Here is a 111,211-nt window from a genome sequence, read left to right as displayed (position 1 = left end):
TTCCCATCCCAGTCCCTCCCAGTTGCTCCCAGTCCATCCCAGTCCCTCCCAGTCCATCCCAATCCCTCCCAATCCCATCCCAGTCCCTCCCAGTCCCTCCCAGTCCCTCCCATTCCCATCCCAGTCCCTCCCTATCCCATCCCAATCCCATCCCAGTCCCTCCCAGTCCATCCCAGTCCCCTCCCATTCCCATCCCAGTCTATCCCAGTCCCATCCCAGTCCCTCCCAGTCCATGCCAATCCCATCCCATTGTATCCCAGTGCCCTCCCAGTCCCTCCCAGTCCCTCCCAGTCCCTCCCAGTGCTCCCAGTTCCTGCCCTGCTGGAAGTCGGTGCGGCCGCAGCCCCGGATGAGCAGCGCGTCCCCAGTGAACGCAGCTGATTGGTCATCGAGCACTAACGTCACACAGCCGGGGGTGTGGCCTGGGCTGGGCCGGACCCGCAGCGCCTGAGGGGGGCGGGGCCTCAGGAGGCTCCGCCCCCCTGACCACGCCCACCCCCATAGAGTTCAATGGGGACCCCTCCCATTGGGTTCAATGTGGGCCCCCCATAGGGTTCAATGGGGACCCCTCCCATTGGGTTCAATGGGCTCCCCCCATAGGGTTCAATGTGGGCCCAACCATAGGGTTCAATGGGTTCCCCCATAGGGTTCAATGTGGGCCCCACCCATAGGGTTCAATGGGTTCCTCCATAGGGTTCAATGTGGGCCCAACCATAGGGTTCAATGGTTCCCCCCCATAGGGTTCAATGTGGGACCCACCCATAGGGTTCAATGAGTTCCCCCATAGGGTTCAATGTGGGCCCCACCCATAGGGCTCAATGTGGGGACACACCATTGGGTTCAATGTCTCTATGGGGTCTCTATGTGTCTCTATGTGTCTCTATGTGTCTCTATGTGTCTCTATGGGTCTCTATGTGTCTCTATGTGTCTCTATGTGTCTCTATGGGTCTCTATGTGTCTCTATGTGTCTCTATGGGTCTCTATGTGTCTCTATGTGTCTCTATGGTCTCTATGTGTCTCTATGTGTCTCTATGGTCTCTATGTGTCTCTATGTGTCTCTATGTGTCTCTATGGTCTCTATGTGTCTCTATGTGTCTCTATGGTCTCTATGTGTCTCTATGTGTCTCTATGTGTCTCTATGGTCTCTATGTGTCTCTATGTGTCTCTATGTGTCTCTATGTGTCTCTATGTGTCTCTATGGGTCTCTATGGGTCTCTATGGTCTCTATGTGTCTCTATGTGTCTCTATGGTCTCTATGTGTCTCTATGGTCTCTATGTGTCTCTATGGGTCTCTATGGTCTCTATGTGTCTCTATGTGTCTCTATGTGTCTCTATGGGTCTCTATGTGTCTCTATGGTCTCTATGTGTCTCTATGGTCTCTATGTGTCTCTATGTGTCTCTATGGTCTCTATGTGTCTCTATGTGTCTCTATGTGTCTCTATGTGTCTCTATGTGTCTCTATGTGTCTCTATGTGTCTCTATGTCACTCACGAAGGCCCCGAACCGCAGCTCATGCCCCGCCCCCATGATGACGTCAGCGCTGGCGCCGCTGGCTCCGGATATGGCGCTGAGGCAGCCGAGCTGAGCGCGCAGAGCCCCCGAGCCGGTCACGTGATCCGCGTGGCAGTGCGTGTTCACTGCGGGGGGAGGGGTCAGAGGGCAGGGGTCAGAGCGGGAGGGGTCAGAGAGGGGGCGTGGCTTAGGGAGGGGCTATGGGGTGTGTATGGGTGTCTATGGGTGTACATGGAGTGTCTATGGGGTGTCTATGGGGTGTCTATAGGGTGTCTATGGGTGTCTATGGGGGGCTATGGGGGGTCTATGGGGCTCTATTGGGTGTCTATTGGGGTCTATGGGGCTCTATGGGGGGCTATGGGGGGTTCATGGGGGGCTATGGGGTGTCTATGGGGGGTCTATGGGGCTCTATTGGGTGTCTATGGGGTTCTATGGGGCTCTATGGGGGGCTATGGGGGGTCCATGGGGGGCTATGGGGTGTCTATGGGGGGTCTATGGGGCTCCATTGGGTGTCTATTGGGGTCTATGGGGCTCTATGGGGGGCTATGGGGGGTTATGTGTGTCTATGGGGTGTCTATGGGGGGCTATGGGGGGTCTATGGGGGGCTATGGGGTGTCTATGGGGGGTCTATGGGGTGTCTATGGGGGGTCTATGGGGCTCTATTGGGTGTCTATTGGGGTCTATGGGGCTCTATGGGGGGCTATGGGGGGTCCATGGGGGGCTATGGGGTGTCTATGGGGGGTCTATGGGGCTCTATTGGGTGTCTATTGGGGTCTATGGGGCTCTATGGGGGGCTCTGGGGGGTCCATGGGGGGCTATGGGGTGTCTATGGGGGGTCTATGGGGCTCTATTGGGTGTCTATTGGGGTCTATGGGGCTCTATGGGGGGCTATGGGGGGTCCATGGGGGGCTATGGGGTGTCTATGGGGGGTCTATGGGGCTCTATTGGGTGTCTATTGGGGTCTATGGGGCTCTATGGGGGGCTATGGGGGGTCCATGGGGGGCTATGGGGTGTCTATGGGGTGTCTATGGGGCTCTGTTGGGTGTCTATGGGGGTCTTTTGGGCTCTATGGGGGGCTATGGGGTGTCTTTGGGGGACTATGGGGGTTTATGTGTGTCTATGGGGTGTCTATGGGTGTCTATGTATTTCTATGGGTATCTATGGGGTATATATGGGGTGTCTATGGGGTATCTATGGGGGTCTATAAGGGTCAATGTGTGTCTATGGGGGGCTAAGGGGGTCTATGCGGAGTCTACGGGGTGTCTATGGGGGGCAAATGGGGTATCTATGGGGTTTCTATGGGGTGTCTATGGGGTGTCTTTGGGGTGTCTATGTGGTATCTATGGGGTGTCTATGTGGTGTCTATGGGGTCTCTATGGGGTCTCTATGGGGTGTCTATGAGGTGTCTATGGGGTCTCTATGGGGTGTCTATGTGGTGTCTATGGGGTCTCTATGGGGTCTCTATGGGGTGTCTATGGGGTCTCTATGGGGTCTCTATGGGGTGTCTATGTGGTGTCTATGGGTGTCTATGGGGTCTCTATGGGGTCTCTATGGGGTGTCTATGGGGTCTCTATGGGGTGTCTATGGGGTATCTATGGGGTGTCTATGGGGTGTCTATGGGGTGTCTATGGGGTCTCTATGGGGTGTCTATGGGGTATCTATGGGGTATCTATGGGGTATCTATGGGGTGTCTATGGGGGTCTATGGGGTGTCTATGGGGTGTCTATGGGGTGTCTATGGGGTCTCTATGGGGTATCTATGGGGTATCTATGGGGTGTCTATGGGGTATCTATGAGGTCTCTATGGGGTCTCTATGTGGTGTCTATGGGGTGTCTATGTGGTATCTATGGGGTGTCTATGGGGTCTCTATGGGGTCTCTATAGGGTGTCTATGGGGTATCTATGTGGTTCCTGACCTGCATATCGCAGCCTCAGCCCCAGCTCCCTCAGCAGACGAGTGTCTCTCCCCACAGTCTCCAGCACAGGGTCAATGATGACGGCGTCACCCGAACGAGCGTCAGCCAAGAGGTAGGTGTAGGAGCAGGAGGAGGGTTCGAAGAGCTGCAGGACAATGGGAACAGCCCCATAGACCCCATAGAAACCTATAGACACCATAGAGCCCCATAGACACCATAGACACCATAGACCCCATAGACCCCATAGACACCATAGACCCCATAGACACCATAGAGCCCCATAGACACCATAGAGCCCCATAGACCCCATAGACCCCATAGACACCATAGAGCCCCATAGACCCCATAGAGCCCCATAGACCCCATAGACCCCATAGAGCCCCATAGACCCCATAGAGCCCCATAGACCCCATAGACACCATAGAGCCCCATAGACCCCATAGAGCCCCATAGACCCCATAGACACCATAGAGCCCCATAGAAACCCATAGAAACCCATAGACACCATAGAGCCCCATAGACACCATAGAACCCCATAGACACCATAGAGCCCCATAGACCCCACAGAACCCCATAGACACCATAGAGCCCCATAGAACCCCATAGACCCCATAGAACCCCATAGACACCATAGAACCCCATAGAGCCCCATAGAAACCCATAGAAACCCATAGAACCACATAGACACCATAGAACCCCATAGAAACCCATAGAACCCCATAGACCCCATAGAACCCCATAGACACCATAGAACCCCATAGAACCCCACAGGCCGCATAGAGCCCCATAGACCCCATAGGCCCCATAGGCGCTATAGAACCCCCCCATAGGCCCCATAGAACCCCCCATAGACCTCATAGGATCTCCCCATAGGCCCCATAGAACCCCCCATAGGAATGACATGGGAATCACATAGGATAACACAGACCCCCACGTGACCACATGCCACAACACGTGACCCCCATACAACAACACGTGACACCCCCCCCCAATTAAACCCTATTACCCCCAACCCAGCCCCTATCACATGACCTTCATCCAACCCTCACTTCCGGGTCCGTCCCCTCCTCCGCCCCATAGCCCCCCCCATAGACCCCATTGAACCCCATAGACCCCATAGACCCCATAGAGCCCCATAGAACCCCATAGAGCCCCATAGAACCCCATAGGACCCCATAGGACCCCCATAGGACCCCATAGCCCCTCCCCCCATAGCCCCTCCCCCCATAGCCCCTCCCCCCTTGGCCCCGCCCCCTTCTGGCCCCTCCCCCACCTGCCGCAGCAGCAGCTTCCGTCCGCCGGAGCCGCAGCTCCTGAGGGCAGCCATGTTGGTGGGAGTCACGTGACCCGGGCGGAGGAGAGGCGCTGGGAGCAGAGGGAAGGAGCCTTAAAGGGGCAATGGCTTAAAGGGGCAATGGCTTAAAGGGGCAATGGGCTTAAAGGGGCAATGGACTTAAAGGGGCTATGGGCTTAAAGGGGCTATGGGCTTAAAGGGGCAATGGACTTAAAGGGGCAATGGACTTAAAGGGGCAATGGCTTAAAGGGGCTATGGGCTTAAAGGGGCAATGGACTTAAAGGGGCTATGGGCTTAAAGGGGCAATGGATTTAAAGGGGCAATGGGCTTAAAGGGGCAATGGTTTAAAGGGTTAATGGGCTTAAAGGGGCAATGGGCTTAAAGGGGCTATGGGCTTAAAGGGGCAATGGACTTAAAGGGGCTATGGGCTTAAAGGGGCAATGGTTTAAAGGGTTAATGGGCTTAAAGGGGCTATGGGCTTAAAGGGGCAATGGCTTAAAGGGGCAATGGACTTAAAGGGGCTATGGGCTTAAAGGGGCAATGGCCTTAAAGGGGCTATGGCCTTAAAGGGGCTATGGCCTTAAAGGGGCAATGGGCTTAAAGGGGCTACGGACTTAAAGGGGCAATGGCTTAAAGGGGCTATGGGCTTAAAGGGGCAATGGGCTTAAAGGGGCTATGGGCTTAAAGGGTTAATGGGCTTAAAGGGGCAATGGCTTAAAGGGGCAATGGGCTTAAAGGGGCAATGGGCTTAAAGGGGCAATGGCTTAAAGGGGCAATGGCTTAAAGGGGCTATGGGCTTAAAGGGGCAATGGACTGAAAGGGCCTATGGGCTTAAAGGGGCAATGGCTTAAAGGGGCAATGGGCTTAAAGGGGAAATGGGCTTAAAGGGGCAATGGACTTAAAGGGGCTATGGGCTTAAAGGGGCAATGGACTGAAAGGGCCTATGGGCTTAAAGGGGCAATGGCTTAAAGGGGAAATGGGCTTAAAGGGGCAATGGACTTAAAGGGGCTATGGGCTTAAAGGGGCAAGGGACTTAAAAGGGGCAATGGCTTAAAGGGCTAAGGGGCTTAAGGGGGCAATGGCTTAAAGGGGCTATGGGCTTAAAGGGGCAATGGACTTAAAGGGGCAATAGCTTAAAGGGCTAAGGGGCTTAAGGGGGCAATGGCTTAAAGGGGCTATGGGCTTAAGGGGGCAATGGACTTAAAGGGGCAATGGGCTTAAAGGGTTAATGGACTTAAAGGGGCTATGGGCTTAAAGGGGAAATGGACTTAAAGGGGCAATGGGCTTAAAGGGGCAATGGACTTAAAGGGGCTATGGGCTTAAAGGGCTAAGGGGCTTAAAGGGGCAATGGACTTAAAGGGGCTATGGGCTTAAAGGGCTAAGGGGCTTAAAGGGGCAATGGCTTAAAGGAGCAATAGCTTAAAGGGCTAAGGGGCTTAAGGGGGCAATGGCTTAAAGGGGCTATAAGCTTAAAGATGCAATGGACTTACAGGGGAAATGGCCTTAAAGGGGCAATGGGCTTAAAGGAGCAATATGCTTAAAGGGGCAAGGGCTTAAAAGGGCAATGTACTTAAAGGGGCAATGAGATTAAAGGGGCAATGGATTTAAAGGGACAATGGGTTAATGGGGCAATGTGCTTAAATTGCAAATGGCCTTAAAGGGGCAATGGCTTAAAGGAGCAATGGCCTTAAAAGGGCAACTCCAGACTCCCAAGTGACCCCTCGTTGCCCTTTGCCCCCCCCAAGCCCCCAACATCCCTTAACCCTCCTTCATTGACCACTCCAGACTTAAACATGGGGGTTCACCACCTTTATTAAGGGGGCGTGTCCTGTGGGTGCGGTGGGCCCCACCGCGCAGCTCCATAGGCTTCCATAGGCTTCCATAGGCTTCCATAGGGTTCCATAGGCTTCCATAGGGCTCTATTGCCTCTCGTAGATGAGGCGCAGCAGCCTCAGGCTGGGCCCATAGCGCTGCTGCTGCCGCTGTCCTGCCTCCCTCCACCTGCGGACAGGGCCCCTTTAAGGTCAGCCACGCCCCCCACCATAGCCCCGCCCCCTTTAGCCACGCCCCCTCCTTGGCCCCGCCCCTCACCGCTGCCGGACTCGCTTCCATCGCTCCATGTTCTTGTAGATGAGGGAGGACATCGGGGGGGCGGGGTCAGGAGGCTGCGGGTCACGTGGGGGGGGGGGAGGGGGCATCAGCGTGATGACGTCATCGCGGCTGACGTCAGGGGGGTGATGCCAACGCGATGACGTCATCCGGGGGAAGGGGGTGATGTCAACGTGATGACGTCATTAAGGGGGCGGGGCCTCTTACCTGGTCCGGGGGTGGGGCCCCCTCCTCAGGCCCCAGGGGGGAGGGGATCCGGGGGGGGTCCGGGGGGGGGCAGGGGGGGGCAGCTCATAGACATCCTGCCCCTTCCCAGCATTCCCTGCGGCTCCCTATGGACACAAAGGGGGGGTCAGAGGAGCCCCCCCCCCACCCCCCTCTGCCCCATAGCGAGGCAATGGGGACCCCCCAGCCCCATAGAGGAAGGCTCTGACCTGGGGTCGTGGGGTCGGATGTGGGGCAGGATGTGGGGCAGGAGCCGTGGGGCAGTTGCGCATCCAGGCGCGGCACACGGGGTACAGGGGGGTCCCCTCCGGGAACTGCCCCAGCTCAACGCTGCGGTCAAAGAGCTTGATCACGTAGGTGTCTATGGGGCAGCCCCACAGCGAGGTGGGGGGTGGAGGTGTAAGTGATGGAGGAAGGCCCAGCCCCATAGACAACGTGGGGCACCCCATGGAGCTAAGAGGCAGCTGCATAGGCAGCAATCTCAGCCCCATAGCGGGTCCACGGTGCTATGGGACAGCCCCATAGCACTATGGGGCAGCCCCATAGGAAGCAATTGCAGCCCCATAGCGGGTCCATGGCGCTATGGGGCAGCCCCATCACAGCAACCTCAGCCCTATAGCGCTGGGGAAGCCCCATAGGCAGCAACCTCAGCCCCATAGCAGGTCCATGTCGCTATGGGGCAGCCCCATAGAAAGCAACCCCAGCCCCACAACGGGTCCATGGTGCTATGGGGCAGCCCCATAGGCAGCAATCTCAGCCCCATAGCGGGTCCCTGGTGCTATGGGACACCCCCATAAGCAGAACCTCAGCCCCATAGCGGGTCCATGGCGCTATGGGGCAGCCCAATAGACAGAACCTCAGCCCCATAGCGGGTGCATGGCACTATGGGGCAGCCCCATAGGCAGCAATCTAAGCCCCATAGCACATCCATGGCGCTATGGGGCAGCCCCATAGAGCGTCCATGGTGCTATGGGGCAGCCCCATAGAGGGTCCATGGCGCTATGGGGCAGCCCAATAGACAGAACCTCAGCCCCATATCGGGTCCATGGCACTATGAGGCAGCCCCATAGGCAGAACCTCAGCCCCATAGCGGGCCCACGGCACTATGGGGCAGCCCCATAGAGGGTCCATGCGCTATAGGGCAGCCCCATAGAGGGTCCATGCGCTATGGGGCAGCCCCATAGAGGGTCCATGCGCTATGGGGCAGCCCCATAGAGGGTCCATGCGCTATGGGGCAGCCCCATAGAGGGTCCATGCGCTATGGGGTAGCCCCATAGGCAGCAATCTAAGCCCCATAGCACATCCATGGTGCTATGGGGCAGCCCCATAGGCAGAACCTCAGCCCCATAGAGGGTCCATGCGCTATGGGGCAGCCCCATAGAGGGTCCATGCGCTATGGGGCAGCCCCATAGAGGGTCCATGCGCTATGGGGCAGCCCCATAGAGGGTCCATGCGCTATGGGGCAGCCCCATAGAGGGTCCATGCGCTATGGGGCAGCCCCATAGAGGGTCCATGCGCTATGGGGCAGCCCCATAGAGGGTCCATGCGCTATGGGGCAGCCCCATAGAGGGTCCATGCGCTATGGGGCAGCCCCATAGCCCCCATGCACTCACTGGGTCTCTGCACTGGGTCCGGCCCCTCCTCTGCCTCCCTCCTCTTCTTCCTGCGCTGCTGCGAGAAGCGGCCGGAGGGCCTGGGGGGTGGGGCCAGGGGGTCAGGCCACGCCCCCTTTGCCATAAGCCCCACCCCCTTTAAGCACCACCCCCTTTAAGCCCAGCCCCCTTTAAGCCCCGCCCCCTTTAAGACCCCCATTTAAGCCCCCCTTGAAGCCCCACCCCTTTAAACCACACCCCCTTTAAAGCCCCGCCCCCTTTAAGACCCACCCCCTTTAAGCCCCTCCCCCTTATGTACCAGCCCCATTCAGTCCCCTCTTTAACCCCATTCCCCTTTAAGCTCCACCCCTTTAAGCCCCGCCCCCTTTAAGCTCCACCCCCTTTAAGCCCCGCCCCTTACCCCCCACCCCATTAAGCCCCGCCCCTTTAAGTCCTCCACCCTCTTTAAGCCCCGCCCCCTTAGGCACCACCCTATTTAAGCCCCGCCCCTTTAAGCTCCACCCCCTAAGCCCCGCCCCCTTTAAGCTCCACCCCTTTAAGCCCCGCCCCCTTTGACCCCCACCCCTTAAGCCCCGCCCCCTTTAAGCCCCGCCCCTCACCTCTTCCCAGGGGCGCTGGGTGAAGCCTCCCTGCAGTGAACCAAGGTCTCAATGGGGGGGGCCTGACCCCCAAGTGGGGGGCACAGCCCCATAGAGCCCCCATAGGACCCATAGAGCCCCCATAGGAGCCCCACAGGACCCATAGGAGCCCCATAGGACCCCCATAGGACCCATAGAGCCCCCATAGAACACATAGGAGCCCAATAGGACACCCATAGGACCCATAGGAGCCCCCATAGAGCCCCCATAGGACCCATAGAGCACCATAGGACTCCCATAGGAACCACAGGAGCCCCCATAGGACCTATAGAGCCCCCACAGATCAACCATAGGACCCACAAGAACCCCATAGGACCCCCAAAGGACCCATAGGAGCCCCATAGGACCCATAGGACCCATAGAGCCCCCATAGGACTCCCATAGGACCAATAGGACCCCCATAAGACCCCCATAGGACCCATAGGAGCCCCATAGGACCCATAGAGCCCCCATAGAGTCCCCATAGGACACCCATAGGACGCATAGGACCCACAGAGCCCCCATAGGACCCCCATAAGACCCCTATAGGACCCATAGATCCCCCATAGGACCCATACAGCCCCCATAAGACCCCCATAGGACCCATAGGACCCCCATAAGACCCCTATAGGACCCATAGGACCCCCATAAGACCCATACAGCCCTCATAGATCACCCATAGGACCTATAAGAACCCCATAGGACCCCCAAAGGACCCATATGACCCATAGAGCCCCATAGGTCCCCCCCTTACTTGTTGCTGGTGTCTCCTGGGGCCTTTCCTGGCTCCTCCTCCATGGACTCACTGCCCCAAAACCAATGGGGTTTAATGGGGAGGGTTTGACCCAACCCCCCCCCCTTCCTGCCCCTCCCCCCCATTATTGTTGCCCCTCCCCCCCCTTCCTGCCCCTCCCCTCCCGTTATTGCCCCTCTCCCCCATTCAGCCCCTCCCCCCCATTATTGTTTGCCCCTCCCCCCCCTTGCCCCTCCCCCCCGTCCCTCCCCCCTTGCCCCTCCCCCCCCTGCCCCTCCCCCCCCTTGCCCCTCCCCCCCTCGCCCCTCCCCCCCCCTTGCCCCTCCCCCCTTGCCCCTCCCCCTTGCCCCTCCCCCCCCTGCCCCTGCCCCCCTTACCCCTCCCCCCTTGCCCTCCCCCCCCTTGCCCTCCCCCCCCTTGCCCCTCCCCCCCCTTGCCCCTCCCCCCCCCGCCCCTCCCCCCCCCTGCCCCTCCCCCCTCCCCCCCTTGCCCCTCCCCCACCTGGTCCCTCTGCTTCTCTCCATCAGTTCCCTCAGCACCGAATCCAAGCGGCTGCGAGCGGCTGCAGCCTCCAGCTCTGGGTATTATGGGATGGAGCAGAGACCCCCCCCATGGTTATTATGGGATGGAGCAGAGACCCCTCCCCCCCCATGGTTATTATGGGATGGAGCAGAGACCCCCCATGGTTATTATGGGATGGAGCAGAGACCCCCTCCCCCCCATGGTTATTATGGGATGGAGCAGAGACCCCCCATGGTTATTATGGGATGGAGCAGAGACCCCTCCCCCCCCCCCCATGGTTATTATGGGATGGAGCAGAGACCCCCTCCCCCCCCCATGGTTATTATGGGATGGAGCAGAGACCCCCCATGGTTATTATGGGATGGAGCAGAGACCCCCCCCATGGTTATTATGGGATGGAGCAGAGACCCCCCCATGGTTATTATGGGATGGAGCAGAGACCCCCCCATGGTTATTATGGGATGGAGCAGAGACCCCCCATGGTTATTATGGGATGGCTGAAGGGGGGACCTAAGATTGGGGTTTTTTGAGGCCCTAAAGGTGTTTGGGGGAGGTTATAGGGGGTAATGGGGGACTATGTGGGGCTATGGGGGTTATGTGGGGCTATGGGTCTCTATGGGTCTCTATGGGTCTCTATGGGGCACTATGGGTCTCTATGGGTCTCTATGGGTCTCTATGTGTCTCTATGGGTCTCTATGGCACTCACCCGGCTTCTCCACCTTCACCTTCACGGCCAACATAGCGGAACCTGGTGCCCTATGGGGGGAACCTATATGGGTCTGGGGGGGTCTATAGGGATCTATAGGGGTCTGAAGGAATCTATAGGGATCTATAGGGGATTATAGAGGTCTATAGGGGGTCTATAGGGGATAATAGAGGTCTATAGGGATCTATAGGGGTCTACAGGGGGTCTATAGGGATCTATAGGGGTCTATAGGGATCTATAGGAGGTTTATAGGGGTCTATAGGGATCTATAGGGGTATATAGGTATATATAGAGATCTATAGGAATCTATAGGGATCTATAGGGGGTTTATAGGGGTCTATAGGGATCTATAGGGGTCTACAGGGGGTCTATAGGGATCTATACGGATCTATAGGAGGTTTATAGGGGTCTATAGGGGTCTATAGGTATATATAGGGATCTATAGGGATCTATAGGGGTCTACAGGGGGTCTATAGGGATCTATAGGGGGTTTATAGGGGTCTATAGGGATCTATAGGGGTCTATAGGGGGTTTATAGGGATCTATAGGAACCTATAGGGCTCTATAGGGGGTTTATAGGGGTCTATAGGGATCTATAGGGATCTATAGGGGGTTTATAGGGATCTATAGGGGTCTATAGGGATATATAGGGGTCTATAGGGATCTATAGGGCTCTATAGGGCTCTATAGGGGGTTTATAGGGGTCTATAGGGATCTATAGGGCTCTATAGGGCTCTATAGGAGGTTTATAGAGGTCTATAGGGATCTATAGGGGTCTATAGGGGTCTATAGGTATATATAGGGATCTATAGGGCTCTATAGGGGGTTTATAGGGGTCTATAGGAACCTATAGTGCTCTATAGGGCTCTATGGGGCTCTATGGGTCCGGGTTCCCCTCCGCTCACGGCTCCGCTCCCTCAGCCGCCGTCTCCTCTCCTCGGCCTCTGATTGGCCGCCGTCCCCTCCAGCAGCCAATCAGGAAGCCCGGAAGCAAAGCACGACGGGAGTTGTAGTCCACACCCCTCCTCCCATTGGCCGCCGCGCCCACGTGACCACCCCGGCAGCCAATCAGCGCCCGCGACGCGCGCAGAGCACCACGGGACTCGTAGTCCCCCTCGGCCGCCGCCGCCATGTTGCGCGGTGGGCGGGGCCGGCGGAACCGGAAGTGCCGTTGCCTGGCAACGGCCGCGCGGGGGCTGCCGGGACGGAAGCGTCGGGGCCTCCGCCAACATGGCGGAGGTGAGGCCTCGGACCCATAAGTGTGGGGCGGGGGTGACGTCATTGTCACGTCACGGACACGTGACTGACACGTGACCCCTTTTAGCAGGGGTTGGGCCTGGAGGAGCGCACGGATTGGCTGCTGCGGAAGAGGTAAGGGGGGGGGGGGGCAACACCACGTGACCATCAAGGTGGATCCCCATTGGAGACCCCTTCCGGGCAGGCCCCGCCCCTTCCCCCGGCCCCGCCCCCTCTGGGACCCCCCCCCCCCCCCACGTGACCATCAAGGTGGATCCCCATTGGTCAGCCCCTTCCTCACCCCTCCCCCTTCCCCTCCAGCGCCGCCCTCCTAAGGGGAAGCCCCGCCCCCTTCCGTCGAGGCCCCGCCCCCCTCCGCACAGGCCCCGCCCCCTCCTCAGACCCCGCCCCCTCCGGGGACCCCCTGGTCCAATGGCGGCTGCGGAGGAGGGCGGAGGAGACCCCGTGGGCGCCGCCATCTTGGACGTCACGTGACCCCCCGCGGTGGACGCCGGCGCCATGCTCACGTGACGCCGAGGAGGCCTCGCACCTGCGGGGGTCACGTGACCCCGCTGGGGCAGCACAGCCAATAGGGAGAGGCTCTGAGGTGCCGTGGGGGCCGCCATGTTGGACATCACGTGACCTCAAGGAGGTGTCTCGTGACGTTTCCCGGCCTATGAGAGAGGCTCCCATTGAGCCCCCCGCGAGGTCACGTGACCCTCAGGACGCCCCGCAGCCAATCAGGAGCGGCTCCCGGGAGCTGCCGTGGGGGCCGCCATGTTGGACGTCACGTGACCTCTGCGAGGTGTCCCATGACGCATTGAGGCCTATGAGAGAGGACCCCCATGTGCACCCGGCGAGGTCACGTGACCCTCAGGAGGCCCCACAGCCAATCAGGAGCGGCTCCCAGGATGCTTTGCAGCCCCCGGAGGACGACAGCAAAGGTATGTGGGTCACTTAGGGGTCACGTAGGGGTCATAGAGGTCAGTTATGGTCCCATAGCCTCACTTATGGGCCCTATTGGATCACTTATGGGTCCCATAGGGTCACTTATGGGCCCTATAGCGTCACTTATGGGCCCCATAGGATCACTTATGGGTCCCATAGGGTGACTTATGGGCCCTATAGCATCACTTATGGTCCCATAGGATCACTTATGGGTCCCATAGGGTCACTTATGGGCCCCATATCATCACTTATGGGTCCCCTCCTGCCCCACAGCTCCACTCGATCCCATCCTGCGGCTGCTCCGGCGCCGGCGCCATCGCCTATGGCAGAGCCTGAGGTGAGGCCCCGCCCCTCACCCCTCAAGCCCCTCCCCTCTCCTCCAAGCCCCTCCCCCTCCTCCAAGCCCCTCCCCTCTCCTCCAAGCCCCTCCCCCTCCTCCAAGCCCCTCCCCCTCCTCCAAGCCCCTCCCCCAAGCCCCTCCCCCTCCTCCAAGCCCCTCCCCTCTCCTCCAAGCCCCTCCCCCTCCTCCAAGCCCCTCCCCTCTCCTCCAAGCCCCTCCCCTCCTCCAAGCCCCTCCCCCCCTCCAAGCCCCTCCCCCTCCTCCAAGCCCCTCCCCCTCCTCCAAGCCCCTCCCTCTCCTCCAAGCCCCTCCCCCTCCAAGCCCCTCCCCTCCTCCAAGCCCCTCCCCTCCTCAAGCCCCTCCCCCTCCTCCAAGCCCCTCCCTCTCCTCCAAGCCCCTCCCCCTCCTCCAAGCCCCTCCCCCTCCTCCAAGCCCCTCCCCTCTCCTCCAAGCCCCTCCCCCCTCCTCCAAGCCCCTCCCCCCTCCTCCAAGCCCCTCCCTCTCCTCCAAGCCCCTCCCCTCTCCTCCAAGCCCCTCCCCTCTCCAAGCCCCTCCCCCTCCTCCAAGCCCCTCCCCCTCCTCAAGCCCCTCCCCCTCCTCCAAGCCCCTCCCCTCCAAGCCCCTCCCCCTCCTCCAAGGCCCTCCGCCCTCCTCCAAGCCCCTCCCCCCTCCTCCAAGCCCCTCCCCCCTCCTCCAAGCCCCTCCCCCTCCTCCAAGCCCCTCCCCTCCAAGCCCCTCCCCCTCCTCCAAGCCCCTCCCTCTCCTCCAAGCCCCTCCCCCTCCTCCAAGCCCCTCCCCCTCCTCCAAGCCCCTCCCCCTCCTCCAAGCCCCTCCCTCTCCTCCAAGCCCCTCCCTCTCCTCCAAGCCCCTCCCTCACCTCCAAGCCCCTCCCCCTCCAAGCCCCTCCCATCTCCAAGCCCCGCCCCCTCCTCAAGCCCCGCCCCTTACTGGCCCCTCCCCCCCCAGGGCTGTTGACTCCGCCCTGGCCTCGCTCCCGCATTGATGGGGATCCAAGATGGCCGCCGGACCGCAGCTCCCAGCATGCACTGCGCGCCCATAGGGCGGTGAATGGGGTGGGGTTTATGCTAATGACATGGAAATGATGTAACGGTCACATCAACTACAGGCAAACAGAACTGTTGTTTGGGTAATGGTATTCAAATGAGTTAATAAATATGCTAATTGTATGTAAATTAACCTGGTTTGTGGTGATTTTATTCAGATGAGGACCGAACGCCCCTTCTGCTGTTTAGAACTACTGATTAGCTAATTATATTCAAATCAGATCATACATATGCTAATTGTATGTAAATTAGCTTTCATGGTAATTATATTCAAATGAGGACCGAACACCCCTTCTTCTGTTTAGCTATTGATATTCAAACCAGATCATATATATGCTAGTTGTATGCAAATTAATCCACGTCATGCTAATTTTATTCAAATCATGACCGAACAGCCCTTCTGCTGTTTAGCTAATGATATTCAAATCAGAACATAGAGATGCTAATTGTATGTAAATTAACCTGCTCAAATGAGGACTGAACACCTCTTCTGCTGTTTAGGACTGCTATTTAACCAATGCTATTCAAATCAAATCATAAATATGCTAATTATATGTAAATTATCCCGCTCAAATGAGGACTGAGCACACCTTCTGCTGTTCAGAACCGCTATCTAATGATAGCCAAATCAGATCGTAAACATGCTAATTGTATGCAAATTAACCTGCTTCATGTTAACTTTATTCAAATGAGGCCGAGCACCCCAACCTTCCCATCCCCATCTCAGGCTCCGCCTCCAACTCCCAAACCCCGCCCACCCCTAGGCCACGCCCACCCCTAGGCCACGCCCACCCGAGGCTCCGCCCCCCGGCGGTGACGTCATCATCTGAGGCCCAACTTCTTCTTCTCCCTCTGCTTCCGCCTGACGACCTCCAGGTTCCTGTCCTTCCACATGCTCTTGCGCAGCTTGATGGGCCTGGAGCCCACGTACTTCCCTATGGGGCAGGGGGGGCACTTGTGGGGCTGGGAGGGGGTCACTTGTGGGGCCACTTGTGGGGCACTTGTGGGGTCACTTGTGGGGCTGGGGGGGCACTTGTGGGGCTGGGAGGGGGTCACTTGTGGGGCCACTTGTGGGGCACTTGTGGGGTCACTTGTGGGGCTGGGGGGGGCACTTGTGGGGCTGGGGGGGGCACTTGTGGGGCTAGGGGGGCACTTGTGGGGCTGGGGGGGGTCACTTGTGGGGCTGAGGGGGGCACTTGTGGGGCACTTGTGGGGTTACTTGTGGGGCACTTATGGGGGCACTTGTGGGGCTGGGAGGGGGCACCTGTGGGGCACTTATGGGGTCGCTTATGGGGCTCAGAGGGGGTCACTTATGGGGATCAGAGGGGGTCACTTATGGGGCTGGGAGGGGATCACTTATGGGGCTGGGAGGGGGTCACTTGTGGGGCACTTATGGGCCTCACAGTGTCTCACTTATGGGTCTCCCTTATGGGTCTCAGTGGGAATCACTTATGGGTCTCACTTATGGTGCTTGGAGGGTGTCACTTATGAGGCTTAAAGGGGGTCACTTATGGGTCTCAGAGGGGCTCACTTACGGGGCTAAGATAGGGTCACTTATGGGGCTTGGAAGGGGGGTGTTACTTATGGGTCTCACTTATGGGTCTCAGTGGGTCTCACTTATGGGTCTCACTTATGGGTCTCAGTGGGTCTCACTTATGGGTCCCACTTATGGGTCCCACTTATGGGTCTCACTTATGGGTCTCACTTATGGGTCTCAGTGGGTCTCACTTATGGGTCCCACTTATGGGTCCCACTTATGGGTCTCAGTGGGTCTCACTTATGGGTCTCACTTATGGGTCTCACTTATGGGTCTCACTTATGGGTCCCACTTAAGGGTCTCACTTATGGGTCTCAGTGGGTCTCACTTATGGGTCTCACTTATGGGTCTCAGTGGGTCTCACTTATGGGGCTCAGTGGGTCTCACTTATGGGTCTCCCTTATGGGTCTCAGTGGGAATCACTTATGGGTCTCACTTATGGTGCTTGGAGGGTGTCACTTATGAGGCTTAAAGGGGGTCACTTATGGGTCTCAGTGGGTCCCACTTATGGGTCTCACTTATGGGTCTCACTTATGGGTCTCAGTGGGTCTCAGTGGGTCTCACTTATGGCCCCCCCCACACTTACCGTTCATCTCCCGCATGGCGCGCACGTAGTCCGCGGGGTCCTTGAAGGACACGAACCCATAACCTTTGGTCTTGCCGGTGCGTTTGTCGCGGATGACCTTGGCCTTGAGGAAGGAGGGGAAGCGACCGAAGGCGCGAGCCAGGATCTCATCATTCACCTCATTGCCCAGGTCACCGCAGAAGATCCGGAAGTCATCTGGGGACATATGGGGCAGCTATGGGTCACTATGGGGCGCTATGGGTCTCTATGGTCTCTATGGTCTCTATGGGTCTCTATGGGTCTCTATGTGTCTCTGTGTGTCTCTATGTGTCTCTATGGGTCTCTATGTGTCTCTATGGGTCTCTATGTGTCTCTATGGGTCTCTATGGTCTCTATGGGTCTCTATGGGGCTCTATGGGTCTCTATGGCACGAGCCAGGATCTCATCATTCACCTCGTTCCCGAGGTCACCACAGAAGATCCGGAAGTCATCTGGGGACATATGGGGCAGCTATGGGTCACTATGGGGCGCTATGGGGCTCTATGGGTCTCTATGGTCTCTATGTGTCTCTATGTGTCTCTATGGTCTCTATGGGTCTCTATGTGTCTCTATGGGTCTCTATGTGTCTCTATGGTCTCTATGTGTCTCTTTGGTCTCTATGTGTCTCTATGGTCTCTATGGTCTCTATGTGTCTCTATGTGTCTCTATGTGTCTCTATGGTCTCTATGTGTCTCTATGTGTTTCTATGTGTCTCTATGTGTCTCTATGTGTCTCTATGTGTCTCTATGGTCTCTATGGTCTCTATGTCTCTCTATGGTCTCTATGTGTCTCTATGGTCTCTATGTGTCTCTATGTGTCTCTATGTGTCTCTATGTGTCTCTATGGTCTCTATGTGTCTCTATGGTCTCTATGTGTCTCTATGTGTCTCTACGTGTCTCTATGGTCTCTATGTGTCTCTATGTGTCTCTATGGTCTCTATGTGTCTCTATGTGTCTCTATGGTCTCTATGTGTCTCTATGTGTCTCTATGTGTCTCTATGTGTCTCTATGTGTCTCTATGTGTCTCTATGTGTCTCTATGGTCTCTATATGTCTCTATAGGTCCCTATATGTCCCTATATGTCCCTATACGTCCCTATGTTCCATACCCGCATCCCACTCCAGCAGACTTGGGTCCTCCCAGCTGCTCCCAGCTGCTGTCCGGATGCAGCGTTTGAGCCTCTCGCCCCTCCCCTTGCGCTTGTCCTCCGGCGATGGCTCCGCCCCCACCTGCGGGTGGGAGGGGCTTAGGGGCAGGCCACGCCCCCAATACCGTGACCCCGCCCCCTTTGCCTTAGGCCACGCCCCCCCGGTAGCTCTGCCCACAGACATGCATCCGGATGGAGGCATCTGGAGGCAATTGGTTAGGACCAGTTAAAACCAGCTCCATCCCAGTTACACCCAGTTAGAACTGGTTCCGTCCCAGTTAGACCCAGTTAGAACCAGTTCCATCCCAGTTACACCCAGTTAGAACTGGTTCTGTCCCAGTTACACCCAGTTAGAACTGGTTACATCCCAGTTAGACCCAGTTAGAACCAGTTCCATCCCAGTTAGACCCAGTTAGAACTGGTTTCATCCCAGTTAGACGCAGTTAGAACCGGTTCTATCCCAGTTACACCCAGTTAGAACTGGTTACATCCCAGTTAGACCCAGTTAGAACCAGTTCCATCCCAGTTAGAGCCAGTTAGAACCAGTTCTATCCCAGTTAGACCCAGTTAGAACCAGTTCTATCCCAGTTAGACCCAGTTAGAACTGGTTCCATCCCAGTTACACCCAGTTAGAACTGGTTACATCCCAGTTAGGACCCAGTTATAACCAGCTCCATCCCAGTCAGACCCACCTGCCAGCAGTTAGGACCAGTTACAACCAGTTCCAACTAGACCCAATTGGGACCAGTTAGGAACAGTTACAACCAGTTCCAGTTAGGACCACTTACAACCAGTTCCATAGACCCAATTGTGACCAGTTAGGACCAGTTGCAACCAGTTCCAACTAGACCCAACTGGGACCAGTTAGGACCAGTTCTAACCAGTTCCAACTAGAACCAATTGGGACCAGTTAGGACCAGTTACAACTAGTTCCAACTAGATCTAACTGGGACCAGTTAGGACCAGTTGTAACCAGTTCCAGTTAGAACCAGTTCCAACTAGACCCAATTGGGACCAGTTAGGACCAGTTGTAACCAGTTCCAGTTAGAACCAGTTCCAACTAGATCCAATTGGGACCAGTTAGGACCAGTTATAATCAGTTCCAGTTAGAACCAGTTCCAACTAGATCCAACTGGGACCAGTTAGGACCAGTTGTAACCAGTTCCAGTTAGAACCAGTTCCAACTAGATCCAACTGGGACCAGTTAGGACCAGTTGTAACCAGTTCCAGTTAGAACCAGTTCCAGCTAGATCCAATTGGGACCAGTTGGGACCAGTTACAACCAGTTCCAGTTAAGGCCAATTCCAACCAGTTCCAGTTAGACCCAATTGGGACCAGTTAGGACCAGTTGAAACCAGTTCCAGTTAGGACCAGTTAGAACCAGTTCCTGTTAGACCCCACTGCAAGCACACCCGATACAAGCCCCGCCCACCGCCCCGCAGCCAATCAGATCCACCCCTCCCCTAAGCCCCGCCCCTTACATCCGGGCTCATGAACGGCGCCTCCGGGGGGCGTGTCCTCCGCGCGGGGCGTGGCGCGGGGTGGGCGGGGCGAGGCTCCACGGTGGGCGTGGCCACGGGGTGGGCGTGGCCTGAGGGCAGGCAGGGCCCAATGTCCGCCAGGGCGGGGGGGGGCAGCGGCCGCGCGGGGGGGGGCAGCGGCTCCTCCTATTGGATGAACGGGAAAGGGGCGGGGCTTAGGCACAAGCCACGCCCCCCAGCGCATGGCCACGCCCCCAATGGGGGGGGCGAACCCACCTGGGTCTTGCGGGGGGGGGGGGTAGACGGTGGGAGCCGCTTGGATCACGGTGGGGGTCAGTTTGGGGGGGGGAGGGGCTGCGACCCCCAAGGAGGAGGAGGGGGAGGGGGAGGGGGAGGAAGGGGGGGGAGGGGCGGAGGAAGGGGAGGGGGATGGGGTGGGAGGAGGGGGGCGGGGACCGGCCACCAGAGGGGTCAAAGGGGTCACCGGGGGGGCGGTTCCAACCTGTGGGGGGGGGGGGGAGAGGAGAGGGTTATGGATGGGCATTGGTAGCATCCCATTCACCCCCCCATTAACCTCCATTGGTAGCATCCCATTCACCCCCCCCCCATTAACCTCCATTGGTAGCATCCCATTCACCCCCCCCATTAACCTCCATTGGTACCATCCCATTCACCCCCCCCATTAACCTCCATTGGTAGCATCCCATTCACCCCCCCCATTAACCTCCATTGGTACCATCCCATTCACCCCCCCCATTAACCTCCATTGGTAGCATCCCATTCACCCCCCCCCCCATTAACCTCCATTGGTACCATCCCATTCACCCCCCCCCCCATTAACCTCCATTGGTAGCATCCCATTCACCCCCCCCATTAACCTCCATTGGTACCATCCCATTCACCCCCCCCATTAACCTCCATTGGTAGCATCCCATTCACCCCCCCCATTAACCTCCATTGGTACCATCCCATTCACCCCCCCATTAACCTCCATTGGTACCATCCCATTCACCCCCCCCATTAACCCCCATTGGTAGCATCCAATTCACCCCCCCCATTAACCTCCATTGGTACCATCCCATTCACCCTCCCCCCCATTAACCTCCATTGGTAGCATCCCATTCACCCCCCCCATTAACCTCCATTGGTAGCATCCCATTCACCCCCCCCATAGCCCCCCATTGATTCCCATTGATACCCATTGATCCCCATTGACTCCCATTGATCCCCATTGATCCCCTTTGATCCCCATTGACCCCCATTGATTCCTATTGATCCCCATTGATTCCCATTGATCCCCATTGATCCCCATTGCCCCCCATTGATCCCCATTGATCCCCATTGCCCCCATTGATCCCGATTGACCCTCATTGATCCCCATTGATCCCCATTGACCCCCATTGATTCCCATTGCCCCCCATTGATCCCCATTGTTCCCCATTGATCGCCATTGACCCTCATTGATCCCCATTGACCCTCATTGATCCCCATTGATCCCCATTGACCCTCATTGACCCTCATTGATCCCCATTGACCCCCATTGATTCCTATTGATCCTCATTGACCCCCATTGATCCCCATTGACCCCCATTGATTCCCATTGATCCCCATTGATACTCACAGGCCCCGGGCCCCGCATGGGGGTCCCCATGGGGGGGAGGGGCGCAGGAGGGGGGGGCCGCTGGAGGGGCGGGGCCATCAGCAGGGGGGGGGCGGGGGGGGCCCCCAGGGTGGGCCCCACCATTGGCCCCGGGGGGGGGCGCAGGGACAGAGAGCGGGGGGCACCTGAAAGAGAGGGGTGAGGGGGTCACTGACCCCATAGAGACCTATGGGCCCCATAGAGACCCATAGAGCCCCATAGTGACCCCATAGAGACACATAGATGCCTCATAGAGACCCCATAGAGCCCCATAGTGACCCCATAGAGCCCCATAGAGACCCCATAGAGACCCCATAGAGCCCCATAGTGACCCCATAGAGCCCCATAGAGACCCCATAGAGACCCCATAGAGCCCATAGAGCCCCATAAAGACCCATAGAGACCCCATAGAGCCCCATAGAGACCCCATAGAGACCCCATAGAGCCCATAGAGCCCCATTGATCCCCATAGACCCCATTGATCCCCGTAAAGCCCCATTGAGCCCCATTGATCCCCATTGAGCACCAAAGACCCCATAGAGCCCCATTGAGCCCCAGAGACCCCCATAGAGCCCCATAGAGCTCCATAGACCCTATAGAGCCCCATTTTGCCCCATAGAGCCCCATTGGTCCCCATTGACCCCCATTGATCCCATTGATCCCCATAGAGCCCATAGAGCCCCATTGATCCCCATTGACCCTCATTGATCCCCATTGATCCCCATTGACCCCCATAGAGACCCATAGAGACCCATAGCGCCCCATTGACCCCCCCATCACCTGAGCGCTGCAGCACATGGGGCACGAATGCAGGTCTCAGCACTGGGGGTCGCTGTGGGGACACAGCTGTGGGGGGGACCCACACATAGAGGGGGGGTCAGTGCTATGGGGTCACCCCATAGGACATGGGGGGGGGGATGGGACCCACACATAAAGGGGGGGTCAATGCAATGGGGTCACCCCATAGGACATGGGGGGGATGGGACCCACACGTAAAGGGGGGGTCAGTGCTATGGGGTCACCCCATAGGACATGGGGGGGGGATGGGACCCACACATAAAGGGGGGGTCAATGCAATGGGGTCACCCCATAGGACATGGGGGGGATGGGACCCACACGTAAAGGGGGGGTCAATGCAATGGGGTCACCCCATAGGACATGGGGGGGGATGGGACCCACCTGGACCCACAAATGGGGGGGCTCCGATGGGGGGTCCGGAGGCAGCGGCTGCAGCGCGGGCCTCGAGGCTCTGCTGAACCTGGGGGGGGAGAGGGGGGTTATGGGGGGGTTATGGGGTATCTATGGGGTGTCTATGGGATGTCTATGGGGTATCTATGGGGTGTCTATGGGGTGTCTATGGGGTGTCTATGGGGTGTCTATGGGTGTCTATGGGGGGGTCCATTGGGTGTCTAAGGGATGTCTATGTGGGGTCTATAGGGTATCTATGGGGTGTCTATGGGGTGTGTATGGGGTCTCTATGGGGTGTCTATGGGATGTCTATGGGGTGTCTCTGGGGTGCCTATAGAGTATCTATGGGTCTCTATGTGGTGTCTATGGGCATCTATGGGTGTGTCTATGGAGTGTCTATGGGGTATCGATGGTTTGTCTATGGGTGTCTATGGGGGGGTCTATGGGGTGTCTATGGGGTGTCTATGGGACTCTATGTGGTGTCTATGGGGTGTCTATGTGGTATCTATGGGGTGTCTATACGGTGTCTATGGGTGTCTATGGGGTGTCTATGGGATGCCTATGGGTATCTATGGGGTGTCTATGGGGTGTCTATGGGTGTCTATGGGGTGTCTATGGGGGGTCTATGGGTGGTCTATGGGGTGTCTATGGGTGTCTATGGGGTGTCTATGGGGTGTCTATGGGATGTCTATGGGGTATGTATGGGGTGTCTATAGGGTGTCTATGGGTGTCTATGGGGTGTCTATGGAGTGTCTATGGGGGTCTATGGGGTGTCTATGGGTGGTCTATGGGGTGTCTATGGGTGTCTATGGGGTGTCTATGGGGTGTCTATGGGATGTCTATGGGGTATGTATGGGGTGTCTATAGGGTGTCTATGGGTGTCTATGGGGTGTCTATGGAGTGTCTATGGGGGTCTATGGGGTGTCTATGGGTGTCTATGGGGGGTCTATGGGGGGTCTATGGGTGTCTATGGGGTGTCTAAGGGGTGTCTATAGGTTGTCTATGGGTGTCTATGGGGGGTCTATGGGTGTCTATGGGGTGTCTATGGGGTATCTATGGGGTGTCTATAGGGTGTCTATGGGTGTCTATGGGGTGTCTATGGGGTGTCTATAGGGTGTCTATGGGTGTCTATGGGGGGTCTATGGGGGGTCTATGGGTTGTCTATGGGGTGTCTATGGGGTGTCTATGGGTGTCTATGGGGTGTCTATAGAGTGTCTATGCAGTGTCTATGAGATCTCTATGGGGTATCTATGGGATGTCTATGTGGTCTCTATGGGTCTCTATGTGTCTCTATGTGTCTCTATGGTCTCTATGTGTCTCTATGTGTCTCTATAGGTCTCTATGTGTCTCTATGTCTCTCTATGGGTCTCTCTGTGTCTCTATGTGTCTCTATGGTCTCTATGTGTCTCTATGTGTCTCTATGTGTCTCTATGGGTCTCTATGTGTCTCTATGTGTCTCTATGTGTCTCTATGGTCTCTATGTGTCTCTATGGGTCTCTATGTGTCTCAATGGTCTCCATGTGTCTCTATGGTCTCTATGTGTCTCTATGTGTCTCTATGGGTCTCTATGTGTCTCTATGGTCTCTATGTGTCTCTATGTGTCTCTATGTGTCTCTATGTGTCTCTATGGTCTCTATGTGTCTCTATGGTCTCTATGGGTCTCTATGGGTCTCTATGTGTCTCTATGGTCTCTATGTGTCTCTATGTGTCTCTATGTGTCTCTATGGTCTCTATGTGTCTCTATGGGTCTCTATGTGTCTCTATGGTCTCTATGTGTCTCTATGTGTCTCTATGGGTCTCTATGTGTCTCTATGTGTCTCTATGTGTCTCTATGGTCTCTATGTGGCTCTATGGGTCTCTATGTGTCTCTATGTGTCTCTATGTGTCTCAATGGTCTCTATGTGTCTCTATGGGTCTCTATGTGTCTCTATGTGTCTCTATGTGTCTCTATGGTCTCTATGTGGCTCTATGGGTCTCTATGGGTCTCTATGTGTCTCTATGGTCTCTATGTGTCTCTATGGGTCTCTATGTGTCTCTATGGGTCTCTATGGGTCTCTATGTGTCTCTATGGTCTCTATGTGTCTCTATGTGTCTCTATGGGTCTCTATGTGTCTCTATGTGTCTCTATGTGGCTCTATGGTCTCTATGTGGCTCTATGGGTCTCTATGTGTCTCTATGTGTCTCTATGTGTCTCAATGGTCTCCATGTGTCTCTATGGTCTCTATGTGTCTCTATGTGTCTCTATGTGTCTCTATGGTCTCTATGTGTCTCTATGGGTCTCTATGTGTCTCTATGGTCTCTATGTGTCTCTATGTGTCTCTATGTGTCTCTATGTGTCTCTATGTGTCTCTATGGGTCTCTATGTGTCTCTATGTGTCTCTATGTGTCTCTATGGTCTCTATGTGTCTCTATGTGTCTCTATGGGTCTCTATGGGTCTCTATGTGTCTCTATGGGTCTCTATGGGTCTCTATGTGTCTCTATGTGTCTCTATGTGTCTCTATGGTCTCTATGTTTCTCTATGTGTCTCTATGTGTCTCTATGTGTCTCTATGGGTCTCTATGTGTCTCTATGTGTCTCTATGTGTCTCTATGTGTCTCTATGTGTCTCTATGGTCTCTATGTGTCTCTATGGTCTCTATGTGTCTCTATGTGTCTCTATGTGTCTCTATGGTCTCTATGTGTCTCTATGGTCTCTATGTGTCTCTATGTGTCTCTATGTGTCTCTATGGTCTCTATGTGTCTCTATGGTCTCTATGTGTCTCTATGTGTCTCTCTCTATGGTCTCTATGGTCTCTATGGTCTCTATGGTCTCTATGTGTCTCTATGTGTCTCTATGGGTCTCTATGGGTCTCTATGTGTCTCTATGGTCTCTATGTGTCTCTATGGTCTCTATGTGTCTCTATGTGTCTCTCTCTATGGTCTCTATGTGTCTCTATGGTCTCTATGTGTCTCTATGGTCTCTATGTGTCTCTATGTGTCTCTCTCTATGGTCTCTATGGTCTCTATGGTCTCTATGGTCTCTATGTGTCTCTATGTGTCTCTATGGGTCTCTATGGGTCTCTATGTGTCTCTATGGTCTCTATGGTCTCTATGGTCTCTATGTGTCTCTATAGGTCTCTATGTGTCTCTATGTGTCTCTATGTGTCTCTATGGGCCTCACCTGCTGGTAGGTGTTGGTGGCTATGATTGGCCGCAGCACAGGGGTCACAGGGGTCACAGGGGGCACGGCCATGGCAGCTGTGGGGTCCCCACTGTTGGGGGGCGGGGCAGGGGTGGGGGCCCCCAGAACCTCCTGCTCGAACCTAGGGGGGGACACAGACACAGGGGTCAATGGGAACCCCCCATTGACTGCAATGGAACGACCCTTAAGCCCCGCCCCCTACGCGTTGCCATGGGGACAACCTTATGGCCCCGCCCCCGTTGCCAGGGCACCCACCCCCTTCGAACCTGGGGGGGGGGGGCACAGATATAGGGGTCAATGGGAACCCCCCCATTGAACTCAATGGAACGATCCTTAAGCCCCGCCCCCTACGCGTTGCCATGGAGACAACCTTATGGCCACGCCCCCGTTGCTACGGCAACCCCCCCCCCCCCCGGAGGGGAGCACAGACACAGGAGTCAATGGGAGCCCCCCCATTGACCGCAATGGAACGGTCCTTAAGCCCCGCCCCCGTTGCCATGGGGACGCTTTTAAGGCCACGCCCCCGTTCCCATGGAGATGGCCCCGCCCCCTCCGCGTTGCCATGGGGAAACCCCGACCCCGTTGCCATGGCGATGGCCCCAAGCCCCCCCCCCCCCATTGCAAATGCCCCGCCCCCGTTGCCATGGGGATTACCCCGCCCCCCCCGGTTGCCAAGGTGTGACCCCGCCCCCTCAGCGTTGCCATGGCGACGGCCCCGCCCCCTCAGCGTTGCCATGGAGATGGCCCCGCCCCCATTCCCACAGGCCCCGCCCCCTCTGCCCTCGCCCCGCCCCCTCTCCTCACAGCGCCATCTCGGCCTCCATCTCCTTCATCCGCTCCTCTCCGCTCTTCCCGGGCCCCGCCCCGGAACCGGAACCGAGACCGGAACCGGAACCGAGACCGGAACCGGAACCGGGACCCGAACCGGGCCCAGGCCCCGGAGCCGCCGCCGCTGCTGCCGAGGCCGCCGCCATGATGGCCACACCGGAAGAGAGGGAAGACGTGGGTGGGGCTAAGTGGGACCGACTTCCGGCGCGCGCAGATGACGTCACGCGCAGGCGGCCCACCCCTCCCGAAGCGGAAATGGGGAGAAAAACAGCGAATTGAGGCAAATTAAGGCCAAAAACCAACAGTTTTATTGGGGGGAGGGGCTGGGGAGGAGGGGGAGGGGCAGGGGGCGGGGCAGGGGGCGGGGCTATCTCTTGAGCTCGCTGTACACGTCCCCACGTGGTCCCTGCAGCTCCTGGGGGGGGGGGGAAGGGGGCGGAGTCAGTCGCACCATATATGAGCAAAGCTCCGCCCACTTCCCCCGTGGTCTCACCTGATAGGTCGGCTCCACCTCCGGGGGGCGGGGCTTGGCCTCACCTGGGAGGGGAAGGGGGAGGGGTTAACTCCGTCCATAAGCCCCGCCCCTCTCTCTAGCCCCTCCCCTCTCAAGCCCCGCCCACCTCTCCGGCCCCGCCCCCCCAGGCAGTAGGCCCCGCCCGCGATGAGCAGCGTCATGATGACGTCAGCGGCCACGAGCGCTGCGATTGGTCCAGGGCCCGGCAGGCAGGAGCTGCAATCTAATTGGATAGATGGGGAGAGGGGTTGAACCACGTGACCCCACGTGACCATGGGGGGGGGGGTGGGGGTGTGGGGAGGGTCTCACCTCCCTCTGCAGCAGCCAATCCTGGAGGGAGAAATGGTCACGTGACAACAGTGAAAGCTCCGCCCCTCCTTCCCCATTGGCTCCTCCCACGCCTTTAGCCCCTCCCTCTTTAGCCCCTCCTTCCCCATTGGCTCCTCCTACCTATTGGCTCCTCCCACCCTTTAGCCCCTCCCACCCCATTGGCTCCTCCCACCCCATTAGCCCCTCCCACCCCATTGGCTCCTCCCACTCCTTTAGCCCCTCCCACCCCATTGGCTCCTCCCACCCCATTGGCTCCTCCCACCCCTTTACCCCTCCCACCCCATTGGCTCCTCCCACCCCATTGGCTCCTCCCACCCCTTTAGCCCCTCCCACCCCATTGGCTCCTCCCACCCCATTGGCTCCTCCCACCCTTTAGCCCCTCCCACCCCATTGGCTCCTCCCACCCCATTGGCTCCTCCCACCCTTTAGCCCCTCCCACCCCATTGGCTCCTCCCACTCCTTTAGCCCCTCCCACCCCATTGGCTCCTCCCATCCCTTTAGCCCCTCCCTCTTTAGCCCCTCCTTCCCCATTGGCTCCTCCCACCCCATTGGCTCCTCCCACCCCTTTAGCCCCTCCCACCCCATTGGCTCCTCCCACCCCTTTAGCCCCTCCCACCCCATTGGCTCCTCCCACCCCTTTAGCTCCTCCCACCCCGTCCCCTCTCCCACCCCATTGGCTCTTCCCACCCCTTATTCCTCCCCCTCCATTGGCTCTATAAGGGGCGTGGCCAAGGAGGGGGGTGGGCGGAGCCTCAGGAGGGGGCGGAGCCTATGAAGGGGGCGTGGCCTCACCCATCAGCAGCAGCAGGCCCAGGGGGGGTCTCATGGCGCCGACGGGCACAGCCCTGGCGGCCAATGGGGAAGTGGGAGGGGCTTAGGGGGTCACGTGGGCTTAGCTCCGCCCCCCTCCTTGTTCCCCTTTCGGGGAGGCCACGCCCCCTGATGGAAGCTCCGCCCCCTTTGGGTGTGTTTAATATGGCCCTAATTAACCTTGGGGCTGTTAATGACCATTTAAGGCCATTAATTGCCCCTTGGCCGCTATTAATTGCCCCATTGGGCCATCAATTACCCCTATGGGGTTTTATTTACCCCCCAAGGGGCAATAATTGCCCTACGGGGGCATTAATTGCACCAACGGAGACTGTAATTACCCCTCGGGGCTATTACTTGCCCCTCGGGGCTATTAATTGCCCCTGGGGGGCATTACTTACCCCCGGGCACCGTTATTTACCCCTATGGGGGCTATTAATTGCCTCTAGGGGCTACTAATTGCCCCTTGGGGGTATTAATTACCCCCGGGCACCGTTATTTACCCCTATGGGGGCTATTAATTGCCTCTAGGGGCTACTAATTGCCCCTTGGGGGTATTAATTACCCCCGGGCACCGTTATTCACCCCTATTGGGGCTATTAGTTGCCCCTCGTGGCTATTAATTGCCCCTGGAGGGCATTACTTACACCCGGGCACCGTTATTTACCCCTATGGGGTCTATTAATTGCCTCTAGGGGCTATTAATTGCACCTTGGGGGCATTAATTACCCCCGGGCACCGTTATTTACCCCTATGGGGTCTATTAATTGCCCCTCGTGGCTATTAATTGCCCCTGGGGGGCATTAATTACCCCCGGGCACCATTATTTACCCGCATGGGGGCTATTAATTGCCCCTGGGGGGTATTAATTACCCCCGAGCACTGTTATTTACCCCTATGGGGGCTATTAATCACCAATAGAGGCCACTAATGCCCCATTAGGGCTATTAACGACCCCACCCCATGGATGCCCCGCCCCCACCCCGCTAGCCCCGCCCCTCACGCTCTGATTGGCTCCCTGGCGGCCGTGGCCACGCCCCCTCCGCGGTGCACGCTGGGAAGGCCTCAGCAGCGCGGTCGGTGGCTCCGTGGGTCCGGAGGACGAGACCATTACCGGTAATGGGGGGGGGGACGGACACGTGGGTGATGGGGGGGTGGAAGAGACCATTAATGGGGTTATGGGGGGGGTATGGGGGGATGGGAGCGAGCATTGAGGCCGTTGGGGGGGTGGGAGGGGCTATGGGGGGGAAGGAGCCATTGGGGCCATTGGGGGGGGTGGAAGGAACCATTGCGGGCATTGGGGAGAGTGAGAGGGACTATGAGGGGTGGAAGGGACCATTGTGGCCATAGGGGGGTGGAAGGAACCATTGCGGGCATTGGGGGGGGTGGGAGGAACCATTGGGGGGGGGGGGGAAGGAACCATTGTGGCCATAGGGAGGGGTGGGAGGGACTAAGGAAAGGGAAGGAACCATTGTGGCTATGGGGGCAGTGGAAGGAACCATTGTGTCCATAGGGGGGGTTGGTGTGGGAGCCCCCATTACTATCAATAGGGGTGTACTTGTGTGTACCAAATACCCCTTATTCTCCCCCATTAACCCTGTTTCTGTCCCCCCCTCTCCATTATAAACAATGCTCCTCCCCCACTGCCCCATTGTGTCTATGGGGGGGAGTGGAAGGAACCATTGTGTCTATGGGGGGGAGTGGAAGGAACCATTGTGTCTATGGGGGAGAGGAAGGAACCATTGTGTCTATGGGGGGGAGAGGAAGGAACCATTGTGTCTATGGGGGGGGGAAGGAACCATTGTGTCTATGGGGGAGTGGAAGGAACCATTGTGTCTATGGGGGTGTTTTAGTGTGGGAGCCTCCATTACCATCACTAGGGGTGTATTTGGGTGCACCAAATACCCTTTATTTCTCCCCCATCACCCCATTAACGTTATCTGTGTCTCTCTATTCCCATTACAGATGCCCCCCCCCCTGCTGCCCCATTGTGACCATGGGGGGGAGTGGAAGGGACTAAGGAGGGGGAAGGAACCCTTGTGTCTATGGGGGGGGTTTGGGTTGGGATCAGTAGGGGTATATTGGGGGTACTAAATGACCCTTATTCCCCCCCATTAACCTTCTCTATGTCCCTCTATCTCCATTACAGACGATGCCCCCCCCCAGCTGCCCATTGTGTCTATGGGGGGGAGTGGAAGGAACTATTGTGTCTATGGGGGGGGGGGGAAGAAACCATTGTGTCTATGGGGGGGGTTTGGGTTGGGATCAGTAGGGGTATATTTAGGGCTACCAAATGACCCTTATTCCCCCCCATTAACCTTCTCTATGTCTCTCTATCTCTATTGCAAACGATGCCCCCCCCCCAGCTGCCCCATTGTGGCTATTGGGGGGGGGTGGAAGGAACTATTGTGTCTATGGGGGGGGGGAAGAAACCATTGTGTCTATGGGGCTGTTTTAGTGTGGGAAGCCCCATTACCATCAATAGGGGTGTACTTGGGTGTACCAAATCCCCCCCCATTCCCCATTAACCCTGTTTCTGTCCCCCCCCCTCCATTACAAACGATGCCCCCCCCCCCCGCTGCCGCATTGTATTCATGGGGGGGAGAGGAAGGAACCATTGTGTCTATGGGGGAGTGGAAGGAACCATTGTGTCTATGGGGGGGGGGTTTGGGTTGGGATCAATAGGGATGTACTTGGGTGCACCAAATACCCCTTATTTCCCCCATTAACCTTCTCTATGTCTCTCTATCTCCATTACAGACGATGCCCCCCCCCCGCTGCCGCCAGTGCCCCCACCCGGCCGCCCTCATCCGCCCCCGCTGCGGGACCCCCCTATGCGGCCCCTGCTTCGTGACCCGCTTCGAGGCCGAGTTCCTGCTGTCCCTGACCCCCCCCCCAGGCTCCAGGATCCCGGCACCGGCTCCGGGATCCAAGGTGGCCGTGGCAGCCTCGGGGGGCAAGGACTCGACGGTGCTGAGCCACCTGCTCCAGCGCCTGGCGCCGCGGCTGCGCCTGCGCCTGGCGCTGCTGGCGGTGGACGAGGGCATCGCCGGCTACCGCGAGGCCGCGCTCGGGGCCGTGCGGCGCAACCGCGGGCGGGAGCCGCTGCTGGTGCTGGCGCATAAGGAGGTGTTCGGCTGGAGCGTGGATGAGGTGGGAGCTGTGCTGGGCAATGGGTCCCGGTGCACGTTCTGTGGGGTGCTCCGCAGGCAGGCGCTGGAGAGGGCGGCGAGGGGGATGGGAGCTGACTGCATCGCTACTGGTGAGGAGAACTGGGTCTAACTGGGTCTAACTGGGATGGAACTGGTCCTAACTGGTTCTAATTGGGTCCAATTGGGATGGAACTGGTTCTAACTGGGATGGAACTGGTTGCAACTGGTTCAAACTGGGTCTAACTGGGATGGAACTGGTTCTAAGTGAGTCTAACTGGGATGTACTGGTTCTAACTGGGATGGAACTGGTCCTAACTGGGTCTAACTGGGATGGAATCAGTTGTAACTGGGTCTAACTGGGATGGAACTGGTCCTAACTGGGTCTAACTGGGATGGAATCAGTTGTAACTGGGTCTAACTGGGATGGAAGTGGTCCTAACTGGGTCTAACAGGAGTGAAACTGGCCCTAACTGGGATGGAACTGGTTCTAAGTGAGTCTAACTGGGATGTACTGGTTCTAACTGGGATGGAACCAGTTGCAACTGGGTCTGAATGAGTCTAACTGGGATGGAACCAGTTGTAACTGGGTCTAACTGGGATGGAACTGGTTCTAACTGGTTGTAACTGGGTCTAACTGGGATGGAACCAGTTGTAACTGGGTGTAACTGGGTGTAACTGGGATGCAACTGGTCCTAACTGGGATGGAACCAGTTGTAACTGGGCGTAACTGGGTCTAACTGGGATGCAACTGGTCCTAACTGGGATGGAACAGGTTGTAACTGGGCGTAACTGGGTCTAACTGGGATGCAACTGGTCCTAACTGGGATGGAACAGGTTGTAACTGGTCCTAACTGGGATGGAACCAGTTGTAACTGGGTCTAACTGGGCTGCGCCTGCGCCTGGCGCTGCTGGCGGTGGACGAGGGCATCGCCGGCTACCGCGAGGCCGCGCTCGGGGCCGTGCGGCGCAACCGCGGGCGGGAGCCGCTGCTGGTGCTGGCGCATAAGGAGGTGTTCGGCTGGAGCGTGGATGAGGTGGGAGCTGTGCTGGGCAATGGGTCCCGGTGCACGTTCTGTGGGGTGCTCCGCAGGCAGGCGCTGGAGAGGGCGGCGAGGGGGATGGGAGCTGACTGCATCGCTACTGGTGAGGAGAACTGGGTCTAACTGGGTCTAACTGGGATGGAAATGGGTCTAACTGGGATGGAACTGGTCCTAACTGGTTCAAACTGGGTCTAACTGGGATGGAACTGGTCCTGAGTGAGTCTAACTGGGATGTACTTGTTCTAACTGGGATGGAACTGGTTGTAACTGGTTCTAACTGGGATGGAACCAGTTGTAACTGGGTGTAACTGGGTCTAACTGGGATGCAACTGGTACTAACTGGGATGGAACCAGTTGTAACTGGGCGTAACTGGGTCTAACTGGGATGCAACTGGTCCTAACTGGGATGGAACAGGTTGTAACTGGTTGTAACTGGTCCTAACTGGGATGGAACCAGTTGTAACTGGTTTTATGTGGGTCTATCTGGGATGGAACTGGTTGTAACTGGGTCTAACTGGGATGGAACAGGTTGTAACTGGTTCTAACTGGGTCTAACTGGGATGGAACTGGTTCTAACTGGGATGGAACTGGTTCTAACTGGGATGCACTGGTTCTAACTGGGATGGAACTGGTTCTAACTGGGATGGACTGGTTCTAACTGGGATGGAACTGGTTCTAACTGGGATGCACTGGTTCTAACTGGGATGGAACTGGTTCTAACTGGGATGGACTGGTTCTAACTGGGATGGAACTGGTTCTAACTGGGATGCACTGGTTCTAACTGGGATGGAACTGGTTCTAACTGGGATGGACTGGTTCTAACTGGGATGTACTGGTTCTAACTGGGATGGAACCAGTTGCAACTGGGTCTGAATGAGTCTAACTGGGATGGAACTGGTTGTAACTGGTTCTAACTGGGATGCACTGGTTCTAACTGGGATGTGTTCGGCTGGAGCGTGGATGAGGTGGGAGCTGTGCTGGGCAATGGGTCCCGGTGCACGTTCTGTGGGGTGCTCCGCAGGCAGGCGCTGGAGAGGGCGGCGAGGGGGATGGGAGCTGACTGCATCGCTACTGGTGAGGAGAACTGGGTGGAACTGGGTCAAACTGGGATGGAAATGGGTCTAACTGGGATGGAACTGGTCCTAACTGGGATGGAACTGGTTGTAACTGGTTCAAACTGGTCCTAACTGGGATGGAACTGGTTCTAACTGGGATGGAACTGGTCCTAACTGGTTCAAACTGGGTCTAACTGGGATAGAACTGGTTCTAACTGGGATGGAACTGGTCCTAACTGGTTCAAACTGGGTCTAACTGGGATGGAACTGGTCCTAACTGGTTCAAACTGGGTCTAACTGGGATGGAACTGGTCCTAACTGGGATGGAACTGGTCCTAACTGGTTCAAACTGGGTCTAACTGGGATGGAACCAGTTCTAACTGGGATGGAACTGGTTGCAACTGGTTCAGACTGGTTCTAACTGGGATGGAACTGGTTCTAACTGGGATGCACTGGTTCTAACTGGGATGCACTGGTTCTAACTGGGATGCACTGGTTCTAACTGGGATGTGTTCGGCTGGAGCGTGGATGAGGTGGGAGCTGTGCTGGGCAATGGGTCCCGGTGCACGTTCTGTGGGGTGCTCCGCAGGCAGGCGCTGGAGAGGGCGGCGAGGGGGATGGGAGCTGACTGCATCGTTACTGGTGAGCGAAACTGGGTCTAACTGGGTCTAACTGGGATGGAAATGGGTCTAACTGGGATGGAACTGGTCCTAACTGGTGCAAACTGGCTCTAACTGGGATGGAACTGGTTCTAACTGGGATGGAACTGGTTCTAACTGGGATGGAACTGGTTGTAACTGGTTCAAACTGGGTCTAACTGGTTCAAACTGGGTCTAACTGGGACGGAACTGGTCCTAACTGTGATGGAACTGGTCCTGAGTGAGTCTAACTGGGATGTACTGGTTCTAACTGGGATGGAACTGGTCCTAACTGGTTCAAACTGGGCCTAACTGGTTCAAACTGGGTCTAACTGGGACGGAACTGGTCCTAACTGGGATGGAACTGGTTGTAACTGGTTCAAACTGGGTCTAACTGGGATGGAACCGGTTGTAACTGGGTGTAACTGGGTCTAACCGGGATGGAACTGGTTGTAACTGCTTGTAACTGGTCCTAACTGGGATGGAACCAGTTGTAACTGGGCGTAACTGGGTCTAACTGGGATGCAACTGGTCCTAACTGGGATGGAACCAGTTGTAACTGGGCGTAACTGGTTCTAACTGGGATGCAACTGGTCCTAACTGGGATGGAACAGGTTGTAACTGGTTCAAACTGGGTCTAACTGGGATGGAACTGGTTCTAACTGGGATGGAACTGGTTGTAACTGGTCCTAACTGGGTCTAACTGGGATGGAACCAGTTGTAACTGGGTCTAACTGTGATGGAACCAGTTGTAACTGGGTCTAACTGGGATGGAACTGGTTGTAACTGGGTCTAACAGGGATGGAACCAGTTGCAACTGGGTCTAAATGAGTCTAACTGGGATGGAAGTGGTTCTAACTGGTTGTAACTGGGTCTAACTGGGATGCAACTGGTCGTAACTGGGATGGAACTGGTCCTAACTGGGATGCAACTGGTCCCAACTGGGATGGAAATGGTCCTAACTGGGATAGAACTGGTTCTAACTGGTTCTAACTGGTCCCAATTGGGTCTAACTGCTGGCGCTGGACGAGGGCATCGCCGGCTACCGCAAGGCTGCGGCCGGGAACCGCTGCTGGTGCTGGCGCATAAGGAGGTGTTCGTGCTGGGATGGACTGGTTCTAACTGGGATGGAACTGGTTCTAACTGGGATGGACTGGTTCTAACTGGGATGCACTGGTTCTAACTGGGATGCACTGGTTCTAACTGGGATGCACTGGTTCTAAATGGGATGGACTGGTTCTAACTGGGATGGACTGGTTCTAAATGGGATGGACTGGTTCTAACTGGGATGGAACTGGTTCTAACTGGGATGCACTGGTTCTAACTGGGATGCACTGGTTCTAACTGGGATGGACTGGTTCTAAATGGGATGGACTGGTTCTAACTGGGATGGAACTGGTTCTAACTGGGATGGACTGGTTCTAACTGGGATGGACTGGTTCTAAGTGGGATGTGTTGGGCTGCAGCGTGTATGAGGTGGGCGCCACGCTGGGATGGACTGGTTCTAACTGGGATGGACTGGTTCTAAATGGGATGGACTGGTTCTAACTGGGATGGACTGGTTCTAACTGGGATGGAACTGGTTGTAACTGGGTCTAACTGAATGGAAATGGTTGTAACTGGAACTGGTCATAACTGGGATGTACTGGTTGCAATGTGGTCTAACTGGAACTGGTTATAAGTGCTCCTAATGGGTTGCAATTGGGTCTAAGTGGACCTGGTTATAAGTGCTCCTAACTGGTTGCAATGGGGTCTAACTGGAAGTGGTTAATACTGGTCCTAACTTGTCCCAGTTGTGTCTAACTGGAACTGGTTAGAACTGGTCTTAATTGGTTGTAATTGGGGTGAACTGGAACAGGTTAGAACTGGTGCTAATGGGTTGCAATGGGGTCTACTTGGAACTGGTTGTAACTGGTCCTAACTGGTTGTAATTGGGTCTACTTGGAACTGGTTATAACTGGTCCTAACTGGTGGCAGGTGGGTCTAACTGGAACCGCTTCTAACTGGTTGTAATAGGGTCTAACTGGAACTGGTTACAACTGTTCCTAACTGGTTGTAAGTGGGTAGAACTAGAACTGGTTATAACTGGTTTTAACCGGTTGTAATTGGGTCCAACTGGACCTGGTTATAACTGAGCCTAATCAGGTCGAACTGGAACTGGTTATAACTGGTCCCAATCGGGTGTAACAGGACCCGGTTATAACTGGGCCTAATTGGGTCTAACTGGACCTGGTTTAAACTGGGTCTAAGTGGTTGCAGTTGGGTCTAACTGTACCTGGTTATATTGGGTCCTAATGGGTTGCAATTGGGTTGAACTGGAACTGGTTATAACCGGGTCCTAACTAGACCCGGTTATAACTGGTCCCAATTGGGTCTAACTGGACCTGGTTATAATTGGTCCTAACTGGTTGCAAGAGTCTAACTGGAACTGGTTATATTTGGTCCTAATGGGTTGCAATGAGGTCTAACTGGGCCTGGTTGTAACTGGTCTTAATGGTTGCTAACTGGGATGAAACCGGGTCTAACTGGGATGGAACCGGTTCTAGGTGTAACTGGGATGGAACCAGTTCTAACTGGGTGTAACTGGGATGGAACCAGTTCTAACTGGGTATAACTGGGATGGAACCAGTTCTAACTGGGTCTGACTGGGATGGAACCAGTTCTAACTGGGATGGAACCGGTTTTAACTGGGTCTAATTGGGATGGAACCGGTTCTAGGTGTAACTGAGATGGAACCAGTTCTAACTGGGGTGTAACTGGGATGGAACCTGTTCTAACTGGGATGGAACCAGTCCTAACTGGGTCTAACTGGGATGGAACCAGTTCTAACTGGGATGGAACCAGTCCTAACTGGGTCTAACTGGGATGGAACCGGTTCTAACTGGGTGTAACTGGAATGGAACCAGTTCTAACTGGGATGGAACCAATTTTATCTGGGTCTAACTGGGATGGAACCAGTTCTATCCGGTTCTAACTGGAATGGAACCAGTTCTAAGTGGTTCTAACTGGGATGGAACCAGTTCTAACTGGTTCTAACTCCCTGTAACTGGGATGGAACCAGTTCTAACTGGTTCTAACTCTCTGTAACTAGGATGGAACCAGTTCTAACTGGCTCTAACTGGGGTGGAACTGGTTCTAACTGGGATGGACTGGTTCCAACTGGGATGGACTGGTTCTAACTGGGGTGGAACTGGTTCTAACTGGGATGGAACCAGTTCTAACTGGGATGGAAGTGGTTCTAACTGGGATGGAAGTGGTTCTAACTGGGATGGACTGGTTCTAACTGGTTCTAACTGGGGTGGAACTGGTTCTAACTGGGATGGAACTGGTTCTAACTGGGATGAACTGGTTCTAACTGGGATGGACTGGTTCTAACTGGGATGGAACTGGTTCTAACTGGGATGGACTGGTTCTAACTGGTTCTAACCCGCAGGCCACAACGCTGATGACATTGCTGAGACTTTGCTGATGAATTTCCTGCGTGGGGACATTGCAAGACTGCGGAGAACAGCCTGGGAGGGAGGAACCGGCCCCATAGAGAGCCCCATAGAGAGCCCCATAGAGAGCCCCATAGAGAGCCCCATAGAGAACCCTATGGAGAGCCCCATGGAGAGACCCATAGAGAGCACCATGGACCCCACAGGCACCTCCACGGACACCACAGAGACCTCCAAGGACCCCATGGACAACTCCAAGGACCCCATAGGCACCTGCAAGGACCCCATTGATACTTCCAGGAGCTCCAGAGGGGTCCCTATGGGGCCTCCAATGACCTCGAAGCCCACAGGCACCTCCATGGACACCCCCAAGGACCCTATAGGAACCCCCAAGGAGACCTCCAAGGACCCCACAGGCACCTCCAAGGACACCACGAAGACCTCCAAGGACCCCATTGACACCTCCAAGGATCCCACAGGCACCTCCAAGGACACCACGGAGACTTCCAAGGACCCTATAGGCACCCGCAAGGACCCCATGGACAACTCCAAGGACCTCATGGACGTTCTGCTTCGCTTCATGAGCTTTCCAACCGCCCCAAACCCCATAGCAACTACTTCAGGCACTATCGGAGCCACCCCAGCCTCCATAGCCCCCATAACCTCTACTTCAGGCACTATTAGAGCCTCCATAGGTCCCACTTCAGGCACTACCGCAGCCACCCCAGGCTCCGTAGCCTCCACCTCAGGCACTATTGGAGCCACCCCAGGCCCCATAGGCTCCATAGGCCCCAGGTCGGGCTCTGTAGGCCCCAGCTCAGGTATTACCTCAGCTACCCAAGGCCCCGTAGGCCCCGGCTCCATAGGCTCCACTTCAGGCACTATCAAAGCCACCCCAAGCCCTGTAGGCCCCAGCTCAGGCACTATCGGTGCCACCCCAGGCTCCGTAGGCTCCATAGGCCCCACTTCAGGCCCCGTCGGCCGCAGCTCAGGCACTGCCGCAGCCACCCCAGGTTCCATAGGCCCCACTTCAGGCACTATCGGAGCCTCCATAGGCCCCACTTCAGGCACTATCAAAGCCACCCCACGCCCCATAGGCCGCAGCTCAGGCACCACCACAGCCACCCCCCTCCGCAAGGCCCCCCCCTCCGCGCCTGCGCAGCCGCTGCCGCCGGTGCCCCGCTGCAAGCCCCTGCGCCACGCCTGCGAGAAGGAGATCGTCCTCTACGCCCACTTCCGGCGCCTGGATTACGTCAGCACCGAGTGCGCGCACGCGCACAGGGCCTTCCGCGGCCACGCGCGCGCGCTCCTGAAGGCCCTGGAGGCCTCGCGCGCGGCCGCGGTGCCGGCGCTGGGCCACTCGGGGCGGCGCTTGGTTGTGACGTCACCCAAAGGGGGAGGGACTTCCGGTGACGCGGGGGGTCACGCCCCCCTGCGCGCATGCGCGCGGTGCGGGTTCGGCAGCAGCCGCGCGCTCTGTATGACGTGTGTCCTGCAGGGGGCGCTGGGGGGGGGGAGGCCGCGGGTGGCGCTGGGTAAGAGGGGCCTGGAGGAGGTGGGGGAGGGGTGGGGGTGGGGGGAGGGGGAGGGGGGGGATGGGGCTGGAGGTTATGGGGCTGATGATGGCTATGGGGCTGGGGGACATAAGGGTAAGGGTTATGGGGCTGATAGAGGCTGTAGTTGTGGGGCTGGGAATGGTAAAGGTGATGGTTATGGGGCTGGAGGTTATGGGGCTGAAGGGGGCCATAAAGGGGATGGTTATGGGGCTGGGAGCTGTAGTTGTAGGGCTGGAGACTGTACTTGTGGGGCTAGGGGCCATAAGAGTGATGGTTATGGGGCTGGAGGCCATAATGGTGATGGTTATGGGGCTCATGGGGTCCAGAAAGGGGATGGTTATAGGGCTGATGGGGGATGTACCTGTGGGGCTGGTGGGGGTCATAAACGTGATGGTTATGGGGCTGGGGACCATAAGGGTAAGGCTTATGGGGCTGATGGAGGCTGTAGTTGTGGGGCTGGGGGCCATAAGGGTAAGGGTTATGGGGCTGAAGGGGACTATAAAGGTGATGGTTATGGGGCTGGAAGCTGTAGTTGTGGGGCTGATGGGGGATGTAGTTGTGGGGCTGGAGACTGTACTTGTGGGGCTAGGGGCCATAAGAGTGATGGTTATGGGGCTGGAGGCCATAAGGGTGAGGGCTATGGGGCTGGGGACAGTAAGGGTGATGGTTATGGGGCTGGAGGTTGTAGTTGTGGGGCTGGGGATGGTAAAGGTGGTGGTTATGGGGCTGAAGGGGGTCATAAAGGGGATGGTTATGGGGCTGGAGGCCATAAGGGTGATAGTTATGGGGCTGGAGGCTGTAGTTGTGGGGCTAGGGACCATAAGGGTGATGGTTATGGGGCTAGGGACCATAAGGGTTATGGGTCTGGGGTCTGTACTTGTGGGGCTGGGACCCACGGATCCCTTGGCTCTGGGGGCAGTGGGGAGGGCACTTGTAGGGCCCGTGGGGCTGTGGACCCCCGGGGGGGGGTGGAGGTGGAGGTGGTGGGGACTGGGGGGCGGAGCCTGCGCAAGAGGGTTGTGGGGCTGGGGAGGGTGAGGGGGGCGATTAACATATGGGACTTCTGATGGGGGCACTTGGGGGGCAGCAATGGGGCAGTTATGGGGCAGCTGGAGGCACTTGGGGGGCAGTTATGGGGCAGATTGGAGGCACTTGGGGGGCAGTTGTGGGGTCATTGGGGCAGTTATGGGGCAGCTGTAGGCACTTGGGGGGCAGTTATGGGGCAGATTGGAGGCACTTGGGGGGCAGTTGGGGGGTCATTGGGGCAGTTATGGGGCAGATGGAGGCACTTGGGGGGCAGTTGTGGGGTTATGGAGACAGTTATGGGGCAGCTGGAGACACTTGGGGGGCATGGAGGGCATCAATGGGGCAGTTATGGGGCAGCTGGAGGCACTTGGGGGGCAGTTATGGGGTCATTGGGGCAGTTATGGGGTGGTTTGGGGGGTGCATTAGGACCCGGTTGGAGTGGGCGTGGCCTCCAGGGGGGCGGGGCTGCCTCTCTCCTCCCTGCTTCTGATTGGCTGCTGTACGCGTGATGTCATTGGGGGGGCGGGGCGAGGCTTTGCCGCGCTATGCAAATGAGGTGCGCGCTGTGGGCGGGGCCTTGCGCGTGACGTCAATAAAAGCGCTTGAGCGGATTGGTCGATGCGAAGGAGCGTGAATAGGAGGGGGCGTGTCCGCGTATGCAAATGAGCCCTGGGCGTCGTGACGCATGAAGACGCGCTGCCAATAGGCGGTGGGGTTGAAGGGGGCGGGGCTCGGTATGCAAATGAGGCGTGTGACGTCAGTTCCGAGGGGGGGAAGATGGCGGCGGCGAGATGGGACCTGGGCCCGATCCGGGAACCGCTGGGACTGAGCCGAGGACTGCAGGGGGTGAGGGGGGAGGGGAGAGGGGGGGGGGAGGGGAATGGGATGGGAACTGGGACGGGAATGGGAATGGGGATGGGGGGGGAGGGGAATGGGGATGATAATGGGATGGGAACTGGGATGGGAATGGGATCAGGATGGGAATGGGAATGGGATCGGGAATGGGGGGGATGGAATGGGAATGAGGGGGGGAAATGGGGGGGATCGGGATGGGAACAGGAATGGGAATGGGGGGGATGGGAATGGGATGGGAACTGGGATGGAAATGGGATGGGAATGGGATCAGGATTGGAATGGGAATGGGAATGGGAATGGGGGGGAGGGGAATGGGATGGGAACTGGGATGGGAATGGGAATGGGATGGGAATGGGGGAGGGGAATGGGGATGATAATGGGATGGGAATGGGAATGGGAATGGGGGGATGGGAATGGGATGGGAACTGGGACGGGAATGGAATGGGAATGGGAATAGGAATGGGAAAGGAAATGGGGGGGAATGGGAGGGAAAGGGATGGGAACGGGGGGGAATTGGGATGGGAATGGGATCGGGAATGGGAATGGGAACGAGGGGGGTTTGGGATGGGGGGGGGATGGGAATGGGAATGAGATGGGAACGGGAATGGGGATGAGAATGGGAATTGGGGGGATGGGGGAAATTGGGATGGGAATGGGGGAGAATCGGGATGGGAACGGGAATGGGGGGGATCAGGACGAGAATGGGACGGGAACAGGAATGGGATGGGGATGGGAATGGGGGGGATCGAGATGAGAATGAGGGGAGAATGGGACGGGAATGGGGGGGGAATGGGATCGGGATGGGAACGGGAATGGGAATGGGAGGGGATCGGGAATGCAGGGGGTGGGGGGGGATGGGAACTGGAATGGGAACGAGGGGGTTTGGGATGGGGGGGGATGGGAATGGGAATGAGATGTGAATGGGAACGGGGATGGGGATGGGATGAGAATGGGGGGGATGGGAACGGGATCGGCATGGGAATGGGCTCAGGATGGTAATGGGAATGGGATGAGAATGGGAACGGGAATGGAAATGGGTGGGGAATGGGGCAATCGGGATGGGAATGGGGGGGATTTGGATGGGAATGGGGGGGGAACGGGAACAGGAATGGAAACGGGGGGGAATGGGATGAGAATGGGAACGGGATCGGGAATGGGAATGGGGGAATGGAGGGGGTTGGGATGGGAATGGGGGGGATCGGAAGGAGAATGAGATAGGAACGGGAATGGGAACGGGATTGGGAACGGGATTGGGATGGGAATGGAATGGGAATGGGAACAGGATGGGAATGGGAATGGGATGGGGAGTGTTGGGGGGAGAGATGGGAATGGGGGGATCAGAAATGGGAATAGGGGGGAATCAGAATCCCTAAATTTTACTTTTTGACTCGTTTCCCACCTTATTTTATCCCAAAATTCCTTCCTTTGAACCAAATCCTGCATAAAATCCTCAAATCCCAGATTTTTCCTCAATTCCCATTTTATTTTTACCCAAAATTCCCATTTTTCCCGTCAATCCCACTTAAAAATCCCAAATCCCACCCTGATATTCCCTAAAATGTCCCTTTTTGACCCATTTTTATCCCAAAATCTTCCTTTTTCCATCACTTTCTGTGTGAGCCCCATTCCCAGTGGGATTCGGGGCCAGAATTCCCACTTTTTCCCACTTTCCCCTCATTTTAACCCCTAAAAACCTCATTTTTGGGCCATTTTTCCCATTTTTTTTCGTGGATCCCATTCCCAAGGGATCCGGCTCTGGAATTCCCAAATTTTCCCACTTTTTCCCACTTTTTCCCACTTTTCCCATTCCCCCCTCATTTTAAGCCCTAAAAACCTCATTTTGGGATCGTTTTTCCCCATTTTTTTCAGGGGGATCCCATTCCCAAGGGATTTAGGGCCAGAATTCCCACTTTTTCCTGGAATTCCCAAATTTTCCCACTTTTTCCCTCTTTCGCCCACTTTCTCCATTCTCCTCTCATTTTAACCCCTAAAAACCTCATTTTAAGGCCTAAAAACTTCATTTTTGGGTCGTTTTTTCCTGTTTTTTTTGGGGTGATCCTTTTCCCAGTGGGATTCAGGACCAGAATTCCCGAATTTTCCCACTTTTTCCCACTTTTTCCCATTCCCCCCTCATTTTAACTCCTAAAAACCTCATTTTTGGGTCGTTTTTCCCTGTTTTTTTGGGGGGGGATCCCATTTCCGAGGGATTTGGGGCCGGAATTCCCACTTTTTCCCACTTTTTCCCATAATTCCCACTTTTTCCCACTTTTTCCCATAATTCCCACTTTTTCCCACTTTCCCCTTTCCCCCTCATTTTAAGCCCTAAAAACCTCATTTTTGGGCCATTTTTCCCCGTTTTTTTTCGTGCATCCCATTCCCGACGGCTCCGGCTCCAGAATTCCCAAATTTTCCCACTTTTTCCCACTTTTTCCCACTTTTTCCCACTTTCCCCTTTCCCCCTCATTTCAACCCCTAAAAACCTCATTTTAGCCCCTAAAAACCTCATTTTTGGGCCATTTTCCCCCGTTTTTTGGGGGGTATCCCATTCTCAGCGGGATTCGGGGCCGGAATTCCCTTTTTTTCCCGGAATTCCCAAATTTTCCCACTTTTTCCCTCTTTCCCCCACTTTTTCCATTCTTCTCTCATTTTAACCCCTAAAAACCTCATTTTTGGGTCGTTTTTCCCTGTTTTTTTTTGGGGGGGGATCCCATTTCCGAGGGATTTGGGGCCGGAATTCCCACTTTTTCCCACTTTTTCCCACTTTCCCCTTTCCCCGTCGTTTTAACCCCTAAAAACCTCATTTTAACCCCTAAAAACCTCATTTTTGGGCCGTTTTTCCCCGTTTTTTTTTCATGGATCCCATTCCCGACGGATCTGGGGTCAGAATTCCCACTTTTTCCCACTTTTTCCCCACTTTTTCCCGTCATTCCCGCAGTTTTTCTCCATCTTCTCCTTCGCCACCCTCGGCGGGTTCCAAGGCTCCGTCCGCATCCAGCTCAGCTGCGGCAGCCACAACACGTCCGTCGCTGCCCCCCTCGGGTACCCCTTCCGGTGAGGACACGCCCCCTGAGCGCTGATTGGCTGCGGGGAGGGAGGGGGCGGAGCCTCCTGCTATCCATTCCTCCTGCATCCCAGCCCCATTCCCATCCCCATCCCCATTCCTATTCCCATCCCCATTCCCAGCCCCATCCCATCCCCATTCCCCCCTCCTTCCTGCCTTCATCCCATCCCCATCCCCCCCCATTCCCATCCCCATTCCCACCTCCCTCCCCCCTTCATCCCATCCCTATCCCTGTTCCCTATTCCCACCTGCTTTCTCTCTTCAATCCCATATTCATCCCATCCCCATTCCCATTCCCTCTTCCCACCTCCCCCTTCATCCCACTTCCATTCCCTCTTCCAACCTCTCTCCTCCCTTCAATCCCATATTCATCCCATTCCTGTTCCCACTTCCATCCCTCTTCCCACCTGCTTCCTCTCTTCAATCCCTCCATCCCATCCCTATTCCCACTTCCATCCCCATTCCCATTTGCATTCCCTCTTCCCACCTCCCCTCCCTCTTCATCCCATCCCCATTCCCATCCCCATTCCCTCTTCCCACCTGCCTCCTCCCTTCAATCCCCCCTTCATCCCATCCCTATTCCCGCTTTCATCCCCATCCCCATTCCCATCCCCATTCCCATTCCTTCCTCTCTTCATCCCATCCCCATTCCCATCCCTATTCCCTTTTCCCACCTGGTTCCTCCCTTCATTTCCACTTTCATCCCATTCCCACTTCCATCCCTCTTCCCACCTCCCCAATTCATCCCATCCCCATTCCCACTTCCATCCCCATTCCCTTCTGCATCCCTCCTTCATCCCATCCCCCCCATCCCCATGGACCCCCTTGTCCTTGTACCCATGGGGAGCCCCTCAGCCCCATCCGTATCCCCATCCCCACTCCCATCCCCATCCCCATCCGTATCCCCATTCCCTCTATCCCCCATGGATCCCCTTGTCTCTGTACCCATGGGGTGCCCCATATCTCACATCACCCCTGTACCCATGGGGCACCCCCAGCCCCATAGCTCATAGCATCCCTATACCCATGGTGCCCACCCCATCCCCATGGGTAGCCCCCAGCCCCATACCTCATAGCACCCCTGTACCCATGGGGACCCCCCATCCCCATCCGTATCCCCATTCCCATCCCCACTCCCATCCCCACTCCCATCCTCATTCCCCCCCATTCCCCCACGGACCCCCTTGTCCCTGTACCCATGGGGAGCCCCATACCTCATAGCACCCCTGTACCCATGGGGAGCCCCCATTCCCATCCCCATCCCCCCCATCCCCCATGGACCCCCTTGTCCCTGTACCCATGGGGAGCCCCATACCTCATAGCACCCCTGTACCCATGGGGTGCCCCATATCTCACATCACCCCTGTACCCATGGGGAGCCCCATACCTCATAGTGCCCCTTGTACCCATGGCAGTGGGGCCGCCCCATAGCTCATAGCATCCCTATACCCATGGGCTGCCCCATACCTCATAGCGCCCCTTGTACCCATGGTGTGCCCCCCATCCTCATGGGGTGCCCCATATCTCACATCACCCCTGTACCCATGGGGCACCCCCAGCCCCATCCCCATTCCCATCCCCATTGCCCCCATCCCCCATGGACCCCCTTGTCCCCGTACCCATGGTGTGCCCCCCATCCCCATATCTCATAGCACCCCTGTACCTATGGGGAGCCCCCATCCCCATCCGTATCCCCATCCCCATCCCCATTCCCATTCCCCCCTATCCCCCATGGACCCCCTTGTCCCTGTACCCATGGGGTGCCCCATACCTCACATCACCCTTGTACCCATGGGGTGCCCCCAGCCCCATACCTCATATCACCCCTGTACCCATGGGGTGCCCCATAGCTCATAGCACCCCTGTACCCATGGCGGTGGGGCCGCCCCATAGCTCATAGCATCCCTATACCCATGGGGAGCCCCATAGCTCATAGCACCCCTGTACCCATGGGGACCCCCCTATCCCCATCCATATCCCCATTCCCATCCCCATCCCCATTCCCATTCCCCCCTATCCCCCATGGACCCCCTTGTCCCTGTACCCATGGGGTGCCCCATACCTCATAGCACCCCTTGTACCCATGGGGTGCCCCATACCTCATAGTGCCCCTTGTACCCATGGCGGTGGGGCCGCCCCATAGCTCATAGCATCCCTATACCCATGGGGAGCCCCATACCTCATAGCGCCCCTTGTACCCATGGTGTGCCCCCCATCCCCATGGGGTGCCCCCAGCCCCATACCTCACATCACCCCTGTACCCATGGTGTGCCCCCCATCCCCATGGGGTGCCCCCAGCCCCATAGCACCTCTGTAACTATGGGGTGCCCCATACCTCACATCACCCTTGTACCCCATGGTGGTGGGGCTGCCCCATAGCACCCCCATCCCCATGGTGCCCCCCCCATCCCCATGGTGTGCCCCACACCTCACACCCCCCATCTCCCCCCAGCCTACACGAATCCACCTTCTCCCCCTCCCTCCGTGAGCTGTGTAACGGGACCTGGCCCCACAACATCCACCTGCTCGGGGACTTCTCGTCCTCGGCACAGTTCATGGTGACTGTCGGTGCCGGAGCCTTCGTCTACAGCCTCATGGCGCTGCTGGTGCTGCTGCGGTGGCTGCCGCGGTACCGCGGGGCTGGGAGCCGCATGCCTATGGTGGTGAGTGTGGGATCAGCCAATCACAGGGGGGGTTAGAGGGGGATGGACCAATCACAGAGCGGGTTAGAGGGGCTCTGACCAATCACAGGGGGAGTTAGAGGGGTGAGGTGTGAGCTGCTGGTGCTGCTGCGGTGGCTGCCGCGGTACCGCAGCACCGGGAGCCGCATGCCCATGGTGGTGAGTGGGGATCAGCCAATCACAGAGCGGGTTAGAGGGGGATGGACCAATCACAGGGGGGGTTAGAGGGGCTCTGGCCAATCACAGGGGGGGTTAGAGGGGGTCTGGCCAATCACAGGGGGGGTTAGAGGGGCTCTGGCCAATCACAGGGGGGGTTAGAGGGGATCAGCCAATCACAGGGGGGGTTAGAGGGGCTCTGGCCAATCACAGGGGGGGTTAGAGGGGCTCTGGCCAATCACAGGGAGGGTTAGAGGGGGTCTGGCCAATCACAGGGGGGGTTAGAGGGGCTCTGGCCAATCACAGCGGGGGTTAGAGGGGGTCTGACCAATCACAGGAGGGGTTAGAGGGGCTCTGGCCAATCACAGAGGGGGTTAGAGGGGCTCTGGCCAATCACAGGGGGGGTTAGAGGGGATCAGCCAATCACAGGGGGGGTTAGAGGGGATCAGCCAATCACAGGGGGGGTTAGAGGGGCTCTGGCCAATCACAGAGCGGGTTAGAGGGGTGAGGTGTGAGCTGCTGGTGCTGCTGCGGTGGCTGCCGCGGTACTGTGGCACCGGGAGCCGCATGCCCATGGTGGTGAGTGAGGATCAGCCAATCACAGAGCGGGTTAGAGGGGGATGGACCAATCACAGGGGGGGTTAGAGGGGGATGGACCAATCACAGGGGGGGTTAGAGGGGCTCTGGCCAATCACAGGGGGGGTTAGAGGGGTGAGGTGTGAGCTGATGGTGCTGCTGCGGTGGCTGCAGCGGTACCGCGGCACCGGGAGCCGCATGCCAACCGTGGTGAGTGTGGGATGGACCAATCACAGGGGGGGTTAGAGGGGCTCTGGCCAATCACAGAGCAGGTTAGAGGGGGATGGACCAATCACAGAGGGGGTTAGAGGGGCTCTGGCCAATCACAGAGCAGGTTAGAGGGGGATGGACCAATCACAGGGGGGGTTAGAGGGGTGAGGTGTGAGCTGCTGGTGCTGCTGCGGTGGCTGCCGCGGTACCGTGGGGCTGGGAGCCGCATGCCCATGGTGGTGAGTGAGGATCAGCCAATCACAGAGCGGGTTAGAGGGGGATGGACCAATCACAGAGGGGGTTAGAGGGGGTCTGGCCAATCACAGAGCAGTTAGAGGGGGTCTGGCCAATCACAGAGGGGTTAGAGGGGCTCTGGCCAATCACAGAGGGGTTAGAGGGGCTCTGGCCAATCACAGGAGGGGTTAGAGGGGGATGGACCAATCACAGAGGGGGTTAGAGGGGCTCTGGCCAATCACAGAGGGGGTTAGAGGGGGATGGACCAATCACAGAGCAGTTAGAGGGGCTCTGGCCAATCACAGGGGGGGTTAGAGGGGTGAGGTGTGAGCTGCTGGTGCTGCTGCGGTGGCTGCCGCGGTACCGTGGGGCTGGGAGCCGCATGCCCATGGTGGTGAGTGGGGATCAGCCAATCACAGGGGGGGTTAGAGGGGGATGGACCAATCACAGAGGGGGTTAGAGGGGCTCTGGCCAATCACAGGGGGGGTTAGAGGGGCTCTGGCCAATCACAGAGGGGGTTAGAGGGAGTCTGACCAATCACAGAGGGGTTAGAGGGGGTCTGGCCAATCACAGGGGGGGTTAGAGGGGGATGGACCAATCACAGGGGGGGTTAGAGGGGGATGGACCAATCACAGAGCGGGTTAGAGGGGGTCTGGCCAATCACAGGGGGGGTTAGAGGGGATCAGCCAATCACAGGGGGGGTTAGAGGGGCTCTGGCCAATCACAGAGGGGGTTAGAGGGAGTCTGACCAATCACAGAGGGGTTAGAGGGGGTCTGGCCAATCACAGGGGGGGTTAGAGGGGGATGGACCAATCACAGGGGGGGTTAGATGGGCTCTGACCAATCACAGGGGGGTTAGAGGGGCTCTGGCCAATCACAGGGGGGTTAGAGGGGCTCTGGCCAATCACAGGGGGGGTTAGAGGGGCTCTGGCCAATCACAGGGGGGGTTAGAGGGGCTCTGGCCAATCACAGGCAGGGTTAGAGGGGGATGGACCAATCACAGGGGGGGTTAGAGGGGCTCTGGCCAATCACAGGGGGGTTAGAGGGGGTCTGGCCAATCACAGGGGGGGTTAGAGGGGGTCTGACCAATCACAGGGGGGGTTAGAGGGGCTCTGGCCAATCACAGGGGGGGTTAGAGGGGGTCTGGCCAATCACAGGGGGGGTTAGAGGGGGATGGACCAATCACAGGGGGGGTTAGAGGGGCTCTGGCCAATCACAGGGGGGGTTAGAGGGGGGCTGGCCAATCACAGAGGGGGTTAGAGGGGCTCTGACCAATCACAGGGGGGGGTTAGAGAGGCTCTGACCAATCACAGGGGGGTTAGAGGGGGATGGACCAATCACAGGGGGGGTTAGAGGGGGATGGACCAATCACAGAGGGGGTTAGAGGGGGTCTGGCCAATCACAGGGGGGGTTAGAGGGGCTCTGGCCAATCATGGGGGTTTAGAGGGGCTCTGGCCAATCACAGGGGGGTTAGAGGGGGATGGACCAATCACAGAGGGGGTTAGAGGGGCTCTGACCAATCACAGGGGGGTTAGAGGGGCTCTGGCCAATCACAGGGGGGTTAGAGGGGCTCTGGCCAATCACAGAGGGAGTTAGAGGGGATCAGCCAATCACAGGGGGGGTTAGAGGGGATCAGCCAATCACAGGGGGGGTTAGAGGGGTCTGGCCAATCACAGGGGGGGTTAGAGGGGTGAGGTGTGAGCTGCTGGTGCTGCTGCGGTGGCTGCCGCGGTACCGTGGGGCTGGGAGCCGCATGCCCATGGTGGTGAGTGGGGATGGACCAATCACAGCAGGGGTTAGAGGGGGATGGACCAATCACAGGGGGGGTTAGAGGGGGATGGACCAATCACAGGGGGGGTTAGAGGGGTGAGGTGTGAGCTGCTGGTGCTGCTGCGGTGGCTGCCGCGGTACCGTGGGGCTGGGAGCCGCATGCCCATGGTGGTGAGTGGGGATGGACCAATCACAGGGGGGGTTAGAGGGGCTCTGGCCAATCACAGGGGGGGTTAGACGGGATCAGCCAATCACAGAGGGGTTAGAGGGGCTCTGGCCAATCACAGGGGGGGTTAGAGGGGCTCTGGCCAATCACAGGGGGGGTTAGAGGGGCTCTGGCCAATCACAGGGGGGGTTAGAGGGGCTCTGGCCAATCACAGGGGAGGTTAGAGGGGTGAGGTTTGAGCTGCTGGTGCTGCTGCGGTGGCTGCCGCGGTACCGTGGGGCTGGGAGCCGCATGCCTATGGTGGTGAGTGTGGGATCAGCCAATCACAGAGCGGGTTAGAGGGGGATGGACCAATCACAGAGCGGGTTAGAGGGGCTCTGGCCAATCACAGGGGGGGTTAGAGGGGCTCTGACCAATCACAGAGCGGGTTAGAGGGGGGGCTGGCCAATCACAGGGGGGGTTAGAGGGGGCTCTGGCCAGTCACAGGGGGGGTTAGAGGGGCTCTGGCCAATCACAGGGGGGGTTAGAGGGGGTCTGGCCAATCACAGGGGGGGTTAGAGGGGGTCTGGCCAATCACAGGGGGGGTTAGAGGGGGATGGACCAATCACAGGGGGGGTTAGAGGGGCTCTGACCAATCACAGGGGGGGTTAGAGGGGCTCTGACCAATCACAGGGGGGGTTAGAGGGGCTCTGGCCAATCACAGGGGGGGGTTAGAGGGGCTCTGGCCAATCACAGAGGGGGTTAGAGGGGCTCTGGCCAATCACAGAGGGGGTTAGAGGGGCTCTGGCCAATCACAGGGGGGGGTTAGAGGGGCTCTGACCAATCACAGGGGGGGGTTAGAGGGGCTCTGGCCAATCACAGGGGGGGTTAGAGGGGTGAGGTGTGAGCTGCTGGTGCTGCTGCGGTGGCTGCACCGGTACCGTGGGGCTGGGAGCCGCATGCCCATGGTGGTGAGTGGGGATGGACCAATCACAGAGTGGGTTAGAGGGTGATGGACCAATCACAGGGGGGGTTAGAGGGGGTCTTGCCAATCACAGGGGGGGTTAGAGGGGCTCTGGCCAATCACAGGGGGGGTTAGAGGGGCTCTGGCCAATCACAGGGGGGGTTAGAGGGGCTCTGGCCAATCACAGGGGGGGTTAGAGGGGGATGGACCAATCACAGGGGGGGTTAGAGGGGGTCTGGCCAATCACAGAGGGGGTTAGAGGGGCTCTGACCAATCACAGGGGGGGTTAGAGGGGGTCTGGCCAATCACAGGGGGGGTTAGAGGGGCTCTGGCCAATCACAGGGGGGGGTTTATGGGGTGGGGTGTGAGCGCGATGTGTGCGTCCAATCAGCATCCAGCATTCATCCATCATCATCCAATCACCATCCATCCAACCATCATCCATCCAACCAATCACCATCCAGCATCATCCCCCATCCTCCAATCACCATCCCCCATGTTGTCTCCATCATCTCCCCCACCCCCCATCCATCCATTCCCCCCCCCTTGCTCCTCCCCTCCCCCCCCCCCATTGCTCCCAATCCCATTGCACTTCCCATTGGGACACTGGGGCTGCCCCATAACCTTCCTCTGTCCTTCCCTTCTGCTGCCATGACCAGGACACAGGGTAAGGTCCTATTGGGGTCCCACCATGTTCCTATGGACCCCAAGCTCCATAGCACATGGAGCTCCCTTCCCACCCCATATCCCATTGGATTTGGGGTGTCCCCCCCCCCCATTTCCCAACCTCTCCCATTGTCTCCTATAGGATTTCCTGGCCACTGCTGCCTTCTCCTTCCTATGGCTCGTGGCCTCCTCGGCATGGGCCAAGGCCCTGACGGACATCAAGGTGTCAGTGGGGGCTCCCCTGCCCCATTGCCACCCCCCGGCTGTCATCTGCACCCCACAGACCACCCCTATGGGTGCCCTCAACGTCTCCGTGGTGGGTGCTGCTATGGGGCACACACAATGGGGACCCCTATGGGGTCCTTGTCCATGGGCTTCATCCCCATCCTCTTCCTCCCATCCAGGTCTTCGGCTTCCTCAACCTCATCCTGTGGCTGGGCAGCTGCTGGTTTGTCTTCAAGGAGACCCATTGGCACCGCCCCCCGGCTCCCAGTGCTCCCAGTGCTCCCAGTGCCATGTAACCAGTACCAGCACTGGGCCAATGGGGGGCCCATTGGAGCTGGGGGGGGAAGGAGCCTCCCAATGGGAGGACATGGAAGCAGGGGAGGTGAGGACGTGGGTTATGGGTCCCACCACATCTAATAGGGCTTCTCTGAGCCCTTGCTTGGGATTGGTGCAGGGGGAGCTGCGGCCTCATCCCATTGGTTGGGATGGGGGGAGGAGGAAGGGGATTGGCCAATCAGGTGGGGAGGTGGAGGTGGCCATCCGGCCATCTTGGTCCCCCACCATCACACTCCTCCTCCCCTTCCTCACCCCCTGTTTGAGGTGGTCACCCCCAATCACCCCCTTGGTGTCCCCATGTCCCCCCTCAATAAAGACCTCAATGGAGGAGCCCATCCGGATGCATCTCGGGGGGTGCTGGGATGGGGACCATGGAGATGGGCTCAACATTGGCTTTACTCCTGCTTTATTGGGCCCTGTTTGTGCTCCATAGTGGTCTATGGTGGTCCATGGTGGTCTGCGGTGGGCCAGGTCTATGTCCTTGTGTCCCTACTCATAGTCCATAGTGGTCCATCTCCATGTATGGGCTTGGCTGTGGTCAATGGTGGTCCATGATGGTCCTTATCCATGTCCTTATGTCCTTACTCATAGTCCATAGTGCCCATGATGGTCCTTATCCATGTCCTTGTGTCCCTTACTCGTAGTCCATAGTGTCCTTATCCATGTTCTTATGTCCTTACTCATAGTCCATAGTGGTCCACAATGGTCCTTGTCCATGTCCTTATGTCCCTACTCATAGTCCATAGTGGTCCATGGTGGTCCTTATCCATGTCCTTATGTCCTTACTCATAGTCTATAGTGGTCCATGATGGTCCTTATCCATGTCCTTATGTCCCTACTCATAGTTTATAGTGGTCCACGATGGCCTTATCCATGTCCTTACGTCCCTACTCATAGTCATAGTGGTCCATGATGGTTCTTATCCATGTCCTTATGTCCTTACTCGTAGTCCATAGTGGCCCATCTCCATCTATGGCCCTACTTGTGGTCAATGGTTGTCCATGATGGTCCTTACCATGTCCTTATGTTCTTACTCATAGTCCATAGTGGTCCATGATGGTTCTTACCCATGTCCTGATGTCCTTACTCATAGTCCGTGGGGGTCCACCTCCATCTATGGCCCTACTTGTGGTCAATGGTGGTCCATGATGGTCCTTATCCATGTCCTTGTGTCCTTACTCATAGTCCATAGTGGTCCATGGTGGTCCTCATCCATGTCTTTATGTTTTATGTCCTCACTCTTAGTCCATAGTGGTCCATGGTGGTCATTACCGCTGTCCTTATGTCCTTACTCATAGTCCATAGTGGTCTATAATGGTCCTTATCCATGTCTTTATGTTTTATGTCCTCACTCTTAGTCCATAGTGGTCCATGGTGGTCATTACCGCTGTCCTTATGTCCTTACTCATAGTCCACAGTGGTCCATAATGGTTCTTATCCATGTCCTTATGTCCTTACTCATAGTCCACAGTGGTCCATAATGGTTCTTATCCATGTCCTTATGTCCCTACTCATAGTCCATAGTGCCCATGGTGGTCCTTAGCCATGTCCTTGTGTCCCTACTCATAGTCTCTGGTGGCCCAGCTCCGTGTAGTTGTGGTCTAGAGCAGTCCAGCTCCATGTCCCATGCCCTTAGCGTGTTCTTAGCGTGTCCTTAGCATGTCCTTAGCGTGTCCTTGGCGTGTCCTAGTTGCGGTTCATGGTGTTCTCGATCCAGCCCACGTAGTTGCAGACGCGGGTGTAGACCCCAGGGCGCCCAGGCAGGGCGCAGGTCTGCAGCCCCCAGGACACGATGCCCTGGAGGGTCCCATTGCAGGACAGGGGCCCCCCAGAATCGCCCTATGGGGGGAGACATCCCATAGTTAGATAGGGGACACCCCAAGTTTGGCGTCGGGGATGCTTCTGGGTGCTCCATTGGTGGAGCAGGAGGTCCTTGGGTTGAAGGCCACGTGGGGATGGGAGCCACCATGATGGGGTGAAGGGGTTGAGTTGGGGGGGGTGAGGTGAGGATTTGGGGTTGGATGCTTTTGGGGTGTCCCCCCCCACAGGTACCTGGCAGGAGTCGATGCGCTGGTTGCGCACCCCAGCGCAAAGCATGTTGGGGGTCACGCGCTGCGGGTAGGCTCGACGACAGGCGGCGTCGGGCAGGATGTCCACATAGGCACAGATCAGTTGCCGGGGCAGGGTCACTGTGGGCAGCGGGGTGGGGGGGGGGGTCAAAAGGGGGTCGGGGGTCAAAAGGGGATCGGGGACACCCCCAGGGGGCTCCTGGGGTGCTCTGGGGGCTACTATGAGGTTACTCGTAGGTTACTCATAAGTTACTCATAGGTTACTCATAGGTGAACCCGAGCCCTGGTGTTGCTCCTAGGCCAGTGGGAGGTGATGGAGGGGTTACTGGTAGGTTGGCCATCATTTACAGGCTACTCGTAGGGGGTGGTGGTGGTTCCCCAGCCCCAAACAAGGCTGATGGAAGCAGGTGGGGGTTGCTACAGGTTTACTACAGGTTCCCTTGTGTCCCCATTGACTTTCCGGCTTACCCTGTGGGGTGGTGATGGTTCCCTACCCTGAGACCAGGCAGGTGGCACTGGGGGGGCCTTACTATAGCCTCACTATAGGTTTATTACAGGTTCTCTATGGATCCCCATTGACTTCCTGGCTCATCCTGTGGGGTGGTGATGGTTCCCCACCCTGAGACCAGGCAGGTGGCACTGGGGGGCCTTACTATAACCCTACTATAGGATTACTACAGGTTCCCTATGGGTCCCCATTGGCTTCCCAGCTCACCCTGGGGGCTGTTTGGTTTCCTACTCTTGAGACCAGGCAGGTGGCACTGGGGGGTGCCTTACTATAGCCCTACTATAGGTTTACTACAGGTTCCTTATGGGTTCTCATTGACTTCCTGGCTCATCTTGGGGGCTGGCAATGGTTCCCCACCCTGAGACCGGGCAGGTGCCACTAGGGTGGCCTTACTATAGCCCTACTATAGGTTTACTCCAGGTTTACTACACGTTCCCTACGGGTCCCCATTGACTCCCTAGCTCACCCTGTGGGCTGGTGACGGTTCTCCAGCCCGAGACCAGGCAGGTGGCACTGGGGGGCGCCTTACTATAGCTCTACTATAGGTTTACTACAGGTTCTCTATGGATCTCCATTGACTTCCTGGCTCACCATGTGGGGTGGTGACAGTTCCCCAGCCTGAGACCAGGGCCCCACTGAGGGGGCCTTACTATAAACCTACTATAGGTTTACTACACGTTCCCTATGGATCCCCATTGACTTCCCAGCTCACCCTGAGGGCTGGTGACGGTTCCCCACCCTGAGATCAGGCAGGTGGTGGGGGGAGGCCTTACTATAACCCTACTATAGGTTTACTCCAGGTTTACTACAGGCTCCCTACGTGTCCCCATTGACTTCCCAGCTCACCCTGAGGGCTGGTGACGGTTCCCCAGCCCAAGACCAGGCAGGTGGCACTGGGGGGCGCCTTACTATAGCTCTACTATAGGTTTACTACAGGTTCTCTATGGATCTCCATTGACTTCCTGGCTCACCATGTGGGGTGGTGACAGTTCCCCAGCCTGAGACCAGGCCCCCACTGAGGGGGCCTTACTATAAACCTAATATAGGTTTACTACAGGTTTACTACACGTTCCCTATGGATCCCCATTGACTTCCCAGCTCACCCTGTGGGGTGGTGACGGTTCCCCACCCTGACACCAGGCAGGTGGCACTGAGGGGGCCTTACTATAGCCCTACTATAGGTTTACTACAGGTTTACTACACGTTCCTTATGGATCCCCATTGACTGCCCGGCTCACCCTGTGGGCTGGTGATGGCTCCCCACCCTGAGATCAGTCAGGTGGCACTGGGGGGCCTTACTATAACCCTACTATAGGGTTACTACACGTTCCCTATGGATCCCCATTGACTTCCCATCTCACCCTGAGGGCTGGTGACGGTTCCCCACCCTGACACCAGGCAGGTGGCACTGGGGTGGCCTTACTATAGCCCTACTATAGGTTTACTACAGGTTTACTACAGGTTCCCTACGTGTCCCCATTGACTTCCCATCTCACCCTGAGGGCTGGTGACTGTTCCCCAGCCCGAGACCAGGCAGGTGGCACTGGGGGGGCCCTACTATAGGTTTTCTCCAGGTTTACTACAGGCTCCCTATGGATCCCCATTGACTTCCCATCTCACCCTGAGGGCTGGTGACGGTTCCCCACCCCGACACCAGGCAGGTGGTGCCGGCAGGAGCACAGGAACGGGGCAGCGCCAGGGGCCGTATGGCGCGTCCCAGCCCCACGGGTCGGTCCAGCTTGAGCAGGAGGAGGTCGTTGTCCAGGGTAGTGGGGTTGAAGGCCGGGTGCGGGATGGCCTTGGCCACCAGGCGGTTCTGCTCCGTCCCCTCCTGCTGCTGCAGGTTGTTCTCGCCCAGGCGGAGCCGGAGACCCCTGTGGGACCCATGGATGTGGGGTGGGGGATGCAGGGGGGAGGGGGGGGATGGGACATGGGGGCTGTCCTGTCTACACACCATGGGGTGTCTCCCTGAGAGAGCTTGTGCCATCTATTCATGGGCATGTCCATGGGATGTGTCCCCATACCCCATATCCCATAACTATACCCCATATCCCACACCCCATACCCCACACCCCATATCCCATAACTATACCCCATATCCCACACCCCATACCCCATACCCCACACCCCATACCCCACACCCCATACCCCACACCCCACACCCCATATCTCATACCCCACACCCCATACCCCATACCCCACACCCCACACCCCATATCTCATACCCCACACCCCATACCCCACACCCCATACCCCATACCCCACACCCCACACCCCATATCCCACACCCCACACCCCATATCCCATACCCCATATCCCACACCCCACACCCCATATCCCACACCCCACATCCCACATCCCACACCCCATATCCCACACCCCATATCTCATATACCCCACATCCCATATACCCCATATCGCACACCCCATATCCCACCTGCTGTTACAATGTGCAGCCGACAGGACCCAGTTGTCCCTAACCAGGATCCCCCCACAGCGCACGGGGCTGTAGATGTAAACCTGCCATGGTTGGGAATGGGGCACACAGGGATAGCCCCCAATGATCCTGTCCTCGTCCTGCGTCCGGGACCCGCCTGGGATAGGGATATGGGATATCAATGGGATATGGGGTATGGGATATGGGATATGGGAATGGGGCACACAGGGATAGCCCCCAATGATCCTGTCCTCGTCCTGCCCCCGGGATCCACCTGGGATAGGGATGTGGGATATGGGATATGGGATATGGGAATGGGGCACACAGGGATAGCCCCCAATGATCCTGTCCTCGTCCTGCCCACGGGATCCACCTGGGATAGGGGATATGGGATATGGGATATGGGATGTGGGGTATGGGGTATGGGATATGGGATGTGGGATGTGGGATGTGAGGTATGGGGTATGGGGTATGGGATATGGGATGTGGGATGTGGGATGTGAGGTATGGGGTATGGGGTATGGGATATGGGATATGGGATATGGGATGTGGGGTATGGGGTATGGGATATGGGATGTGGGATGTGGGATGTGGGATGTGGGGTATGGGGTATGGGGTATGGGATATGGGATATGGGATATGGGATATGGGATGTGAGGTATGGGGTATGGGGTATGGGATATGGGATATGGGATATGGGATGTGGGGTATGGGGTATGGGGTATGGGATATGGGATGTGGGATATGGGATATGGGATATGGGGCACACAGGGATAGCCCCCAATGATCCTGTCCTCGTCCTGCGTCCGGGATCCGCCTGGGATAGGGATATGGGATATGGGATGTGGGGTATGGGATGTGGGATATGGGATATGGGGTGTGGGGTATGGGATGTGGGATATGGGATATGGGGTGTGGGGTGTGGGATATGGGATGTGGGGTATGGGGTATGGGATATGGGATGTGGGATATCAATGGGATATGGGGTATGGGATATGGGATGTGGGATATGGGATATGGGATGTGGGATGTGGGATATGGGATATGGGGTATGGGGTGTGGGGTGTGGGATATGGGATGTGGGATATGGGATATGGGATGTGGGATATGGGATATGGGATATGGGGTATGGGATATGGGGTATGGGGTGTGGGATGTGGGATATGGGATATGGGATGTGGGATGTGGGATATGGGATGTGGGATATGGGATGTGGGATATGGGATATGGGATGTGGGATATGGGATGTGGGATATGGGATATGGGATATGGGATGTGGGATGTGGGATGTGGGATATGGGATGTGGGATATGGGATGTGGGATATGGGATGTGGGATGTGGGATGTGGGATGTGGGATGTGGGATGTGGGATGTGGGATATGGGGTATGGGATATGGGATGTGGGATGTGGGATGTGGGATATGGGATATGGGATATGGGATATGGGATATGGGATGTGGGATATGGGATATGGGATATGGGGTATGGGATATGGGATATGGGATATGGGATATGGGATATGGGATGTGGGGTATGGGATGTGGGATATGGGATATGGGATGTGGGATGTGGGATATGGGATGTGGGATATGGGATATGGGATATGGGATATGGGATGTGGGGTATGGGATGTGGGATATGGGATGTGGGATGTGGGATATGGGATGTGGGATGTGGGATGTGGGATATGGGATGTGGGGTTTGCCCTATGGGGTTTGGGATATGGGGATGGGGACAGGGCTGTACCCAGCAGCAGCAGGACCAGGCTCAGAGGCAGCAGCTCCATGGGTCTGGGGGGACACAGGGAAGGGTCAATGGGGACCTGGATCCTAGAAAACCTTCATCCCACCTGATTCCTGACTTCATCCATCCCCTTCATCCTCCTCCATCCCGTCCTCATCCCATCTTCATCCCATCTTCATCCCATCTTCATCCCATCTTCATCCCATCTCCATCCCCTTCCATCCTATCTTCATCCTCCTCCATCCCATCTTCATCCTCCTCCATCCCATCTTCATCCTCCTCCATCCCATCTCCATCCCATCTTCATCCCATCTTCATCCCATCTCCATCCCATCTTCATCCCATCTTCATCCCCCTCCATCCCATCTTCATCCCATCTTCATCCCATCTTCATCCCCCTCCATCCCCTTCCATCCTATCTTCATCCTCCTCCATCCCCCTCCTTCCTTCCCCCTCCCTTCCTCCTTATCCCACTTCCCTCTTCCTCCTCCTCCTTCCTCCTTTTCCCCTCTCCCCATCCCCATATCCCCCCTTTATCCCTCCCTTTATCCCCCCCCATGGACCCCCCATTGCCCCCCCATGCCCCCCCCAACCCCCCCATCACCTCCTATCCCTGTTGTGTCCGTGCCGTATCCCAGTGTAATCCCAGTGTAATCCCAGTATAATCCCAGTGTATCCTGGCGTGTCCCAGTTTGTTGGGATCGGCTTTTGTGCCAATGGCTCCGCCCAGGGGGAGGAGCAAGGGATGGACCATGGGATGGACCATGGGATACTGGGATGGGTACTGGGATGGACCATGGGATACTGGGATGGGTACTGGGATGGACCATGGGATGGACCATGGGATGCTGGGATGGGTACTGGGATGGACCATGAGATACTGGGATGGGTACTGGGATGGACCATGAGATACTGGGATGGGTACTGGGATGGACCATGAGATACTGGGATGGGTGCTGGGATGGGTGCTGGGATGGACCATGGGATGTTGGGATGGACCATGGGATGCTGGGATGTGTGCTGGGATGGACCATGGGATGGACCATGGGATACTGGGATGGACCATGGGATACTGGGATGGACCATGGGATACTGGGATGGGTGCTGGGATGGACCATGGGGTGCTGGGATGGACCATGGGATGGACCATGGGATACTGGGATGGACCATGGGATACTGGGATGGACCATGGGATACTGGGATGGACCATGGGATACTGGGATGGACCATGGGTGCTGGGATGGGTGCTGGGATGGACCATGGGATACTGGGATGGACCATGGGATACTGGGATGGGTGCTGGGATGGACCATGGGATACTGGGATGGACCATGGGATGCTGGGATGGGTGCTGGGATGGACCATGGGGTGCTGGGATGGACCATGGGATACTGGGATGGGTGCTGGGATGGACCATGGGGTGCTGGGATGGACCATGGGATACTGGGATGGGTGCTGGGGTGGACCATGGGATACTGGGATGGGTGTTGGGATGGACCATGGGGTACTGGGATGGGTACTGGGATGGACCATGGGATACTGGGATGGACCATGGGGTGCTGGGATGGACCATGGGATACTGGGATGGGTGCTGGGGTGGACCATGGGATACTGGGATGGGTACTGGGATGGACCATGGGATACTGGGATGGACCATGGGATGCTGGGATGGGTGCTGGGATGGACCATGGGATACTGGGATGGACCATGGGGTACTGGGATGGACCATGGGATGCTGGGATGGACCATGGGATGCTGGGATGGGTGCTGGGATGGACCATGGGATACTGGGATGGAGCTGGGATGAGGGGATGGACATTGGGATGCACCATGAGATGCTGGGATGGGAGTGGAGATGGGCAATGGGATGGACATTGGGATGGGTGTTGGGTTGTCCAATGGGATGGATGGGATGGATGTTGGGATAGGGATGGATGGGATAGGGATGGATGTTGGGATAGGGATGGATGCTGGGATAGGGATGGATGTTGGGATAGGGATGGATGTTGGGATAGGGATGGATGGGATAGGGATGGATGGGATAGGGATGGATGCTGGGATAGGGATGGATGTTGGGATAGGGATGGATGGGATAGGAATGGATGGGATAGGGATGGATGCGGGATAGGGATGGATGCTGGGATAGGGATGGATGTTGGGATAGGGATGGATGTTGGGATAGGGATGGATGGGATAGGGATGGATGGGATAGGGATGGATGCGGGATAGGGATGGATGCTGGGATAGGGATGGATGTTGGGATAGGGATGGATGCTGGGATAGGGATGGATGTTGGGATAGGGATGGATGCGGGATAGGGATGGATGCTGGGATAGGGATGGATGTTGGGATAGGGATGGATGCGGGATAGGGATGGATGCTGGGATAGGGATGGATGGGATAGGGATGGATGTTGGGATAGGGATGGATGCTGGGATAGGGATGGATGGGATAGGGATGGATGTTGGGATAGGGATGGATGCTGGGATAGGGATGGATGGGATAGGGATGGATGGGATAGGGATGGATGGGATAGGGATGGATGTTGGGATAGGGATGGATGCTGGGATAGGGATGGATGGGATAGGGATGGATGGGATAGGGATGGATGGGATAGGGATGGATGCTGGGATAGGGATGGATGCTGGGATAGGGATGGATGCTGGGATAGGGATGGATGGGATAGGGATGGATGGGATAGGGATGGATGCTGGGATAGGGATGGATGGGATATTGATGGATGTTGGGATAGGGATGGATGCTGGGATAGGGATGGATGCTGGGATAGGGATGGATGGGATAGGGATGGATGCTGGGATAGGGATGGATGTTGGGATAGGGATGGATGGGATAGGGATGGATGGGATAGGGATGGATGGGATATTGATGGATGTTGGGATAGGGATGGATACTGGGATAGGGATGCAACAGATGGGATGGTTGTTGCCATGGACATTGGGATGCTGGGATGGAGTCGGGATCAACACTGGGATATGTCCCTAGATCCCAGTCCCTCCCATCCCAACCCAGCCTCAATCCCAAGGATTGGGGAGGAGACGACAGGATCCAGGACACGGGAATGCTCCCAAATCCCCACGCGGCTCCTCCCTGCCCCTCCGGCCCCATTGATGCCTCTAATTACCCCCCAGCACTAATTACCCCCCTCCTAATGCCCCATAACGCTGCTGTGCCCCATGACTCAGCCCCACAGAGCCCATGGGATATGGGGCAGGAAAAGGGATGGGAAGTGGGGGGAGGGGAGGTGGGAATCTCACCCCTTCCACCCCATTGAACCATTGAGCTGCTTTGGGTTTGGTTTGGGTCAATTCTGGCCAATTTTGGGTCGAATTTGCTCAATTTGGGGTCGTTTTTACCGATTTCAGGTAGATTGTGCCGAATTTTGGGTCATTGCGACCCAATTTTGGGGTAGTTTTGCCCAATTTTACGTCATTTGTGTGGTTTGGGGTCATTTCTGTCTGATTTGGGGGTTAGTTTTGCCCAATTTGGGTCATTTCTGTCCAATTTTGGGTCATTTCGCTCTGATTTTGCCCAATTCTGCCCAACTTGGGTCTTTTCTGCCTGATTTGGGGTCATTTCTGCTTGATTTGAGGTCATTTATGCCCAATTTTGATCATTTCTGCCTGATTTGGGGTCATTTCTAGCTGATTTGGGGTCATTTGTGTCCAATTTTGGTCATTTCTGCCTGATTTGGGGTCATTTCTGCCTGTTTCTGGGGCAGGACATGCGTTAGAGATGCCGGAGGGGGTTGGGATTTATTGGGGTTCTATGGTGGGTTCCATGGTTCCATAATGGGATGAGATGGTCCCTGATGGGTTCCATAATGGGATGAGCTGGTTCCTGATGGGTTCCATAATGGGATGAGATGGTCTCTGTAGGATCTATGGTGGGTTCCATAATGGGATGAGATGGTCTCTGTAGGATCTATGGTGGGTTCCATAATGGGATGAGATGGTCTCTGTTGGATCTATGGTGGGTTCCATAATGGGATGAGCTGGTTCCTGATGGGTTCCATAATGGGATGAGATGGTCTCTGTTGGATCTATGGTGGGTTCCATAATGGGATGAGATGGTCTCTGTTGGATCTATGATGGGTTCCATAATGGGATGAGATGGTCTCTGTTGGATCTATGGTGGGTTCCATAATGGGATGAGATGGTCTCTGTAGGATCTATGGTGGGTTCCATAATGGGATGAGCTGGTTCCTGATGGGTTCCATAATGGGATGAGCTGGTTCCTGATGGGCTCCATAATGGGATGAGATGGTCTCTGTAGGATCTATGGTGGGTTCCATAATGGGATGAGATGGTCTCTGTAGGATCTATGGTGGGTTCCATAATGGGATGAGCTGGTTCCTGATGGGTTCCATAATGGGATGAGCTGGTTCCTGATGGGTTCCATAATGGGATGAGATGGTCTCTGTAGGATCTATGGTGGGTTCCATAATGGGATGAGATGGTCTCTGTTGGATCTATGATGGGTTCCATAATGGGATGAGATGGTCTCTGTTGGATCTATGGTGGGTTCCATAATGGGATGAGCTGGTTCCTGATGGGTTCCATAATGGGATGAGATGGTCTCTGTTGGATCTATGGTGGGTTCCATAATGGGATGAGATGGTCTCTGTTGGATCTATGGTGGGTTCCATAATGGGATGAGATGGTCTCTATTGGATCTATGGTGGGTTCCATAGTGGGATGAGCTGGTTCCTGATTGGTTCCATGCTGTCTCCCATTCCGCCCCCATAGGGTCTCAGTTCTCCCCCATGTTCTCCAGTATCCAAGGCACGTAGTTGTACACCCGTGTGTAGACCCCCGGCCGCCCCATCTGCCCACAGGGGTGGTCCCCCCAGGACACAATGCCCTGTAGGACCCCATCGCAGATGAGGGGTCCCCCAGAGTCACCCTATGGCAGAGAAGGGGCTGTGAGGATGAGCTCGGCCATGGGGCCATAGGGGGCTATGGGGCCATAGGGGGCTATGGGGCGGCCATAGGGGGTTATGGGGCCATAGGGGGCTATGGGGCCATAGGGGGCTATGGGGCCATAGGGGGTTATGGGGCCATAGGGGGCCATAGGGGGCTATGGGGCCATAGGGGGCTATGGGGCCATAGGGGGTTATGGGGCCATAGGGGGCCATAGGGGGCTATGGGGCCATAGGGGGCTATGGGGCCATAGGGGGCCATAGGGGGCTATGGGGCCATAGGGGGCCATAGGGGGCTATGGGGCCATAGGGGGCTATGGGGCCATAGGGGGCCATAGGGGGGTATGGGGCCATAGGGGGCTATGGGGCCATAGGGGGCTATGGGGCCATAGGGGGCCATAGGGGGGTATGGGGCCATAGGGGGCCATAGGGGGCTATGGGGCCATTGGGGGCTATGGGGCCATAGGGGGCCATAGGGGGGTATGGGGCCATAGGGGGCTATGGGGCCATAGGGGGCCATAGGGGGCTATGGGGCCATAGGAGGCTATGGGGCCATAGGGGGCTATGGGGCAGCTATGGGGCAGCCATGGGGGTACCTGGCAGGAGTCCTTGCCCTCGGTGTCACCCCCGGCACACACCATGTCCTCGGTCACTTGGGGTCCATAGGCAGAGACACAGTCGGTGTTGGAGACCACGGAGACATTGAGGCATTGGATGGTGTCTGGGTAGGTCTCTAGGGCAGGAGGAGATGGGGAAGCCCCATTGAGATGGTGCCTCCATCACCCATTGGGTCCTATCCCCATTGAGATGGTGCCTCCATCACCCATTGGGTCCTATCCCCATGGAGATGCCACCTCCATCACCCATAGGGTCCTATCCCCATGGAGATGCCACCTCCATCACCCATTGGGTCCTATCCCTATGGAGATGCCACCTCCATCACCCATTGCGTCCTATCCCTATGGAGATGCCACCTCCATCACCCATTGGGTCCTATCCCCATGGAGATGCCACCTCCATCACCCATAGGGTCCTATCCCCATGGAGATGCCACCTCCATCACCCATTGGGTCCTATCCCCATGGAGATGCCACCTCCATCACCCATAGGGTCCTATCCCCATGGAGATGCCACCTCCATCACCCATTGGGTCCTATCCCCATGGAGATGCCACCTCCATCACCCATTGGCCAACGGAGCTCTCTCATTGGCCAACAGAGCTCTCCAACCCCTTATAGATCCCACCACCCATTGGCCAATGGAGGTCTCCAACGCCTTGTAGACGCCATCACCCATTGGCCAACGGAGCTCTCTCATTGGCCAACGGAGCTCTCTCATTGGCCAACGGAGCTCTCCAACCCCTCCTAGACCCCACCACCCATTGGCCAATGGAGCTCTCTCATTGGCCAACAGAGCTCTCTCATTGGCCAACGCACCTCTCCAACCCCTCCTAGACCCCCCCCCCCCATTGCCCCCCCCCCCCATTACCATACCCTGGGGGCTGGTTGTGGTTCCCCATCCCATGACGGTGCAGTTGGTGCCGGTGCTGGGGGGGCCGTGGGGCAGGGGCAGGGGTCGGACGGCACCGGAGAGCCGGAGGGGGGGGTCCAAGCGCAGCAGCATCAGGTCATGGCCATGGCTGCCGGTGCTGGAGCCGGTGCTGGAGCCGGTGCTGGTGATGGAGCCAGTGCTGGAGCCAGTGCTGGTGTCTGTGCTGGTGCTGGAGCCGGTACCAGTACTGGTACTGGTGCTGGTGCCAGTGCTGGTGCTGGTGCTGGAGCTGGTGCCGGGGGGGATGATGGAGCCAGGGGGGATGATGGAGGCCACGGCCACCGAGAACTGCTCCTGGCCGGAGGAGGCCGAGAGGCTGCGAGCACCGGCCAGGACCTGGATGTGGCTGCAGGATGGGGGAGGTTGGGGACAGTGAGAACCATTGATCACACTGAGCCCCATTGATCCCCATTGATCACATTGACCCCCATTGATTCCATTGATCCCCATTGAGCCCCATTGGTCCCATTGATCCCCATTGCCCTAACTGCCCCCATTGCCCCCATTACTCCCATTGCCCCCATAGCTGCCATTGCCCCCATTACCCCCTATTACCCCCGTTACCCCCATCACCCCATTACCCCCATTGTCCCCATTACCCTCATTGTCCCCATTACCCCCATTACCCCCCTTGCCCCCATTACCCCCATCACCCCATTACCCCCATTGCCCCATTACCCTCATTGTCCCCATTACCCCCATTACCCCATTACCCCCATCACCCCATTACCCCATTACCCCCATTGCCCCCATTACCCCATTACCCCCATTGCCCCCACTATCTCCATTACCCCATTACCCCAATTACCCCCATCACCCCCATTACCCCCATTACCCCATTCCCCCATTACCCCCATTACCCCATTCCCCCCATTACCCCCATTACCCCATTACCCCCATTACCCCATTCCCCCCATTCCCCCCATTCCCCCCATTACCCCATTACCCCCATCACCCCCATTAACCCCATTACCCCATTACCCCCATCACCCCATTACCCCCATTACCCCCATTACCCCATTACCCCCATTACCCCATTACCCCCATTGTCCCCATTACCCCCATTACCCCCATTACCCCCATTGTCCCCATTACCCCCATTACCCCCATTACCCCCATTACCCCCATTGTCCCATTACCCCCATCACCCCATTACCCCCATCACCCCATTACCCCATAGCCCCATAGCCCTGACCTGGCCGCACAATGCGCTGCGCTCAGCACCCATTGGGGTCCCAGCAGGGCCCCCCCACAGTAGGCAGAGCCAAAGTGCATCAGCAGCACGACCCCCCCATGGCCTCCTATGGGGCAGGGGGAGCCCCCCAGGATGCGGCTGCCCCTATGGGGGGCTATGGGGGGGGATGAATGGGGTCGTTAAAGGGGGTGATGGGAGGAGGGGCACCCCATAGATGTTATGGGGCATCCCATAAGCAACATGGTTCCAAATCCCCCCATTGGACCAACATAAGCCCCATATGGCACCCAAAGGACTCCCATAGCCCCCATATGGCACACAAAGGAGCCACATAGAGCACCCAAATGATCCCATAGAGCACCCAAAGGACCCCATAACCCCCATAGAGCACCCAAAAGACCCCCATAGAGCACCCAAAGGACCCCATAGACCCCCATAGAGCACCCAAAGGACACCATAGACACCCAAGGGACCCCCATAGAGCACCCAAAGGACCCCATAGAGCACCCAAAGAATCCCCATGGAGCACCCAAAGGACCCCATAGAGCACCCATAGAGTACCCAAAAGACCCCATAGACACCCATAGAGCACCCAAAGGATCCCCATAGAGCACCCAAAGGACCCCATAGAGCACCCAAGGGACCCCCATAACCCCCATAGAGCACCCAAAGGACCCCCATAGCCCCCATAGAGCACCCAAAGGACCCCATAGAGCACCCAAAGGACCCCATAGAGCACCCAAAGGACCCCATAGAGCACCCAAAGGATCCCATAGAGCACCCAAAGGATCCCCATAGAGCACCCAAAGGACCCCATAGACACCCAAAGGACCCCATAGAGCACCCAAAGGACCCCATAGACACCCAAAGGATCCCCATAGAGCACCCAAAGGACCCCATAGAGCACCCAAAGGATCCCCATAACCCCCATAGACACCCAAAGGACCCCATAGAGCACCCAAAGGACCCCATAGACCCCCATAGACACCCAAAGGACCCCCATAGAGCACCCATAGACCCCCATAGACCCCCATAGACCCCCATAGAGCACCCATAGACCCCCATAGACACCCATAGCCCCCCATAGAGCACCCAGCCCCCCCGTACCGGTTGCCCCCATGGGGGGCAGCAGCAGCAGCAGCAGCAGCAGCAGTTGGGGGGGGGCTCCGGGCACAACCATTGTGGGTCTGGGGGGGTCAGGCCCCATTGAGGCTCCTTAAGGCTCCGGTTAATGATTAACGGGGGCGTTAATGGGACCTTGGGGGGGGGGGGGCAGGTGACGCGTTCCCACCCCTCCCCCACTCACTGAGATGGGGCTATGGGGCTATGGGGACAATGGGGGGCTATGGGACAATGGGGGCAATGGGGTCAATGGGGGGCTATGGGGACAATGGGGACAATGGGGGGCTATGGGGACAATGGGGGGCTATGGGGCAATAGGGACAATGGGGACAATGGGGGGCTATGGGGCAATGGGACAATGGGGCAATGGGGGGCAATGGGGACAATGGGGGCAATGGGGGGCTATGGGACAATGGGGGCAATGGGGGGCTATGGGACAATGGGGGCAATGGGGGGCAAAGGGGACAATGGGGGGCTATGGGGGCAATAGGGACAATGGGGATAATGGGGAGCTATGGGCAATGGGGACAATGGGGCAATGGGGGGCTATGGGGTCAATGGGGACAATGGGGGGCTATGGGGCAATGGGGACAATGGGGACAATGGGGGGCTATGGGGCAATGGGGGCAATGGGGACAATGGGGACAATGGGGGGTATGGGGCAATGGGGGCAATGGGGGGCTATGGGGTCAATGGGGACAATGGGGGGCTATGGGGCAATGGGGACAATGGGGACAATGGGGGGCTATGGGGCAATGGGGGCTATGGGGCAATGGGGACAATGGGGCAATGGGGACAATGGGGACAATGGGGGGAAATGGGGACAATGGGGCAATGGGGGGCTATGGGGACAATGGGGGGCTAAGGGGCAATGGGGACAATGGGGAGCTATGGGGCAATGGGGTCGGTTATAGGGTGACACAAGGGGTTGCCATAGGGGGGTTATTGGGTAACAATGGGGTTGGTTATAGGGGGACAATGGGGTGACCATGGGGGAACAATGGGGTGACCATGGGGGGGACAAAGGGGTGGCCATGGGGGGGACAATGGGGTGGCCATGGGGTAATGATGGGGTGTCCATAAGGGTGGGGGGATCATGTGGGACAGTTATGGGGTGCCAATGGGGTCACTTATGGGGTGCTAGGGGCTGCCGCTGGGGTCCCGGTGCCCAGCTATGGGGTGAGGGAGGTCCCCATGGTCCATCTATGGGTCACAGCAGGTCCCTGTGGCTCTCTATGGGGCGACGTGTGGGGCGGGTGCCGCCCCATTAAGGCCGGATTAAGGCCTCGCCCTGGGTGTGGGGCCGGGCGCCTATTATGGGATGGCTCATTAACGCTAATGAGGCTTATGGGGCCTCAGCAAGGGCACACCAGCCCGAGCTCTGATTGGCTGGAGAGGGGGAAGCTCCGCCCCCCCCATTGGGGCAGGACCAGGAGCCAATGGGGTGGCACCGAGTTGAGGTGGGTGGGGCTTAGGAGGAGCTCAGCCAATGGGGTGGCTCCAGGTTGAGGTGGGAGGGACCAGTGAGGGCTTGGATAGGGCTCAGCCAATGACGTGAGATCTAGAAGGAGCTCAGCCAATGGGGTGGCTCCAAGGTGGGGGGGGGGGGGGACGTAGGAGGAGCCCAACCAATGGCATGGGAGCACGTTGGCTTGGGGAAGAGCTCAGCCAATGGCGACGGCTGCTCCTTGACCATTGGCTGACACCCTATGGGGCTGACCAATGAATGAGTGACCCCCATTGGGTTGACCAATGAATGGGTGACCCCTATGGGGCTGACCAATGAATGGGTGACCCCCATTGGGTTGCCCCTCATTGACTGGATGCCCCTTGACCAATGAATGGGTAACCCCCATTGGGCTGACCAATGAATGGGTGACCCCCATTGGATTGCCCCTCATTGACTGGATACCCCTTGTTGTGTTCTTCATTCCTATTGGCCACCTCCTAGGACATGGCCCCTGCTTGTGTTGCCCACCCTCCCCATGGCTTGAAGCCCCTTTGGCCCCCACGACCCATAGCAGAAGATGGGGAGATGATGGAGACCCCATCCCAAACCCCATCCCCATGAGCTCAATAGGACCACAACAACCATCACAAAGGCTTTAATTCCTGCTCATCCTGCCCCACATCTCAGCAGCTCTCACCCCACAGCTCCTGGTGGCTCCTTCCCCCCCCATCTGCCCCCCAACAACAGTGCTCGGAGCTCAGTTGTCCTTTATGGTCTGGTGGATCCATTGGGCATATCTACAGACCTTGGTGTAGACACCAGGGCGCTTGGGCTGCCCACACTTCTCCATGCCCCAAGACACGATCCCTTGGAGGCTCTTGTTGCAGACCAGGGGTCCTCCGGAGTCACCCTATAGAGAAAGGTGGTGTCAGCCCCATAGGGTTGGGGGAGCTCCTTGCATTGGGCCAATGGGGTTGGGTTGGGTTGGGCAAGTGGGGGGCAACCACCCCATTGAGGTGGGCAACTGTTGTGGGGTTGAAGAGCCACCATTGGGTTCTTCAAGGCCCCTTGGGGTGAGTGGACATTGGGTTGCACAGTTCAATGGGAGGCTGCTATGAGGGTCAGACATTGAAGACAGCACTAAGGTGACCATCAAGAGGATGGTGAGATGGAGCTCAAGAGGACATTGGGATGGAGCTCAGGAGGACATTGGGATGGAGCTCAGGAGGACATTGAGATGGAGCTCAAGAGGACATTGGGATGGACCTCAGGAGGACATGGAGATGGAGCTCAAGAGGACATGGAGATGGAGCTCAGGAGGACATTGAGATGGAGCTCAAGAGGACATTGAGATGGAGCTCAGGAGGACATTGGGATGGAGCTCAGGAGGACATTGGGATGGAGCTCAGGAGGACATTGGGATGGAGCTCAGGAGGACATTGAGATGGAGCTCAGGAGGACATTGGGATGGAGCTCAGGAGGACATTGAGATGGAGCTCAGGAGGACATTGGGATGGAGCTCAGGAGGACATTGGGATGGAGCTCAGGAGGACATTGAGATGGAGCTCAGGAGGACATTGGGATGGAGCTCAGGAGGACATTGAGATGGAGCTCAGGAGGACATTGGGATGGAGCTCAGGAGGACATTGGGATGGAGCTCAGGAGGACATTGAGATGGAGCTCAGGAGGACATTGGGATGGAGCTCAGGAGGACATTGAGATGGAGCTCAGGAGGACATGGAGATGGACCTCAGGAGGACATTGGAATGGAGCTCAGGAGGACATTGAGATGGAGCTCAGGAGGACATTGGGATGGACCTCAGGAGGACATAGGGATGGAGCTCAGGAGGACATGGAGATGGAGCTCAGGAGGACATGGAGATGGAGCTCAGGAGGACATTGGGATGGACCTCAGGAGGACATTGAGATGGAGCTCAGGAGGACATTGAGATGGAGCTCAGGAGGACATGGAGATGGAGCTCAGGAGGACATTGGGATGGAGCTCAGGAGGACATGGAGATGGAGCTCAAGAAGACATGGGGATGGACCTCAAGAGGACATTGGGATGGAGCTCAGGAGGACATTGAGATGGAGCTCAGGAGGACATAGGGATGGAGCTCAGGAGGACATAGGGATGGACCTCAGGAGGACCTGGAGATGGAGCTCAGGTGGACATGGAGATGGAGCTCAGGAGGACATTGGGATGGAGCTCAGGAGGACATGGAGATGGAGCTCAGGTGGACATTGAGATGGACCTCAGGAGGACATTGCGATGGACCTCAGGAGGATATTGGGGTGGACCTCAGGAGGACATCGAGATGCACATCAAGATGCCCATAGAGATGCCCCTCAAGATGCCCATGGGGAGGCACCTCAAGATGCCCATGGAGATGCCCCTCAAGATGCCCATGGAGGTGGACATCAATAGGACATTGAGATGCCCCTCAGGATGCCCATAGAGATGCACCTCAAGGTACCCATGGGGAGGGACCTGAAGATGCCCATGAAGATGCACCTCATGATGCCCCCATGGAGATGGGTCTCAAGATGCCCATAGAGATGGACCTCAAGATGCCCATGAGATGCCCATCGAGATGCCCACTGAGATGCCCCTTGAGTTGCATATGGAGATGGACATTAAGAGGACATTGAGATGCACCTCAAGTTGCCCATGGGGATGGACCTCAGGATGCCCATAGAGATGCACCTCAAGATGCCCATAGAGATGGGGCTCAATAGGACATTGAGATGCTCCCAAGATACCCATTGAGATGCCCTTCAAGATGCCCATGGAGATGGACCTCAAGGTGCCCATGGAGATGGACCTCAATAGGACATCGAGGTGGACCTCATGATGCCCCCATGCAGATGCCCCTCAAGATGCCCAGGGAGATGGACCTCAATAGGACATTGAGATGCCCCTCATGATGCCCATAGAGATGCACCTCAACATACCCATGGAGATGCACCTCAGTAGGACATCGAGGTGGACCTCAAGATGCCCATAGAGATGCACCTCAAGATGCCCCTCAAGATACCCATAGAGATGCCCCTCAAGATGCCCATTGAGATGCACCTCAAGATGCCCATAGAGATGCACCTCAAGATGCCCATAGAGATGGGGCTCAACAGGACATCGAAGTGAACCTCAAGATGCCCCATAGAGATGCACCTCAAGATGCCCATAGAGATGCCCCATAGAGATGCCCATTGAGATGCCCATAGAGATGCCCATTGAGATGCCCATAGAGATGCCCATTGAGATGCCCCATGGAGATGCCCATTGAGATGCACCTCAAGATGCCCCATAGAGATGCCCATAGAGATGCCCATAGAGATGCCCATAGAGACGGGTCTCAAGACACCCCATAGAGACACCCCATGCAGACCCCCCTCAGTCACCCCCCCCCTCCCCTGCCCCATACCTGGCAGGAGTCCCTGCCCCCCTGCAGGCTGCCGGCGCACAGCATGTTGTCGGTGATGGAGCCTGGGTACAGGCGCTGGCACTCGGCTGTTGAGAACAGGGTGACGTTGACACACTGCAAGACGTCCGGGTAAGTGACTGGGGTGGGACACAAAGGGACAGACGACACCAAAGGAGATGGACCCTGCCCCATAGCAGCTGGTGTCCACCCCATAGGGGTCAATGGGGCCCAGTGTGGGAATGGGGACAGTGATGGGACAAGGGGACCCATAGGGTACAGGTGATGGGCAAGGGACAGACGACACCAAAGGAGATGGACCCTGCCCCATAGCAGACGGTGTCCACCCCATAGGGGTCAATGGGGCCCAGTGTGGGTATGGGGACAGTGATGGTACAAGGGGACCCATAGGGTGCAGGTGATGGGCAAGGGACACAAAGGGACAGACGACACCAAAGGAGATGGACCCTGCCCCATAGCAGCCGGTGTCCACCCCATAGGGGTCAATGGGGCCCAATGTGGGGCTGGGGAAGGGGTAGGAGGTTGGGAATGGGGTTGGGTGGGTATGGGGACACTGATGGTACAAGGGGACCTATGGGGCACAGGTGATGGTCAAGGGACAGACGACACCAAAGGAGATGGATCCTGCCCCATAGCAACCGATGCTCACCCCATAGGGGTCAATGGGGCCCAGTGTGGGAATGGGGAAGGGGTTGGGTGGGTATGGGGACAGTGATGGTACAAGGGGACCCATAGGGTACAGGTGATGGGCAAGGGACACAAAGGGCCATGGTGGACACAGAGCTCCATAAGGATGCTTGGAACCCCGTGAAGGGGACGTATGTCCATAGGAGATGGAGCAAGGGACCAACGTGACTGTGATGTCCACATCCCATACATAAGAACCCCTTAATCCTCCATAAGAACCCCCCTAAACCCCCATAAGAACCCCATAATCCTCCATAAGACCCCCTTAAACCCCCATAAGACCCCCCTAAACCCCCATAAGTCCCCCCTAAACCCCCATAAGAACCCCCTAAACCCCCATAAGTCCCCCCTAAACCTCCATAAGAACCCCCTATACCCCCATAAGACCCCCCTAAACCCCCATAAGAACCCCCTAAACCCCCATAAGTCCCCCATAAACCCCCCTAAGTCCCTCCTAAACCCCCATAAGTCCCCCCTAAACCCCCATAAGTCCCCCCTAAACCCCCATAAAAACCCCCTAAACCCCCATAAGTCCCCCCTAAACCCCCATAAGACCCCCCTGAACCTCCATAAGACCCCCCTAAACCCCCATAAGACCCCCCTGAACCTCCATAAGACCCCCCTAAACCCCCATAAGAACCCCCTAAACCCCCCTAAGAACCCCCATAAACCCCCATAAGTCCCCCCTAAACCCCCATAAGAACCCCCTAAACCTCCATAAGTCCCCCCTAACCCCCATAATAACCCCATAAACCCCCATAAGACCCCTCTAAACCCCCATAATACCCCCCTAAACCTCCATAAGACCCCCTAAACCTCCATAAGTCCCCCTAAACCCCCATAAGAACCCCCTAAACCCCCATAAGAAACCCCTAAACCTCCATAAGAACCCCCTAAACCCCCATAAGAACCCCCTAAACCTCCATAAGAACCCCCTGAACCTCCATAAGAACCCCATAAACCTCCATAAGAACCCCCTAAACCCCCCTAAGTCCCCCCTAAACCCCCATAAGAACCCCCTAAACCCCCATAAGAACCCCCTAAACCTCCATAAGTCCCCCCTAAACCCCCATAATAACCCCCTAAACCCCCATAATAACCCCCTAAACCCCCATAAGAACCTCCTAAACCCCCATAAGTCCCCCTAAACCCCCCTAAGAACCCCCTTAAACCCGCATAAGTCCCCCCTAAACCTCCATAAGTCCCCCCTAAACCCCCTAAGTCCCCCCTAAACCCCCATAAGAACCCCCTAAACCCTCATAATAACCCCCCCTAAACCCCCCTAGGACCCCCCTAAGCCCCTCCTAACCCCCCTCCCCCACACCCCCCTAACCACCCCTAACCCTCCTAACCCCCCCCCTACCCCCCCACACCCCCATACCCCCATGTACCTTCAGGCGAGGTGGTCGCCCCCCACCCGGACGTGGTGCAGGTGGTGCCCGGCCGGGGCAGGCAGGAGGCCACGGGGATGGGCTGGATGCGGTCGGTGATGGTGACGGGAGTCAGCAGCTTCATCAGCATGATGTCATTGTCCTTGGTGGTGGGGTCGTAGCTGGGGTGAGCTACCATCTTCTGCACCATCTTCTGCACCTCACCCTGCTCGCGGGTGTATAGGTTGTGCTTGCCCATATGGACACTGGTGATCCTATAGAGACATGGTATGGGACATGTGTAGGACATGGTATGGGGCATGTGTAGGACATGGTATGGGGCATGTGTAGGACATGGTATGGATCATGTGTAGGACATGGTATGGATCATGTGTAGGACATGGTATGGGACATGTGTAGGACACAACATGGACAATGTGTCCTTGGTGGTGGGGTCGTAGCTGGGGTGAGCTACCATCTTCTGCACCATCTTCTGCACCTCACCCTGCTCGCGGGTGTACAGGTTGTGTTTGCCCATATGGACACTGGTGATCCTATAGAGACATGGTATGGAGGTTATGGGGTATGTGTAGGACATGGTATGGGACATGTGTAGGACATGGTATGGGACATGTGTAGGACATGGTATGGATCATGTGTAGGACATGGTATGGATCATGTGTAGGACATGGTATGGATCATGTGTAGGACATGGTATGGATCATGTGTAGGACATGGTATGGGGCATGTGTAGGACATGGTATGGGACATGTGTAGGACATGGTATAGGACATGTGTAGGACATGGTATGGGGCATGTGTAGGACATGGTATGGAGCATGTGTAGGACATGGTATGGGACATGTGTAGGACATGGTGTGGGACATGTGTAGGACATGGTATGGGGCATGTGTAGGACATGGTATGGGACATGTGTAGGACATGGTGTGGGACATGTGTAGGACATGGTATGGGGCATGTGTAGGACATGGTATGGATCATGTGTAGGACATGGTATGGGGCATGTGTAGGACATGGTATGGATCATGTGTAGGACATGGTATGGGACATGTGTAGGACACAACATGGACAATGTGTCCTTGGTGGTGGGGTCGTAGCTGGGGTGAGCTACCATCTTCTGCACCATCTTCTGCACCTCACCCTGCTCGCGGCTGTACAGGTTGTGCTTGCCCATGTGGACACTGGTGATCCTATAGGGACATGGTATGGGACATGGTATAGAGCATGTGTAGGACATGGTATGGACCATGTGTAGGACATGGTATGGGGCATGTGTAGGACATGGTATGGGGCATGTGTAGGACATGGTATGGGACATGTGTAGGATATGGTATCGGGCATGTGTAGGACATGGTATGGGGCATGTGTAGGACATGGTATAGAGCATGTGTAGGACATGGTATGGAGCATGTGTAGGACATGGTATGGGCCATGTGTAGGACATGGTATGGGCCATGTGTAGGACATGGTATGGGACATGTGTAGGACATGGTATGGATCATGTGTAGGACATGGTATGGGACATGTGTAGGACATGGTATGGATCATGTGTAGGACATGGTATGGGACATGTGTAGGACATGGTATGGGACATGTGTAGGACGTGGTATGGACCATGTGTAGGACATGGTATGGGACATGTGTAGGACATGGTATGGGACATGTGTAGGACATGGTATGGAGCATGTGTAGGAAATGGTGTGGGGCATGTGTAGGACATGGTATGGGCCGTGTGTAGGACATGGTATGGGCCGTGTGTAGGACATGGTATGGGCTGTGTGTAGGACATGGTATGGGACATGTGTGGAACATGGTATGGGCCATGTGTAGGACATGGTATGGAGCATGTGTAGGAAATGGTGTGGGGCATGTGTAGGACACTACATGGACAATGTGTCCTTGGTGGTGGGGTCGTAGCTGGGGTGAGCTACCATCTTCTGCACCATCTTCTGCACCTCACCCTGCTCGCGGCTGTACAGGTTGTGCTTGCCCATATGGACACTGGTGATCCTATGGGGACATGGTATGGATCATGTGTAGGACATGGTATGGATCATGTGTAGGACATGGCATGGATCATGTGTAGGACATGGTATGGATCATGTGTAGGACATGGTATGGAGCATGTGTAGGACATGGTGTGGGGCATGTGTAGGACATGGTATGGAGCATGTGTAGGACATGGTATGGAGCATGTGTAGGACATGGTATGGGGCATGTGTAGGACATGGTATGGATGATATGTAGGACATGGTATGGGCCATGTGTAGGACGTGGTATGTACCATGTGTAGGACATGGTATGGGGCATGTGTAGGACATGGTATGGATCATTTGTAGGACATGGTATGGAGCATGTGTAGGACATGGTATGGGGCATGTGTAGGACATGGTATGGGCCATGTGTAGGACGTGGTATGGACCATGTGTAGGACATGGTATGGGACATGTGTAGGACATGGTATGGAGCATGTGTAGGACATGGTATGGATCATGTGTAGGACATGGTATGGGGCATGTGTAGGACATGGTATGGAGCATGTGTAGGACATGGTATGGATCATGTGTAGGACATGGTATGGGGCATGTGTAGGACATGGTATGGGACATGTGTAGGACATGGTATGGGGCATGTGTAGGACATGGTATGGATCATGTGTAGGACATGGTATGGAGCATGTGTAGGACATGGTATGGGACATGTGTAGGACATGGTATGGGACATGTGTAGGACGTGGTATGGACCATGTGTAGGACATGGTGTGGGGCATGTGTAGGACATGGTATGGGCCGTGTGTAGGACATGGTATGGGCCGTGTGTAGGACATGGTATGGGCTGTGTGTAGGACATGGTATGGGACATGTGTGGAACATGGTATGGGCCATGTGTAGGACATGGTATGGAGCATGTGTAGGAAATGGTGTGGGGCATGTGTAGGACATGGTATGGGCTGTGTGTAGGACATGGTGTGGGGCATGTGTAGGACATGGTATGGGCCGTGTGTAGGACATGGTATGGGCCATGTGTAAGACATCGTATGGGGCATGTGTAGGACATGCTATGGGCCATGTGTAGGATATGGTATGAGGCATGTGTAGGACAGGGTATGGACCATGTGTAGGACATGGTATGGTTGTGTTTGCCCATGTGGACGCTGGTGATCCTATGGGGCACATGGGGTATGGGGTTATGGGGTATGGGAGTTATGGGGTATGGGGGTTATGGGGCATGGGGTTAGGGGGTATGGGGGTTATAGGGTATGGGGTTTATGGGGTATGGGGTTATGGGGTATGTGTAGGACATGGTATGGTTGTGTTTGCCCATGTGGACACTGGTGATCCTATGACGTACATGGGGTTTGGGGGTTATGGGGTATGGGGGTTATGGGGTATGTGTGGTATATGGTATGGGGCATGAGTAGGACATGTGGTATGGGGGTTATGGGGTATGGGGGTTATGGGGTATGTGTAGGACATTGTATGGGGCATGTGTAGGACATGGTATGGGGCATGTGTAGGACATGGTATGGGCCGTGTGTAGGACATTGTATGGGCCATGTGTAGGACATGGTATGGGGCATGTGTAGGACATGGTATGGACCATGTGTAGGACATGGTATGGACCATGTGTAGGACATGGTATGGGGCATGTGTAGGACAATGTATGAATCATGTGTAGGACACAGTATGGACCATGTGTAGGACAAAGCATGGACCATGTGTAGGACACAGCATGGACCATGTGTAGGACATGGTATGGGCCATGTGTAGGACATGGGAGGGATAATGTGTAGAAATATTATGGACCAGGTGTAGGACATGGTATGGGCCATGTGTGGAACATGGTATGGGACATGTGTAGGACATGGTATGGGCCATGTGTAGGACGTGGTATGGACCATGTGTAGGATAGGGTATGGATCATGTGTAGGACATGGTATGGGCCATGTGTGGAACATGGTATGGGCCATGTGTAGGACATGGTATGGGACATGTGTAGGACATGGTACGGACCATGTGTAGGACACGGTATGGACGACGTGTACGACATGGTATGGATCATGTGTAGGACATGGTATGGACCATGTGTAGGACACGGTATGGACGACGTGTACGACATGGTATGGATAGTGTGTAGGACATGGTATGGACCATGTGTAGGACACGGTATGGACGACGTGTACGACATGGTATGGATCATGTGTAGGACATGGTATGGACCATGTGTAGGACACGGTATGGACGACGTGTACGACATGGTATGGATAGTGTGTAGGACATGGTAGGTGCCATGTATAGGACATTCCATGGACCATGTGTAGGACATGCCATGAACCATGTGTAGGACACGGCATGGCCCACGTATGTGACATACATGGCCAATATCTGACATAGCAGAACACATGGAGACCACAACCTGGGTGACACCACAACACACACCACACATGGACCATGAAGACCTCGAAGACCTCAACCCATGGGTCCATAACCTACGTGGGACCACTCAATGTACCATGGAGCCCTCAACCCATGGGTCCATCACCTACATGGGACCACTCCATAGACCATGTAGACCACAACCCATGGGTCCATAACCCGCATGGGACCACTCCATGTACCATGGAGACCTCAACCCATGGGTCCATAACCCCATAGGACCACACAATGGACCCTGAAGACCATGAAGACCACAACCCATGGGTCCATCACCTCCATAGTACCACACCATAGACCATGTAGACCACAACCCATGGGTCCATCACCCACATGGGACCACTCCATAGACCATGAAGACCTCAACCCATGGGTCCATCACCTACATGGGACCACTCCATACACCATGGAGACCTCAACCCATGGGTCCATATCCTACATAGTACCACACCATAGACCATGTAGACCACAACCCATGGGTCCATCACCTGTATAGGACCACTCCATAGACCCTGAAGACCACAACCCATGGGTCCATCACCTGCATGGGACCACTCCATGGACCATGAAGACCATGAAGACCACAACCCATGGGTCCATCACCTCCATAGTACCACACCATAGACCATGTAGACCACAACCCATGGGTCCATAACCCGCATGGGACCACTCCATAGACTACAAAGACCTCAACCCATGGGTCCATATCCTACATGGGACCACACCATAGACCATGAAGACCTCAACCCATGGGTCCATCACCCGCATGGGACCACTCCATAGACCATGAAGACCATGAAGACCACAACCCATGGGTCCATCACCTCCATAGTACCACACCATAGACCATGTAGACCTCAACCCATGGGTCCATCACCCGCATAGGACCACTCTATGGCCCATTAAGACCACAACCCATGGGTCCATAAACTGCATGGGACCATTCCATGGACCATGATGAAGACCTCAACCCATGGGTCCATAACCCCCATAGGACCACACAATGGACCATGAGGACCACGAAGACTTCAACCCATGGGTCCATCACCAGCATGGGACCACTCCATAGACCATGAAGACCACAACCATTGGGTCCATCACCCACATGGGACCACTCCATAGATCATGGAGACCACAACCCATGGGTCCATCACCTCCATAGTACCACACCATAGACCATGAAGACCACAACCCATGGGTCCATCACCTGCATGGGACCACTCCATGGACCATGAAGACCACAACTTATGGGTCCATAACCAACAAGGGACCACTCCATGGACCATGAAGATCTCAACCCATGGGTCCATAACCCCATAGTACCACACCATAGACCATGTAGACCACAACCCATGGGTCCATCACCCACATGGGATCACTGCATAGACCATGAAGACCATGAAGACCACAACCCATTGGTCCATAACCCCCATAGGACCACTCCATAGACCCTGAAGACCACAACCCATGGGTCCATATCCCGCATGGGACCACTCCATAGACCATGAAGACCACAACCCATGGGTCCATCACCTGCATGGGACCACACCATAGACCATGTAGACCACAACCCATGGGTCCATCACCCACATGGGACCACTCCATTGACCATGAAGACCACAACCCATGGGTCCATCACCCACATGGCACCACTCCATGGACCATGAAGACCTCAACCCATGGGTCCATAACCCCATAGGACCACACAATGGATCATGAAGACCATGAAGACCACAACCCATGGGTCCATCACCTCCATAGTACCACACCATGGACCATGAAGACCATGAACACCACAACCCATGGGTCCATCACCTACATGGGACCACTCCATAGACCCTGAAGACCAGAACCCATGGGTCCATCACCTGTATAGGACCACACCATGGACCATGAAGACCACAACCCATGGGTCCATCACCCACATGGGACCACACAATGGACCATGAACACCATGAAGACCACAACTCATGGGTCCATCACCTGTATGGGACCACTCCATAGACCATGGAGACCACAACCCATGGGTCCATCACACACATGGGCCCACACCATGGACCATGAAGACCATGTAGACCACAACTCATGGGTCCATCACCTCCATAGTACCACACCATAGACCATGTAGACCTCAACCCATGGGTCCATAACCCCATAGGACCACACCATGGACCATTAACACCATGTAGACCTCACCCCACGAGTCCATCACCCCCATAGGACCCCTCCATGCCCCATGACAACCCCCCTATGTGTCCCCCCCCCCGTGCCCCCCATGCCCCCTCCTTACCCCGGTGTGGTACAATGCGCGGCCGTCACCACCCACTCCTTGTCCACCAGGACCCCTCCGCAGTACAGCTTGTACATGTCCAGGATGGCCACTTGCCATGGCTGTGAATGGGGCTCACAGTCCATGCCCCCGACCACACGCGTGTCCCCATCCACCGCTGGGGTCACTACATGGGATAACACGCCAAGAACACGCGTGTTAGAGCTGTACATGTGTGTCCACCCCACACGTGTCCGCCCCACACTCCAGCCCCATAGCGCATCGGACTCACCCATAGACACCACCAACACCAACGTTCTCAACACCTTCATGCTGCCCCATAGCTTGGGGGGCTCCATCGCTGCTGTGGGGCAGAGCTGTTAGATGGGGTTCATCCAATGAGAGGGGCCATAGGGACATCTATGGGTCCTGGGGTGGCCTTCACCCCACAACCTCCGCCCCATAGGCTCCGTCATCAGCATGGAGCTGTTGCAATGGGTGAGCTCATGGGCCCATAGGAGGAAGCAGCAGAGTCATCCTCAATGAGGCCATGTAATTATGGGTTCCACCTCCTCCTCCCTCCTCCTTGTCTCCAGGCCATTGACCTCCCAGAACCTCCTCTGCCCTTGGATGCCTCCTATGGGATGGAGTCTGTGGGGCTCTGGTTATGGGGCAGCCCCATAGGTGTGGGGCTGGGGATGGGTTTGGATGGGGGGAGTCATCCCCTCTATGGCTGTGGTTGAGGGTTGGGCATGGGGCTGAGTTAGGGGTTCACATGGGGTAGAGGTACCCATGGATGTGGGGCATGGAGCCCCATGGATGTGGGGCATGAAGCCCCATGGATGTGGGGCATGGAGCCCCATGGATGTGGGGCATGGAGCCCCATGGATGTGGGGCATGGATCCCCATGGATGTGGGTCTTGGATCCCCATGGATGTGGGGCATTGATCCCCATGGATGTGGGGCATGGATCCTCCTGGAGGTACCCATGGATGTGGGGCATGGAGCCCCATGGATGTGGGGCATTGATCCCCATGGATGTGGGGCATGGATCCCCATGGATGTGGGTCTTGGATCCCCATGGATGTGGGGCATGGATCCCCATGGATGTGGGGCATGGAGCCCCATGGATGTGGGGCATGGAGCCCCATGGATGTGGGGCATGGAGCCCCATGGATGTGGGGCATTGATCCCCATGGATGTGGGGCATGGAGCCCCATAGATGTGGGGCATGGATCCCCATGGATGTGGGGCATGGATCCCCATGGATGTGGGGCATGGAGCCCCATGGATGTGGGGCATGGAGCCCCATGGATGTGGGGCATTGATCCCCATGGATGTGGGGCATGGAGCCCCATGGATGTGGGGCATGGATCCTCATGGATGTGGGGCATGGAGCCCCATGGATGTGGGGCATGGAGCCCCATGGATGTGGGGCATGGATCCTGGAGGTACCCATAGCAGTGGGTGCTGGTTCCTCACACCCATGGATCATTGCACCCCACTGAGGTCTGTGGGCCCCATAGAAGTGGGTCACGGTTCCCATGGCCATGGGTCGGAGCCACCCATGGGTGTGGGTCACCACTCCCTGTGGCCCTGGGCCCCACAGATAAAGGAAATGGGGCCCATGGGGCGCAGGTTCCTTGCTCCATATGGGGATGGGATATGGGGTACCCTATGGAGGGGTTGGGATGTACATGGGGATGGGATGGGGGGTGCCCTATGGAGGGGTTGGGGGGGGATGGGATGGGGGGTGCCCTATGGAGGGGTTGGGGGGGGATGGGATGGGGGGTGCCCTATGGAGGGGTTGGGGGGGGATGGGATGGGGGGTGCCCTATGGAGGGGTTGGGGGGGGGATGGGGGTCGTGGATGGGGGGGAAAGATGGAGATGGAAGAATATGGATGGGGAATAGGGAAGGATGGAGATGGGAATAGGGAAGGATGGAGATGGGAATAGGGAATAATGGAGATGGGGAACAGGGAAGGATGGAGATGGGGATGGAGAACAGGGAAGGATGGAGATGGGGAACAGGGAATAGGGAAGGATGGAGATGGGAATAGGGAAGGATGGAGATGGGGAATAGGGAATAGGGAAGGATGGAGATGGGAATAGGGAATGATGGAGATGGGAATAGGGAATAGGGAAGGATGGAGATGGGAATAGGGAAGGATGGAGATGGGAATAGGGAATGATGGAGATGGGAATAGGGAATAGGGAAGGATGGAGATGGGAATAGGGAATGATGGAGATGGGAATAGGGAATAGGGAAGGATGGAGATGGGGATGGAGAACAGGGAAGGATGGAGATGGGGATGGGGAATAGGGAAGGATGGAGATGGGAATAGGGAATAGGGAAGGATGGAGATGGGAATAGGGAATAGGGAAGGATGGAGATGGGAATAGGGAAGGATGGAGATGGGAATAGGGAATGATGGAGATGGGAATAGGGAATAGGGAAGGATGGAGATGGGGATGGGGAATAGGGAAGGATGGAGATGGGAATAGGGAACAGGGAAGGATGGAGATGGAGAAAGGAGGAGACAGGAGAACAGGGAAAGGAGGAGATCAGGGATGGAACAACCATGGATGAGATCAGGGATAGATCAAACATGGAGAACAGGAGATCAGGGATGGATCAACCATAGAGAACAAGGAAAGGAGGAGATCAGATATGGATCAACCATAGAGAACAAGGAAAGGAGGGGATCAGACATGGATCAACCATGGATGAGATCAGGGATGGATCAACCATAGAGAAGAGGGGATCAGGGATGGATCAACCATAGAGAACAAGGAGGGGATCATGGATGCACAAAGACCCCCCCATCCTCATTGCACACACAGCAGAACCCCATAACCAACCCAATCCCCATCCCCACCCCACATCCCCCCCCATTGACCCCCCCATCCCACCCCACAACCCCCCCATTGAACCCCCATCCTCAATGCATACAGAGCAGCAAGACCCCCATAACCAACCCAATCCCCATCCCCATCTCCCACCCCATCCCCCCCATTGACCCCCCAGCCCCCCCCCCATCCCCCCCCATCCCACCTGTCCGTGTGTCCCCCGTGCGCCCCCCCGGGGGCTGCTCCTCGGTGGCCACAAGGACCTCGTTGGTGGCCGCTCAGCTCCGTGGCCACCCTCGGGTGCTCCCCCCCCCCCCCCCCACGTGGGTTTTATAGGGGCTGAGCTGGAGGCGTCCCATGGGTGCAGGGAGACGCTCCCTTAATCCCTTGGGAGCTTGTGGGGCACCGCCTGGGCTTGCTTCATATGGGGGTGGGGAGGGGGTGGGGTGATGGGGATGGGGAGGGACATGGAGTTATGGGGGTGGGATGTGGAGATATGGGGGTGGGAGATGGAGTTATGGGGGTGGGATATGGAGTTATGGGGGTGGGATGTGGAGATATGGGGGTGGGAGATGGAGTTATGGGGGTGGGATATGGAGTTATGGGGGTGGGATGTGGAGATATGGGGGTGGGATATGGAGTTATGGGGGTGGGATATGGAGTTATGGGGGTGGGATGTGGAGATGTGGGGGTGGGATATGGAGTTATGGGGGTGGGAGATGGAGTTATGGGGGTGGGAGATGGAGTTATGGGGGTGGGAGATGGAGATATGGGGGTGGGAGATGGAGATATGGGGGTGGGAGATGGAGATATGGGGGTGGGATGTGGAGTTATGGGGGTGGGATATGGAGATATGGGGGTGGGATGTGGAGATATGGGGGTGGGATGTGGAGATATGGGGGTGGGATGTGGAGTTATGGGGGTGGGATATGGAGATATGGGGGTGGGATGTGGAGATATGGGGGTGGGATGTGGAGATATGGGGGTGGGATGTGGAGTTATGGGGGTGGGAGATGGAGATATGGGGGTGGGATATGGAGTTATGGGGGTGGGATGTGGAGTTATGGGGGTGGGATGTGGAGTTATGGGGGTGGGATGTGGAGTTATGGGGGTGGGATATGGAGTTATGGGGGTGGGATGTGGAGTTATGGGGGTGGGATGTGGAGTTATGGGGGTGGGAGATGGAGTTATGGGGGTGGGATGTGGAGTTATGGGGGTGGGATATGGAGTTATGGGGGTGGGAGATGGAGTTATGGGGGTGGGATGTGGAGTTATGGGGGTGGGAGATGGAGATATGGGGGTGGGATGTGGAGTTATGGGGTGGGATGTGGAGATATGGGGGTGGGATATGGAGTTATGGGGGTGGGAGATGGAGCTCTGCAGGTGGGATATGGAGATGGGAGATGGAGCTATGGAGGTAGGATATGGAGATACAGAGGTGGGATATGGAGGTGCTGGGATATAGAGATGGTGGGATATGGAGGTGATGGGATATGGAGTTGCTGGGATATGGAGGTGCTGGGATATGGAGGTGCTGGGATATGGAGGTGATGGGATATGGAGGTGATGGGATATGGAGGTGCTGGGATATGGAGGTGCTGGGATATGGAGGTGATGGGATATGGAGGTGATGGGATATGGAGGTGATGGGATATGGAGGTGGTGGGATATGGAGGTGATGGGATATGGAGGTGATGGGATATGGAGGTGGGGGGATATGGAGGTGGTGGGATATGGAGATGATGGGATATGGAGGTGATGGGATATGGAGGTGCTGGGATATGGAGGTGATGGGATATGGAGTTCTGGAGGCACCAGGACAGATGTGTTGGTTTCTGGAGCTCCTATTGCAGATCCCCTCTTGTAGGTCACCCCATATCCCCCAGCCCCACATCCATGTCCCCCCCCCCCCCCCCCCAACCTCCACACCCATAACAGACCCACAATTCCCAGGGCTTTATTCCATGCGGAAGGCGCCATAAGGGGGCGATGGGAGGCAGTAGAGGCCGAGGGGAGGCCGAGGCCGGGACGGGGGCGAGGCCGCGGGCTCAGGCGCTCCCATTGCTCCTCATGGTGTCCTGGATCCAGGAGGTGAACGCACACACGCGGGTGTAGACCCCAGGCTTGCCCTGCTGCCCACACACCTGCATCCCCCATGACACGATGCCCTGGAGCTCGTCCCGGCACACCAGGGGGCCGCCCGAGTCACCCTATGGGGCACAGGGAGGTTATGGGGTGGCCCTATGGGGGGGACCAATGGGGGGACCCACATCTGGTTCTCCATTGGGGACACTGCGGTGATGGGGTCAGGATATGGGGACCATTGTGTTCTATGGGTAACCAGAGCACACAGGGTGCTACTGGAGAGCTTAGGGGTGCCCATGGCACACATGGAACATGGAGAGTCCCCATAGCACCCAGTGGTCCCCATAGCACCCATAGAAGCCAGATGGTCCCCATAGCACCCATAGAAGCCAGATGGTCCCCATAGCACCCATAGAACCCAAATGGTCCCCCCATAGCACCCAGTGCTCCCCATAGCACCCATAGCACCCAGTGGTCCCCATAGCACCCATAGCACCCAGATGGTCCCCATAGCACCCGGTGGTCCCCATATCAACCACAGAACCCAGACGGTCCCCATAGCACGCAGTGGTCCCCATAGCACCCATAAAACACAAATGGTACCCATAGCACCCATAGAACCCAGATGGTCCTCATAGCACCCAGTGGTCCCCATAGCACACATAGAACCCACATGGTCCCCCCATAGCACCCAGTGGTCCCCATAGCACCCATAGCACCCAGATGGTCCCCCCATAGCACCCGGTGGTCCCCATAGCACCCATAGCACCCAGATGGTCCCCATAGCACCCAGTGGTCTCCATAGCACCCATAGCACCCAGATGGTCCCCCCGTAGCACCCAGTGGTCCCCATAGCACACATAGAACCCAGATGGTCCCCATAGCACCCAGTGGTCTCCATAGCACCCATAGCACCCAGTGGTCCCCATAGCACACATAGAACCCACATGGTCCCCATAGCACCCAGTGGTCCCCATAGCACCCAGATGGTCCCCCCATAGCACCCGGTGGTCCCCATAGCACCCATAGAACCCAAATGGTCCCCCCATAGCACCCAGTGGTCCCCATAGCACACATAGAACCCAGATGGTCCCCATAGCACCCAGTGGTCCTCATAGCACCCATAACACCCAGATGGTCCCCATAGCACCCATAGAACCCAAATGGTCCCCCATAGCACCCAGTGGTCCCCATAGCACCCATAGCACCCAGATGGTCCCCATAGCACACATAGAACCCAGATGGTCCCCAATAGCACCCAGTGGTCCTCATAGCACCCCTAGAACCCAGATGGTCCCAATAGCGCCCATAGCACCCAGTGGTCCCCATCATGCTTCTCTTGCCCCCTAACACCACAAGACCTCTCAGTGCTGTTCCTACACCCCCTTTGTCCCCATGGAGCTCCTCCCACCCCATAGATGTGGGGCAGGAGCCATGAACCCCCCTAGACCCACCTGGCAGGAGTCGGTGCCCCCAGTGCTGACTCCAGCACACAGCATGTTCTTGGTGATGCCCTTGGGGTAGAGCTTGCTGCACTGCTCATTGGCCATGGTGTAGACCACACCACACTGGAGGACATCAGGGAAGTAGCCTGGGGACAATGGGGCTTGGTTGGAGGTGCTATGGGACCAGTGGGGCCAATGGGGTCTGCTCCAGATGGAGGTGGCACCGGGCTATGGGAGATGCCCTTAAGGTGATGGAGACCTCTGAAGGCACCTGATGGAGCTCTGAAGGAGCCAGGTCACCACATGAGATACCTCCAAGTCATGGAGATACCTCCAACCCATTGAGATACCTCCAACCATTGAGATACCTCCAACCCATTGAGATACCTCCATCCCATTGAGATACCTCCAACCCATTGAGATACCTCCAACCATTGAGATACCTCCAACCCATTGAGATGATACCAAGATATTGAGATGTTCCCAAGCCATTGAGATACCTCCAACCCATTGAGATACCTCCAACCCATTGAGATGTCCCCAACCCATTGAGATACCTCCAACCCATTGAGATACCTCCAAGTCATCGAGATACCTCCAACCCATTGAGATACCTCCAACCCATTGAGATACCTCCAACCCATTGAGATACCTCCAACCCATTGAGATACCTCCAACCCATTGAGATACCTCCAACCCATTGAGATACCTCCATCCCATTGAGATACCTCCAACCCATTGAGATACCTCCAACCCATTGAGATACCTCCAACCCATTGAGATACCTCCATCCCATTGAGATACCTCCAACCCATTGAGATACCTCCAAGTCATCGAGATACCTCCAACCCATCGAGATACCTCCAACCCATCGAGATACCTCCAACCCATCGAGATACCTCCAACCCATTGAGATACCTCCAACCCATTGAGATACCTCCAACCCATTGAGATACCTCCAAGTCATTGAGATACCTCCAACCCATTGAGATACCTCCAACCCATTGAGATACCTGCAACCCATTGAGATACCTCCAACCCATTGAGATGGCCCCAACCCATTGAGATACCTCCAACCCATTGAGATACCTCCAACCCATTGAGATACCTCCAACCCATTGAGATACCTCCAAGCCATTGAGATACCTCCAACCCATTGAGATACCTCCAACCCATTGAGATGTCCCCAACCCATTGAGATACCTCCAACCCATTGAGATACCTCCAAGCCATTGAGATACCTCCAAGCCATTGAGATACCTCCAACCCATTGAGATACCTCCAACCCATTGAGATACCTCCAAGTCATTGAGATACCTCCAACCCATTGAGATACCTCCAACCTATTGAGATACCTCCAACCCATCGAGATACCTGCAACCCATTGAGATACCTCCAACCCATTGAGATATCTCCAAGTCATTGAGATACCTCCAACCCATTGAGATACCTCCAGCCCATTGAGATACCTCCAACCCATTGAGATACCTCCAAGCCATTGAGATACCTCCAACCCATTGAGATACCTGCAACCCATTGAGATACCTTCAAGTCATCGAGATACCTCCAACCCATTGAGATACCTGCAACCCATTGAGATACCTGCAACCCATTGAGATACCTGCAACCCATTGAGATACCTGCAACCCATTGAGATACCTCCATCCCATTGAGATACCTGCAACCCATTGAGATACCTCCAACCCATTGAGATACCTCCAACCCATTGAGATACCTTCAAGTCATCGAGATACCTGCAACCCATTGAGATACCTGCAACCCATTGAGATACCTGCAACCCATTGAGATACCTGCAACCCATTGAGATACCTCCAACCCATTGAGATACCTCCAACCCATTGAGATACCTGCAACCCATTGAGATACCTCCAACCCATTGAGATACCTCCAACCCATTGAGATACCTCCAACCCATTGAGATACCTCCATCCCATTGAGATACCTGCAACCCATTGAGATACCTCCAACCCATCGAGATACCTCCAACCCACTGAGATACCTCCAACCCATCGAGATACCTGCAACCCATTGAGATACCTGCAACCCATTGAGATACCTCCAACCCATTGAGATACCTCCAAGTCATTGAGATACCTCCAACCCATTGAGATACCTCCAACCCATTGAGATGTCCTCAACCCATTGAGATACCTCCAACCTATTGAGATACCTCCAACCCATTGAGATACCTTCAAGTCATCGAGATACCTCCAACCCATTGAGATACCTGCAACCCATTGAGATACCTGCAACCCATTGAGATACCTGCAACCCATTGAGATACCTGCAACCCATTGAGATACCTCCATCCCATTGAGATACCTGCAACCCATTGAGATACCTCCAACCCATTGAGATACCTCCAACCCATTGAGATACCTTCAAGTCATCGAGATACCTGCAACCCATTGAGATACCTGCAACCCATTGAGATACCTGCAACCCATTGAGATACCTGCAACCCATTGAGATACCTCCAACCCATTGAGATACCTCCAACCCATTGAGATACCTCCAACCCATTGAGATACCTGCAACCCATTGAGATACCTCCAACCCATTGAGATACCTCCAACCCATTGAGATACCTCCATCCCATTGAGATACCTGCAACCCATTGAGATACCTCCAACCCATTGAGATACCTCCAACCCATTGAGATACCTCCAACCCATTGAGATACCTGCAACCCATTGAGATACCTCCAACCCATTGAGATACCTCCAAGCCATTATGTCCCCAATCCCATTGAGATACCTGCAACCCATTGAGATACCTGCAACCCATTGAGATACCTGCAACCCATTGAGATACCTGCAACCCATTGAGATACCTGCAACCCATTGAGATACCTCCATCCCATTGAGATACCTGCAACCCATTGAGATACCTCCAACCCATCGAGATACCTCCAACCCATTGACATGTCCCCAACCCATTGAGATGTCCCCATCCCATTGAGATGACCCCAAGCCCCAATCCCATTCCCACTGCTGTCCCCCCCCTACCTTCGGGGCTGCTGGTGCTGCCCCATCCCGACACCACACACTCGGTGTTGGGGGGGGGACACCTCTTGGGCAGGGCCACGGGGTGGACGTGTGGGGTGAAGCGTGCGGGTTTCTGGAGCTTCAACAACATGATGTCACTGTCGTGGGTTGTGGGGTTGTAGTTGGGGTGGATGAAGGCCTTGGATGAGGAGATGCACTGCTCCGTCCCCTCCTTGGTCTTCAGGCTGTGGTCACCCATGCGGATGGGGATGGAGCTGTGGGGCGGACAAGGGGTCATGGACTCCATTGACCAATAGGGTACTCACACCAACCCCATTGACCAATAGGGTACTCACACCAACCCCATTGACCAATACGGTACTCACACCAACCCCATTGACCAATAGGGTACTCACACCAACCCCATTGACCAATAGGGTACTCCCACCAACCCCATTGACCAATACGGTACTCACACCAACCCCATTGACCAATAGGGTACTCACACCAACCCCATTGACCAATAGGGTACTCACACCAACCCCATTGACACATAAAGTCATCCTACCCAACCCCATTGACCAACAGGGTCCTCCTACCCAACCACATTGACCAATAAGGTCCTACTACCCAACCACATTAACCCATAGGCCCCTCCTACCCAACACCATTGACCAATAGCATCCTACCACCAACCCCATTGACCAATAGGGTCCTCCCACCAACCCCATTGACCCATACGGTCCTCCTACCCAACTCCATTGACCAATGGGGTCCTTCTACCCAAACCCATTGACCCATGAGGCCCTCCCACCAACCCCATTGACCAATAGGGTCCTCCCACCCAACCCCATTGACCAATGGGGCCCTCCCACCAACCCCATTGACCCATAGGCCCCTCCCACCAACCCCATTGACCCATAGCCCTCTCCCACCCACCCCATCGACCCATAGCCCATCCCACCAACCCCATTGACCCATGGGGCCCTCCCACCAACCCCATTGACCCATAGGTTCCTCCTACCCAACCCCATTGACCCATAGCCCCTCCCACCAATCCCATTGACCCATAAGCCCCTCCCACCAACCCCATTGACCCATAGGTTCCTCCTACCCAACCCCATTGACCCATAAGCCCCTCCTACCCAACCCCATTGACCCATAGCCCCTCCCACCAATCCCATTGACCCATAAGCCCCTCCCACCAACCCCATTGACCCATAGGTTCCTCCTACCCAACCCCATTGACCCATAGGTTCCTCCTACCCAACCCCATTGATCAATATGGTCCTCCCACCCACCCCATTGACCCATAGGGTGCTCCCACCAACCCTATTGACCCAGGAGCACCTCCCACCAACCCCATTGACCAATAGCCCTCTCCCACCCACCCCATCGACCCATAGCCCCTCCCACCCACCCCATTGACCCATAGGCCCCTCCTACACAACCCCATTGACCCATGGGGCCCTCCTACCAACCCTATTGACCAATAGGGTCCTCCCACCAACCACATTGACCCACGGGGACCACCTACCCAACCCCATTGACCCATAGCCCCTCCCACCCAACCCCATTGACCCATGAGGTCCTCCCACCAACCCCATTGACCAATGGTGTCCTCCTACCCAACTCCATTGACCAATAGGATCCTCCCACCAACCCCATTGACCCATAGGGTCCTCTTACCCAATGCTATTGACCAATATGGTCCTCCTACCCCAACCCCATTGATCAATAGGGTCCTCCAACCAACCCCATTGACCCATAGGTTCTCCTACCCAACGCTATTGACCAATAGGGTCTTCCTACCCAATCCCATTGACCAATACGGTCCTGCTACCCACCCCCATTGACCCATAAGGACCTCCCACCAACCTAATTGACCCATAGGGTCCTCCTACCCAACCCCATTGACCCATAGTGTCCTCCAACCAACCCCATTGACCCATAGCCCCTCCCACCCCACTGACCCATAGCCCCTCCCACCCACCCCATTGACCAATAGGATTCTCCCACCCACCCCATTGACCCATAGGGTATTCCCACCAACCCCATTGACCAATAGGGTTCTTCTACCCACCCCATTGACGAATAGGGTCTTCCCTCCCACCCCATTGACCAATAGGATTCTCCCACCCACCCCATTGACCAATAGGGTCTTCCCTCCCACCCCATTGACCAATAGGGTTCTCCCTCCCACCCCATTGACCAATAGGGTTCTTCTACCCACCCCCATTGACCAATAGGGTTCTCCCCCCCACCCCATTGCCCCATAGGCCCCCCCACCTCTTGGTGTCGCAGTGCGCGGCCGTCAGGACCCAGGAGCTCCCTATGAGGACCCCCCCACAGTGGATGTTCCTCTGCGGCCCCATAAGCACCACCTGGTAGGGATGACGGCGCTTCTGGCAGCTCTCACCCCCCACGATGCGCGTCTCGTCCCCCGCGGCCACTGCAGGGCAGGGAGACACCAGTGACTACCAGTGACTACCAGTGACTACCAGTTACATCCCAGTTACCTCCCAGTGACTACCAGTGACTACCAGTGACTACCAGTGACTACCAGTGACTACCAGTGACTACCAGTGACTACCAGTTACATCCCAGTTACATCCCAGTGACTACCAGTGACTACCAGTGACTACCAGTGACTACCAGTTACCTCCCAGTGACTACCAGTGACTACCAGTTACCTCCCAGTGACTACCAGTGACTACCAGTTACCTCCCAGTGACTACCAGTGACTACCAGTTGCATCCCAGTTACCTCCCAGTGACTACCAGTGACTACCAGTTACCTCCCAGTGACTACCAGTGACTACCAGTGACTACCAGTTACATCCCAGTTACCTCCCAGTGACTACCAGTGACTACCAGTTACCTTCCAGTGACTACCAGTGACTACCAGTGACTACCAGTTACCTCCCAGTTACCTCCCAGTTACCTCCCAGTGACTCCCAGTTACCTCCCAGTTACCTCCCAGTGACTCCCAGTGACTCCCAGTTATCTCCCAGTGATTCCCAGTTATCACCCAGTGACTCCCAGTTATCTCCCAGTGGCTCCCAGTGTCTTCCACTGTCTCCCAGTTACCTCCCAGTGTCTCCCAGTTGCTTCCCAGTCTCACCCAGTTGCTTCCCAGTGTCTCCCAGTTGCTTCCCAGTGTCTCCCAGTTGCTTCCCAGTGTCTCCCAGTTACCTCCCAGTGTCTCCCAGTTACCTCCCAGTTGATTCCCAGTGTCTCCCAGTTGCTTCCCAGTTACCTCTCAGTTGCTTCCCAGTTACCCCCCAGTTGCTTCCCAGTGTCTCCCAGTTGCTTCTCAGTGTCTCCCAGTTACCTCCCAGTGTCTCCCAGTTACCTCCCAGTTGCTTCCCAGTGTCTCCCAGTTGCTTCCCAGTGTCTCCCAGTTACTTCCCAGTGTCTCCCAGTTACCTCCCAATGTCTCCCAGTTGCTTCCCAGTCTCACCCAGTTGCTTCCCAGTGTCTCCCAGTTACCTCCCAGTGTCTCCCAGTTACCTCCCAGTTGCTTCCCAGTGTCTCCCAGTTGCTTCCCAGTGTCTCCCAGTTACCTCCCAGTGTCTCCCAGTTACCTCCCAGTTGCTTCCCAGTGTCTCCCAGTTGCTTCCCAGTGTCTCCCAGTTGCTTCCCAGTGTCTCCAAGTTACTCGCAGTTGCTTCCCAGTGTCTCCCAGTTACCTCCCAGTTGCTTCCCAGTGTCTCCCAGTTGCTTCCCAGTTACCTCTCAGTTGCTTCCCAGTTACCTCCCAGTTACTTCCTAGTGTCTCCCAGTTGCTTCCCAGTTACTCCCCAGTTACTTCCTAGTGTCTCCCAGTTGCTTCCCAGTTACCTCCCAGTTACTTCCTAGTGTCTCCCAGTTGCTTCCCAGTTACCTCCCAGTTACTTCCTAGTGTCTCCCAGTTACCTCCCAGTTACTTCCTAGTGTCTCCCAGTTACAACCCAGATGCTTCCCAGTTACCTCCCAGTTGTTTCCCAGTGCCTCCCAGTTGCCACCTCGAAGGCCTGGGCCACCCCATGTCCTCACAGCTCTTCCCTTCCTTCCCAGTTACCGCCCAGTTGCTTCCCAGTGTCTCCCAGTTGCTTCCCAGTGTCTCCCAGTTGCTTCCCAGTGCCTTCCAGTTGCTTCCCAGTTGCCTCCCAGTTGCCACCTCCAAGGCCTCCTGGGCCACCCCATGTCCTCCTAGCTCTTCCTTTCCTTCCCAGTTACCTCCCAGTGTCTCCCAGTTACCTCCCAGGTGCTTCCCAGTGTCTCCCAGTTGCTTCCCAGTGTCTCCCAGTTGCTTCCCAGTTGCCACCTCCAAGATCTCCTGGACCACCCCATGTTCTCCCAGCTCTTCCTTTCCTTCCCAGTGTCTCCCAGTTGCTTCCCAGTGTCTCCCAGCTGCTTCCCAGTACCTCCCAGTTGCTTCCCAGTGCCTCCCAGTTGCTTCCCAGTTGCCACCTCCAAGGTCTCCTGGACCACCACATGTCCTCCCAGCTCTTCCTTTCCTTCCCAGTGTCTCCCAGTTGCTTCCCACTGTCTCCCAGATGCTTCCCAATGTCTCCCAGATGCTTCCCAGTGTCTCCCAGTTGCTTCCCAGTTGTCAACTCCAAGGTCTCCTGGACCACCCCATGTCCTCCCAGCTCTTCCTTTCCTTCCCAGTGTCTCCCAGTTGCTTCCCAGTGCCTCCCAGTTGCCACCTCCAAGGCCTCCTGGGCCACCCCAGGCCACCCAGCTCTTCCCTTCCCACCCAGCGCCTCCCAGTGCCCTCCCAGTGCTCCCAGTGACTGATCGCTTCCCACCCAGCACCCTCCCAGTGCCCTCCCAGTGACTTGGCACTTCCCACCCACTGCCTCCCATTGTCTCCCAGTGGCCTCCCAGTGCCTCCCAGTTCTTTCCCAATCCTGCTGCATTCCCCCTTTGTGGCCCCCAGTAGCCTCCCAGTGCCTCCATTTCCTCCTTAGAGCCTCCAGTTTCCTTCCAGTGCCCCCAGTTCCCTTCCAGTGCCCCCAGTTCCCTTCCAGTGCCCCCAGTTCCCCCTCCAGTTCCCTCCCAGTGCTCCCCAGTCCCTTCCCTTTCCCTCTTACCCACACGAGGGCCCTCCCACTGCTTCCCAGTGTCCCCAGTTCACCTCCAGCTCCTTCCCACTATGGACCAGTGCCTCCCAGTGGCCTCCCAGTACCTTCCAGTCCATGTCAGTGCCTCCCAGCACCCTTCCAGTCCACCCCAGTGCGCTCCAGTCTCTTCCCAGTCCATCCCAGTGCTCCCCAGTTCCCTCTCATTGTCTCCCAGTCCCCCCCAGTTCCCCCTCAGTCTATTCCCAGTTCACCCCAGTGCCTCCCAGTTCAACCCAGTCCCTCTCAAACCCCCCCAGTGCCCTTCCCACTGCCTCCCAGTCCATCCCAGTTCATCCCAGTTCATCCCAGTGCCCTCACCAGTGGCCAGGAGCAGCAGGGGCAGGAATCTCTGCATGGTGATGGGAGGAAGAGGAGGAAGAGGAGCAGGAAGAGGGGAGGAAGAGGAGGAGGAAGAGGCACGAATGGGGATCGGGCTCCGGCCCCTTTAAATCCAATGGGCCCCGCCTGGGCTGGTCGGGGCAGTCCAACCAGGGCGGCCGGATGGGGCAGCCCTGGGCCAATCAGAGCCCACCTGGGGGGCCCTGGGCCAATCAGAGCCAGGCAGGGTGGCCCCGGGCCAATCAGAGCTGGGCACAGGCTAATCAGAGCCATCTGAGCCAATCAGAACACGCCCCCCCCGGGTGGCTCTAAGCCAATCAGAGCTGGGGTCACAGGTGCATTGGAGCCCCCTGGGGTTGGGATGGGCCAATCAGAGACGGGCAGGGGAGGCATTGGCCAATCAGAGTTAAGCAGGGCAATTAGCACCTGCCAGGGTGGGCATGGGCCAATCAGAGCCGGCCGGGGGAGGTGTGGGCCAATCAGAGGCTGTCTGGGTGGCTGTGGGCCAATCAGAGGCGGGCAGGGCAGGTAAAGGCCAATCAGAGGCTTCGGGAGTAGGCACGGTCCAATCAATGACTCCCAGTGCTTCTCAGTGCCTCCCAGTTCACCCCAGTGCCTCCCAGTTCAACCCAGTGCCTTTCCCGTCCTTCCCAGTGCCTCCCAGGTTCATCTCAGTTCATCCCAGTGCTTCCCAGTGTCCTTCCCAGTGCCTCCGAGCTCATCCCAGTGCCTCCCAGTTCACCCCAGTGCCTCCCAGTTCACCCCAGTACCCTCCACTGTCACCTCCCACCTTGAGCCCCTGCCAGCTCCTGCTGGAAACTGGGGTGACTGGTTTGGGAACCTTGAGGTGGCTTCTGGGCCTCCCAGTGGGGAAGCCTCCATGTCCCCCAGTGCTCCCAGTGCTCCCAGTTCCCATTGCCCTTCAGTGCTCCCAGTGCTCCCAGTGCCCATTGCCCCTCAGTGCTCCCAGTGCTCCCAGTTCCCATTGCCCCTCAGTGCTCCCAGTGCTCCCAGTTCCCATTGCCCCTCAGTGCTCCCAGTGCTCCCAGTTCCCATTGCCCCTCAGTGCTCCCAGTGCTCCCAGTTCCCATTGCCCTCAGTGCTCCCAGTGCTCCCAGTTCCCATTGCTCCCCCTTTGCTCCCAGTTCCCATTGCTCCCCCATTGCTCCCAGTTCCCATTACCCCTCATTGCTCCCAGTTCCCATTGCTCCCCCATTGCTCCCAGTTCCCATTGCTCCCCCTTTGCTCCCAGTTCCCATTACCCCTCATTGCTCCCAGTGCTCCCAGTTCCCATTTCTCCCCATTGTTCCCAGTGCTTCCAGTTCCCATTGCTCCCATTGCTCCCAGTGCTCCCAGTTCCCATTGCTCCCCATTGCATCCAGTTCCCAGTGCTCCCAGTGATCCAACTTCCCATTACCCCACACTGCTCCCAGTGCTCCCAGTTCCCATTGCTCCCCCTTTGCTCCCAGTTCCCATTACCCCTCATTGCTCCCAGTGCTCCCAGTTCCCATTTCTCCCCATTGTTCCCATTGCTTCCAGTTCCCATTGCTCCCCATTGCTCCCAGTTCCCATTGCTCCCCATTGCTTCCAGATCCCATTGCCGCCCATTGCTGCCAGTTCCCATTGCCGCCACATTGCTCCCAGTGCTCCCAGTTCCCATTATCCCCCATTGCTCCCAGTTCCCATTGCTCCTCATTGCTCCCAGTTCCCATTACCCCTCATTGCTCCCAGTGCTCCCAGTTCCCATTTCTCCCCATTGCTCCCAGTTCCTATTGCTCCCCCCATTGCTCCCAGTTCCCATTGCCCCCCTTCACTCCCAGTGCTCCCAGTTTCCATTGCTCCCCCCATTGCTCGCAGTTCCCATTGCTCTCTCCCCATTGCTCCCAGTTCCCATTACTCCCAGTTCCCATTGCCCCCCATTGCTCCCAGTTCCCATTGCTCCCATTGCTCCCAGTTCCCATTATCCCCCATTGCTCCCATTGCTCCCAGTTCCCATTACCCCCCATTGCCCCCCATTGCTCCCAGTTCCCATTGCTCCCATTGCTCCCAGTTCCCCCATTAACTCCACGACTCCATTCCACTCTTCTCCTTTATTCTCCCCCCATTTCCCCCCATTGGCACCCATTGGGTTTCCCCATTGACGCCCTCCATCCTCCAGTCCCCCCAGTAAGCAGGGAGCTACTGGGACCCCATAGCGGTGCCCTATGGGGTCCTCAGGACCTCCCGATGACCCTCCTGATCCAGGGCACGGCCCTACAGACGTTGGCGTAGACCCCGGGCTGTCCTCGGCGCCCGCAGACGGCCATACCCCATGAGACCACCCCTTGTAGGACCCCATCGCACACCAAGGGGCCTCCGGAGTCACCCTATGGGGAGAGGAACCAGTGTGGGGTCAGGAGGAACATAGGGGAGGGATGGGGTTGGGGGGGGAGAAACCCCCATAGGCAACCTTGTATGGACCCATCCATGACCCATCCCCATCTCCATAACTCAAGGAGATGGTCATTGGTGGAACCCAACCCTTGTATGGACCCAATGAGGTCCATGACCCATCCCCATCCCCATGGCTCAAGGAGAAGGTCATTGGTGGACCCCATCCCTTGTATGGACCCAATGTGGTCCAGGACCCATCCCCATCTCCATAGCTCAAGCAGAAGGTCATTGGTGGAACCCAACCCTTGTATGGACCTAATGGGGTCCAGGACCCATCCCCATCTCCATAGCTCAAGCAGAAGGTCATTGGTGGACCCCAAACATTGTATGGACCCAATGGGGTCCATGACCCATCCCCATCTCCATAGCTCAAGGAGAAGGTCATTGATGGAACCCAACCCTTGTATGGACCCATCCATGACCCATCCCCATCTCCATAACTCAAGCAGGTCATTGGTGGACCTCAACCCTTGTATGGACCCAATGTGGTCCATGACCCATCCCCATCTCCATAGCTCAAGGAGAAGGTCATTGGTGGACCCAAATCCTTGTTATGGACCCAATGTGGTCTAAGATCCATCCCCATCTCCATAGCTCAAGGAGAAGGTCATTGGTGGACCCAAATCCTTGTTATGGACCCAATGTGGTCTAAGATCCATCCCCATCTCCATAGCTCAAGGAGAAGGTCATTGGTGGACCCCAACCCTTGTATGGACCCAATGGGGTCCAGGATCCATCCCCATCTCCATAGCTCAAGGTCATTGGTGGACCCCAACCCTTGTATGGACCCAATGGGGTCCAGGACCCATCTCCATCTCCATAGCTCAAGGTCATTGGTGGACCCCAACCCTTGTATGGACCCAATGTGGTCCATGATCCATCCCCATCTCCATAGCTCAAGGAGAAGGTCATTGGTGGACCCCAACCCTTGTATGGACCCAATGGGGTCCAGGACCCATCTCCATCTCCATAGCTCAAGGTCATTGGTGGACCCCAACCCTTGTATGGACCCAATGTGGTCCATGATCCATCCCCATCTCCATAGCTCAAGCAGAAGGTCATTGGTGGAACCCAACCCTTGTATGGACCCAATGGGGTCCAGGACCCATCTCCATCTCCATAGCTCAAGGTCATTGGTGGACCCCAACCCTTGTATGGACCCAATGTGGTCCGGGACCCATCCCCATCTCCATAACTCAAGCAGAAGGTCATTGGTGGACCCAAATCCTTGTTATGGACCCAATGGGGTCCATGACCCATCCCCATCTCCATGGCTTGAGAAGGTCGTCATTGGTGGAACCCAACCCTTGTATGGACCCAATGGGGTCCATGACCCATCCCCATCTCCATAGCTCAAGGAGAAGGTCATTGATGGAACCTAACCCTTGTATGGACCCAATGTGGTCTAAGATCCATCCCCATCTCCATAGCTCAAGCAGAAGGTCATCGGTGGACCCCAACCCTCCCATGAACCCACCACTTGGTCCATACCAACCAGAACCCATCTCCCCTTGGGTCTGCAGCTCAAAAGAAGGTTCCTGATGGGACCTTACCTGGCAGGAGTCAACCCCCCCTTGGGGGACCCCAGCACAGAACATGTTGGGGGTGATGGCATTGCCATAGGCCCTGGCGCACTTGTCCCTCCCGAAGGCTTCAATGGCTGCACACTGCAGGTCCTGAGGGAGCTTCGCTGCAGAACAAGGTGATGGACAAGGAGAAGGTTGAGAAGGTCCAAAGCCACCAACAATGGAGCCTTGTCCCACTTTGGATGGGATCCTTGGGCTGGTGGATGGTGGAGATGGGTTGGGATGATGGAGATGGGTTGGGATGATGGAGATGGGTTGGGATGATGGTCATGGCATGGTGGAGATGGGTTGGGATGGTGGAGATGGGGTGGGATGATGGAAATGGGTTGGGATGATGGACATGGGTTCGGGATGATAGAGACGGGTTGGGATGGTGGAGATGGGTTAGGATGGTGGAGATGGATTGGGATGGTGGAGATGGGTTGGGATGGTGGAGATGGGTTGGGATGATGGACATGGGTTGGGATGATGGAGATGGGTTGGGATGATGGACATGGGTTGGGATGGTGGAGATGGGTTGGGATGGTGGAGATGGGTTGGGATGGTGGAGATGGGTTGGGATGGTGGAGATGGGTTGGGACACTGTTGGTAACCACCAAAGGAACCCACTCCCAAAGAAGAACCCAAGTAGACAATGTTCTCCATGAGGACTTGCTCTCCTTGGAGATGCCTCTTCCACCCCATCCCAGGCTCGGTCCAACCCCATCCCAAGCTCGGTCCAACCCCATCCCAAAGGAGGTCCAACCCCATCCCAAGCTCAGTCCAACCCCATCCCAAGCTCAGTCCAACCCCATCCCAAGCTCAGTCCAACCCCATCCCAAGCTCGGTCCAACCCCATCCCAAGCTCGGTCCAACCCCATCCCAAAGGAGGTCCAACCCCATCCCAAGGGAGGCCCAACCCCATCCCAAGCTCAGTCCAACCCCATCCCAAGCTCAGTCCAACCCCATCCCAAGCTCGGTCCAACCCCATCCCAAGCTCAGTCCAACCCCATCCCAAGCTCAGTCCAACCCCATCCCAAAGGAGGTCCAACCCCATCCCAAGGGAGGCCCAACCCCATCCCAAGCTCAGTCCAACCCCATCCCAAGCTCAGTCCAACCCCATCCCAAGCTCAGTCCAACCCCATCCCAAAGGAGGTCCAACCCCATCCCAAGGGAGGCCCAACCCCATCCCAAGCTCAGTCCAACCCCATCCCAAGCTCAGTCCAACCCCATCCCAAGCTCAGTCCAACCCCATCCCAAGCTCAGTCCAACCCCATCCCAAAGGAGGTCCAACCCCATCCCAAGGGAGGCCCAACCCCATCCCAAGCTCAGTCCAACCCCATCCCAAGCTCAGTCCAACCCCATCCCAAGCTCGGTCCAACCCCATCCCAAGCTCGGTCTAACCCCATCCCAAGCTCAGTCCAACCCCATCCCAAGCTTGGTCCAACCCCATCACAAAGGAGGTCCAACCCCATCCCAAGCTCGGTCCAACCCCATCCCAAGCGAGGTCCAACCCCATCCCAAGCTCGTTCCAGCCCCATCCCAAGCTCAGTCTAACCCTATCCCAAGCTCAGTCCAACCCCATCCCAAGCTCGGTCCAACCCCATCCCAAGCTCAGTCCAACCCCATCCCAAGCTCAGTCCAACCCCATCCCAAGCTCAGTCCAACCCCATCCCAAGCTCGGTCCAACCCCATCCCAAGCTCAGTCCAACCCCATCCCAAGGGAGGTCCAACTCCATCCCAAGCTCGGTCCAACCCCATCCCAAGCTCGGTCCAACCCCATCCCAAGCTCAGTCCAACCCCATGCCAAGCTCTGTCCAACCCCATCCCAATCTCGGTCCAACCCCATCCCAAGCTCAGTCCAACCCCATCCCAAGCTCGGTCCAACCCCATCCCAAGCTCGGTCTAACCCCATCCCAAGCTCAGTCCAACCCCATCCCAAGCTCGGTCCAACCCCATCCCAAGCTCAGTCCAACCCCATCCCAAGCTCAGTCCAACCCCATCCCAAGCTCGGTCCAACCCCATCCCAAGCTCGGTCTAACCCCATCCCAAGTTCAGTCCAACCCCATCCCAAGCTCGGTCCAACCCCATCCCAAGCTCAGTCCAACCCCATCCCAAGCTCGGTCCAACCCCATCCCAAGCTCTGTCCAACCCCATCCCAAGCTCAGTCTAACCCTATCCCAAGCTCAGTCCAACCCCATCCCAAGCTCGGTCCAACCCCATCCCAAGCTCAGTCCAACCCCATCCCAAGCTCGGTCCAACCCCATCCCAAGCTCAGTCCAACCCCATCCCAAGCTCAGTCCAACCCCATCCCAAGCTCGGTCTAACCCCATCCCAAGCTCGGTCCAACCCCATCCCAAGCTCAGTCCAACCCCATCCCAAGCTCGGTCCAACCCCATCCCAAGCTCAGTCCAACCCCATCCCAAGCTCAGTCCAACCCCATCCCAAGCTCAGTCCAACCCCATCCCAAGCTCAGTCCAACCCCATCCCAAGCTCAGTCCAACCCCATCCCAAGCTCAGTCCAACCCCATCCCAAGCTCAGTCCAACCCCATCCCAAGCTCAGTCCAACCCCATCCCAAGCTCAGTCCAACCCCATCCCAAGCTCAGTCCAACCCCATCCCAAGCTCGGTCTAACCCCATCCCAAGCTCTTCCCTTGAGCTCTCCTGCCCCTCCAGTTACCTCCTGGAGACTTGGTGGTCCCCCATCCGGACACGCTGCACCTCATCCCATCCATGGGGCACTTGGTGGCCAACCTGATCTTCTTGATGCTGCTGCTGAAGCGGACGGGCTTGTTGAGCCTCAGGAGCATGAAGTCGTTGTCGTTCCTCCGGGGGTTGTAGGACGGGTGGACCAGGAGCCTGGAGATGGACCTGACTTCTCCTGTGCCCTGACTCAAGGTGTTGGTCCCGATGAGCACCTTGAGGTCCCTGCATGGAGGAGATGGAGGAGTCAATGGTGGCACCTCCAAAAGAGACATCTCAAGGCCTTGGAGCTTCCTTATCCCATTGAGGGGAAGAGCAGGAAGGACTTGAGGATCCATGATGGCTCCTTGAGGACCTCTTCAAGTCCTTGGCTTCATCTTCCTCCATCAGCATCTCAACTCCATTGTCCCAACATCTTCTTATGAGAAACCCTCCCAAAGGTCCCATGGAACCTTATGGAGAAGCTGGAGATCCACAGCTATGGGGCAGGGGGGAACCTACTCTTAAGTGAATGGTCATTGGTGGAACCCAACCCTTGTATGGACCCATCATGTCCCATGGTCCATCTCCAGCTCTGTAACTCAAGTAGAAGCTCATTGGTGGAACCCAAACTTCAAGGGACCCCATAACTCAAAGTGGGATCATGGAAGCTTCACCCTATGTTCTAGAAGGGGGCACCAACCAACCCCACGTCTCCCCATTGGCTGGTTGGGAAGCAAGGGGCACATGGGTCTTACCTGGGTGGCTGCTTGCAGTGGGCAGCTGTGAGGACCCATTGGGCATCTACCAAGCTTCCTCCACATAGGATCTGCCCCCTCTTGACCAGGGCCACTTGGAAGGGTCTCTGGTTGATGGAGCAAGGTCTCCCCCCGATGATACGGGACCCCTCCTCCTCCGACCCTGGAACACACCAAAGGGGCACCATGAGAGGGCACCAGCAGCTGGGTCCTCCATAGCAAGCTGGTGGTGTGAGGTTGACAAGGAGAAGGCTTCAGGAAGGTGTCCATGGCTGGAGGATGTGAGGGCCAGAAGGTGCCAAAAGCATCTTCAAGGCAGCAAAGATGGGTGGGTTTGGTATTTCATGGGGCAAGATAATGGGTGAAGATGATGGGTGTAGATGATGGTCAAGATAATGGGTGAAGATGATGGTCAAGGTGATGGGTGAAGATGATGGGTGAAGATGAAGGTCAAGATGATGGGTGAAGATGATGGGTGAAGATGATGGTCAAGGTGATGGGTGTAGATGATGGTCAAGATGATGGGTGAAGATGGTCAAGATGATGGTCAAGGTGATGGGTGTAGATGATGGGTGAAGATGATGGGTGAAGATGGTCCAGATGATGGGTGAAGATGATGGTCAAGATAATGGGTCAAGATGATGGTCGATGGGTCAAGATAATGGCCAAGATGATGGGTGTAGATGATGATGGTCAAGATAATGGGTGAAGATGGTCAAGATGATGGTCCAGATGATGGGTGCAGATGATGGTCAAGGTGATGGGTGTAGATGATGGTCCAGATAATGGGTGTAGATGATGGTGGTCAAGATAATGGGTCAAGGTGAACAATCACACATCACTCAGGTCCCACCAAGGTGGGTTCCTGGATGGAAACCAGATGGTTTGAGGGGTAAAAAGAGAGGATTTAGGGGAAAAAAAGATATCATTTGGGGGGAAAAGAGATGATTTGGAGGAAGGGGATTTGGGGGAGAAGGGATTTGGGGGCAAAAACGATGATTTGGGGGGGAAAGGGGGATTATGTGGGGGAAAAAGGTGATTTTGAGGCAAAAAGGATTATTTGGGTGGAAAAGAGATGATTGGGGGAAAAAGGGATTATTTGGGTGATAAAGATTATTTTAAAGAAAAAATTTATTTTTTAGGGGAAAAAATAGATGATTTTAGGGGGAAAAATTATTTGGGGTAAAAAGAGATGATTTGGGGATAAAAGGATTTTTTTAAGGGATTTTCAAGATTTTAAAGAGATTTTTTGGGGGTAAAAGGAGCAGATTTGGGCCCCACACACGATCCCAAGTGCTCGAAGCAACCCCTGAAGGTCCATGGCCTCCATCAGCAGGCAGATGATGGAGGTGAGACCTCCATATAGGAGACCATTGGGACCAGTCCATGGGGTCATCAAGCACCAGGAAGCCCTGATCTCCTCTGGGCTCCAGGGAGGAGCCTCAGGATCCACTTGGGAGGCTCCATCCAGGTCAAGGCAGGAGGTGACGCACATCCAAAGAGCTGATGGGACCTGCAGGACCAGCTCCCAACGCTGCCGACCTCCAGGATGGCTCATCCCATTCCCATCATGGAGCAAGGCAGGAGCCGGTTGCATCAACCCAAGCAGGAGAAGCCCTGACGCAGCGGAAGCGATAAGAGGCATGTGAGGAATGTGGCTCAGGTCCATCAGGATGGTTGACAGGAAGAGTCATCTGGGAGGTCTTTGGTCTTCCAACAGGTTTAATGGTCTCCTCATCTTGACTTGGTTTCAGGAGGTGCCCAATGTTGATGGTCCTTGGAGGACACAGTGATGAGCTCATCCCATCCCATCCAACATCTATAACATGAGGTCCTCTTCCACCTTGTCAGGGTGTTGATGGTGAATGAGGTTTATTGGGTGGCCGTCCTGAAGCTAGGACCACCTTGAGACCATGACCACATTGGGACCATGACCCCATTGAGACCATCACCACACTGAGACCATGACCACATTGAGACCATGACCCCATTGAGACCATGCCCACATTGAGACCATGACCACATTGAGACCATGACCACACTGGGACCATGACCACATTGAGACCATCACCACATTGAGACCATGACCCCATTGAGACCATGACCCCATTGAGACCATGACCACATTGAGACCATCACCACACTGAGAACATGGCCACATTGAGACCATCACCACACTGGGACCATGACCACATTAAGACCATCACCACATTGAGACCATCACCACATTGGGACCATGACCACCCTGAGACCATCACCACACTGAGATCATGACCACATTAAGACCATCACCACATTGGGACCATGGCCACATTGAGACCATGGCAACATTGAGACCATGACCATGTTGAGACCATCACCACATTGGGACCATCACCACATTGAGACCATGACCATACTGGGACCATCACCACACTGAGATCATGACCACATTAAGACCATCACCACCTTGAGACCATCACCACCTTGGGGCCATCACCACCTTAAGGTCATGACCACCAGCATCCCAAAATGGGGCTTTTCCAATGGCAGATCCCCTTTCCCACCCCAAACCATGCAGTAGAACCTCCAGATGGGTTCTCCAACACCCATTCCAGGATGTGGGACATTCCAGATGGTTCAGGCTCTTTTGAGGACTTCCAAGCATTGGAGAAGGTGGCATCTGGAACGGTCCAACCTTCCCACAGCAGGTTGGGACATTGGAATCTACCAGCGGGACTGGTTTGTACTGGGTGGCAGTGGGAGACGCCCCAGCTTCCAGCCGCTTGGAATTCGCCACTATCCGGTCCTGACAGCGCTGCCAAGGTCCAATCCTGCTCATCCCAAGGACCATCCTGGTTGGTTTAGATCCCACCAAGCTCCTTGAAGGTATCTCAGCAGCTTCCTTGGGCTTCATAGGAGAAGAACCAGCTCAAAGGTCCATCAATGGAGGTGGAAGTAAAGGATATGGATGGTGGGATCCATCCCATTCCCATTCCCAGGGCAACCAGAGCTCCAAGCAAGACGATGGTGTCTCCATCCCAAGCGGTCCACCAAGGCTCATCCAGCCAATGGCAGCCAGAAGACCCACAAGCAGCTTTGAGGACACTGATTTGGGTGAAGAAACCCCAAGACTGGGGCAGATCCAAGCACTTTGCATCCCGGATTCCACCCTGTTGAGACCCATCCTTTGGGCTTCTCCTTTGGTAGAACATCATTGTGGAGGCCAGAAGAAAGGGAGATATTCCAATTGGGATGGAGCCTCATCCAGGTGATTCCCCGTGGACCATGGAGCTGGAACAGAATTCCCTATAGGGAGTTATCCCAATGGGATGCAGGACTTCTCCACGTGGAATGAGGTGGCTTTAGCTCCAAAGCAGCTTCCCGACCCCATCAGGCCTTGCCCAAACCTTCCCACCATGGCATTATCCCAGTCCCATTGCTTGTCCCCATCCTCCCTCCTTGGCCACCCATTGGACTTACACTCATCTCCTTGGTTGCCCTTCCCTTGAGCTTGCACCGGTTGGGTCCTCAGCAGAAGAGCAGTGGTGAGGATGAAGATGGGGATGAAGCTGAAGGTCCCATGTCCACCACAAGCCATTCCTGGGGCAGAGAAACCCCATTGGATCAACCCATAGGAGCGCTTGGTCCCAAGGTCCTCAGTGATGTCCTCCTACCTCCAGCATGGGATGGAGGCACCATGACCAAGGGGGTTGGAGCATCTTCACCCTTATGGACCTTGGGATGGGCTTGGACCTGCACCTCCACCTTGGTTTGGTTGAGCTGAGCACCAAAACCACCACCCCGAGCTCAAGAAGAAGCATCTCCCAATCCAAATGGGACATCCCATGTCAACTGGGACATCCAGTATCAACTGGGACATCCAGTATCAACTGGGACATCCAGTATCAACCAGGACATCCAATATCAACTGGGACATCCAATATCAACCAGGACATCCAATATCAACCAGGACATCCAATATCAACCAGGACATCCAATATCAACTGGGACATCCAGTATCAACTGGGACATCCAGTATCAACTGGGACATCCAGTATCAACTGGGACATCCAATATCAACTGGGACATCCAGTATCAACTGGGACATCCAGTATCAACCAGGACATCCAATATCAACCGGAACATCCAATATCAACTGGGACATCCAATATCAACCAGGACATCCAATATCAACCGGGACATCCAATATCAACTGGGACATCCAATATCAACCAGGACATCCAATATCAACCGATCGAACCCAAAGTGTCCCCACCAAACCCATCCAATGGGACATGGAGCCACCAGGAGCTGGAGACCCCCCTTGGAGCATCCATGGGGATGGGACTCACCTGATGGAGGAGGTCGGAGCCGGTTCTCTGTGTGTTGGGAAGTTGGGAGCTGGTGCCTTGGGCACCTTTATAGTGGAGGTAGAAAGTGGGATGTGGCCTTGGTGGGGTGAGTCAGAGGGTGGTTGGACAACGTGGGTGTCACCTCCCTGGTCCTGGAGGATGATTATGGCTTTGATGTTCCCGAAAGGAACAGCGGGAGAAGAGGGAACCACCCTGCTCCGGATGAGTGGTTCCATCTGGGAGCCATGGAGATCCATCACCTTATCCATCTGTCCATCCATCCATCTGTCCATCCAACATCCATCCATCCATCCACCCATCCACCCTGCTCCGGATGAGTGGTTCCAACTGGGAGCCATGGAGATCCATCACCTTATCCATCCGTCCATCCATCCATCTGTCCATCCATCCATCATCCATCATCCATCCATCATCCATCCATCCATCCATCTATACATCCATCTGTCCATCCATCCATCTGTCCATCCATCCATCCATCCATCCACCCATCCACCCTGCTCCGGATGAGTGGTTCCATCTGGGAGCCATGGAGATCCATCACCTTATCCATCATCCATCCATCCATCTGTCCATCCATCATCCATCATCCATCCATCATCCATCCATCTGTCCATCTATCATCCATCCATCCATCATCCATCCATCTGTCCATCCATCATCCATCATCCATCCATCATCCATCCATCTGTCCATCTATCATCTATCCATCCATCATCCATCCATCCACCCTGCTCCGGATGAGTGGTTCCATCTGGGAGCCATGGAGATCCATCACCTTATCCATCTATCCATCCATCCATCTGTCCATCCATCATCCATCATCCATCCATCATCCATCATCCATCCATCATCCATCATCCATCCTCCATCTGTCCATCCATCCATCATCCATCCATCCATCCATCCATCCATCCATCATCCATCATCCATCCATCTATACATCCATCCGTCCATCCATCATCCATCCATCCATCCATCATCCATCTGTCCATCCATCCATCATCCATCCATCCATCCATCATCCATCCGTCCATCCATCCATCATCCATCTGTCCATCCATCCATCCGTCTATCCATGCATCCATCCATCCATCCATCCATCATCCATCCATCTATCCATCCATCCATCATCCATCCATCATCCATCCATCCATCATCCATCCATCATCCATCCTTCTATCCTTCTCCTCCATCTCTATATCCATCCCTATGTAAATCCCTATATCCATCCCTATATAAATCCCTATATCCATCCCTATATCCCAACCCTCCTCATCCTCAATGCTGGTGTGACCACAGCACCAACCTGATGCTTTGAAGGCTCCTTCAGTGGTCCCTTTGGTGGGGTCAGGAGCAGCTCGATCCCCATTGAAACCCTGAGGAGCAACCAAGGGTGGAGAAGACCATGGATGGGATGAATCATGGCTGGAAGATGCTGATCCCGATCTCTGCTTCCAGGAGGAGCCTGGAGCTTGGCTTTGATCCCATTGCATCCATGGAGCTCCTTAGGGAAGAGCTTATGGGGTCCTGGTCAATGGGGGTCCCATCCCGTGGAGGTTCTGGGCTCATAGTGAGCTTCTCCCATGGAGATCTGCTCCATAAGGAGCTCATCCATTGGGATGGTGTCCAGGCCATGGAAGAAGCCATTCCTGAAGGTCTCATCCATGAAGGACTTCTCCATGGAGACCCCATCCATGAAGGGACATAGAGGGGCCATAGGAAGCAATGAGGGGACCCTGTGGGACATGAGGGAGCTTGGGGGTGATATGGAGGACATAGGGGGACATGGGGATATGAGGGGAGATGGGGGCCATGGGGGGACATGGTAGAACATTGGGGTTCCATAAGAAGACATTGGGGGCCAGGAGGACCATGGGATTTGGGGGGGGGGCATAGGGCACATGGGAGCCATGAGGGGCCATGGGGGGGCATGGTAGAACATTGGGGGCCCATAAGAAGACATTGGGGGCCAGGAGGGACATAGGATTTGGGGGGCAGGCATAGGGCACATGGGGGGCCATGAGGGGCCATGGGGGGGCATGGTAGAACATTGGGGTTCCATAAGAAGACATTGGGGGCCAGGAGGGACATGGGATTTGGGGGGGGGCATAGGGCACATGGGGGGCATGGGGGGACATAGTGGGGCATGGTAGAACATTGGGGGCCCATAAGAAGACATTGGGGGCCAGGAGGGACATAGGATTTGGGGGGGGGCATAGGGCACATGGGGGGGCATGGGGGGACATAGTGGGGCATGGTAGAGCATTGGGGGCCCATAAGAAGACATTGGGGGCCAGGAGGGACATAGGATTTGGGGGGGGGCATAGGGCACATGGGGGGGCATGGGGGGACATAGTGGGGCATGGTAGAGCATTGGGGTTCCATAAGAAGACATTGGGGGCCAGGAGGACCATGGGATTTGGGGGGGGGGGGCATAGGGCACATGGGGGCCACGAGGGGCTATGGGGGGGGGGACACAGCCCCACATCAAGGGGTGCAGAGCACAGAGCAGGAACCCTAAAGCAGGAACTTGATGGGGCCCCACAGAGCCCTGGCCCCACCTGTGCCAAGCTCCCAGTGCCCGAGGCAGGGGCAGGCCCCAAACCAGTTCTCCCAGTTCCCTCGGAGGTGTTGGCACTGGGACCGGTGACTTCATCCCCCCTGCGGGGCCAAGGCAGAGCCAAGCCCGAACCTGCCACCCATTGCCAAGGCCACCCAGGACCTCGTGGGCCACCCTGGTCCCAGCTCATAGGGGCAGGGCTCTTCCTCCTCCTCATCCTCCCACCGCTCCCTATGGCCTCATGGGTGACACACGAGGGTGGCCCCAAGGTTGGCTCCATGGGTGGCAATGGCTGACACAAAGGGGTGGCCATGGGTGACACATTGGGGTTGGTGGCACTGTGGGTGGCAGTGGACTGGGTGACATTGGGGTCATGGGGGTTGGGTTTGGCTTTGGGGACCTTCCTGTCACCGTTGGGGGGTGCAGGACCCACTGTGGGGTCCGTGTGGACCCCATTGGGTGGGGGCTTTTTGGGCAATAGGAACGGGATCTATAGGGGTCACTTGGATGGGGATGGGTCAAGCTTGGATCCATGGATGTGGGGACCAAGTGGAGCTCAAGGACTTGGTTGTGGCTTCTACATCTCCATGGACATCTTGACCAGACCTTCATGGACACAGTGGCCAGCTCCTCATGGACACCAGAGCTACATGGATGTGGTGGCCAGAGCTCCATGGACACGTTGATTCCATGGACACATTGACCAGAGCTCCATGGACACATTGACTCCATGGACACATTGACCAGAGCTCCATGGACACATTGACTCTATGGGCACATTGACCAGAGCTCCATGGACACATTGACTCTATGGGCACATTGACCAGAGCTCCATGGACACATTGACTCTATGGGCACATTGACCAGAGCTCCATGGACACATTGA

The 111,211-nt window shown here is 56.3% G+C and overlaps 11 protein-coding genes across 14 annotated transcripts; 2 read left to right on the top strand and 9 right to left on the bottom strand.

The window, feature by feature from the left end:
* Positions 1 to 291: 291 nt before the first annotated feature.
* On the bottom strand, positions 292 to 4,778 carry ETHE1 (ETHE1 persulfide dioxygenase; the record flags this gene model as incomplete). Its single annotated transcript, XM_034072270.1, has 4 exons — positions 4,701 to 4,778; positions 3,428 to 3,572; positions 1,492 to 1,637; positions 292 to 447 (listed from the first exon to the last, which is right to left on the bottom strand). Coding segments are annotated over exons 1-4 (501 nt in total), but the record flags the coding sequence as incomplete, so codon positions are not given.
* Positions 4,779 to 6,515: 1,737 nt separating this feature from the next.
* Positions 6,516 to 11,413, bottom strand: LIN37 (lin-37 DREAM MuvB core complex component). Its single transcript, XM_034072269.1, has 10 exons — positions 11,268 to 11,413; positions 10,541 to 10,616; positions 10,040 to 10,090; positions 9,268 to 9,297; positions 8,669 to 8,748; positions 7,265 to 7,416; positions 7,088 to 7,162; positions 7,038 to 7,052; positions 6,813 to 6,886; positions 6,516 to 6,722 (listed from the first exon to the last, which is right to left on the bottom strand). The coding sequence occupies exons 1-10, from the start codon at positions 11,299 to 11,301 to the stop codon at positions 6,641 to 6,643; spliced, it is 669 nt and encodes a 222-aa protein (XP_033928160.1). The 5' UTR covers positions 11,302 to 11,413; the 3' UTR covers positions 6,516 to 6,640.
* Positions 11,414 to 15,631: 4,218 nt separating this feature from the next.
* On the bottom strand, positions 15,632 to 26,646 carry RBM42 (RNA binding motif protein 42). Its single transcript, XM_034072268.1, has 9 exons — positions 26,436 to 26,646; positions 25,611 to 25,752; positions 22,442 to 22,520; positions 22,043 to 22,108; positions 21,245 to 21,408; positions 19,624 to 19,809; positions 18,104 to 18,224; positions 16,979 to 17,173; positions 15,632 to 15,790 (listed from the first exon to the last, which is right to left on the bottom strand). Exons 1-9 carry the CDS (start codon positions 26,603 to 26,605, stop codon positions 15,678 to 15,680), a joined length of 1,236 nt encoding a protein of 411 aa, XP_033928159.1. The 5' UTR covers positions 26,606 to 26,646; the 3' UTR covers positions 15,632 to 15,677.
* A 161-nt stretch (positions 26,647 to 26,807) lies between these two features.
* TYROBP (transmembrane immune signaling adaptor TYROBP) lies at positions 26,808 to 28,165 on the bottom strand. The gene is made up of 5 exons (XM_034072334.1): positions 28,096 to 28,165; positions 27,283 to 27,303; positions 27,080 to 27,196; positions 26,953 to 26,996; positions 26,808 to 26,874 (listed from the first exon to the last, which is right to left on the bottom strand). Exons 1-5 carry the CDS (start codon positions 28,127 to 28,129, stop codon positions 26,827 to 26,829), a joined length of 264 nt encoding a protein of 87 aa, XP_033928225.1. The 5' UTR covers positions 28,130 to 28,165; the 3' UTR covers positions 26,808 to 26,826.
* Positions 28,166 to 29,116: 951 nt separating this feature from the next.
* On the top strand, positions 29,117 to 39,844 carry CTU1 (cytosolic thiouridylase subunit 1). Its single transcript, XM_034072267.1, has 5 exons — positions 29,117 to 29,229; positions 30,874 to 31,375; positions 37,432 to 37,508; positions 38,574 to 38,990; positions 39,836 to 39,844. The coding sequence occupies exons 2-5, from the start codon at positions 30,877 to 30,879 to the stop codon at positions 39,842 to 39,844; spliced, it is 1,002 nt and encodes a 333-aa protein (XP_033928158.1). The 5' UTR covers positions 29,117 to 29,229; positions 30,874 to 30,876.
* Positions 39,845 to 40,763: 919 nt separating this feature from the next.
* Positions 40,764 to 52,272, top strand: LOC117437731 (synaptophysin-like protein 1). Its single transcript, XM_034072332.1, has 5 exons — positions 40,764 to 40,863; positions 43,808 to 43,923; positions 46,386 to 46,596; positions 51,478 to 51,651; positions 51,740 to 52,272. Exons 1-5 carry the CDS (start codon positions 40,795 to 40,797, stop codon positions 51,854 to 51,856), a joined length of 687 nt encoding a protein of 228 aa, XP_033928223.1. The 5' UTR covers positions 40,764 to 40,794; the 3' UTR covers positions 51,857 to 52,272.
* On the bottom strand, positions 52,262 to 59,359 carry LOC115947112 (trypsin-like). The gene is made up of 6 exons (XM_034072330.1): positions 59,259 to 59,359; positions 58,658 to 58,701; positions 56,911 to 57,067; positions 56,094 to 56,347; positions 53,949 to 54,085; positions 52,262 to 53,735 (listed from the first exon to the last, which is right to left on the bottom strand). Exons 2-6 carry the CDS (start codon positions 58,695 to 58,697, stop codon positions 53,583 to 53,585), a joined length of 741 nt encoding a protein of 246 aa, XP_033928221.1. The 5' UTR covers positions 58,698 to 58,701; positions 59,259 to 59,359; the 3' UTR covers positions 52,262 to 53,582.
* Positions 59,360 to 63,424: 4,065 nt separating this feature from the next.
* On the bottom strand, positions 63,425 to 65,546 carry LOC117437695 (glandular kallikrein-3, submandibular-like). The gene is made up of 3 exons (XM_034072266.1): positions 65,087 to 65,546; positions 64,190 to 64,326; positions 63,425 to 63,577 (listed from the first exon to the last, which is right to left on the bottom strand). The coding sequence occupies exons 1-3, from the start codon at positions 65,544 to 65,546 to the stop codon at positions 63,425 to 63,427; spliced, it is 750 nt and encodes a 249-aa protein (XP_033928157.1).
* Positions 65,547 to 69,651: 4,105 nt separating this feature from the next.
* LOC117437728 (kallikrein-13-like) lies at positions 69,652 to 84,292 on the bottom strand. Of its 4 annotated transcripts, none has more exons than XM_034072325.1 (6): positions 84,190 to 84,292; positions 81,426 to 81,510; positions 81,155 to 81,320; positions 74,433 to 74,686; positions 72,337 to 72,473; positions 69,652 to 69,821 (listed from the first exon to the last, which is right to left on the bottom strand). In XM_034072325.1, exons 2-6 carry the CDS (start codon positions 81,490 to 81,492, stop codon positions 69,669 to 69,671), a joined length of 777 nt encoding a protein of 258 aa, XP_033928216.1. In that variant the 5' UTR covers positions 81,493 to 81,510; positions 84,190 to 84,292; the 3' UTR covers positions 69,652 to 69,668. The 4 variants fall into 4 exon arrangements, with proteins under 4 accessions (XP_033928216.1, XP_033928217.1, XP_033928218.1 ...); XM_034072326.1 differs by having other exon boundaries at positions 81,426 to 81,497; positions 84,190 to 84,278; XM_034072327.1 differs by having other exon boundaries at positions 81,426 to 81,494; positions 84,190 to 84,278.
* A 1,633-nt stretch (positions 84,293 to 85,925) lies between these two features.
* Positions 85,926 to 96,094, bottom strand: LOC117437729 (trypsin-like). The gene is made up of 5 exons (XM_034072329.1): positions 95,951 to 96,094; positions 92,812 to 92,974; positions 90,544 to 90,797; positions 87,524 to 87,660; positions 85,926 to 86,194 (listed from the first exon to the last, which is right to left on the bottom strand). The coding sequence occupies exons 1-5, from the start codon at positions 95,985 to 95,987 to the stop codon at positions 86,033 to 86,035; spliced, it is 753 nt and encodes a 250-aa protein (XP_033928220.1). The 5' UTR covers positions 95,988 to 96,094; the 3' UTR covers positions 85,926 to 86,032.
* A 1,982-nt stretch (positions 96,095 to 98,076) lies between these two features.
* LOC101868956 (kallikrein-14-like) lies at positions 98,077 to 107,881 on the bottom strand. Its single transcript, XM_034072324.1, has 6 exons — positions 107,745 to 107,881; positions 106,873 to 106,992; positions 103,411 to 103,573; positions 102,651 to 102,898; positions 99,958 to 100,094; positions 98,077 to 98,337 (listed from the first exon to the last, which is right to left on the bottom strand). Exons 2-6 carry the CDS (start codon positions 106,988 to 106,990, stop codon positions 98,185 to 98,187), a joined length of 819 nt encoding a protein of 272 aa, XP_033928215.1. The 5' UTR covers positions 106,991 to 106,992; positions 107,745 to 107,881; the 3' UTR covers positions 98,077 to 98,184.
* Between the last annotated feature and the right edge of the window lie 3,330 nt (positions 107,882 to 111,211).

This window comes from Melopsittacus undulatus, chromosome 26, assembly GCF_012275295.1.
Source record: "Melopsittacus undulatus isolate bMelUnd1 chromosome 26, bMelUnd1.mat.Z, whole genome shotgun sequence".
NCBI classification, from domain to species: Eukaryota; Metazoa; Chordata; class Aves; order Psittaciformes; family Psittaculidae; genus Melopsittacus; species Melopsittacus undulatus.
Note: the sequence above shows the minus strand (reverse complement) of the source record. Positions and strands in the feature narration are given on the sequence as shown.

Bases quoted from the DNA above. Each gene is read 5' to 3' on its own strand.
- LIN37 (XM_034072269.1), bottom strand. From the start codon at position 11,301: ATGTTGGCCGTGAAGGTGAAGGTGGAGAAGCCGG. The intron at 9,298-10,039 runs GTAAGGGGGGGA...GGTTCACTGCAG, and splicing joins CCAGGAGACACCAGCAACAA to GGAGGCTTCACCCAGCGCCC. The intron at 7,417-8,668 runs GTGAGTGCATGG...GCTGCCCCATAG, and splicing joins GGACCCAGTGCAGAGACCCA to ACACCTACGTGATCAAGCTC.
- RBM42 (XM_034072268.1), bottom strand. From the start codon at position 26,605: ATGGCGGCGGCCTCGGCAGCAGCGGCGGCGGCTCCGGGGCCTGGGCCC. The intron at 17,174-18,103 runs GTATGGAACATA...ATATGTCCCCAG, and splicing joins TCTGCTGGAGTGGGATGCGG to ATGACTTCCGGATCTTCTGC. The intron at 15,791-16,978 runs GTAAGTGTGGGG...CCTGCCCCATAG, and splicing joins CGCCATGCGGGAGATGAACG to GGAAGTACGTGGGCTCCAGG.
- TYROBP (XM_034072334.1), bottom strand. From the start codon at position 28,129: ATGAGACCCCCCCTGGGCCTGCTGCTGCTGATGG. The intron at 27,304-28,095 runs GTGAGGCCACGC...TTCTCCCTCCAG, and splicing joins GGGCCTGCTGCTGCTGATGG to GATTGGCTGCTGCAGAGGGA. The intron at 26,875-26,952 runs GTGAGACCACGG...CCCCCCCCCCAG, and splicing joins AGGTGGAGCCGACCTATCAG to GAGCTGCAGGGACCACGTGG.
- CTU1 (XM_034072267.1), top strand. From the start codon at position 30,877: ATGCCCCCCCCCCGCTGCCGCCAGTGCCCCCACCCGGCCGCCCTCATC. The intron at 31,376-37,431 runs GTGAGGAGAACT...TCTAACCCGCAG, and splicing joins AGCTGACTGCATCGCTACTG to GCCACAACGCTGATGACATT. The intron at 37,509-38,573 runs GCCTGGGAGGGA...CCCCTCCGCAAG, and splicing joins TTGCAAGACTGCGGAGAACA to GCCCCCCCCTCCGCGCCTGC.
- LOC117437731 (XM_034072332.1), top strand. From the start codon at position 40,795: ATGGCGGCGGCGAGATGGGACCTGGGCCCGATCCGGGAACCGCTGGGA. The intron at 43,924-46,385 runs GTGAGGACACGC...ATCTCCCCCCAG, and splicing joins CCCCTCGGGTACCCCTTCCG to CCTACACGAATCCACCTTCT. The intron at 51,652-51,739 runs GTGGGTGCTGCT...CCTCCCATCCAG, and splicing joins GTGCCCTCAACGTCTCCGTG to GTCTTCGGCTTCCTCAACCT.
- LOC115947112 (XM_034072330.1), bottom strand. From the start codon at position 58,697: ATGGAGCTGCTGCCTCTGAGCCTGGTCCTGCTGCTGCTGG. The intron at 56,348-56,910 runs GTGGGATATGGG...TGGGTCCCACAG, and splicing joins GCTGCACATTGTAACAGCAG to GGGTCTCCGGCTCCGCCTGG. The intron at 53,736-53,948 runs GTACCTGTGGGG...CTCCCCCCATAG, and splicing joins AGCGCATCGACTCCTGCCAG to GGCGATTCTGGGGGGCCCCT.
- LOC117437695 (XM_034072266.1), bottom strand. From the start codon at position 65,546: ATGGGGCTCAGTGTGATCAATGGTTCTCACTGTCCCCAACCTCCCCCA. The intron at 64,327-65,086 runs GTATGGTAATGG...CTCCTGCCCTAG, and splicing joins AACCACAACCAGCCCCCAGG to AGACCTACCCAGACACCATC. The intron at 63,578-64,189 runs GTACCCCCATGG...TCTCTGCCATAG, and splicing joins AGGGCAAGGACTCCTGCCAG to GGTGACTCTGGGGGACCCCT.
- LOC117437728 (XM_034072325.1), bottom strand. From the start codon at position 81,492: ATGGAGCCCCCCAAGCTATGGGGCAGCATGAAGGTGTTGAGAACGTTG. The intron at 81,321-81,425 runs GTGAGTCCGATG...TATCCCATGTAG, and splicing joins GGTGTTGGTGGTGTCTATGG to TGACCCCAGCGGTGGATGGG. The intron at 74,687-81,154 runs GTAAGGAGGGGG...ATGTCTCTATAG, and splicing joins GCGCATTGTACCACACCGGG to GATCACCAGTGTCCATATGG.
- LOC117437729 (XM_034072329.1), bottom strand. From the start codon at position 95,987: ATGCAGAGATTCCTGCCCCTGCTGCTCCTGGCCACTG. The intron at 92,975-95,950 runs GTGAGGGCACTG...CCTGCCCTGCAG, and splicing joins CCTGCTGCTCCTGGCCACTG to TGGCCGCGGGGGACGAGACG. The intron at 86,195-87,523 runs GTGGGTCTAGGG...TGTGCCCCATAG, and splicing joins GGGGCACCGACTCCTGCCAG to GGTGACTCGGGCGGCCCCCT.
- LOC101868956 (XM_034072324.1), bottom strand. From the start codon at position 106,990: ATGGCTTGTGGTGGACATGGGACCTTCAGCTTCATCCCCATCTTCATC. The intron at 102,899-103,410 runs GTAAGACCCATG...TCCTCCATGCAG, and splicing joins CACTGCAAGCAGCCACCCAG to GGACCTCAAGGTGCTCATCG. The intron at 100,095-102,650 runs GTAACTGGAGGG...CTTGTTCTGCAG, and splicing joins GACCACCAAGTCTCCAGGAG to CGAAGCTCCCTCAGGACCTG.